This window comes from Aquarana catesbeiana, linkage group LG03, assembly GCF_042186555.1.
Source record: "Aquarana catesbeiana isolate 2022-GZ linkage group LG03, ASM4218655v1, whole genome shotgun sequence".
Lineage (NCBI taxonomy): Eukaryota > Metazoa > Chordata > Amphibia > Anura > Ranidae > Aquarana > Aquarana catesbeiana.
In genome coordinates this window covers 701,916,111-702,038,793 of record NC_133326.1, presented here as the reverse complement: position 1 = coordinate 702,038,793, position 122,683 = coordinate 701,916,111, and the positions used below count along the sequence as shown (strand labels likewise).

Below are 122,683 nucleotides of genomic sequence, written 5' to 3'. Positions count from 1 at the left end.
CACCATTTGATCTACATCATATGGAGGAATTTTATCTTTCCATAACTCCCCGGATGAGAGTTCTTTGGCTGTCCAGTTTGGTTGTTCAACGTCTGAGTTCCAGCTTTGAGGTTTCCAACGTCCGAGTTCCAGCTCTGTGGTCACCTGCACATACCTTGGAATCACGTTTGGAGGTCTTTGGGTCCCTTGGATTGCTTTGGAGATCTGCCGATCTCGGCATCCCTGCTTGATTGACTCGTCGCTGACATTCGAGTCCACCATTTCTGGTAAGAGTATATACCCCTCATTTTCGGTTGAAGATACATCACCCTTGATGCTCTACATGCCGGCCAGAGCCAGTGTATCCCATCCCTGAGTAACCATCATTAGGTGGATTGTTCAACTAATCTTTTCATTTATATCTTCACCTATTTTGATTATTTTATATGCGATTGATTTTCCTCACAAAATTATTCTTTGTATATTTGGTACATTTATTTCTGTTTACTGTTCTTAGCTCTACATTTTTCACCATCCACTATTTAGAATTTTTGTCACATTCTTATGTAGCAAATGTATACTCATTTCTCACTAATTGGGTGAGCGCAGTAATATTTCTTATTCACTCTAAAATATATATAATGTTTGGGGGTTCTATGTAATTTTCTAGTAAAAATTACAGATTTTTACTTGTAAACAAAAAGTGTCAGAAAAGGCCTGGACTTCAAGGATTTGTATCAGAGTGAGTATTGGTTAAAAAAAACTGATGATGGGCTTGGGTAATCTGGAAGAAGATTTATTGGTCAGCTAAGAGGGAGATGTTAAGTCTCCACACGTTGGATAGTGCAACTCGCGACTTTGTTAATATCAACAGTAATAGGAGCAAATTCTGACAAAGAGAACTCATGGCAGTCAAAAAGTAGTTAATTCTAGAGTAGGAAGTACTGTATGCAGAGGGCGAGAAAAAAGTGTAGTCCCTTTTTTAGCCTTGGTGGCAGCGTCATATGTCATACAAGTCATAACTATATAGTAAAGGGCCAAAATGCATGCCTCTTAGGAGAGGAAGAGTCCACAGCAAGGTGATGGATTATATGAAATTGTTCCTTATCTGGTTTCAGAAATCAGTTTTAAGAGTGCACTTTAGATTGTTATTTTTCTTTAAAAAAAGCAAAACATGAAAAAAAAATTGTAAAAAAATAATAAAAAATAACGTTAAAAAATAATTAGGGGTTAACTCACACTTGTGGTGCTTTCTGAAGTGTGATCTGCATTCATATCACTCATTAGGGAACATTAAACAGTTTTAAACTCCTAAATGCTGGATGAACGCACTGCAATTATGTGCGTTGTGCATGGTAACAGTGTAGTTACAGCAAGGCCCTATTCACTTGAATGGGTTGCGCTCAGAGGGTGGTAATGCCTGCTGAGTGCAACAGGGGGTATAATTCCCATTGTCTAAATGTGTCCCTCGCGCTACTAGGGGTAATAGGTAAATCTGTAGTAAATGATGAAAAGAATAAATAAATAAATAAACCTGCAGCAAAACCTAATAGTGTTCACAGTACACAAAAATCAAGTATATATAAAGTGATCTCGCGCAGAATTAAAAATAATCAGGTGTCCAATTCGTGTGCAAAATCCTGCAATGAAGTGATGATAAATAAACATGTGCATAGGACAATTCTCCAAAAAAAAAATCGATCGGTGTTTTCCAATCTTCCAAGGAGAATAGGTACCACAGGTACCACCTCATATAATAAAGTAAATCGCATCAGTAAGTAGGTTGAAATCTCCACCGCATCCTATTAGGTCCTTTTCCAACTCACATACGCTAATACTGGGGCCATGGATAACTTCTCCAACTATATAGGTCCTCCACTGAACCTTCCCAATACACTCCGGTATATTAATACAGCAACAGTGGGAGAAAAAGAAGAAAAGAGTGCCTCCAATAGTGTAGTATGGTTAAAAAAATAAGGGTGCGTTTATTAAATGTCAACAGGGTGGACTCTTACATGAGCAACAATAAAAACAAGCAAGAACAGTAAAAAACAGCGTTCTCAGCGCCTTCTCACATCACTTCCGGCGCATGTCTGATTCCAGCCACTGCCTACACGTTACGTCATGTCACGTGACGTCATCTGGGCTCCTAGGACCCATATAGTTGGAGAAGTTATCCATGGCCTCGGTATTAGCGTATGTGAGTTGGAAAAGGACCTAATAGGATGCGGAGGAGATTTCAACCTACTTACTGATGCGATTTACTTTATTGTATGAGGTGAGAGTTCTGCAAGACTGATGTTTCAGGAAGCAATCTGTGAAGTTATCTATGGACATTTATGATCACTGTTTTGTTTACCCAATATTACATCAGCCGTGTCCATCACTCTATGAATCCCCATTTCTCCTGTAGTACCTATTCTCCTTGGAAGATTGTAAAACACTGATCGATTTTTTTTTGGGAGAATTGTCCTATGCACATGTTTATTTATCATCACTTCATTGCAGGTTTTTGCACACGAATTGGACACTTGGTATTTTTTTGCACAATTTTTGGGCTCTTTTGTAGAGCTATCACTACTTGCACTTTAAGACTTTGGGACTTATAACACTCCATTTGAGGATTGCACTTACCGGTATACCTTTTTTATATTGCATTTTATGTGTTTGAATGATTATTTTTTATTCTGCGCGAGATCACTTTATATATACATAATTCCTATTGTGGCATGTGTACACCCCAGCCGCTACTTTCCCAGCTAAAAGGAGAGCGGTTTAGGGGTGGTAAATATACAATTCAACTGTGGGATTTCACCATTTCCCAACCACAAGTGTCTATGAGCCCTCACACACAGTCACCACATCAGTGCAGCCAGTCACAGTAACCCACATCAGTTCCAGTGTCATCATAAGGCCTCATTCATACAAGGACTATCAATACGTACCCTATGCAAGGGCCATGTTTACTGGCACTGGGATGCACAGTTGTTCCATGCACCCCCATGCAAGCAGTTCCATTCATGTCTATTGGGACACAGTGGCTGCACAGACACAGTCTCTGCTCCCAATCTTACATCCGTGTGGGTTCAAGGTTCCAACACAGACAGTGTGAGTCTATGCAACCACACGGATGACACAGCTGCTGTGTCCAATAGACATAAATGAGGCTGCCTGCAAGTGGATATAAAGCATGGCCCTGCAGGGAAACATGGCGCTGCATCAAGCACAGTGTATGCTGTATGCATTAATACACACCGTGTGAACAAGATCTAATAGTAGATCCAGTCACCGCGTTCCTGATTGGCTGATTGGCCTGATTGAAGCATTTAAATAAAGGAATTGTCAAAAACTCTCGTCATTTTTAACATTTTTGACACTTTTTTTGTAAAAATGGTAGGGGTACTTTTGTACCCCCTTACCATTTCACACAGGGGGGAGGGCCAGGATCTGGGAGTCCCCTTGTTAAAGAGGGCTTCCAGATTCCGATAAGTGCCCCGCCCGCAGACCCCCACAACCACTGGTCAAGGTGCTTTGGGGGCCTACCCCAAAGCACCCTCCCAATGCTGAGGGCATGTGGCCTGGTACGGTTCATGAGGGGGGGCACTCTCTCATCCCCCATCTTTTCCTACGGTCTGCCAGGTTGCGTGCTCGGATAAGGGTCTGGTATGAATTTTTGGGGGGACCCCACGTCATTTTTATTTAAATTTTGTTGCAGGGTTCCCCTTAAAATCCATACCAGACCTGAAGGGCCTGGTATGGAATTTAGGGGGACCCCCCACGTCATTTTTTTAAAAATTTTGGTTCAGGGTTCTCCTGTGGGGAATTCCCATGCCGTTTTTATCAATGAACTTTTATGTGTATTGTCGGACCGCCAATTCATTAATAGCCACGAGTAGTTTTAAATGACTTTTTTTCCTTTGAAATGTCATTTTGCTGTCAGACTGTTCTAAACACGGGAAACATGCGCCCCTTTACAGGCATACTATAGACACCCCCCAGGTACGAAATTTAAAGGAATATTACACTTTTATTGTTTCACTTTAAGCATTATTAAAATCACTGCTCCCAAAAAAACGGCTGTTTTTAAAACTTTTTTTGCATTGATCCATGTACCCTGGGGCAGGACCCGGGTCCCCAAACACTTTTTATGACAATACCATGCATATAAGCCTTTAAAATTAGCACTTTTGATTTCTCCTATAGACTTTTAAAGGGAACTGGCGAACAGCCGATGTTCGAGTCGAACATGAGTTCGACTCGAACTTGAAGCTCATCCCTAGCGCACACATACAAAAATGTAATTTAAATCCTACAAGGCTATTTAAAGCACCTGGACATAACAAGCAAATAAGCAAATATGGGGATTTGGTCACACCATATGGCTATACCGTGCTTCAAGTAGAGTTCCACCCATATAAAAGTCAGCAGCTACAAAAAGTTGGAGAAGATGGAGTGCTGAGTAGACTGTTGGTGCCCTAGGAGGGGTCTCCTGGGTTTAGGGAAGACCCCAGCTCCAGGCTTGGCTTGGGCTGTCTCGGGGGATCCGTTCAGCAGAGGAAGTTGACATGGAATCTTTCCTGGAAAGCAGCGGGAGCAAGGAGGACAGAGTGAGTACATAAGCACATCCAGGGACATTCAAGGGGAGAGTCTACCACATGTAGTCAGCTTTCTAAAAGGACAGGGCTGTGCTTAACCCATTTATTACCTTGTCCTGTGAGATCTTCAAAGCAGCCAGGAGGGATGGTAGTGCCTACAAATAGTGGAAGGAAAGCAGTCCAGGATATTTTGTACAGAAGAAGGAATTTGTCCCCAGTTGCTGTTCTTGATTCAGGTTGGGCATCCCATAAATCCCATCACCCATTCAAGTTGTTACCCCTAATAAAACATCACAACAAAGACAAGGGACTGACCTATTGTGTCTGGATGCAATGCGTGTTGCCAGGATGTGCAGGAGTAGGATACCAGCTACCAGTTACCAGCGGCCTCTATGGGGATAGTGCTACATTAGCAACATTTCAATGTTAAAAGAATACAATTTTGGGCCATCATACTTTTCACATGTGGATATGCCTTGAGAAAGCATGGGATACACATACTATATGAAATGTAAGTTGGCTTAGTAGTAGTAATGCTTATTATTTCAATCCGTTTCATTTGGAATGTAGCTAATAAAAGAAAAACAGTTAGGCCTCTTTCAGACGAACGATCCGTTCAGGTCCGCCTGTCAGTTTTTTAGGCGGACCTGAGCGGACCCCCCATAGACATCTATGGAGCGTCGGATGTCAGCGGTGACATGTCCGCTGACATCCGACCCGCTCCGATCCAAAAAGTGTAACGGAGGAAAAACCTACTTTTCCATCCGTTTTCAGATCGGATCGGGTGACGACGGACATCCCCCATAGGGGAGAGCGGCACTGTGACAGGTCCGTCGCTGCACAGTGTGCAGCGACGGACCTGTCATCTGCCTGCTCAGAGCAGAGCTCCACGGAGCGATCCCCGCTGAGCAAGCGGATGTTCACGGGGCGGATCATCTCGGATCCGTCCCGTGTGAAGGAGCCCTCATGAGTATCCCTGGTTTTGTATTTACGGGAGAGTCCCAAGATCAAACTGTAACAATGAGAACACTGTAAATTGATTCCTAGAGGCATCCTGAAAAATATTAGCAATGTCAGTCCATCACCTCCCTCCATGGAAATCTGTGAGTGCCCATTGGGTGCCTCCATATTGCCTCTTGCACATTATGGAAAAGGTGAAAACAGATTGTCAATCACAGCTGGCTCCTCAGGCACTTTTGCCCCTCTTGTCAAGCTGGTCATTTGTCACTTCACCCAGTCTATGTCAGAAGCCGGGTTGAATGGTTAGAGATGGAGAAGAGTTAAATGTTGATTGTGTATATTGTGGCTATCAACACATTATAATAAAATGGTGATGTTAAAAAACTTTGCATCTTGTCAATAATAACTAAACAAAATCTTAAATACATACACATGTAGCACCCTCTAGTGTGTGCTAGAAATTAGTGTAGGTAAAAATATAGTTTGGCTCAGGGCTAAGCCTGAGCTATGGAATCTTGGTCAGGGTTCATTAAAGTTCAGGGCTGGGTGACATATCCTGGCAGCTCTCTGCTGCCTCCCCCTGGTCTAGAAGGATGAAGAATCTTCTAGAACTAGAGGGTAGGGGTTTGGAGGAGCTGCCTTGAATATTTATGGAGCCTTGGCCAATCCTCAGAGGTAGTCTAGCAGGGGGCTGAGACCCCTCTATAAATAGACATGGGTCATGCAAGCAGGGACAGTTAGGTGGAAGATGGAGATACAGTGTTGAGGAGGCTGTCAGTGGCCCTCAGGGGTTTCCCCTATTCTGGGGGGTGTCCTGCCTTGGTCCAGGGCTCGAGTGCTGGAAGGATCCTGCCAAAAAAAAACACGGGAGGGGGCTTTCCTGGAGGCACAGGAGCAAGAGATGGTAGAGTAAGTAGATCAACACTGTTGGAGACTAACAAAGGGGGAGACTACCACATGTAGCCAGTCTCCCTTGAAGACAGCTGTATGCTTAAGTCTTCATCCTTTCCCTGATAGTCACCCGTGTGGCCTGGTGAAGAGTCAGTCAGGTGGAATGGTGTAGAGAGGCAGCCAGAAGGGCTGGTAACAGGGGCATCTGCAGCCAGGTGGGTTGGCAGTGCCTGAAGATGTGGTGCTGGGATCAGTGCCCACAGAGAAGTTATAAGCTGTTTCACTACATCTGTGCTACACAAAAGGGCTACAAGCTCCTGCCTGTAATGGGCTATTGCTAATCTGACTGGAGCCTGTCAGATCATTCAAAGTTATTCAGCTGGAACCAGCAAGTGTGTGCAGGAGGAAAGTGAAGGAGACTGTATATAGACTGTATACAGTGCCTTGAAAAAGTATTCATACCCCTTAAAAATGTCCACATTTTTTCATGTTACAACCAAAAATATAAATTTATTTTGTTGGGATTTTATGTGATAGACCAGGGATATGCAATTAGTGGACCTCCAGCTGTTGCAGAACTACAAGTCCCATGAGGCATAGCAAGACTCTGACAGCCACAAGCATGACACCCAGAGGCAGAGGCATGATGGGACTTGTAGTTTTGCAACAGCTGGAGTTCCGCTAATTGCTTATCCCTGTGATAGACCAACACAAAGTGGCACATAATTGTGAAGTGGAAGGAAAATGATAAATGGTTCATTTGTATTCAGCCCCCCTGAGTCAATACTTTGTAGAACCACCTTTTTGCTGCAATTACAGCTGCAAGTCTTTTTGGGGATGTCTCTACCAGCTTTGCACATCTAGAGAGGGACATTTTTACCCATTCTTCTTTGCAAAATAGCTCAAGCTCTGTCAGATTGGATGGAGAGCGTCTGTGAACAGCAATTTTCAAGTCTTGCCACAGATTCTCGATTGTATTTAGGTCTGGACTTTGACTTGGTCATTCTAACACATGAATATTCTTTGATCTAAACCATTCCATTGTAGCTCTGGCTGTGTGTTTAGGGTCGTTGTTCTGCTGGAAGGTGAACCTCCACCCCAGTCTCAAGTCTTTTGCAGACTCTAATGCCCCATACACACGGTCGGATTTTCCGACAGAAAATGTTCGATGGGAACCTTTTGCCGGAAATGCCGACCATGTGTAGGCTCCCTCAGACAGTTTCCATTGAAATTTTCGTTGCACAAAATTTGAGATCTGGTTCTCAAATTTTCTGACAACAAAATCCGTTGTCGGAAATTACGATCCTGTGTACACAATTTTGACAAGCAAAGTTCCACGCATGCTCGGAATCAAGCAGAAGAGCCGCACTGGCTATTGAACTTCATTTTTCTCAGCTCGTCCTACGTGTTGTATGTCACCGCGTTCTTATCGTTCGCAAATTCCGACCAACTTTGTGTGACCGTGTGTATGCAAGACAAGTTTGAGACAACATCCGTCGGAAAAAATCCATGGATTTTCTTGTCGGAATGTCCGATCAATGTCCGATCGTGTGTACGGGGCATAACAGGTTTTCTTCTAAGATTGCCCCATATTTGGCTCCATCCTTCTTCCCATCAATGCTGACCAGCTTCCCTGTCCCTGCTGAAGAAAACGTGATGCTGCCACTACCATGTTTCACAGTGGGGATTGTGTGTTCAGGGTGATGTGCAGTATTCGTTTTCCACCACACATAGCGTTTTGCTTTTAGGCCAAAAAGTTCAATTTGGTCTCATCTGACCAGAGCACCTTCTTCTACATGTTTGCTGTGTCCCCCACATGGCTTCTGGCAAACTGAAACAGGACTTCTTATGGCTTTCTTTCAACAATGTCTTTCTTCTTGCCACTCTTCCATAAAGGTCAGATTTGTGGAGAACACGACTAATAGTTGTCCTGTGGACAGATTCTCCCACCTGAGCTGTGGATCTCTGCAGCTCCTCCAGAGTTACCATGGACCTCTTGGCTGCTTCTCTGATGAATGCTCTCTTTGCCCGGCCGGTCAGTTTAGGTGAACGGCCATGTCTTGGTAGGTTTGCAGCTGTGCCATACCATTTTCGGATTATGGATTGAACAGTGCTCCATGAGACGTTCAAAGCTTGGGATATTTTTTTATAACCTAACCCTGCTTTAAACTTCTCCACAACGTTATCCCTGACCTGTCTGGTGTGTTCCTTAGCCTTCATGATGCTGTTTGCTCGCTACAGTTTTCTAAAAAAAACCTCTGAGGGCTTCACAGAAAAGCTGTATTTATACTGAGAATAAATTACACACAGGTGGACTCTATTTACTAATTAGGTGACTTTTGAAGGCAATTGGTTCCACTAGATTTTAGTTAGGGGTATCAGAGTAAAGAGTGCTGAATACAAATGCACGCTGTAACGACACCCCGAGTATGAAAGGAGTTAAAGTCATTTAGGACATTCCCTATCCCGAACACCAAGGCAGCTACCGAACACTCCGATCAGCCGAACAAGAAACCCATACGAATAACTCACCCCCCAAATACGAGACAAGGCTCTGTCTTGAGTGTAAAACAGGAATCAACTCCTTTATTTTCACACATGGACACAACAGATAAAATAACTCAGAGACTCTTTCTACCCACCCTTGGAAAAGCGGACGGGCCAAACTCTCCAATGACAATGGACACATAGGTCAGGTGTGTCTAACGTCTCATCAGCACACAGTCTTATCAGCAAGGAGAGCTGCTGGAGGAATCCCCCCTCCCTCCATAGAAATACACATCCTGTGATCCAAGGCAGACAGTCACAATAGAACAGTGGAATACAGCCCCACCCCAAACTAGCACAGCAAACAGTACACAACAGCATGAGACAACACACAATATATACACAACATTGTGAAGCAGTGACTATTTATAATATGGCACATACGGGGTTCCCAGAGTTTTGTGTTTTGGGGGGACATGGACTTGAATCCAAAGTAACATTAGTTCAGGGTCCCCAGGCATACACCTCACAAAGAGTATTGTTCCCTTAAAATCCAGGGCCCATAATCGGTTGGCAAGAGGCCTACATTCAGTCCTCTCCAAAAGCCTCTGTCCCGGCTAGGTCTGTCACACATGTCACACTTTTCAGATATTTATTTGTAAAAGATTTTGAAAAACATTTATCATTTTCCTTCCACTTCACAATTATGTGCCACTTTGTATTGGTTTATCACATAAAATCCCAATAAAATACATTTATGTTTTTAGTTGTAACATGACAAAATGTGGAAAATTTCAAGGGGTATGAATACTTTTTCAAGGCACTGTATAGGAAGATGTCCCTGAAGTTTTGCTGAAGTTTTGCTGAAGTCAAGTGGGCATCCCATAACTCCCATCCCTATCCAAGTCATTAACCCTCAAATAAATAACAAAAACACAAAGCTACAGACTGTTCTGTGATTGTGAAAATTTGGTGTGCCTGGCTATTTAGAAGTGGGGGATCCATGTTCATCTGTAGTCCCTAAGGGCATGTGCTACATACAGTATATGTGTTTACACAACAAAAATGTGCATCACAATAGGAAAAAACGTGAAACCTTGTCCATCGACATGTGAAAACTTAACATATGCTGCAATCTTGACGTAACGAACAGCCAGTGTGCTCCACCGCCAACCCTTGCGAACACTCACCTTAATGAGTGGATCTTTCATTCAAAAAAAAGTCCAAAACAGCATGTTCCCTTACTGTAAGCTGGAGAAAGCTATAACCACTTGTACACAGTAGCAATCACTCCACATAAAAGGTCTCAAACTAGATGTTGTGCTCAAAAATAACACTAGAAATACCTAGAGCTCTCCAAACACATTTATTAAAACTTATCGCACTCACAGGTATTTAAATGTCATCAAGCTCATCTATTATAGGCTCAAACTTTAACCTGACAGCCTTCACAGCATCTCCCACACTTACAAAGAGTCACTGGAAACAAAGAGATTACCTCTCCAGGTGATGATCCCACATTCACACTATCCTTGCTAGCTTGGGAGATGAAGGGTGCTAGCTCAGCATAAGCAATCAATGGAAGAAAAACAGGGAGGGCGGCCGCTCTCCAATATGACATCTTTATTCTCATAAATCGTGATCCATATACTGACAGAGGCACAGGTTATAACTGACGCGTTTCACACCATTACTGGTGCTTAATCATAGCTGAGTCACTGTCGGAGCTTTCTGCAATCTCCTCCAGAGAGTGTAGACTAGCGAACCTTCCCACCTATGTAATCTCCTAGCTTCACCCTATATGTTTCGTCATTCACAATGTCATTAAGGGATAACGGGACAAGGTTGTGGGGAGAAGGCCCCTGTCCTTCTCAACACAGGAACAAGGTGTGTTACCAGGGAAGAGGTTCCCCTTGGCAAGATACCACCACATGTTGGGGGCACGTGGCTTCCTGTGAATGGACAAGCAATGCTCAGCCTGTCTCAGTCTTGTTCCAGGATTGGCACAGGAAATCCCTGTACTTTTTCCAGAACACAGCACTCTATATGGTACGCAGCTGATGCTAAATGCAGTTTATACAAAGCTGACAAAGTGTGCGTGTATTAATGAAGGAAATAGTTAATTTGGACCAGGTTGGTCTAAGCAACATTATTAAAGTTAATTGCAACCTGGAGGTAACCTATGAATGCTGAAGATACTAATGGAGACTGCATTTCTGGGATAGAGAGGAGATATAAGAACCAGGCCACTGAAGAGGTGTGTGTATACTGTTTTTTTCTATTACAGGGAATACCTTTTTGGTTTCTTTAAGATTCCATAGGGTGTATTTAAATAAGCAAGACTTTGAAGAAAGCATTATGTTTTTTAGCCATTCATTGAATACTTCAGATCCCCTGAGAGATACAACAACTGACTATTTGTCACATGTTTAGTCATCAGCTCACTATAAGTGGCATTTGAAGCAATTTGAGCTGCAACTTCCTGAAAAAGATGTTTTACCATTATCACCAAATGTAGATAATTGTGAGATATTATCGACATTCGTCCAGATATGATTAGAATGGCTCATGTTTTTCTACTGAAAAAAGATCTTTCATCATTAATTTCATCATTTGATGTTTCTCTCTTTGCTCGGTGCTTAGCCTACAGGATGAAAGTTCATCAACTTTTGCCTCTCTTCCTTCTACATGGGGTCACCTTATTCTGTGCAGGGAATTTCAACAATATGGCGGAGGGTGAGTACCCAGCAGTGATAGTTCGATTCTGACTTCAATAATTTGGCTCATATGGCAGGTCAACAAAATCAAACAAAAGCTATGCAAAATGACGACCCACATAGATAATCCACTGACGCCACTTCCACACGGATAGACCATCACATTACACAGGTGTTGGTAAAATGATTGGGCTATCAGGTCACATATAGAACCAAATCTTTCCATATGTGACCAGCATGATTCCCATGAAAAGATGTGAGAAGGTGACAAGAAGTCTAGATCTTCCTTACAAGGCTCAAAGCTATAAGTGCAATTATAAATCACATCCAACCAGAATGTTTATTTTACTGGTCTGACTTCCTTTCATATAAAATATGGGTGGTCACTCTGAGTCAAGGGTTTGACATATTATCATGGGACCTTGCAGATTTAATAAAGAAGTTAATTGGCCATTAACAGATGTACTAATGAAGAAGGCTCTTCTCAAAGCTTAGCAGGGACATTTCCAAAGATGGATGTACAAGGAACAGGAAAGATTTAAGTTTGGTTGTGTAAAGGGTTGAAACATCTCGACTTTGAGATGGCAGCTTCTCCACCAGGTGGTGATTATAAGTGGAGCTGGCCAGTATCAGATAGGACCCAATCCCAGTTGTAGAACTGTTCAATTCCCAGTATGAGTGACTGTTCATGGAGGGATATCATGTGGAGAAATATGATGATAAATGCTTTGTATGTCTTTGGAAAAACCTTTATTTGGGTAAGATTGTTATTTACAGGTGGCCATATATGTAGCAGTTAGTGATTGATCTAGGTGCAAGTGATTGCAAATTAGAGTGATTCATTACCAATTAACATGCAGTATTGTTTCACACTGTGTTAGACTAAAAATATGGATCAAATGCTTGATATATTGAATAGTCTATTTAAAAAAATTATTTCATCAATCAGAATTACAGTCAGTTCTCTGACACAGATTTTTGTTCAATTGATCAGAAACAGTTAACAAATTCTACCAGTTAACTTCATAGAGCTGAAATCTATTAAGAGCTCACTAAACTGATCTAATGGAGATTTGTGATTACTATTTAATTTGATCAGTTTAGTTGCATGGAATGATTGATTTGAATATCATATTGATGCGTGCTGCCACCAATACAGTCATTTAATGTTTTGATTTTTTGTCCTTTGAAAAATAATTGGTTACTTTGGTGCAAAAACATATTTATCAGATTCAAACTGCTATATAATTGATCTGACACCGGGGAAACGCTCAGATTAAAGATTATCTGATCATTTACGTGTTTCAGTTTAATTCTTCTGAATAGGAATAGGTCATATCTTACATATTATAACAAAAAAAGAAAAAAGGAAAAACACAGCACACAGTTTCTGACTTACATTCTCATAATGAATGTATGGCTCATATTTCCACCGATTGAATAGTGGGATACAACATTTACTAAAGGGTCAGCCCACCCAAATATGACCCCTGTCATTGTCAGCGTTCTATGTCTTGGTGACCTCTCAGTCAGTGCAGTCCTATCTACTCTGCTATTATTATATGTCTTCCAAACTTATTTTATGTTGCTGTGTATCCGGGAACACAGACGTGTTTATATCATTTATTTCAGAACCACATGATATTTCAAATGTTCAGTTATTATGTGAAAGATCCTCAGTGGTTTACATATGCATTTTTGGATAAATGAAATAGGAATACATTAAGGGGTGCTCGAGAATTTGCCCATCTGTCACAAATAAGCCTTGTAACGCGTCTAATATGTGTATTCCCTATGAACATCAGCTCCAGTGGCCACAATGCAGATTTTCCCTCACTTCCTGTCTGGTAAAACAATGCCTCCAATTTGAGTGACATTATTGTGGCTTATGACCTGAAACAAAAAATAGCTGCTTATTCACCTTATAAATGCAGTGAAATCTTGTGTCCCACTAAAATGGTGATTCATCGATCCTTCCACAGTGGGGTCGTGGATGGCTAGTGTTAATGAGATTAACCAAATGGATGAACTCACTTCATCTCCGCTGCACAAGGAAGACAAGGTTTGCTTGACTTGGTTCTACTGTGTCAGGAAAGTCCCAGTAGAAGATGCAGCGTTGGCCGATCTGGAGGGTGCCTGTGCGCGCTGGTGTGCGTGCACGCGGCACTTGGCGCCAAGCGGCCTACTTAAACTGGAGATGCACACAGGATCAGAGCTGTCTGATCTGCAGCTCCCTGTGAACCCTGCTCCTGCATATCTGCCTTTGTGTGTTTGATCTCCTGAAACGACCCTGCTTGACCTTAGGACTCTCCCTGCTTTCAGCCTGCACCTGACCTCGGCCTGCTTCTGACTTTGAACTTGCCTGCTCCTCTGATACTCCACTGCCCGCCTGTTTTTGACCCGGCCTGTGACCTGATCTGTCTGCCCTGCTCCTGCCCCAGTATCACCCGTCTGTGCAGTTACCAGCCTGCCTGTTGGAATCCACTAACCCCTGAACTGTGTACGGACTGTTCGATCCAACTTCTGGCTGTGGATATCGGGTGCTCCTGCTTCCAGCCTGTCTGCTGTCCGGTCGGTGGTCACCTCTACAATAACTGTGATCTCAGAGCCACCTTTCCAGCAACTAACCCGCCAGGCTCTCATACCACTCTGCACTCCCTTGGCACCTGTTTGCTCTACCAGGGGGCGTGAGTCAGATATGTAAGGGAGACTTTCTTCTGCACTATCGGGCTCATCAGTCAGGTACATGAGAATCTGACATACTGACATGATTTTGGTAAGTACCAAAATTTCCTTGAAACATCTCCAGGGACTACTAACTTATCCTTGGGGAGACTCTCAGAAATCTAATGTACTATATGCCCCCGCTGGTGAGGTCCTGGGAGACATCAGACAGTAGTACTTACATTTTTGAGTGATGGTCAACCTTAAGTATAACCAAGACTTACATTTCATACAACATTTGTGATGGGAGTCACAGAAACTACCCAAATGACACTGATCAAAAGTTTACATACCCTGGTAATTTTGGCCTGATAACTTGCACACAAGTTGACACAAATGGGTTTGATTGGTTATTAAAGTTAATCATTCTCACCTGTGATCTTTTTGCTTGTAATTAATGTGTGTGTTTAAAAGGTCCATGAGTTTCTGGACTCCTGACAGACCCTTGCATCTTTCATCCAGTGCTGCACTGACTTTTCTGCATTCGGAGTCATGGGGAAAGCAAAAGAATTGTCAAAGGATCTGCGGGAAAAGATAGTTAAACTGTATAAAACAGGAAAGAGATATAAAAAGATATACAAGGAATTGAGAATGGCAATCAGCAGTGTTCAAACTCGAATCAATAAGTGGAAAATGAGGGGTTCTGTTGAAACCAAACCACGGTCAGGTAGACCAACTAAAATTTCAGCCACGACTGCCAGGAAAATTGTTTGGGATGCAAAGAAAAACCCACAAATAACTGCAGGTGAAATACAGGACTCTCTGAAAACATGTGGTGTGGATGTTTCAAGATGCACAATAAGGAGGCACTTGAAGAAAGATGGACTGCATGGTCGAGTCGCCAGAAGAAATCCATTACTATGCAAATGCCACAAAGTATCAAAGTTACAATACACCAAACAGCACAGAGACAAGCCTCAAACCTTCTGGCACAAAGTCATTTGGAGTGATGAGACCAAAATTTTGCTTTTTGTCCACAACCATAAACGCTTCTTTTGGAGAGGAGTCAACAGAAGGAGTCTTCTGACCTCAATATCATTGAGCCACTCTGGGGAGATCTCAAACGTGCAGTTCATGTAAGACAGCCCAAGAATTTACAGGAACTGGAGGCTTTTTGCCAAGAGGAATGGGCAGCTTTACCATCTGAGAAGATAAAGAGCCTCATCCACAAATACCACAAAAGACTCCAAGCTGTCATTGATGTTAAAGAGAGCAATACAATACAATACAATATATTAAGAACTGGGGCATATAAACTTTTGATCAGGGTCATTTGAGTAGTTTTTGTTTTTATTATGATTCAAAAAGAGTAACACAGTTGATTGATAATAAATGGCTTCAGCCAAACACTAACCATGAGTGAAAGAAAAGTTTTTGTGTTATCATTCATATTCTTTGAAAAATGGGCAAGAAATTATAAATTCTGCCAGGGTATGTAAACTTATGAGCAAAACTGTATATATTGTATATTGTCTCTTACTATGGTGTGCTCTCTGCTGGGTCGTGGCTGTATTCCATTGTTCTACTGTGTCTGTCTGCCTTGGGAGAAAAGTATTATGGGATGTGTATGTGTAAAATGTAAATATCTGCGCTATTCAATGGAAAAGCAGCCAGCAGAGTTTGTTGATCACCAAAACATAAAGTCCAAAAAAACTATAAGAGCGGCGCTTAAAAATTTTAAGCGCCGTTCTTATAGATTTTTTGGATGTGTATGTGTGTTTGCTGTGAGGAGGGAGGGGGAACAGCTCTCCCTGCTGATTGGACAGTCTACCCTGCCCTAAATGCAAAGTGAGGGGGGTTTGTATGGAGTTACCTCTGTGTACCTATGTTTCAATAAACAGTTCATGTTCAGCAGTCAAAATGAGTACTGCCTAGTTTGTGGTTGCAAGCAGTTGGAATATCTGATATCAATATTTAGACTGGAAGGAAGCGGTATATGATGAAAGCACTCAAGCGGAGTGAGGGTTTTTTTCGTTACAACATTAAAGTAGTCGTAAAGGCTGAAGGTTTTCTACCTTAACCACTCCCCCCCCCCCTAGAGGTATGCATATATGTGGCCTCTTGGTGGGTGGGCTTTAAAGCTGAGCAGCCATATATATGCATCTCTATATATACTCATTACTGTGCTGAGAGCTCGCTCCCAGCACAGTAACTGCCGGGTACCAGAAAGCTCCTGATGCATACTTAGAATAGGGAGCTTTCTGTTCATGTGACCTCTGTGACAACCAATCACAGCGGTCACATGATCAGAATGCTCGCCTCGGCCTTCCAGCATTTAGAGCCTCTTAAAGGAACAGGAGGCAGCAGCGGGAAGGGGTTAATGCATTCTCTGCATTTAGGTTAAAAACCTTCAATGCTCAGCCCCCAGCTCCCCCTTATACTCACTTGAACCTGATCTCAATCTAGTGATGTGCATGAGAGCAACACTCTTGGCTCTCTACCTCCTCATTGGCTCAGAGAAAGCAGCAGGAGCTATTGGCTCCTGCTGCTGTCAATCACAGCCAGTAAGGAGGGAGCAAGGGGTGGAGCAAAGCCATGCTCTTTGTATCAATGGAGACACAGGTTGGGAGAGAGCCTGCATGAGTGCCCCATAGCAAATGACTTGCTATGGGGGCACTCAGCAGAGAGGAGGTGCCAGGAGCTTCGGTGGGGGACCCCAGAAGAGGAGGATCAGGGCTGCTCTGTGCAAAACCATTGCACAGAGCAGAAAAATATGCCATGTTTGGTATTAAAACAAAAATGGACAACAATCACTTTAAGGTCTTATTAAAGTGACACTCACAGGCCTACAATATTTTGAAAGTGCAAAACACCCTCTTTGGCAAGGATCCTTTCCGCTACATAAATATCTTTTTCCTGTTGACTTTCATTCCTAGAGTGGCCTGCAAAGCAAGTGACTTGGAAAATGTTTTTGCTCATTATACAAAAATTATACAAAAAGATCTATTAATTAGTGTTTAGTCAAGTCATGAAAAATCATGTTGGCCGTAGCTGTCATTATGATGTCACACATCTGTCTTTATGTTGTCTTTTTGTTGCAGAGTACATCAAAGACATCCATGTCGTCACACCAAGACCAGCTATTGTGCAGAATATAACAATTCTGCAGTGTGTCAACTGTACAATAAAATCTACCAAATGCCAAACTGTACACCATACCTCTGGGCCATATACAAATCATACTACACAAGTGCCTTCCCCCATTCCATCTCCCACAGAGTACTTTGTGATTTGCAGATTTGGAGTCTGTCTAAGAATAAGAGCGATCTTCATGGTAACACTGAAACTCAACAAAACTGTAAATGTAAGTTAGTGCTTTTATCTCGCAACTTGGAAAAAGTCCAGAACATAATTTAGATATTGAACAGTCTTGAGGGTCAACCCCAAAAAAGAACTTGAAAATCAACCATGGAAATTTGAATTGGTTCATAGTGTTCCATTAAAGCCCACAAATAGGAGACATTTTTTAGGATGTTATGTTCTGAGTTCATCAACAAGGTGGTCAACAAATGGCAGTGACCATAAATCTTGCAATATTATGTTATTATAGCTGGTTGAAACAGAAGCAATTCCCCAAATATTATCAAACAAACAATAGTGATTATGTGATGGCTAAGAAGAGGGTAACGTGAAATATAAAGACAATTCAGAAACTGGACATCACACTGTGCCTAGACATGTGCACTGCCGAAAAATTTGTGTTTTTTTTTTCGTTTTAGTTTCATTCATTTTTTTTTCGTTTTTCGGATCATTCGTTATGATCGATATTCGTTAGTTCAAATAAATTTGTAACTTTAGATTCCTTATTTCGATAATTTGTAACTTCGGATAAATTTGAATTTGTTATGTTCCATTCATTTAGAGACGGCATTCGTAATTTGGGATAATTCGTAACTTCGGATAAATTTGTATTGGTTACGTTCACTAACAGTCAAATTTGAAAGGAAATCCCAATACCTAGAATTTAATAGTGTATAACTATTAATATAGTTATTATTATTATCATTGTTATTATTATTATTTATTAATAAATAATAATAATAATAAAAAAACTATAATAATGGTTAATAAACATAATAATTTAATTATAATAGAAATTATCCAAATGTTTTTTGTTCTTTTGGATTTTCGAATTTTCAGATTTCAGTTTTTTCTGATTTTTGAATTTTCGTTCTTTTGAATTTTCGGATCTTCAGATTTTCACATTTCGGGTTGTCGTTCATTCGAATTTTCTTTCTTTTAGATTTGTTTTCAAAACAAATTAAACGGTCTTTCATTCATTTGGATGTTTCCGAATTAACGAATATGCAGAATTTTGATGAAAAACTAATTTGGAACGAAAAAAAAATTGCACATGTCTAAAAGTGCCCCAGGTGCACAATTTTCTGCCCTTTGGCACTTTTTGTATGCCCTTTGGGTCCCTGTATCATGCCAATAGTCTTTGACTATATCCTGTTGTGTGTCTGTTGTTTCTGACATAGTACATTCACAAAATTGTATGTACAGTAAAACCTTGGATTGCGCATAACATGGTATATGAGTGTTTCGCAATACAAGCTTTTTTTAAAAAACTAAAATCCTCAATCGATTTGCGAGCGTCGTCTCGCAAGATGAGCAGGATTCAAGCCACTGGGGTATGCAGTACCGCATGTGGCCAGAGGTGCGGGGGCAACGGAGACACTCAGAAATGCTCTGAGATGTCCGGTGTCTACGAGCATCTCCGAGTGTCTCCGGCACCCCCCGCACCTCTGGCCACATGCAGGACTGCATACACCAGTAGTGACCGTGGAACGAATTATCTGAGTTTCCATTGAATCTTATGGGGAAACTCGCTTTGATATACGAGTGCTTTGGATTACAAGCATTCTTCTGGAACAAATTATGATACTACTCTACCACCCTTTGATAATGTCAAGGACCGCATTTGAGGCCCCCCAAATCAAGAAAGTCGACTACCGCTGTTCTGCAGTGCCATGTTGGCCTTTAATCAGTTAGCTCTGTGAATCGTTTTTGCTGCTAGGTTGCAATAGCTATTCCCCATCTCTCATGAGCTCATAGCTACTGTGCAATGGATAAGGTAAGGGCAAAATATTTTAGAACTGGACAATGCTGTGTTACTGATGATATGCATCCATCTTTGGTGTCAGGTTACTGCAACTCAGTTAGCTTTGTGAATCTTTTTTTTCTACTAGTTTGCAGGAGCAATTCTCTGGAACATATAGTATTAGCTCATATCTACTATGCAAAAGTTAAGGTAAGAGTTGTACTAAATTTGGAAATATTCCAGAAATTGGACATCACACTTATGCTGATGATATGCATCTGTCTTGCATGTCAGGTTACAAGAATTATCTTATTTAGCACCCTGATGTTTAGGCAGGGTTGCACCTAAAATAACCTGCCAGGTGTAGTTACCTTGACTCAATTCAGTTCACCCTAAGTCTGGAAATGCTGCCGGGTGGCCGGGTACCTGGTGACATTAGGTAAGACAAGGGCAAAGCAAGGACAGATTAGGAGTACCATATATACTCGAATATAAGCCGAGTTTTTCAGCACATTTTTTTTTTCTTGTACTGAAAATGCCCCCCTCAGCTTATACTTGAATCAAACTGAATTTGGGGCCCCGTATCTCGGGGCCACTTGGTGCTAGGAACCCCAAATTTGGTGTGCAAACCCAGTAGAACTAGCACTACAACATATCCAAATATCATTCTCTGCTGCAGAAAAGTGCTTGACATTTTCCGAACCAAGTTTGGGGCCCTGTATCTCGGGGCCACTTGGTGCTAGGAACCCCAGCTATGGAGTTTATGGATATGGTGTAGTGCTAGTTCCACTGGGTTTGCACACCAAATGTGGGGTTCCTAGCACCAAGTGGCCCTGAGATACGGCACCCCAAAGTCATTTCGGGACCCTTTGGGTCCAGAGACCCCAAATTTTGGCTGCAGCTAGGGGGCATCTAGGAACCCAACTACCGAGTTTGAAGTTTGGGGGACCTATGGCTGCAAATGGGCACAGTGAGGCATGCAAATGGGCACAGTGAGGCTGCAAATGGGCATTGTTGACCCTCTTTTCCACTTGCAGTAGCTGCGCATTTCTCACCCTAGGCTTATACTCGAGTCAATAAATTTTCCCAGTATTTGTGGTAAAATTAGGTGCCTCGGCTTATATTTGGGTCGGCTTATACTCAAGTATATACAGTATATGGGGTAGCTCAGCCAATGGGCAGGGGTTTTCTTAAATCCCTTGACCTGCTGGGAGAACCTATATATTCGGGTGGAGTCAGGTGATCTATGATCTGTGCCACCTGGATGGCTGTCTGGGTGGAAGTGTTGTACTGCCCAGGCTGCTAGGCCGGAGTTTGGGCCTATCCCGGGCACATCTGGCTTCTAGGTTGTCTGAGGGTGTATCCAGAAGCAAGAGAGCAGCGTAGGTTTGGGACTGTGGCTTGCAGTCCCACCAGAAGCGACGGTTCTGCCGGCCGGAGAACCTGTCATGGTCGGAGGTAGAGGGGAGGCTGCCACCTTATTACCAGGGACCACAGTGAGTAGCCAAATCAGGTACCAGAGCAGTATTTTCACCAACCGGGGACGGTGAAGAATTGGGAAACTTCAGCAGGTGTCAAGCCAGGGACCACGCAAAGCGGAGATGATGCTTGCAGAACAGCCTTTTGTGGCAAGCCAGGGACGGGGCAGGCCAGTGGGGTGAAGCTTGAGAAGTATCTGGAGTGCCAAGCCAGGGACCTAGCAGAGAAGCCGGGGTGACACTTGAGAAAGATACTAAAGTGAAGATAGGAAGAGCTCAAGGGATTCGTTGGCAGTGAATCAGCAAGTCTAGAGAGAGATAGACTGGGAGCTCAGTGGGTTGAGAACCTGCAAGATTGTAGAAAAAGTAAAGGAGTTTGTTACAACTTGTGTTAGGAACTGTTCTAGACTGTTGCCATAGGAGACAGCATTCCTACATATGCAGATGTGGTGTCTTGCTGGATGCCTTTCCTTGCATTGCTGTCTACTTGTAGAAGTCTCGGAGTCTACCAATTAACATTGCAACTACCTAAGGGTGTCCTGCCCCTAAACCGTCTCCCCCACAGTTCTGTTCAAGAGAAATAAAATCTATTTGCATTCAAGAAGTGTCTGGTGCCCATGAATCTATCTTGCATTACACCCACTATGCCTTACAACCCACTCTATACAGAAGGATGTCAGCAGCTCTTGGCCCTGGAGGTTCTCATTATACTAAAGGAGGCCTGAGATCTTGCTACACTTACATCTGTGAATCACATTTGCTGCTAGATTGCAATGTTATTCTCCACCAGTTATAAGCGTATAGCTATTATGCAGCCAATGGATGGGCCAAACCAAATCTGAAACATTCCAGAAACTGAAAGTCACATTTAATGTATTTGTTTTAGGAGTTAGGTTTTGCCGTTTAAAATGAATTCCTTCACTACAAATGTTAGGCAGTAGACAATGATATATTTTTGTAAGCTATCACCTTGGCCTACCCTACACTGATCCTTGTTGTTTGTTGTGTTCTTAAGGTCACAATCCCATCGCCTCCAATTGCAAGAGCCACTGGGAGGTGTCGTGCCAACAAAGCAAAGCTGACATTGAAAATTCCAGGACTACGTCTTAGCCTGACATTCAAAAAGGTATGACAGATACAGACGGGGAGGTAAGTCACGCCTACCCCTGTTGTTAATGGTCAGGTACTATAGCTTGCCTCTGTGTTCTTCGCTATAGCAGCCCTTTTTCCAATAAAGCAAGCAGGCCTACTGGTACTTCCTTGCCCCCCCAGATCTTAGACACAAAGCTATTGTGCTTGGGTACCATGCCATTGTGTCCTTGGTGAAAAGGCAGGCTGAGTTCTGACTGTAGTCAAAATCCGATCTGAGATCATGAACAATGGAATCCAAACTAGCTGGCAGGGCATGGAGCAGGCAAAGGTCAATGTACGGGAACAAGGCAGGAAAACAGGGAGCTTATAGCACATGTTGCAAACACTATTACAAGTGTAGCGCTACCCCAGCAGGGGCTGCTGGTAACTGGATCTCCTATTCCTGCACAGCCAGGCAAAAAGCATTTTTCACTTCCATCCTGACACAAGAAAACGGTCTCTGAGCTTGGTTTTGTTGTTTTATTAGGGGTATAGGGGTTATGGAATTCCCAGCTTGACCAAAACAATAAATGGGGACAACTTTTCTTTCTATGTACAAAATCCTGGACTGTCCTCCTTCCTGGACACTGTCAGTCTTTAGTGATCATAGCAAACATCCCCTGAGGAATAGCAGCTCTTAGTCCCCCTTAGAAATAGCATAGTGTTACATAGTTGATGAGGTTGAAAAAGACACAAGTTTATCAAGTCCAACCTATGTGTGTGATTAAATGTCAGTATTACGTTGTATATCCCTGTATGTTGCGGTTGCTCAGGTGCCTATCTAAAAGTTTTTTTTAAATTATAAATGCTCCCTGCTGAAACTACCACCTGTGGAAGAGAATTCCACATTCTTACCGCTCTTATAGTAAAGAACCCTCTACGCAGTTTAAGGTTAAACCGCTTCTCTTCTAATTTTAATGAGTGGCCACATGTCTTTTTCAATTCCTCTCCACAGAATAGTTTTATCCTTATTGTGGGCTCACCAGTACGGTATTTGCATATTGAAATCATTTCCCCTCTCATGCGTCTCTTCTCCAGAGAGAATAAGTTCAGTGCTTGTAATCTTTCCTCATAACTAATATCCTCTAGTCCCTTTATTAGCTTTGTTGCCCTTCTCTGGACTCTCTCCAATTCCAGCACATCCTTCCTGAGGACTGTCCCCTTTTTAATGTATGCCGGTATTCTGTTTTCTTTGCTTGCAGCAGCTTGGCATTGCATGCCATTGCTGAGCCTGTCATCTACTAGGACCCCCAGGTTCTTTTCCATCCTAGATTCCCTCAGAGGTTCTCCTCCTAGTGAGTAGATTGCATTCATGTTTCTGCCACCCAAATGCAATATTTTAAATGTTTCTACATTAAACCTCATTTGCCATGTAGTTGCCCACCCCATTAATTTGTTCACTGTTGTAAACTGCATACAGGAGGATTTCCTCTCTCCTCTATAGAACTGTTCCCAGCTCTGCCCTCCTGGTTGCTTGTCCACCAGCCCACCTGGCTGCTCCAAAGATCTCCTAGGGCAAGGTATAGGAAGGGTTAAGCACAGCGCTGTTCTCCTGAAAGCTTGTTACATGTGGCAGGCTCTTCCCTTTTTTCCTGGGTGTGCCGATGTACTCACTCTGTCCTCTTTTCTCCCTGCTGCTCCTTAGGCAGAATTCCTCCTCAAACCAAGAGGCTGATAGGATCTTCCCAAGCCAGCTTGAGCCAGGCCTGGAGACAAAGCCCCCCCCCAGATCCAGGGGTCCTCTCCTAGGCCACCAACAGCCTCCCCAGCACTCCATCTTCCACCAGACTCCCCTGCTGGCATGGCTCCACCACATTGAAGGGCTGACTCAACCACCCTGCCAGGAAATTCTGCCAGGGGATTGGCCAAGTTCCCTCAAGTATGCAGATCAGACCCTCCTGGCCTTCACCCACTAACTTCTAGCAGTTTCTCCAAACTTCTAGATCAATGGAGAGGTACCAGAGACTTGCCTCTGTGGAACCATCCAGCCTGACCTGCAGTAACCCTGACCCAATTTCTAATTTACAAACTTAACATGAGTCATAACTTAAATGTGCCTGTACTAACACTGGCAACACACTAGAGGGTGCAACACAAGCATGACACTAAGGGCTTGGCAGGGCTGAAACACGTTTGAAACAACAAACTCCCAGAGGCTGTGTCTACATCAATCACCCTGCAGATGGACAGTAATCACCCTGCAGCTCAGTCAAAACCAGGATGCTGGAATGAGACCAGCAGCTGCCATGGAACAGGAGCATTATATTCTCCTGACAGGGTGTAATGGGTAGACAGGACATGGAGGATAAATATGGCCAATAAATCACAGGCTGTTCAAGGTGATGACAGGTAGGTAATTAAAGGCGGGCATTTTATCTTCAGCCAATCAGACAATATGAGGTGATTAGTTATGGGTTTTGTGGTAAAATTTAATTAATGGAATATTTTTGCACCCTTCTTTTTTTCAGAACAAGAAGCACAGTTCATTTTACCTGGGGGGCATTACTTTCTCCTTATGGAAAAAAGGTAATACACCAAACACAACTTTATACTGACAAGATATTTTAACAACAACCTTGCTAGCACTGCACATACATTTACTAATCCAAGTTAAAAAAAATCGGCCCCCCCAACACTGATATTTCAGTGTTTGGGTGATGCTGAAGAGTTAAACCACCCGACAGTGTCTTCCATCTCTCAGGGGTTCTATTGGTGAAATCCCAGGCAGGATCATGGTCAAACAGGTGAAAGCTCAGGGCTGCTGGACAACAGGATAATCAAGAAACAGGTAAGGGTTGCACTGACATGCATCAGAACTCAGACAGGAGCAAGGGAACAGATACTTAGAGCAAAGTCATTGGCCCCTTACTCCGATCCATGATAAGCCCAGTCTCATAGACTCTGTGATCACAGAGCACGCTGTGCACGCCCCCATAGGGACACACAGACAGCGCATGCTCAGGAGGACGTCTATTGACAGCCTCCCGGCAATTAAGGCCCGCGCTGTAGCCATCATTCGACTATAGCGCGGGCAGGAGGTGGTTAAATATCTTTCCCATACACTAAATCAAAGTAAATGTCCAGCAGCACTGCTCAAAAAAACAGCAGAGGGAATGCATGAATGCCTAAACATGGACTGAATACATTTTGGGACAGAATCCAGGAAAGTTGGAAGCTGTTGCACAGGTACACATAAACAGGAATCAAGCATGGGACCCACCTGATCCTGCAGAGACACAGCTGTAAACAACACAAGTTTGTTCTTAAGACAGCAATCAAAGGCAACACCCCCACTCTTAGGCCCCTTCACTGATAGGGATTCCTGTTATCATTCAGAAATCACCCACTAAACAAGGATCATTAAGATCTTGACAAGGGGCATGAAGAATACAAGCATGTTCCTTAGGGCCGTAACCCTTTCAATGCACCAGGTACCAGGGTTGCTCTCTGGACCTCCTCTACTGTGTTCTTCTCTTAAGAATCATTGTAGACAGGGTCTAGAGGTAAGCAAATGCTGGAGAAAGGTTGAGCACTACATGTTTTAACAGCAAAACATGAAATAAATTATGAATACAGATGTCACGGTCAGCGGTCAGGCTCTGAGACCAGAAGCTATAGCAATAGTGAGACTCCACACAACCAATTGAATATACAAGCAGGTCACCCTGGTGGATGAGGAGGATGAGGCAGGCTCGCCTAAAGTGCCTAGGTACTAACTTGTGTTCATTAGAGCTCCTGATGGTGGAGATGGATTTTACTGCATGTTAGTACTAGGTCACAGTCCTCAGGATCCCCCCACCAGGAGGTGAGCAAGCTGGGGCCGGATTTAGCAGGTAGGGATCAAACAGAAGCATAGTCAGTAAACAAGTGAAAGGTCGGTAACAAATAGTTGCAGGTTAGGATCAAGCACAAGCGTAGTCAAGGAACAAACTAAAGGTTGGTAATGAGTGGTAGCGGAGATACAGGAGTGACAAGAGTAAGGTATTGGCTGAAGAAGAGCTCGATAATCTGGCAAATACGAAGTGCAAAGGCATGGCTTCAATAGGAAGTTCATGGGAGGAGTAAAGAGTCCAATTTTTAATGACAAACACGATTCAATGCAGGGTCATTCAAGGAATTGTCCAGGGAGCTGTCCAGCATTTCAGGTGACTCAGCAAGAAGAGACATCAGACACAGCAGAGGTTGCCAGTTCAGACCCAGTTCCTGATAACAGAGAGATAAAAGAGTTTGTACAGTAGGTAACTGGGATAACTTGGACCCACACTGTGAAAGGAGCAATAAAGCAAGGAGCAAATTTAGGCATCATCAAACAGATGTGCTTGGTGAAAAGCCAAACCTTATCTCTAGGAACAATTTGTGGAGACACCCTGTGCTCATTTCTTGTAACAAGCTGAAGTTCACTGAATAGTTCAGGAACATCCCCCCAAAGCTGTTGAAGGTTGATTTTAGCAGAAGACACTGCAGAAACTTTAGAAGTCAGCGATACCAAAGAGGAAATTCTAGGGTAAACACAGAAGGCAACATAGAAGAACTATGTCCAGTGGACTCACGAATATGAATGTTTGTGTGAACTCTGTCCAAGGGAGGTGATCTGCCCAGTTTTTCTGCTGGGATGAAAAAAAATGGTGAAGACATACCGTAGCCCCAAATATGGTTAACTCTTGCTATTTGGCCATTACTTTGTGGATGGTGCAATGAAGACAGATATGTATTCGGAAGATGACAGAGTGACTTCCAAAAACTGCATTTCCCTATCAGAAACAATATAAGAGGAAAGACCATAAAGCCTGAAAATCTCTTTAAAAAAACTTGGGGGCAAATGGAAGGCAATTTAAAGAGTAAAGTGAACCATTGTGGAGAATCAGTTCACATTAGTTGGAAAACCCATAGAAATCAGAAATTCAATGAAAACATCCATCAAAATATAGGTCCAAAGTCACTTAGTTAGGAATTGCAAAAAATTTGTAAAATGCTGGTAGGTGCCTTCCTGAGTACTTTATTTTGGGGCGCAGAAAGGACATAAAGCCAAGAATTTAGAGAGGTCTTCTTGTTCAAAGGGTCAGGATAGCACATCTGCTTTATTATTCCTGGCTTTGGGGCAGAAGGACAGAGTGTAAAAACACTAGAAAAAGAACAAAGCCAAGCAAGCCTGATGGAGATTAAGTCTGATGGTATGGAAGTTTCAACCTAATGGCTAGTAACTTTCAATCTTCTAGAGGGGAAGTTTTTCTTTTCAGGCAAGAACTTTTTGCTGAAAAAAATCACAGAAGTATACCAAAAGAGTTTTGTTGTGAAGTAATTTCTCCAACCCCCCCAGAGCTATCCACTTACATCAAAAATGGTGAAGAGGTGTTATCAGATAGACTAGAACAGGGACAAATGAGAACAATTCAACAGTTCAAAGGCCTGTACTACTTCTGAGGTCCAATTTCTGCAACATTTCCCATCCTGGTCAGGGTGGTGATGGGATTTATAAAAGTAGGGTAACCCCTGATGGAATGCAAATGATAATTAATGAAGTCCAGGAACTTTTGGGTTGGCTTTTCAGGCCTTTTCACTGCAGTGAGAGTCTGAACAGTATAACAAAATACTTGTAGTGGCCATCACAAGTATTGAAAGCCATTTTTTTTTGGTTACCTTCTTTTATATTGATTTCAGTAAGGTTGGGATTCAGTAGCTTTTATTTTGGCTGAACCTTTGCAAACTGAACCCAGGTGTGTTTGGCTCATCTCTACTGAGAAACAGCAGACTGATCCTACAGGCTGGTTCTAAAGACAGCAAACTATGACAATTTTATTGTGTACCGATAAGGAAAAAGTCCCATGTGCCGTACATCTCACAAAACCCTGTATAAAAAGTTAGAATAGTCTCAGCCCAGACTGCAGCCCGACGCGTTTCACCCCACCCATTGGGCTTAGTCATGGAGACCTTTTTTGTGTACTAGATCTAGTCTTGTTCACTTCTTCTATCTTCAAATGCCTCGACCATTATCAGTTATGGTTCCGGGTGTAATGACCTTAGCTGAGCTAAGTTTTTTGCCCGTGCACTGATCAGAATTATGACAAATTTCCTTGTTGGCCCTACTCGTGTTTTTCCTTGTTTCAATGGGTAATAGCCTCAGCTGTGCTTCCTTGTATATTAGTCTAGGCAGGTATAGCATTGTTCACTTTATTTACCAGCTCTAGCCATGTCCAACCTTGTTTTCTATATATACCATCCCCCCAACCACACATCATTATCCTCCTACACTGGGCAGTCATGCTCAGATCTAAACTATCTCTTTTTGCCTTACAGGTGTGATCAACTTCAGAGTTTTTAGGCCTCTAAAAGCTTTGGCTACTCCCCTTGGATGTTGTTTTTCCTGTAAAGAGGTAAACTTGAAGCTTATGCCCACTGTAAATGTTATGCTCATGGATGTCAAGGCCCAGGCCTTCAAACTGAAAGGGGGAAATTTCAGAAAAAGTAAGTCACACTAAGATCACAATATTAATACTTGTGTAGTAGAATTTAACAAGCTACCTTAACTAAAATGTTGTTCAGACAGGATCACCAGAATATGCAGATACTGTATGTGGCATTAAGTTGTTTTTTTTCGTTTTTTTTTTTCTTATGTTTAATTTAAATTAGTATTCTTATGTCTGGGGCACAGTATTTTCAGATCTATGGCTTGCGCTCTGGTTCACTTACCTTACCCTAACCTTCTCCTCATTACAGTCCAAACCCTTCAGAGGAAAACTGTACATAACCATCCATTGAGGGTCTTTTTTAGGGATGTCATGAGTCCAGAAATAGCTGGGCATTTAGCATTTTCTAAGATCAGCAGGAACACAACATATCAACATATCTCAATAGGGGGGGTGGCTTGCGGCTGATGGAGTAGGCAGCATGGTGTGCTAGCTCCGCTTAGAATCCGGCTTTTTTCCTGTTATTGCCATCCTGATACACCTGTTTTACTCCTCACCTGCTCTGGCTGGATCCCTTCATCATTCCCAGGCCAGCGGCGATCCAGCGGTGGACATGTACCATAAGGGGGCAAAGACTCTCTGGGAATGGACACCCTGCCCAAAATGCCATGCCTCCTCCTGGAATCTGTTGACTAGGAACCCCTGCTAGAGGATCTGGAGACTGCATGGCCAAAGGACTCAGAGCCTGTCTCTTCATGGGACACAGTGAGTACTCCAGCCCCTGCTAATACAGCCAGGGCTCTAGATGGCCATGAGCTGCATGTCCCTGAAATGACCCTTAGAGACATTTTTGCAGCTGTCACCTCCTGTAACATGTCTATTACTACCCTGACTACTGAGATTAAAGGGGTAAAACTGGAGCTGAATCTAGTTAGACAAAATATGCAGAAACCGTGTGACCGCACTGCAGCCCTGGAGGACAGAGTGAGCAATGTGGAGGATGATGTTGTGCCAGTGCAGAGAGAAGTTCGCCATATGCAATGGATTATCACAGGCCACTCAGCCCATTTGGAAGACACGGAGAACAGGCAGAGACGCAATAATGTCTGTGCGGTGGGCATACCGGAGAAGGCAGAGGGGAAAAATCCCGTGGCGTTTATGGAAAACTGGCTCCTTAACACATTTGGCAAGGACTCCTTCTCCTCCATGGCTCATAGAGTCCCACCCAGGCCGCCTAAACCTGGAGAGCCTCCTAGGCCATTCCTATTTAAATTGCTTAATTTCAAGGATCGGGATGCCATACTATATCAGGCCAGAACCAGAGGCGCCCTTATGAAGATGGATAATGTGCGCATATCATTCTAATCTGATTTCTCTGCTGACCTACAGCGTCACAGGGCCAAGTTTACTGAAGTAAAGAAGCGTCTCCACAGATATGATGTCACCTATGCTATTTTGTATCCTGCCAATCTAAGAATTGCAGTGAATGGTGAGACACAATTTTTTGATAATCTTGCTAATGCATCCAACTGGCTGGATCGTATGGAGCACACCCTTAAAAAATCACCAGCACCCATGACATAATTGTGTTTTATTTTCTATTACTGCTGAGTGAGCATACCTTAGGAGAAGATTTGAGCATGTTGCTCTCTTTTTTCAGTCTTTCCCTCTAAGTAGTTTGCAATACATTTTATCACTACATTTTACCAATGACTTGGATTTGCATGTCCCTTTGAATCAGAGTTGAACTGAGACATTGGGGCTCCCCCTAACGTGTGGATATGCACTGTGTTACCTGGCAACTTAATTGTTTAGAGGATGCAAAGGCCTTTTTTTTTACTTTTTTTCTTGGTTACCTACTGTTTTTCTTTTCTTTACCAACACTGACCCCTTCTGGTTGCAGGGTGGACTTTCTGCTTTATTGTGTTTGTCCAACTGAAATTGCTTTTTTTTTGGCAGATACTGTCACCTATTCACCTGGACTTTGGGGAATCCTTTTCCTCACAGCTACTAAGTGGAGATGTGGGGAGTCCCCTGATAACTTTCTGCACCTGGAACTCTCCCTACAAGTTACTTACCATTCCTTTGTCCTACTGTATGTCTAATGTGTGTACTTTTTACAGCCTGAAATGTCTAGCACAATTTATAGCCTCATACTCCAACATCCCTATTTGGGTGATGCATAGTTGCCAACAGTCCTGATTTTTCCCGGGACAATCCCAATTTTGGGACCATCGTCCCGATCAGTGGCTGTCCCGAATCGGGATTTTTCCCAGGGAAATTGGGAATGTTTGCTTTTTAATTTTTGGAGAAGCTGGCTCCAGCAAAATGGCTGCCGCCGCAGGATCGTTCCCCCTTGTGTTCAGTGGAGAGAGGAAGGGGGCTAGATCCATGCAGCCAATGAATCGGCTTCTCCTCTCACAATACTGAAGCCGGGTTTAGCTGCACGGATCGGCCCCTCCCCTCTTTACTGAACACATGGCGCCGGCCACTCCTGGAGTTCTATCTGCTCTTGACAAATGTACATGTGCTGAGGGGTTTTATGGGTGGGGAGGTTCACTGGCACTGATGGAGGGGGTGGTCTGCACTGAGGGGGGCCTGCACTCATAGAGGGGGGCTGCACTAATAGAGGGGGGTCTACACTGAGGGGGTTCTGCACTAATAGAGGGGGGTCTGCACTGAGGGGGGTCTGCACTAATAGAGGGGGATTTGCCCTGAGGGGGGTCTGCACTCATAGAGGTGGGTCTGCACTGAGGGGGGTCTGAACTAATATGGGGGGTCTGCACTAATATAGGGGGGTCTGCACTGAGGGGGGTCTGCACTAATAGAGGGGGGTCTGCTCTAATAGAGGGGGGTCTGCACTGAGGGGGTTCTGCACTAATAAAGGGGGGTCTGCACTGAGGGGGGTCTGCACTAATAGAGGAGGGTCTGCACTGAGGGGGGTCTGCACTGATAGAGGGGGGGTCTGCACTGAGGGGGGTCTGCACTAATAGATGGGGGTCTGCACTGAGGGGGGTCTGCACTGAGGGGGTTCAGCACTAATAGGGGGGTCTGCACTGAGGGGGGTCTGCACTAATAGAGGGGGGTCTGCATTGAGGGGGGTCTGCACTGAGGGGGGTCTGCACTAATAAAGGGGGTCTTCACTGATAGAGGGGGGTCTGCACTGAGGGGGTTCTGCACTGATAGGGGGGCCTGCACTGAGGGGGTCTGCACTAATAGAGGGGGGTCTGCACTAATAGAGGGGGGTCTGCACTGAGGGGGTTCTGCACTAATAGAGGGGGGTCTGCACTGAGGGGGGTCTGCACTGATAGAGGGGGGTCTGCACTGATAGAGGGGGGTGTGCACTGATTGAGGGGGGTCTGCACTGATAGAGGGGGTATGCACTGAGGGGGGCCTGCACTGATAGAGGGGCGTCTGCACTGAGGGGGGTCTGCACTGATGGAGGGGGGTCTGCACTGATGGAGGGGGGTCTGCACTGAGGGGGTCTGCACTGAGGGGGTCTGCACTGATGGAGGGGGGTCTGCACTGAGGGGGTCTGCACTGAGGGGCTCTGCAATGATGGAGGGGGGTCTGCACTGAGGGGATCTATACTGATAGATTGGGGACCGTACTGAAGGGGTCTGTATTGAGGGAGAGGGGTCTGTACTGAGGGGGTCTATACTGATGAAGGGGGTCTACACTGAGGGGGTCTAAACTGATGGAGGGGTCTGTACTTAGTGGGGGGGTCTGTACTGAGGGAGGAGGATCTATACTGCTGCTGGATTGAAGCGCTAACACTAGGTGTTTGGAGTACCTTTATCTGCTAATTGTTAAACTTTCTAGAATACACATATTTCTATTGTTGTGTAGGTTCTGGGCCTGCTGTTCCTCCATTCCTCTCTCCCCCATTCCCTCTCCATCCCTCATTCATCTCAGACTCTAACCACACCCCCTTTGAGCCACGCCAATTTAAGCCACGCCCACTATTTCACGTAAACCACGCCCATTTTTCTTAGCGCGCTGCAGTTTTCTTTTTTTGCTATGCCACGCCTACAAATGCAGGCCCCTCCCCTAATTATTATACGGCTCCGCCTACAGCCAAAAAAGTGTCCCACAAATCTTGCAATGTTGCCAACTATGGTGATGGGAGATTATAACAATGTTATGGATAAGCAGATGGATACATTTTCACCCAGAGCTAGTGGCAATCCTCAGCCGGGCGGTCCTACTCCCTTTGCTTGATTCCTTGCAGAAATAGGCCTGCGAGATGCATGGAGGGACAAGAATCCTAATGCACTGCTTTTCTTGCTACTCAGCGTCCTGCAAATGCCTCTCTCGCATAGATATATGTCTGGGCAACATGTTGGCATATCAGCTGACTGACTCCGTGATGTACCCTCCACGTACTGTAACATCTCGGATCACTCTCTCCTAAGTGTCCACCTAACTGTTTCTCCTAGCCACAAGCAAAGGCTGTGGAAGGTCAACCCCTTCTGGCTCACAATTTTTCCAGAATCTGACCCCATTCCCAAAGCTGTCACAGAATTCCTGCACTTCAATCAGGGTACAGCTAGGTCTACGGTGGCTTGGGATGCCCTGAAGGCTCCTCTATGGGGCTTAATTATCACACAGATTACCGTTATTAAAACTAAAACCAAAGAGTGGGAGAATCTGGTAATGAGTGAGGCCACCAGAGCAGAAGAGTCATACATTGCTGCCCCTACCTCTGAACGTAGATGGCTGGAAGTTCAGGCCCTGAATCAACAAGTTTCTACTACTGCATTGGAGAATAAGAGATTCTTCCTGCAGCAAAAGTACTTTAATGAAGGGGGAAACACAGGACACTTGCTAGCAATGCTAGCTAAAGCCCAGCAGGGGATGACCGATATAGAGGCCATCCAAAATGTAGAGGGGGAAATGGTTGTCGACCAGACCCGATTTCCTGAAGTATTCTCACATTTTGTTCCGGGACTTGTACACATCTAAAACGCATCCCACACAGGAGGAGTTGGGTCATTTTTAGGACCAGTGCTCCCTTCCATGTATATCCAGGCAGGGCCATGCTGCACTTAATAGTCCACTAATACTAGAGGAACTTTCTTTTGCAGTGGCACAGATGGCCAATAATAAATCACCGGGAGCTGATGGTCTGCCCGCCCTGCTGAAAATCCTAAATGATGTCCTTCAGGATGGTGGCTTGCCCGCCTCTATGAATGAGGCTATCATAGTAGTTATCCCAAAGACCGGCAAAGACCCATAATAGCCTGACTCTTATAGGCCTATCTCACTGCTCAACGTGGACGTCAAATTACTAGCACGATCTACTGTGTTTGAATATCTGCAGTAGGGATGAGCCGAACACCCCCCTGTTCGGTTTGCACCAGAACTTGTGAACAGGCAAAAAATTTGTTCGAACACGCGAACACAGTTAAAGTCTATGGGACACGAACATGAATAATCAAAAGTGCTAATTTTAAAGGCTTATATGCAAGTTATTGTCATAAAAAGTGTTGAATGCCACAGGGAAGTCCCTGCTAAGTCCCCGTGCGTCAGAGGGGGGCGGGGTCACCGAGTGGCCCCCCCCTGTTATTTAAGAACCGTCAGAAGAGGAGAAGCGTCACACTGCGGGAGCCTCCCTCCATGCCATCATGGATGCGGAGCGGCCCGAGGAGAAGAATATGAGAAGACGCCGCGGAGGAAGGTGCCGGACGAGAACACCGAAGGAAGAACCAGAAGAACCAGAAGAAGAAGAAGATGGAGGAAGAAACCGAAGAAAGATAGAAGATAGAAGATAGAAGAAAGAAGAAGCATTTAAATAAAGGAATTGTCAAAAACTGTCTCTTGACATTTTTGACAGTTTTTTTGTGAAATGGTAGGGGTACCGTATGAGACTATAAGTGGCCTGTTGGAGGTGATTTGCCTTATGCAATACTTGACATTAGTGTGATGGAATTGGGATCTCGATAACACAAAGTAACTGCTGTATACTACCAGTTGGACTAATCCCCTTTCTTTTTTTTTCTTCCCTTTCATTTTTCTCTCCCTCTCTTTCCTTTGTTTGTCGCTCTGTTCAATTGTTTGCACTTTTCTTTCCAAGAGAGCTTGGAACTCAGGGTATTATGTCATGCTTCCCAGTCCTTTGATAGATAAGTTGGCGATACAGTTACTACCATTCATTTATTGTTATGAAGATTGCAACTCCTGTTTTCTATGGATTGTGGATTCTATGGACCATTAACGGCTTCAATACCGGGCACATTCACCCCATTCCTGACAAGGCCAATTTTCAGCTTTCAGCGCTGTCACACTTTGAATGACGATTGTGTCATGCAACACTGTACCCAAGTTAAGTTATTTGAATTTTTTCACACAAATAGAGCTTTCTTTTTGGTGGTTTTTGAATCACCACTGGGTTTTCTATTTTTTGCTAAATAAACAAAGAAAAAGACTGTAAATTTAGAAAAAAAATGTTTAAAAATTCTTTGTTTATAAAATTTTGCAAATATATAATTGTTCTTCATAAATTTGGGCCAAAATGTATTCTGCTATATTTCTTTGGTGAAAATAACCCAAATATTATTGTAATTAGTGTGCAGGAAAGTTATAGCTATAAGAGTTCACAAACTATGGTATATAAATCTGAAAATCTATCAATCTTGATGTACTGACGGCCAATCTCATTTCTTGAGGCCTGAAAACACCAGGAGAGTACAAATACCCCCCAAAAGACCCCTTTTGGGAAAGTAGACAGTCCAAGGTGTTTAGTAAGCGGCTTAGTAGGTTTTTTGAAGTTGTAATTTTTTGTCACAATATTTTGGAAATTGAAGAAATTACATTTTAATTATCACAATTTTTTTTTTTAAACTGTCACCAGTACAGTGTCACTGCAGTATAGCATTATCATATAATGGGTATGGTGGTGATCATGTACACTGACTGGTGACATTATGCAAACAAAAAAAAATATTAATTATCATTTTCAATTTTTTTTTTTTCCTTTTTATTCTTTTTCTGTACATTTTTTTACACACTGTGACCAGAGCAATACAGTGTTACCAAAGTAATACATGTAGCACTGACCCCAGAAGGAGCTGCTGATTTATTTGGGCCTGTACTCTGCTTTGTTTCCCCTTTGACTATCTCAGTCCCCCTGACATAGCTGTGGTGTAATAGTGTGCAGTCAAAACGAAATCATAAAGGTAAGTTCACAATACTCAATATAATATACCTGTCTGTAGTTACCTTACCCTCCTCTTGGCTGGTGATGAAGAGGAAAACAACACTCACACAGTTATACTTGAATAATAGCCTTATTTACTGTAATTGTTTTAGAAGATTTAAACTACAATGGTTGTACTGTCAGACCAACATAGTCTGACAGTCAACTGAACTTTATATTACAAAGATACAATACAGGTATAAAATGTCTGAAATAATATATAAATGGGGTAGTAAAGTAAATAGGATAACCGTCAGAGTGAATTTATCCCACTATGAGCACTATCCTATTTCCTGCGCACTTTATTACTATACTAAATCAAAGCCGAACTTAATAAAGTGTAGTACAACAATTAGAGAGCTCCTTCATTTAGTATCACACTACCCCAATATAGTAAAGGGACACAAGGCCTTGTGTTTTACTAAACAGTCCTTCTTTTCTTCTTTTCTTCTGCTAGCAAAAACAAAGTAGATTTGTAATCAAAAGGGTTAATGACTCCTGATCAAAGTATACTGAAAATGTGAAAATTAGGTTCTGGTGCAGCAGCACTATAACTAACTTTGATGCCAGGGACTCAGTACTAAATCCTCTTGACTTTGCTTGTGGGACTATGGGTCCCAGCAACTCTGTCTTGTGTAGATGGATGTATAAAAATGCATCAAGAAACTTTCGGGCAACAGCCCTCTCACCCAACCAGGACAGTGTTGTCAGAAGACTCCGTTCTGATGTACAGGGTTCTATCTCTGGCCGGCCGGCACTACTGTGCTGATCCTTTCCACAGTTCAAGATGCTCTGGAACTCCCAGATGACTCCGACAGGCTCCTCTGGCTCCTTCCCAGTCTTGCTCTGCTGTCAGTCCAGATCTCTGGCGTGTCACAGTACTGCTGCTCGGATCGTTCTTCCATGGAGGTAGGCCGCGCTGTGCTGGAGACCTCACACAGATCCTCCCAGACTGGCCATGCGTGTCTGTACAATGGAGAAACTGCTCCAACTCCTCCTCTTTTAGTAGTCTGGGTGGAAAAAGATGAGGTGCTGGGTTGCTTTGGGATGATCACGGGGGCCTTCTCCGTGAGTTTTGACCCCTCCTGTGGTCTCTTTACTTCATTGTGTTTTTTAGAGTTAGCTGACACAACAGGGCACGCGGTTGACTCCTTCACCGGGGCCCTCCGAAGTTTTCCGCCGGCTTTTGGCGATACCTCAGGCTTTACTGGACTTGGGCACACTCGCCGATAATGTCCGGTTCCTCCACAATTAAAGCAGACTTCATCGCTCACTGGCCTCTGGTTCGAGCCAGTGAATTTACTCTGAGGTATTCTGGTCATGGTCTCTCCTTCTGTGGCTACCTCGGAGAATCTTACCATTTATGTTGTCATCATCTCCATCACTTGTGCCATTTGAGATTTCAAAGTGACGATTTCAGAGTCTTGTTCTATTGCCCTCGCAGGCCTTACATAGTTACATAGTTACATAGTAGGTGAGGTTGAAAAAAGACACAAGTCCATCAAGTCCAACCTATGTGTGTGATTATGTGTCAGTATTACATTACATATCCCTGTATATTGCGGTCATTCAGGTGATTATCTAATAGTTTCTTGAAGCTATCAATGCTCCCCGCTGAGACCACCGCCTGTGGAAGGGAATTCCACATCCTTACCGCTCTTACAGTAAAGAACCCTCTACGTAGTTTAAGGTTAAACCTCTTTTCTTCTAATTGTAATGAGTGGCCACGAGTCTTATTAAACTCTCTTCTGCAAAAAAGTTTTATCCCTATTGTGGGGTCACCAGTACAGTATTTGTAAATTGAAATCATATCCCCTCTCAAGCGTCTCTTCTCCAGAGAGAATAAGTTCAGTGCTCGCAACCTTTCCTCATAACGAAGATCCTCCAGACCCTTTATTAGTTTTGTTGCCCTTCTTTGTACTCGCTCCATTTCCAGTACGTCCCTCCTGAGGACTGGTGCCCAGAACTGGACAGCATACTCCAGGTGCGGCCGGACCAGAGTCTTGTAGAGCGGGAGAATTATCGTTTTATCTCTGCAGTTGATCCCTCTTTTAATGCATGCCAATATTCTGTTTGCTTTATTAGCAGCAGCTTGGCATTGCATGCCATTGCTGAGCCTATCATCCACTAGGACCCCCAGGTCCTTTTCCATCCTAGATTCCCCCAGAGGTTCTCCCCCCAGTGTATAGATTGCATTCATATTTTTGCCACCCAAATGCATTATTTTACATTTTTCTACATTGAACCTCATTTGCCATGTAGTCGCCCACCCCATTAATTTGTTCAGGTCTTTTTGCAAGATTTCCACATCCTGCAGAGAAGTTATTGCCCTGCTTAGCTTAGTATCGTCTGCAAATACAGAGATTGAACTGTTTATCCCATCCTCCAGGTCGTTTATGAACAAATTAAATAGGATTGGTCCCAGCACAGAACCCTGGGGAACCCCACTACCCACTCCTGACCATTCTGAGTACTCCCCATTTATCACCACCCTCTGAACACGCCCTTGTAGCCAGTTTTCAATCCATGTACTCACCCTATGGTCCATGCCAACGCACCTTATTTTGTACAGTAAACGTTTATGGGGAACTGTGTCAAATGCTTTTGCAAAATCCAGCTTTTCTCCAATCAGCTGGTACCATTCCAGTCAATAGACTGTCTGTAAAAATTAGGAACAACGGTCTGGCAATCACCTGACTGAGTTCCCTAAGTACCCTCGGGTGCAAGCCACCTGGTCCCGGTGATTTATTAATGTTAAGTTTCTCAAGTCTAATTTTAATTCCGTCCTCTGTTAACCATGTAGGTGCTTCCTGTGTTGTGTCATGAGGATAAACACTGCAGTTTTGGTTACTGAAGCCCCCCGATTCACTTGTGAAGACTGAGGAGAAGAATAAATTCAATACCTTTGCCATCTCCCCATCCTTTGTAACCAGATGTCCTTCCTCATTCTTTATGGGGCCAATATGGTCTGTCCTCCCTTTTTTACTGTTTACATACTTAAAGAATTTCTTGGGATTTTTTTTGCTCTCCTCCGCTATGTGTCTTTCATGTTCTATCTTAGCCATCCTAATTGCACCCTTACATTTCTTATTGCATTCTTTATAAAATCTGAATGCTGAGGATGATCCCTCAACCTTGTATTTTTTGAAGGCCTTCTCCTTTGCTTTTATATGCATTTTTACATTGCCATCCAGGATGTTTGTTCGCTCTTTTAAATTTATTACCCAATGGGATACATTGGCTAATGCCCTTATTTAATATGTTCTTAAAGCAAACCCATCTCTCCTCCATATTCTTTGTTCCTAATATTTTATCCCAATTTATGCCTTTTAGCAAGGTTTGTAGTTTAGGGAAGTTGGCTCTTTTGAAATTCAGTGTCTTTGTGTTCCCTTCATGTTTCCTATTTGTGTGATTTATACTGAAACTAATTGACCTGTGATCGCTGTTACCTAAAATGCCCCGTATTTCCACATCTGTTATCAGGTCTGTATTGTTGGTAATCAGTAGATCTAGTAATGTTTTATTTCTAGTTGGTGCGTCTACCATCTGACCCATAAAATTGTCCTGCAAGACACTAAGGAACTGGCGAGCCTTAAATGAATGCGCGGTTCCCTCCGCCCAGTCTATGTCTGGATAATTAAAATCCCCCATTATGATAACACTTCCCATCCTTGCTGCTAATCCAATTTGTGATAGGAGATCCGTCTCCACTTCCTCCCTCAGGTTTGGGGGCCTATAGCATACTCCCAGTATTATTTTCCCCTTAGCTTCATCCCTTTGGAGCTCTACCCATAAAGATTCCACCTCCTCCCTAGCCCCCTCAGTGATGTCATCTCTCACACTCACTTGTACATTATTCTTGATATATAGGCATACCCCTCCCCCTTTTTTACCTTCTCTATCCTTGCGGTATAGGGTATACCCTTGAATGTTTGCCAGCCAATCATGAGAGCTGTTGAACCAGGTCTCTGAAATTCCCACAAAATCCAAATCCTCCTTGTATAACAGTATCTCTAGTTCACCCATCTTGTCCGCCATGCTCCTGGCATTGGTGAACATGCCACATAGTTTAGACTGGTCGCATATTGTCCTCGTATTGGGTGTTTCAAGATTGCAACTAGGACTTGCTACTATACTCACCTTGTGTTTTTGTGCTTTGGTTAACCTACCACTAATGCCCCCAATACTACCCTCTGGAATATCTTCCGCGCTGGCTATCACTGTCTCTGGACCCTCCCCCCCATCGCCTAGTTTAAAAACCCCTCTAACTTTTTGGCCATCTTCATTCCCAGCAGATCTGCACCCTCCTCATTTAGGTGCAGTCCGTCCCTTCTATAGTACCGGTTACTGCCTGAGAAGTCGGCCCAGTCCTCCAGGAACCCAAACCCCTCCTTACTACACCAGCTCTTCAGCCACTTGTTTACTTCCCTAATCTCCCTCTGCCTTTCTGGTGTGGCTCGATGTACCGGTAGTATTCCTGAGAACACTACCTTGGAGGTCCTTTTCCTCAATTTAGCTCCTAAGTCCCTAAAATCGTTCTTTAGGACACTCCATCTGCCTCTGACTTTGTCATTGGTGCCAACGTGCACCATGACAGCTGGGTCTTCCCCAGCCCCTCCCAGTAATCTGTCCACAAGATCCGTGATGTGCCGAACCCGAGCGCCCGGTAGACAACATACTGTTCGGCGCTTCAGGTCTTGGTTACAGATTGCCCTCTCTGTCCTTCTAAGAATTGAGTCCCCTACCACCAGAATCTGTCTTTCCTTTCCCTTTGCTGCCCCCCCACTCTCACTGGAGGAGTTCTTCCCTTGGCAGCTAGGAGAGTCCCTCATCTCCAGCAGTGCTGGTCCCTGACTGGTTACACCAATGTCACTCAATGGAGCGTACTTATTGGGATGCTCCAGTCCTGGAACGGCCTCTCTGGCACTTCCCCCTCTACCCCTCCTGACTGTCACCCATCTACTCTTTGCTAGTGCCTGCACCTCTTTGTCTCCACCCGCCTCTGTGCTGGCCCCTGCCGGCACCTGCCATGTACGTTCCTGGCTCACCTTTAGTATGGAGGGACTTCTCAGTGCTGACAGTTGCTTCCCCAGATTCAGAACCTGGGCTTCCAGGGAAACAATGTGCTTACATTTTGCACAGCAGTATTCACCCTCGATCGGATGATCAAGGAATGCATACATGCGGCAAGATGTACAAAGAGTCGCCTCTCCACACCCGCCGGGCATCGTACCTATTAAATTTAGTGAGGATTTGGGGATTTTACCCTGTCCAAATTACCTAACAGCTAGCTTCCTGGCACTAATACTCAAGACAATACACAGGTACACAACAAGACAATACACAGGTACACAACAAGACACAGGTACACAATACACAGTACTAACGATCCACACACACTACTCAGACAACACTCAGATACTCACACTACACAGGTACTATGACCCCTGTTATAACCTCCTGTTTTAAACTCTTGTGTTTAACTCCCACTTAATCCAGCTCCACTTACACCAAGCTCCACAGCTTCAAACTGAGCACGCTCAGACTGAGTCCTACAACCAGTTAAATAGGCACCTGTGAGCAATTAACCACACCCCTTAATTGATAGACTGATGAAACCAGGAAAAAAAAAAAAAGAGCTATTTAAAAAGTGACAGCAAAAGTCAAAGGAAAAGCCCCCAAAAAGCACCCCAGCAAACAGCAACAGACAGCAGACAGCAACAGACAGCAGACAGCAACAGACAGCAACAGACAGCAACAGACAGCAGACAGCAAACAAACACCAAGACTTGTATACTCTAACTCTTGTGTTTAACTCCCACTTAATCCAGCTCCAGCCTTGCTTGAGCTAAAGATGCATAGGCTGGGTGAACAGTCGCTTGCTGATCATCTAACATGGCTTCTTCATCTCTTACCACTCTGATGAGATCAGGGTATTTGAGCGACATGACACCCACTGAGGTTTTCAAATGGAGCCAAACTGGATCAGAACGTAGAGCCCCCTTGAGGATTTGCTGTATTTGGGCTCGGTCTATGGCAGAGGGCCTCATCCCTTTCTTCAACACGATCTGGTATAACATCTTATTTAGTCATCTGATATATTCAGAAAGGCGTTCTCCTTGGCATTGGAGGGTATGCTCAAACTGGTAGATTAAATCAGCTGCCTTTTCTAGCCGCCCAAACTGCTCTTGTAACATAACCAGGTAATCAAAGGCTGTACAGGTGGTATTACTGAACTTCAGGTTCCTGACAGCCTCTGCAGCAGCTCCTCGCAGGCTTTCACTGATGCGCTGTTTCTTTTGGGCTTCTGGCAGCTCCCACTCTTCCAGAGCCTGCATGGCCTGCTCTATCCATACATCAAATTCCTCTTCTCCAGCCGGCACAGGCTGTTCTCTTGAAAAAAATATCAGCTTCCTATACCCAGCTTCTATGCATACCGTGTTGTTCTTCTAGCACTTTGACACAAAGTCTCCCAAAGCTGCAAGGATTTCTGGCCCGATCATGGCCAGAGATGCCGGGGGAGGGATTGCTCCTCTAGTTGTGTCCCAGTGGGATGCACTGATGGGATCCCCATCTGGGACTTTTGGGTGTACTATGTAAAACCTTGTTTTATTTCCCAGCTGTACACTTCCGCCTTTGAAGCTCTCCGGTACTCCTTCTCTCCACTCCAACAGTGCATAAGTGCGAGAAGTCTCTTCATCTGGCTTGATGGCAATCACCCATGCTATTCTATCTGGGGATCACCAGGGAGCTCGATCGCTATGCTCACTTCTGAGCGGGCGCCTTCTGCTGCGCACCACTGAACCACAGTGGACGGGTCCATATTGGTGCCAAGGGGATGGGCTTGCTTGCAGAGTAACAGTAATCCCAGACGAGCCCCCACGTGTAGCAATTACCCCCGAAGCAGCTGCTGATATTGATCGGGCCTGTTCTCTACTCTCTTGCACCCCTTATAAATTTGTTTCAATCCCCTTGACACAACTGTAGTGCAGTGTTGTAATGATACTGATACGAATGTTAACTCACAATATATATATATATTACAATTATATATAATTCTACCTGGGTGTTTGTTGCTCCACCTGCAGGAGAAAAACAACACTGCATACGAAAATTTGTGATTAACCAAAATGACGTCTTTTACTAAACTGATATTTAAAGATAGTTACAATTACTATACTGTCACACAAATGTAGCGTGACAGCACAGTGAATATTCACAACAATCTTAGTACATATACACACAAATATATATGGTTTTCTTGAATATACCCCCTGTTGGTGTGTCTCCAGTTGGGACCAGTGTTCAAAGTGTCGATGTCTTAACTCTGGATACCTTCCCACCTCCAGCACACTGTAGCAAACACAAAAAAACACTGGAATATTAAAACTCCACAGTTTTAAATCACTAGGGAGCTCCCCCTGCTTTGACAGTGCAGTCACTCTATTTTATGACTAAATGCAAGGCCTTGCGTTGATAGAAATAGTCCTGTTATCTTCGGTCCTCTGCTAGCTAAAGAATCAATAATTGTAATCCACAGGGCTTGTGACCAAAAGAAATGGTGCAGAATGATGCACGATAGTAATTGCAACCAGGTAAAATTGGTTGTATAATCCTTCTCAAGGGGAACAAATATTCAACGTCAATTCCTAGGTAATGAAGTCTAATTTAAGATCTGTGCAAGTATGATGTTTTTCTCTCTGAACTTGTTCCGTGGGACTATCAGTCCCAGCAACACTGCAATCAATATAAATGTGTGTGGTGTGATGCAAACTTCTGGGCGTTAGCCCTCTCACCATACTGAATCCAGACGAATGGATGTCTGCGTTTCACAAATCCTCAGTCTATTTGAAGTTACAGCTGCGCTGCTATGCTCTTCCGTTCGCTAACGACCAGGAGTCCTTGGTTACCTCCTTCACGGGTCTCCGAAACGATCACTTTTGCTGCTCCAGCACACTGTGATCTAAGGCAGGATTGCTGGATGCTGTTCCACTCCGCACTTGGGTAGGGACACACACACACATACCCACAGAGCCCTGCTGGCAGGCCACGCGTCCCAGGAACAAGAGAGCTAAGATGGCCGCTCCCAGCCTTTTTATAGTCTTCCCACAATGCAGTTCTGTTCCCTGAGGTTTGTGGGAGGTACTGAGCATTGTGGGTAGGTCAAGTTAATGTCCAGATGTAAACAAACACAATACTTCCATGTCAACTTAAAAAATAAAAGAAATAAAGATGCAGTCCTTTTATATTTTGGCCGCTAGATGGCGCCAGATGATAAGACATAACATAACATTAAGCTAAATCAAAAATGTGTCCCGCTACATACAATACTACTCTGGAAAAGTGATCAGGATTTTTTATTTTATTTTTTAAACATTATGATTGTTAATACCAGTTAATTTCATTGTTATAATCAACCATTTCTACTGAATGAAATTGATTCATTCAGCGTCTTATGTTATGATTAACTGTGAATCTAATCACATGGTACAGATGAGCTGTGATTGGCCCTGTCTGTACCATGTGATCTGTATGTGACCAATCACAGCTAGAAACATAATTGTATACAGTTGCAATAAAAAGTATGTGAACCCTTTTGGAATGATACGGATTTCTGCACAAATTGGTCATAAAATGTGATCTGATCTTCATCTAAGTCACAACAATAGACAATCACAGTCTGCTTAAACTAAAAACACACAAAGAATTAAATGTTACCAATCTGGCACAGCTGGTGACAGATTGTGGTGCAGCGACCGCTCGGGAGGCATGATCCGGGAGGATGTCATATAACGTCCACCCAAATCGACGGATGTCCAGCCCAATTGAGTATAGGCTGGGCGAGAAGTGGATAAAAACATCTTTATGAGTCTTGAAATATAGCTGAACCCAAAACCAAAAATGTAATATATTACAGCTGACCAATCCTTGGATTTGTAGGCTGCGTTCGTTTTCCCTATTTTTTTGGGAGGTTTAGATATACTTTAAGTGTGACCATAATGCGCGTTTCATACCCGTGTAGTGCCCCCTAGGTCTACTGAAGGCAGGGTGTAACCTCCAGATGCAGGGGGCGAGCTAGCATTTACCTCATGGCTGAGTCAATGGCTATAATGGGGGGGTTTGGAACAGAAATTGGGCGCCAGTCACTTTTGATCTTTTCAAAGCTTTAACGAAGAACTTGAAAGAAAGAGAGAGGGTTAGGGGTCTCAGATACCAGTAGAAGATCACTTACAGACTCCTTGGATCCAGAAAAAGTATAGCTTCCTAGTACCAGAACCTTTAGGCCAACCCAGCGATACTGCAAACATGTTTTTAAATGTAGAACAAGCTTCACAGTCCGTGCAACACTGTAGCACCTTTTAGATGTAGGTGCGTCCTCCAAACAAGTCACCAAGCCCTCCTGAGAGACCAGACTTCATCCTGGCTCTCTACAGCATGGGTCCTCCCCTGGATCTTCTCAACTTGGCTTGGCATCTTCCACGCCGGGCAAGACAGCCTAAGGACCACCTCAGGATTAGTAGGCCCCAGACAGACTTCTGGGCCTACTTGTAGAGCTCACTTCAGCAGCACTTCCAGAGGCCAGGAAGGCCTAAGGTAAGAGAGAGCGAGCACACGGCCCCGCCCATATATATATATATAAACTTCAGGTGGGTTACCTTCTTTTCTTTAATCCTTAATCCAATCACAGCACCATCAGGGTGGACTCCCAATCTTCCACCATAAATTATTAAAGAAAAATGTGGATCGATGCTTGATGCAAATGTATCCTTTACTTGAAAATTTCAATCATACAGACATTGAAAGTGCAGACGTGCAAGCCACTGTACAGTATCGAGCGTGAGTCGCTCTTCATCAGGCTTCTCTAGCTGTGTGTGGAGAACCCAACATCATTTCCTTCTCTTATCCCCACCCAGCATATCATCACACATGTGTCAAATAAAACAATTAACAATACTAATTACCCAAACTTGAATAATTAACCCATACTCTATAGAAATGTCTAATAAAAGACTATACACCTCTATACTGCAAAAGTATTTACACATACTAGCCTCCTACCAAGTATCATCTTCTATTGAGTTTTTATCAAGGAGTGTGCAACTTCTCTCATTACTACAATGTTTCTATCTATAACTTGTTTTATCAATAATCATTACAATTCATTGACATTCTTAATATCGTCTCAGATTTCATAATACGTTCCAGCTGTTATTTCTGTTAGCTTGTTTTCCCAACGGGAGTTCATTCCACTGAATCTAAAAGGAATATAATATATGCAAATCACAAATCAAATTATTATACTACCCCGTATCCAAATCCTATAAAAACAAATATAAATCATAATCCTTATTCATCCCATCCGGATAAAGAGACTGTAGTCTGTTAATCCACCAAACTTCGCGTTTCCTCTTTCCTCGGTTTGAGAATTCTGTCTCCCCCTCTTTTATCACGAGGAATTTCCTCCAGTACCATGAATCGCAAATCGGTATCTTTGTGTCCCATCTCAGAAAAATTACGTGACACAGGGAGGCCTGACTGTGGATGTCGGATCGTACTGCGATGTTGTGCAATGCGATCCTTTATTTTCTGGGTAGTCTCACCTACATAAATGAGATTGCAGGGGCATATGAGGATGTAGATTACATACGACGACTGACATGTATAGAAACCATTCACTGTTATTCTATTCTTAGTTGTAGGATGGATGAAATGATTTCCTTTGAGCATTAAGTTAGATTGGATACAATTTAGACATGGGTAGCGACCCTTTCTTTTCTTACCCAGAAAGGTTGTTTTCTCTTCCTGAGTGTCAGGTCTAAATTCTGATCGTACCAAAGAATCGCACAAACTCTTATTGCGCCGATAGGCTTTCATGGGAATTTGCTGAAATTCTTCTATCTGTGGGTATGATCGTCTCAAAATTGACCAATGTCTCCTCACTAAATTGAAAATCTTGTCACTATAGCTATGGAATTGAAAAACGAATGGAATCCTAGGTTTATTTGATCGATATTTTTTATGATTACAAGTGCTAATCGGTTTCGAAATCTTATTCAGTGCCTGTCTAATCAAACCATCCGGATAACCCCACTCTTTAAATTTACAACACATTTCATCCAATCTACTGTCCCTTATTGTAGTGTCACTCACAATCCGCGAGCCAAATACATGGGGGGGATGATAACTCTCAAACCTTAGAAGTTGGTTCCTATCCGTGGCTTAGTATATATATCTGTTTCAATCCGTCCCTGCTTAATGTAAACTTGTACATCCAAAAAGGGAACCGAACCCCCACCAATTTGCATTTTAAATTGAATATTGGGAGAAAAGCTATTAATGATTTCATCAAAGGCCTTAAGCGATTCAATGTTGCCCCACCATATAGCAAAAATATGATCTATATAGCGCCACCAGGTGGCGCAATACTTCCGAAAACTTTCATTAACAAAAATGTTTGTTCAAAATCATGCATAAATGAACATGCATATGGCGGGGCAACATTGGAGCCCATAGCAACTCCAGTCAACTGTATATAGTACTGATCCCTGAAAAGAAAATAGTTGTTATGCAAAACCACATTGAATAATTTTTCAAAAAAAGAGATCTGGGCTTCTGAGTACTCATGACAGTCTCTGATCAAATTGATTGCTGCTTCAGTGCCTGCCTTATGCGGAATCAATGTATATAGGCTTGTTACATCCCAAGTTACAAGGATAAAGTCATCATGAATCTGTGGTAGATCTCTAATTTTGGATAGAAAGTCACCAGAGTCCTTGATGTAGGATGGAGTATTTCTCACCAAAGGTAGGAACAAAAATAGATTCTCTCCCCGATACAATCGGGCGTCCTGGTGGGGAATGATTATCTTTGTGGATCTTTGGTAGTATATGTAGAACGGGGATACGGGTGTGTGACGGTAACAAAAATTCAAATAGGTCTTGTGAGATTAACCCTTCCTTAACTGCTGGTTTCACAATACTCTCTAGAATCTTTCTAATACTCCATGTAGGGTCTGAATGTAGGGGTTTATACACCGTGTGATCGTCCAATTGACGCTTGATCTCATTCTCATATGCCTGGGGGTCCATGATGACCACCGAACCCCCTTTATCTGCAGGTTTGCAAACAATGTCATTCCGTTTAGTTAATTCCCGTAAGGCTAATCTTTCTTGAGGGGAAAGACTATTGGGTACATGATCTTTAAAATCCACTTGTTGTATCAGATGTTTTACATCACAGGTAACTTCCTGCACAAACATTTCAACTGGTACATAAGTGGTGGGGGGAACAGATTTAGACTTCATTGTCAACCCCAATGCTTTACAATTCAATCTCTCCTCAATTGTTTCATTCTGAGTAAACGGTTTATGAAGGAAATGAACCTTCCATCTAATATTGCGGAATAGGCGATATAAATCTTGATCCAACTGAAATGGATCTAGATGACTTTTAGGGCAAAATGATAAACCACGGTTAAATAGTCCTACCTCCTCTGATGACAAGACCCGTCTGGAGATGTTGTGTACTAGATCTCCCTTGATCGACCACGATTGCCTCGTGTATTGCGGTGTCTGTCTTGACTTCCATCTCTGTTGTAACGAGACCTGGTTTGCATCCGGGTGGTGGACATCCCTCTCTGATCTGCTTGTAAAAAATTAGATGAGGAATCGGTGTCTGTATTAGCTGAGGAGTTGTCAGACATCTCTCTCCTATGATTTCCATATTCCATACGACCTCGTCGGCTGTAAGGACGTGGCCATCTGTACACTTGATTCCTTTCATAGTCCTCGATGTCCTGATTGAATTTGTTATGTTTTCTGGTCTCCAACTCAAAACGGTACTTATTTATGCTTTCATCAGCCAACTCTTTACATTTATTGAACTCTTCAGAGGTCATGACAGTTCGTAGATCTAGTTCAATTTTAGTGAGCTGTTCTGATAATAAAGCCAGTTCTTTATGTATGAATGAAATGGTTAAAGTCATCAGATCAAACGAGCATTTGTTAAGAATAGTTATGAATGTATTTTTAAACGCGATGTCCCGATCAAATTTGTTACGTTTTCAAGCGCGAAGTTTGGTGGATTAACAGACTACAGTCTCTTTATCCGGATGGGATGAATAAGGATTATGATTTATATTTGTTTTTATAGGATTTGCATACGGGGTAGTATAATAATTTGATTTGTGATTTGCATATATTATATTCCTTTTAGATTCAGTGGAATGAACTCCCGTTGGGAAAACTAGCTAAGAGAAATAACAGCTGGAACGTATTATGAAATCTGAGACGATATTAAGAATGTCAATGAATTGTAATGATTATTGATAAAACAAGTTATAGATAGAAACATTGTAGTGATGAGAGAAGTTGCACACTCCTTGATAAAAACTCAATAGAAGATGATACTTGGTAGGAGGCTAGTATGTGTAAATACTTTTGCAGTATAGAGGTGTATAGTCTTTTATTAGACATTTCTATAGAGTATGGGATAATTATTCAAGTTTGGGTAATTAGTATTGTTAATTGTTTTATTTGACACATGTGTGATGATATGCTGGGTGGGGATAAGAGAAGGAAATGATGTTAGGTTCTCCACACACAGCTAGAGAAGCCTGATGAAGAGCGACTCACGCTCAATACTGTACAGTGGCTTGCACGTCTGCACTTTCAATGTCTGTATGATTGAAATTTTCAAGTAAAGGATACATTTGCATCAAGCATCAATCCATGTTTTTCTTTATATATATATATATATATATATATATATATATATATATATATATATATATATATATCCTCTCCCAGAATGCACCAGTGGCCAAGAACCTCTTCCTGGGCTGGCTGGAAGAAGAATAAATATTCATACCTCAACCTAGTTGTACTATCTCATACTGGCCTGTGGTGCCAGAGAAACCTACTGGCGACAGTGAGAAATGTACAACCCAGTTGAGATTAGGGAAAGACCAGTTAAACTGTACAATCAGTCTGAGCTGTCTACAGCCCAACCAAAATTTTGATTATAGCCCAGTTTAGGACCAGGGGGCTTCACCTGTATGGTGGAAAACATAATCATTTTGGCCCTATTTCCATTATTGAAATTTGCGAACCTACATTTTTTTTTTTCAGTCCAAGAACATTTCTTCTACTGGGATATTTCATTTACATAGGACATTTTCTTTTTATATCTTATTTTGCCTGTGAACCAAGGGAGTTGGAACAAAGTCATTGTTTATTATGCACAACAAAAAGCCTGTTGCGTTATTCACTAAAAAACTATTTTTTTGGTATTTAATTTAGGCCGTAGCTTTTGTTGTGATGTCACTTGACTGTCTTCATATCATTTTTTTATTGCAGACTGTGTCGGTGACAATCAAGCTGTCACACCAAGACCAACTACTATGCAAAATATAACAGCCATGGAGTGTGCCAATTGTCGAAAAAAAACTAGCAAATGTAATACAACACATTGTACCACTGTGCTACACACCAATCATACCAGACTAGAACCTTCTCCTCCACCCTCTCCAACTGAGTACATCCTGACTGGCACATCAGGAGTCTGTCTGAAAATAAAAGCGATCTTCATGATAATTCTCCCCAAGTTTGTAAATGTAAGTGTGCTCTTATACAGTGGTGGTCCGTCCATTAAGGGTGCAGGGGTGCCGCCCTCCCTAATCCATACGCCTGGCCCCTAATCTAATCCATGATTTCAATGGGTTTTTTTTTTTGCTCTAATTGGCTTCAAAAAAGGGTGGGTTCGGGACGCAGAGCACTGCGCCCTGAGCCCACCCAGTTGTGTGAAAATAGCAAATAAATATTCGCTATTGTCTTCCTGCTTCTCCTCCCAGCCAGTCAGGGTCTTACAACCCGATTGGCCGAGAGGAGAAGTGACCTTATTGGCTGGGAGCAGGGGGGGAGGCGCCGAGGAGGAGACGCAGGGGGAAGCCGCCGAAGCTGCCCGTGACCTGGATGGGTGAACAGGTGAGCGTTGGGGGGGTTTGTTCACAGAGCGACTGGGGGTGTGTGTTTGACTGACCAAACGAACGGGGGGGTCGGGTGGTTTGTTTACCCCCCCAAAAAAAATAGCACCAGCCACCACTGCTCTCATATCAGCAACTTGGCATAAATTCTGGGCATAACTGATACGTTGTACAGGCTTAATAATCAATGCCATTGAACAAATCTAGCCATGCAGATTATTCCCTCAAAACCTAGGATTACCAGTACCAACATCTGTAGGATTTCCATTTCTGAGGTCATATACAGGGTTACCAGGGCATTGGGACATGGACAATAAATCTTACAACTGCATGCAGGGCCGGATTTTTCGATAGGCACTGCAGGCAATACATTAGCCCCCGCCTGTATGAGTTTTTTTTGATCATGCTATATATAGACTGATCCTGATATACACAAAGCACAAACTGTAGATGGGGGGGTATCACAATTCTGGGATGAGGATCGGTCTGTAGAAGATTGCTCTACAGTATCATTGGCGTAGGTGTCATTTTGCTACAAACCATTTCTTAGTGAATTTCTTTTTATACTTACTTTACACTTCCTCTGATCCTTGTATTCTTCAGGTCACAATCCCACCACCTCCAATTACAAAGGCAAATGGGAGTTGTGGTGCCAACAGAGCAAAGCTGACATTGACCTTCCCAGAAGGACGTCTTAGCCTGATATTCATAGAGGTAAGTTGAGGTGTGATAGGTAGATGGGACATAGAGGATAAAATATGGCTAAAGAATCACAAACGGTCTATCAGGTACGGAAGTGATGACAGAACGGTGTCAGGAGAAGCTTTTTCTAATAAGAGAAGCTATTTGGCCTTCTGCTATCAGACAATACCAGATGGACAGTTTGGAATTCTGTATACTGAAATAAAAATTGTATTTACAGGAAGGAATATTTTTGTATTTTTTCTTTTTCAGAACAAGAATGAAAGTTTTTTTTACCTGGGGGCCATTGAGCTTTACATACAGGAGAAAGGTAATACACCAGACATAACTTCAAACTGCCAGGATATTTTCCAACAAGGTTGAATACGGTCTGTGATCATTTTTTGTTTGCACTAATAGGGCGTACACACGGTCGGACTTTGTTCGGACATTCCGACAATAAAATCCTAGGATTTTTTCAGACGGATGTTGGCTCAAACTTGTTTTGTCTACACACGGTCGCACAAAGTTGTCGGAATTTCCGTTCACAACCACGCGGTCACGTACACCACGTACGACGAGACTAGAAAAGGCCAGTTCAGAACCAAGCACGGCACCCTTTGGGCTCCTTTTGCTAATCTCGTGTTAGTAAAAGTTTGGTGAGAGACGATTCGCACTTTTTCAGACTCGTGGCTTTCAGATCGTTTTCTGCCGTTCAGTTTGTGCTTGTGGGTTTGTATCTGCTCTTCAGTGCGTGCAAGCAAGTTCTGCGTGACCTAGTCATTGTATTCTTGTTCGTTCGTTACTGTTTTTCAGGTCGCTCTTCACAGGCCTTGCTGTTCTTCAGTGCGTTCTGTTACTTCGTTCTGAGCAGCCGACCGTTTTCTAGCCATGTTGCGTATGCCTACTCCTCGTAGAGTTCGTGCTGTGCGGGGGCTTGGTGTTGGGGTCCTGACCTTGACACAAGTCCAGTCCATGAACAGGGTGGGGAGGAGTTCATGGACCAAGAATTGGTTGCTTCAGCGTGACCAGTTCTCTCATATGCCTTTGCTCCGTGAGATCCGTGAGAATAATCCTGATGATTTCAGGTACTTTCTCAGGATGACGGACCCCGTGTTTCACCGTTTGTTGGCTTCGCTGACCCCTTATATTAGCAGGCAGGATACCTGCATGAGGCAAGCCATCACTCCGGAGCAGAGGTTGGTCGCTACCCTGCGGTATTTGGCGACAGGGAGAAGTCTGCAGGACTTAAAGTTCTCAACAGGCATCTCCCCCCAGGCTCTGGGTATCATTATCCCAGAGACCTGTTCTGCCATCATACAGGTCCTGCAGAAGGAGTATATTAAGGTAAGATTTTTATCCTTTAATATCACATTTTATTGTATTGAATCTTTGCTAATATATTGTATTTCTTTCCTCATTCCCTAATTACCATGATTGTAATATGCTGTGAATGTCCCCTTTGTCCTCATGTATGCTGTATTTTTATCTAATTATTATTTTAGGTCCTTCATACATATTTGCCCTTCAATAACCTCCCCAGCATGGTGTCTCCTGGCCCTATATTCACCTCATGTAGTCACTTAACAATGTATTTTATCTGCTCCATAGTAGTGCTTTATCCCAAACACCCCCTAAAATGTTTAGAAATGTTATTTTTGCTTTAACTTCAGGCAGAGTGGCAGAGGCTTTTTTTTGGTGGTGTCCCCAAATAATTTTTAGTAACCCTCCCTCCCCCAACTGCTAAGTCAGCTGATCCCAATTCTCTATCCTCAATCATCTATCTGCTGACTTTGCCAAACCCATACACACTATACCTATCTCTTTTGTGCTCAGATTTATGTATGAATTCCCCAAAGCATGTAGTGCAACGGCCTGCCTGTATACTTTCAAATGGTACTGTTTAAAGTTTTTGGATCCTTTTATTATCTTGATAGGTAATAGCAGAATGTCCAAATGTCCTCAAATGTGTACAGTGTGTATTTCTATCTTTGTATTATGACACTTCTTACCTGTCCAGTGGGCTGCCAATAGTGTAACTAGGGAGGGGCTGTTCCAAGTAATACCCATTATTTAGGCATTCATCTCTCAATGAAGTGAAGAGGGTTACCTGTCCAAGATTTCCACACACCCCCTATAATGTTAGAAATGGCCCATGAGAGGGGGGGGGGATATGATAGGTGTACCTTATACTTTGGCGTTGTTAAATTCCCCTTAATAAATGCTATCTGGAGGTTGACCCAGAATGTTTGTGTCTAATCTGCTTGCCATGTTTCTGATCAAAAATAGTAATGTTTATTGTTTTTTCCTCAACAGTTTCCTTCCACGCCACAGGAATGGCAGACTGTGGCCTCCCACTTTGCCGAGCGGTGGGACTTTCCTAACTGCGGAGGGGCAATTGATGGGAAACACGTCCACATCGTCCCACCACCCAGCTCGGGGTCATACTATTTCAACTATAAGGGGTTCAATAGTATAGTGATGTTGGCGGTGGTGTCGGCTACGTGGGGAAGAATGGACGGATGTCCGATGGTGGAGTCATTGCCCAGACGGAGTTTTACAGGCGTCTCCAGAATGGCAGCTTGGACTTGCCAGCTCCAGAGGACAATGTGGAAGGACTCCCATTCGTGTTCGTTGCTGATGAAGCGTTTGCGCTGGGGGACCACCTGATGCGGCCATTCCCAATGAGGACCCTCACCCCGGAACAGAGGGTTTTTAATTACGGCTGGCCAGAGCCCGAAGAGTGGTGGAGAACACATTTGGAATCCTGGCCAGCCGGTTCCACCTATTTCTGACACCCATCCATATGGCGGAGTGTAAACTGAACCATATTATACTTGCGTGCTGTGTTCTCCATAACTTTTTAAGGAAACATTCGGCCAACTATGCTGGCTCAGTTGGGCCTGAGGCCGGAATGATACATCAAACCACACTGACGGCGCTTGAAAGCGGCCGTCCTGGCTTGCCCTCCCTGAGTGCCCGTGATGTCCAGTTACGCTACCTGGAGTTCTTTGCGGGTAGGGGGACTATCAATATGCCAGAAAATCTATGAAGCCTTTTTATAATAAAACAAAAAAAGAAATTCTTTGTGGACATTTACTGCTTGTGTTTGTTTTAGCTGACCCTGACAGAAATGTGTTGAGTCCAGAAAATGTCGTGATTGTGTAACCTTATTATACAAAGCACTGTTGGCTGTTATTTACTAAAATGCAAAAACACATTTCACTACTGAAACTGCACTTGTAGTGCAAAGTGGATTTGCCCTTAGGAAATAACCCCCATTTTCGCTGAAAACAGCAATTACATCACCCCAAAAGTGTTGTAGTGTTGAGACAATAATCCACACATTCTTGATTAACCAACTTTTTTATACCTGCACAATCACATGTGCATTTACCAAAGGTTTTTAAAACAAACCAACATGTTTGTTGTATAACAATTTTTGGGGTGGCATTATCAAAAAAAGAAATGTCCATTTACGATAAAACAGGCCTGTGTAAAACCAACAAGAAAGACAAAAAACTTGAACTTACAAAGTTCACATATGGTAAAACCTGAAGGCAATATCAGACATCAGTATTTAGGAACTGTGTTTGATATAGCGTTCAGATGGGGGGAAATCACCCCTGGAAAAGCCAAATTTGGAAGATGCACACCAATTTACGAATGTCAACATGTGCTAGCTGCCATTATGGGGGATCAAGGGACGTGTTTTGGGGGAGCAAGCCCTTCCTCACAGCTACTTTATTATTGAGGAAGGGGTTGCACCCCCAAAACGCGTCCATTGATCTCCCGTGATGGCAGATAGCACATGTTGGCACGCTGTGTGCATCCTCCAAATTTGGCTTTTCAAAACATTGCAAAAAGATTTAAAACATTGGACCACAATAAAACAAGTGATTTTGTGGGGTTTTAAATTCACCCCAAAACATCAATGATGTTATTATTTTTTTGAATCACATCATTAATTTTTTTCTGGATGTTTTGCAATTCGACATTACACCCCATGATCTCCCCGATCAGGATCTGGGCACTTTCATATGTGAAAGGATCTCGATCCCTCACATCACGATCACCTAAAAAGAGAGAAACCAAACAAAAACAGGTATCAAAAATCTGCCACCATCCATCTCTTACCTGAGCCTGTGGTCGCAGAAACTCACCTGTTGTGGTGCCAATTTCCACCACATCTTCTTCTTCCTCCTGCTCAGCTTGGGTTGGGGGTATTTCACCTTCTTCCAACAAAACATTGCTTGGAAGTGGGGTACAATTGTCAATTTTAGCCGAGTTCCAAGATGTCTTTTTTTTATTGGCCTTTGTCAAGCTGCAATACTTTACCTGTTTAGTACAAGCTTCACAGATGGAGACCCTCCTATAGTATACACTGGAGCACCTGTGTGGGACCCCCTAAAAAATTGGTGTTCTTGTGTCCCACACTAGTGCTCCAGTGTCCAGATGTGAAAACAGCTGCTCAGTGTCCTCTCCTTACACAGAATATAGTTTGCATTTCATTCTAGTAACAAACCCCTCTAGACTAACAAATATTTGGCATCCAAGTAGGCCCTAAAAAATGTGGGAAAATGCATATGGCCTAAACAATGGTGTTTTAGAGGCCGAAAGAAAAATGTTTGATACGAACGAATAATGGGCCCATGAACATTAAAGTTGCCCTTTTAAACTGTACAATTAAGAAAAGCATATGGAGCAGCATGAACGGAATAAAGACAGAAAGAATAGGAACACAGCACAACTACTTACTTTTTTGCAGCACTCTCCAGATCTTTCGGTACTGCTCTGGCTCTCTTAATTTCAGGTCTGACCACACCACTTCCTGAGCTGATCTTTCGATCGTCGTACCCCGAAATTCCTGTGCAGACTTTTGACCGCTTTCGCCATGATCTTGGCCTTTCTGATATTGGGGTTGGGGTAAGGCCCATACTTTCCGTCATAGTCGGCCTTCTTCATGATGTCGACCATCTCCAACATCTCCCCAAAGGACATATTTGTGGCCTTAAAACGTCTCCTTCTGGATCGGGACTTGTCCGGATCCGGGCTTTCCTCCTCCTCCTCCTCGTTCCTGTAATTAGCACGCACCTGCTGTGACTCCGCCATGTGCTCTTCCCCCACTGCGCTGAACAAAAAGGGGCGGGGAATAGAATAGAAAGAACATCAGGGGCGGGCGGAGTTACACGCATGCGCAGTGTATATAAAGCGTAACACGCATGCGTATTACGTACGATCTGTGAGCAGAGGAAGGAGCATTGGACACGCCGATCGTAAGAACGAAGGTAAGAGACAAACTTGTGCCTATACTGCTTCTACATTGAGGCCTATATTGTAACAAGATTAGGAGAGTTTTATCTGACATTAGGCTTTGTCTTGTGTTGTGTCTTGCAGTGAACATGGATATGCTACTGAAAGACAATGACTTCATGTCAGTATTCCTAGATATGTTAAGGGAGCTGCCATGTCTGTGGGAGATTAAACACCCCCATTACAAGAACCAAGCAAAGAGGAAGGCAGCACTGGAGCAATTGTGTGAAATTGTGAAGCAGGTGATCCCCACGGCAGACATCACCTATTTAAAGATCTTAATTGGTGGCCTGAGGAGTACATATCTAAGGGAGCGCAAGAAAGTCCTGGATTCACAGAGATCCAGAGCAGCAGATGACATCTATGTCCCCAGGATGTTGTACTACGACAGGCTGCATTTTCTGGCAGGCCAAACTGAACCCAGGCCATCCCTCTCCAGTCTTTCTTCCACGCTTCCTTCCCCCCCGGATGAGGCTTCTGGCGCCCAACCTGGGCCTTCCAGGCCGCATGTGGAGGAGCCCAGATTGAGTCAGGTATAGTATTCCTCTAAATATTTCTGCTTGTCCAATCAATGATGTTAACTAGATGTTAGTTGGGAGTACTAATTTAGGATTGTGATTGATGATGCAAAACATTACAACCATGTCCCTTTTTCATACACAGGGAAGTCTCAGCCAGGAGGTGGCCGGGCCGAGCCAGCTGGCTGATCTGCAGGTCTCTCCACCCCCCTGGAAAGAGACAGTGGCAGGAGAAGGAGTGCACTAGAGGAGGCTGCCAGAGGACTCTTTTGGAGGGCTACAGAGGTCCTGGGAGCACCACACACCATGGAGGACGACATTGCTGCCACCATTGCCTATACAATGCAGAGGATGGAGGAGGACCAACAAGCCATGTGTGAGTCGCTCATATTGGAGGCTCTTAACAAAGGTATGAGGGGCCAAATTACAGCTCAGACACACCTTTGCGATGGTCCTCCTCCTCCTCCTGCAGGTCCTCCTCCTCCTTCTCCTCCAGGTCCTTCCAGTCCTCCTCCTCCTCCAGGTCCTACTCCTCCTCCTGCCACATTTCCAACAGCACAGCCCGGAAGGAAGCGTGGAAGGAAGACCAGAAAGTGAGGACCCTGGATCCAGTCTGGCCGGCCAAAAAATGCAGCCTCTTGTGATACCACAGCCTGGGGACACACATGTCATCTGCTGCTATCCGGATCTCTGCGAATTCTGGACCAGACTGCCCTCCCTTACATATGGACTCCTCAGGCCACCAATTTTGATGTTCAAGAATTGATGTCTGCCGTGGGGGTCCCAGGCTTCGCTAATTTCTCCTGTTGATCCAGTGTTGCCTTCCTCTTTGTTTGGTTCTGAGCCCTTAATAAAGGAATTTTGTTTGGAATTATACTCTCCTATGTGTTTTACTTCAAAAAGGACAGTTTGTTTGTGAGGATTCAGGTACATTTCAAATATACAATGTGAAATGAACAAGGGACACCAACAACAAACAATCTCCTTGAGATTAAATAATAAAAGATATCAATGGTGTTGGGGTAACTTGACACACAAAACACACACAAAAATATTCTGGAGTAAAAATAAAAATAACATTGAACAAAGATCAGCCTTGGAAAAAATACAAACATTAAATCTAAAAAAAAAAAAAAGGCTTAAAATCCCCCCCAAAAAAAATTTTGTCAGATGTGACAACTAATAACAATATATTCAGGGAATCCCAATAAAAAAACAAAAATAAAACTTTGTGAGAAGTGTGTGTGAATATGAGCAGCAAAACTACTTAATTCTTGTCACATTATAAAGAAGAAGAGAGTGCGCTGTATTAAATCATTTTTGACATTGCAGCGTGACGAAAGTGCTGTATCCATTGCGAACGCTAAGTTTACCAGAACGAGCTGTTCCATGCCGGAATTTCTTCTGAGCATGCGTGGCACTTTGTGCGTCGGAACAGGCCACACACGGTCGGAATTGACGCGATCGGATTTTGTTGTCAGAAAATTTTATCTCCTGCTCTCCAACTTTGTGTGTCGGAAAATCCGATGGAAAATGTCCGATGGAGCCCACACAGGGTCGGAATTTCCGCTCCGATCGGACATTTTTCATCGGAAAATCCGACCATGTGTACGGGGCATAAGAGTTACATTTTCAAAACAAGATTTGGGTAGGGTCCAAGCAGTAGTGGAATACAAAGGTTTTACCAATATGTTAAGAAATCGGCAAGACAGCAATCTCCGAGGAGTCATAAAAGACACAAGTGGACAAAAATGTGAAATATGAAAATGTGAAAAAGGTTCCTTATGTGTTTGTGTGTAGTGCTCATTCCCAAAAAGTCCACTGCCTGCAATGTTTTTGGTTCTCAAAGGAAGTTTTAAAATTACTTAAATAAGGAAATTCTTTAGAACTTTATATGATGCAAAATACAAAACATTATATGATAATTCTATCTGGTACAAAAAATAATGGACTGAATGTGGACTTTTTTTTCCAAATCAGACATGTGTATGACTGTATGGACAGTGCTCAACTGTGTTGTTGCAAGTGGACTAATGTGGCCATAATCACCTTTAGCACTAAAGACCAACCTTGTTAGTACTGCATCTTAACCACTTCAGCCCCGGAAGATTTGCCTGATTAATGACCAGGCCATGTTTTGCGATTCTGCACTGCATCGCTTTAACTGACAATTGCGGCACGGTCGTGCAACTCTGTACCCAAACAAAATCGGCGTCCTTTTTTTCCCACAAACAGAGCTTCCTTTTGGTGGTATTTGATCACCTCTGCGTTTTTTATTTTTTGCAAGATAAACAAAAAAAGAGCGACAATTTTGAAAAAACACAATATTTTTGCTATGATAAATATCCCCAATTAAAAAAAAAAAATCCACAGTTTAGGCCGATATGTATTCTTCTGCATATTTTTGGTAATAAAAATCGCAATAAGGGTATATAAATTGGTTTGCGCAAACGCTATAGCATCTACAAATATGTGAAAGATTTATGGCATTTTTTATGGCATTTTTATTAATGTTTTTTTTTTTTCTTTACTAGTATTGGTGGTGATCTGCAATTTTTATCGGGACTGCGACAGATCAGACACTTTTGACACATTTTTGGGACCACTGACATTTATATAGCAATCAGTGCTATAAAAATGCATTGATTACTGTATAAATGTCACTGGCAGGGAAGGGGTAAACACTAGGGGGCGATCAAGAGGTTAACTGTGTTCCCTAGGTGTGTTCTAACTGTAGGGGGAAGGATCTGACTAGAGGAGATGACAGATCAATATAAAAATATATAAATCTTGCGAGCTACTCTAGAGCAACCTGAGACTGCAATCAGAGTCAGGTATAAAGTAACCTGAGGTTACAACCTAGCGTCAGGTGTGGTATAACAATTCCTGTGAAACAAAGTGCAAATTCACAGCGGCTAAGCATTGATCACAATCCCATAATCTGTGAAAACATATATGCAAAAAACAAAAAAATGCAGCGCTGTGTGATACTGAACCTTACAAAAGCATAAATAGTGCCACAAACAATGATGATCAATATTGCTAAAAAATGTAACTATGAATATAAAAAAATATTTTTTTTGTGTAACAAGCAAGCTTACAGTATAAAAAATGTAGTATTATTCCTTAATATCTAGTATCCAAAAAAAAAGAGAGAGATATTTCTCCCAATTTACATCAATCCACAGAGACAAAAGTGCGAATTGGGGTATTATACATATTACTGTCCAAAAGGTGACTCTAGTGATGGTAATCCTGATCAGAAGAGGGTGACTTCACACACGTGCTCCCCCCCCCCCCGTGTGAATGCGCTCACCTCCAACAGTGTGACCGCACACTTAAATTTGGTCCACATAAGCCAGTTGAACCACTCCTTGACTCCTAAGTGAAACTGGCTCAGCAGGAACCCACAGGAAAATCCAGAGAAGTTGTCCTCAATTTAAAACAAGAAAGAGGTTGGATAGTGCATTATCGCTAGTTTAAAAATGTATTTAGAAAACATAACATCAGGGTGCTCACACATTTTAGGTGCTTCCAGCGCACCAAACTATAAAAGCATCAAGCATAGGATTCCTCTCCATACGAATCCCAAACTTGTATGTGTCAGCAGCTTGTACAAACATGCATGTATCCGAGCTCCTCCACCGCCCTGGCCTAGCTAGTAGGAACACACGATCTGTCTCTCCTCTCCTCACAGAACAGGGATTTGTGTGTTTACACACACACGTCCCTGTTCTGGCTCTCGTGCCCGCGATCGCATGTGGCCGGCGGTCATCGCGACCGCCAGCCACGCGCATCGGTTCCCCCGCAGTGCAGCGGGCAGCCTGCTATTCCTGCTTAAGGGGCCGACGTACAGCTACGACGGCTCGCGGGAACGTGCCAACCTGCCGCAGTATAATGACGGCGGCTGGTCGGCAAGCAGTTATTGTATTTGTCCAAGCTAAACGTTAGTCCTCCCAAAAACTGATAAATCAATGTTTGATCGATGCTGAAGAGTTAAAGAGACCCTGTCGCCAGACAATTCTCTGTAACAAGACTTTTCCCCTAAGATTATATGAGCATTAAATGTTTTTATACATGTTATATACCTGTAATTGCATTCTTTGTGTGGTCATCCAAAAGCCTCAAGACTACTTCTGGGTGTTGCCATCTTGGATGTGATGTCCGAAGCTCCAGCAGACTTATGCCTCGTACACACGATCGGATATTCTGACAACAAAATCCATGTTTTTTTCCGACGGATGTTGGCTCAAACTTGTCTTGCATACACACGGTCACACAAAGTTGGTCGGAAATTCCAAACATCAAGAACGCGGTGACGTACAACACGTACGACGAGCCGAGAAAAATGAAGTTCAATAGCCAGTGCGGCTCTTCTGCTTGATTCCGAGCATGCGTGGGACTTTGTGCGTCGGAATTGTGTACACACATTTGGAATTTACGACAACGGATTTTGTTTTTCGGAAAATTTGAGAACCAGCTCTCAAATTTTATGTGACGGAAATTCCAATGGAAAATGTCCGATGGAGCCTACACACGGTCAGAATTTCCGACAACAAGCTCCCATAGAACATTTGTTGTCGGAAATTCCGATCGTGTGTACGTGGAATAAGAGTTGTCAATCAGTTAATACTCTACAGTTTTTTCCCCAGTAGCTACAAAATACGTTTTGAGTAGAGTTGCCACTTTTTCTTCAAGCCAAACCGAACACTTTAGTGGCGCACAGTACATTTTTTTTTAGTATACACTATAGGATTGTAACAGACCTGGGACACCTTTGGGCACAGCAAAGAGAATAGTAATGCGGCGTGTATAGTGCCCCCTCACCCTTCTGTCAAACCCTGTTCTGAGACACATTCCTGTCTGAATATGGCATTCAGGTGGACTGAAACCCAGACACATGATTCAAAACCCGAACTGTCCGGGTGAAACCCAGACAGGTGGCAACCCTAGTTGGGAGGGGAGGGGATGAGGAACTGGGCCAGAACAAACAGTGATTAGACACTTCCATTAGAGTAGAGGGCTATGACGCGCAAGGATGGAGGTGGCTGTGCTAGGTAACTGACTTCCTGGGGCAGTCAAATTTGCAAATTGCATTGTAATGAAATAAAAAACTATTTATGGAAAGGAGAAATACTACAGGTAAGCAATTAGATACTTGAAGTTTCAGCGCTTTTACCTGTAATGTTTTGAAGTTGGTAACGGGGTGTTTTTAAACGATCTGGTAGTCCCTTTTATCACTTTGGGGCTCTATTGGTGAGATCTCTATGCTGAGCTCCTGGTTCTATATACCTTCTGTGCCCATTTTAGAGGCTCCCACCATTACAGGTGTATTTTTAAGTGTATTTTATGTTTTGAAGAATGTAACAGCTGGGACACAAAAAAGTTTAACGGGTACAGCCAAAACAGCCAAAACTCCCAGATGGACAAGGGCAGAGCCGGAGATTATGGCAGGGAGATCTCACTATTGAAAGAACTAGCACATGAGAGAAGCAAGGGGTTGGCCATGTTCCATCCATATCGCTTTTGGGTGAACAGATCTGTTAAGCACAACATAGTATATGTCTGTGTTTGTTATAATGATGCTTATCACAGGATATTTCCATAATACCCACAGTCATGTACACCACATTGACTCATGTATTTTCCCTATTTAATCCCAATTTTTCTGTATGAGTATCATACCATGTGTAGCATGTGTAGCATTGTATATTGAGTGTTTACCTTAGCCCCCACCTGCCATTGTTTTCTTGTGTCCTAATCCATCTCCTGCTTGTAATTGAATCTTTGCTGCCTAGTTTTAGCTAAGACCATATTTCTTCGGCTATAAACCAGTACTCACTCTGGACACAGTAGCCCACAAAGGTTATAGTTATGTAGTTGGGTGCCCCTTTAAATATCATGCTCAGATGCAGGCAGGAGCTGCTTTAACATGATCACCTGAGATGTTGAGACCTCACCTGATGAGGCAGAGGTGGCTAAGCATGTGATCTGCCACCAGGTGTTTGGTCTTCCATCATTAGTCCCAGCATGCAGACAGACAGGCTGTAGCTCCAAGCACACAGCTCCCATAGAAGACCCAGTCACTGCAGAAAGAACTGTGCCAACTGTTACCAAAGTACTGTGCTTCAAGTGGGATGACCCTGTATCTCCAACTGCCCACCTGTGGTACTAGCCCTGGGACACCTCTATCTACTAGAACAGGGGTCTCTAAACTTTCTAAACAAAGGGCCAGTTTACATTTCCTCAGAGTTTGGGGGGTGGGGTGTCGTACTGTGGCTGCAAAGGATATATAGATTTCCTGCCAATGCTTACTGGGTCATGTGTACCCTGCCACTGACAGCATGGTCCAGCAGCTTCATCTGCTTTACTTCCGTTTGTAAACAAAGAGGTCTGGGATTTCTATCATCTATACCAGACCCTTATCTATGATAAGGTCTTGTATAGGTGTTAATGGGGGAATCCCCAATACAAAAGAAAAAACAGCTTAAGGTTCCCTCTGTCAAATATGACCCCCCCCCCACACAAAATCAAAGAAAAATGGCGCAGGTTCTCTGAAAAAAAAAGATATCAGACCCTTTTTTGAGAATACAGCTTGAAAGGTCTGGAAAAGGGGTAAGGATGAGCCTACGTGCCTCCCTACTGAACCATACCAGGCCACATGCCCTCAACATGATGGATACTTTGCCCCATTGTGGATGAGGCCAAGGGCCTCTTCCACACAACCCTAGCCCAAAGCTTGGGGTTTGGGGGTCTGCAGGCGGTAGTCTTAATAGAATCTGAAAATCCCTTTTTACATTAAGCAAAACAACCCCCCTTTGAACTGTGTGCAGCCAGCCCATAGAAATCAAACGGGTGCACATTGGCTATGTTTAACAGAAATGCAGGCACAGGAGCACAGTCCAAGATACACAGGCTCCATTTATACGTCCCTATGTATCCATTCATTTAGTGTAAACAAGCCCTTACACAGTTTTTGACAAATCTTTTTTAAAAAAAGAAAAAGTCCCACAATGTAAATCCATCATAAATCACATCGTCCATTGATGCAGATCCACATCAATCATGATAAATGATGCCTGACAAGAAAAAAAATTCCACCGACAGACACATTGAATCCTGACACTGACTACAAATTACACATTTTGGAGCCCTGCCACAAATGTAAACAAAGGGGCAGGTTCTTCTGGGTGACATCATTCATCAAATATAGCCACACCCATAATAATTAATATCATTGCCTAAAAATGGCCATGTGGCCATAAGTGATTAATGATTTCACTCTAACCTTGCCCCTTTATTTAAATGGTAAATCAATGGAGCTGGGTGCCATCACTGGTTTCCAAGGACGCAGAATGTGCCATCACCAGTTGTTTCTGTGTTTTCTGTTTCCATTGACAGCAAGGAAGCTCTCAAAAACAGTAGCGGCAATTGTACTGCTACTATACATGATGTTCAGCTCCAACCAAACAAATACAAAGTCCATTGTTTGGATGCAAACCTGAACAGAAAAAATTCAGACAAAGTTCAGACCAAACTTTGAGCTACTAGTCTTCTGTATTCCCTGTGGTGTTGGGCCATCTGGCTCAGCATGTAGTCACGAGGCTTTGACCACAGTAATTTCCTGTTGGTGGAAAGTCCATGGTGTGAGAAGACTTTGCAGTTTATGATACTCAAATCCCTCTGTTTGGACATGATAGACGTTGAGACACACCTCATGTAGATACAGGCCTCTCCTCTCATCCTGTCTCTATTCTCTCTGGACTGTTTGCAACCTTAAAGATGTGTGCCATCACCCCTCATGTTGAGGCTGATTTGTCCTTCACATCGATTATTCATTAAACTATTGAAATTATTGTTCATTTCTCTATATTGGGATGTCCCCTGGAAATAGTCATTTGCATTGGGGGTCACAGTGGGGTCCGTGGCTAGCTAGTCTTGTGACAGACCCAACTGAGACAGGGGCTTTTGAAGGGGACTGCAGGATAGCTTTTGCCTACTGACTCTGGGCCCTGGCTTTTGAGGGAGCTCTATTCTTTAGGAGGGGTGTGCCTGGGGGACCCTTGGAGTGGTTTTGCTTTGGATTCAGGTCTATGTCTCCCCAAAACACACACCTTTTGGAAACCTAGGAGCTGGATACAGATTTGGGGCCTCTGTGCCCAAATAAGCATTGACTGCTTTACCCCCTCCTAGACTCAGAATAGATGCTAATATAATCAGCTCAAAACAACCTGATGCTGGTGTCTCCTGCTATAATTTGCTTTATTAACCTTGCTGTGTATTAGTGGGAGACTTAAGGGCCTTGTGCGGTGTACCCCACGGTTGAGATGTTTTGCCCGCTCTCAATCTTGGTGGGCTTCTTTGGAACCTGGAAACATGGTACACCACATGAGGCCCTCTATCGCTGCTGAGTTTAGAGCAGAACACTAACTGCGCATGTGCAGAAGTCTGAATGGATACGGAGATAGAGGAGACCGTTGTTGGTAGCAGTCTGAGCTGGAGAGCTGCCGGCTGCTGCCATCCAAGAAAGCGCCCTGGATCGTAAGCTGCCGGGATGGATTAGACTCCAGGAATGTCTTTAAGCAACTAACCGTGAGTCTCCCACTCTATACTCAGACCAGTTATTAATCACTTTTAGTGACTTGCGGCACATCTTGCTGATTTTCATTGAACATTCATTGTCTGGCCAGTCAGTATTTCATCTGCCTAGGATCTGGATGAATCTCCTGCATTACCGCTAACCCTATATGGAGTTTCATGATCCATCGGAAATGTTTAATGATAGCACATAGCTTCTTGCTCTAATATGAACTTCCATAAAGTGGTCAAATAAGGAAGCTCTGGGGACTGACCTTGGATAGATGTCATACTGACTATGTTTACATCTCTAATACTCTCAAGGGGAGCATTTCAGTATTAGCAAGTGAGAAACATAGATAGCCATCTCGGGACTCACCATATGGAGGGATATTTTGCTGATTGTTCGTCCATTGATAGGGGCTAATACCGCTCTTCAAATAAGCCCCTACATGTCACATGCCATGGTAAAATATTAAATGCTCTATTCATTTAATGATGTGAAGGATGTTCAACGCTTGAAGGTGATCATTTACCTCTCTTTAAATGATGTGACTGGGCCCTGTGTGATTAGTGTGATTTTAAATAACAACGTTGCTATTGCGGTGTCGGTTGGGGGTTTTGACAATTTTCCATGTGTTGATACTAATAAACAAGTCTAATAACAATTTTTTTTTTTAAATTTTGCATACCGCCTGGGGTCACTTAATACCTACTTTCTTTTGGGGTATATTTCCCCATCTTCTTGTTTGTCCACATTTTTTAGGTATGTCGGCCCACACCTGTTGGAATGACAGATGCCTCGTACCCATTTAGGGTGTTGAGCGTTTTATTGTTTCTGTCTGTCTGCTAGTATTGTGTCCACTTCACCTTGCTACCAAACCATTGTGGGATGTTTATGTTTTTATGTTAGCTGTTCATTAGATGTACTGATATTACTGTTTACAGTTTGCATTGTTTAGGATAATACGATCAAGCGCTTACCTGATTTTGTGTGAGTTTACAATAGTCAGTTCCAGTTTGCACCTAAGCTAGTGTTGTCTAGTTCTTGGGTGCAATATTCAGCTACAATACCTAGTTTCTGGTTCCAGAATAGAGGAAGCTGTATATTGATGGAGGCACCCAGGCTGGGTGCCATGCGGTCCATCACAGTACTGGTTAGGCCAGGCTAGGATCCTGAGAACCCCATGCCCATAGTACCCAGTTGTACCAGAGAAACCAACCATGGACTGGGAATGAATGGAATTTTAAAAGCAGTGTTACTACCTTGCTACACAACAGCCAGACTTGTTCTTGTTTCTTTGTGTGATGGTCCTCAGCTGTTCTTCCTTGCATATAGGTCTAAGAAGGTATAGTAACTCTAGCCATGTCCACCCTTGTTTTCTACAGTATGTATATCATCCCCCAACAATACATAATTTGTGTTCCTCTTTTTTTCTCTACAGGTGTGATCTACTTAAGTGCTTATAAGGCTGTTCGAGCCTTGGAAATCCAACATGGGTATTATTTTATCTGTAAAAAGGTGAACTTGAAGATTATTCCCACTGTGAGAATTGTGCTCATGGAAGTCCAGGTTAAGGCCTTCGATCTGGAATGGGACAATTTCGGAAGTGGTAAAGAATTCTGGAATGACTAAACTGACACTCAATAAGCAGTATTTTACCTGCGGCGGTCTGCACCTGCCCTTCACAGCTTAAAGCCGCGTACACATGAGTGTAATGTCCGACAAAAAAAGTCAGATGGAAGCTTTTCATCGTATATACCGATCGTGTGTAGGCCTCATCAGACTTTTTTTTTCGAAAAATCTGATAGACCTAGAAATGGAACATGTTCTAAATATTTCCAACGGACCCAATTCCTATCGGGAAAACCGATCGTCTGTATGCTGGTCTGACGGACCAAAAAAGACACATGCTCCGAAGCAAGTGCAAGACGGAAGCTATTGGCTACTGGCTATTGAACTTCCTTTTTCTAGTCCCGTCGTAAGTGTTGTATGTCACTGCGTTCTGGTCAGTCAGACTTTGGTCGGACTTTGGGTTGACCATGTCTAGGCAAGACCACTTGAATGGAATTCCATCGGCGTTCCATCGGAGAAACCATCGGAGTTTATTACGATGGCTAAACTGGTCATGTGTACGCGGCATTAGTCTTAAGTTATTACTAAAACCAGTAATCATCGAATGTAGAGGCAATTATTTTATAAAGAGCAGATAATTTGGTATCGTCTTACAGATACAACCAAAAAAGAGGGAGAGATGAGGCTGGATGTCTGGTCCTTAGTAGCAGTGGAGAGATGGCACTGAAGGCAGCACTTCGTAGAGAAGAAGCAGCTCTGAAGGGTCATAAAGGAAAGAGAAAAGTGCCTCTAAGTGCAGTAGTTAAAAGATTTATTACTGGCACAATCGGATTAAAAACACTTACAAGAGAGTAAGAGGTAATAGGCATAAAATGATTAGTCCTCGTGTGGATCGCTGTAATCCTCGCCTGTCTGAGGGAGAGAGAGAGCCGTCCTGCAGCCATCAGGTTCCCTGGTGACGTGGATGAGCGAGGAGTAGGGATGAGCCGAACACCCCCCTGTTCGGTTCGCACCAGAACATGCGAACAGGAAAAAAATTCGTTCGAACACGCGAACACCGTTAAAGTCTATGGGACACGAACATGAATAATCAAAAGTGCTAATTTTAAAGGCTAATATGCAAGTTATTGTCAATAAAAGTGTTTGGGGACCTGGGTCCTGCCCCAGGGGACATGGATCAATGCAAAAAAAAGTTTTAAAAACGGCCGTTTTTTCAGGAGCAGTGATTTTAATAATGCTTAAAGTCAAACAATAAAAGTGTAATATCCCTTTAAATTTCATACCTGGGGGGTGTCTATAGTATGCCTGTAAAGGGGCGCATGTTTCCCGTGTTTAGAACAGTCTGACAGCAAAATGACATTTTGAAGGAAAAAACTCATTTAAAACTACCGCGGCTATTGCATTGCCGACAATACACATAGAAGTTCATTGATAAAAACGGCATGGGAATTCCCCACAGGGCAACCCCGAACCAAAATAAAAAAAAAAAAATGATGTGGGGGTCCCCCTAAATTCCATACAAGGCCCTTCGGGTCTGGTATGGATATTAAGGGGAACCCCAGCCAAAATTTTAAAAAAAAATTGACGTGGGGTTCCCCCTAAATTCCATACCAGACCCTTCAGGTCTGGTATGGATTTTAAGGGGAACCCCGCGCCAAAAAAAAAAAAAAAAAACGGCGTGGGGTCCCCCTAAAAATCCATACCAGACCCTTATCCGAGCACGCAACCTGGCAGGCCGCAGGAAAAGAGGGGGGGACGAGAGTGCGGCCCCCCCCCCCTCCTGAACCGTACCAGGCCACATGCCCTCAACATTGGGAGGGTGCTTTGGGGTAGCCCCCCAAAGCACCTTGTCCCCATGTTGATGAAGACAAGGGCCTCATCCCCACAACCGTGGCCGGTGGTTGTGGGGGTCTGCGGGCGGGGGGCTTATCGGAATCTGGAAGCCCCCTTTACCAAGGGGACCCCCAGATCCCGGCCCCCCCCCTGTGTGAAATGGTAAGGGGTTACTTACCCCTACCATTTCACTAAAAAACTGTCAAAAATGTTAAAAATGACAAGAGACAGTTTTTGACAATTCCTTTATTTAAATGCTTCTTCTTTCTTCCTTCATCTTCTTCTTCTTCTGGTTCTTCTGGCTCTTCTGGTTCTTCCTCCGGCGTTCTCGTCCAGCATCTCCTCCGCGGCGTCTTCTATCTTCTTCTCCTCGGGCCGCTCCGCACCCATGGCATGGGGGGAGGCTCCCGCTCTTCTCTTCATCTTCTTCTTCATCTTCATCTTCTTCTTCATCTTCTTCTTCTTCTTCTTCTTCTCTTCTTCATCTCTTCTTCCTTCTTCATTTCTTCTGCGGGCCGCTCCGCATCCATGCATGGAGGGAGGCTCCCGCTGTGTGACGGCGTCTCTTCGTCTGACGGTTCTTAAATAACGGGGGGCGGGGCCACCCGGTGACCCCGCCCCCCTCTGACGCACGGGACATGACGGGACTTCCCTGTGGCATTCCCCGTGACGTCACAGGGAAGTCCCGTCAATTCACCGTGCGTCAGAGGGGGGCGGGGTCACCGGATGGCCCCGCCCCCCGTTATTTAAGAACCGTCAGACGAAGAGACGCCGTCACACAGCGGGAGCCTCCCTCCATGCATGGATGCGGAGCGGCCCGCAGAAGAAATGAAGAAGGAAGAAGAGATGAAGAAGAGAAGAAGAAGAAGAAGAAGAAGATGAAGAAGAAGATGAAGATGAAGAAGAAGATGAAGAGAAGAGCGGGAGCCTCCCCCCTCATGCCATGGGTGCGGAGCGGCCCGAGGAGAAGAAGATAGAAGACGCCGCGGAGGAGATGCTGGACGAGAACGCCGGAGGAAGAACCAGAAGAGCCAGAAGAACCAGAAGAAGAAGAAGATGAAGGAAGAAAGAAGAAGCATTTAAATAAAGGAATTGTCAAAAACTGTCTCTTGTCATTTTTAACATTTTTGACAGTTTTTTAGTGAAATGGTAGGGGTAAGTAACCCCTTACCATTTCACACAGGGGGGGGGCCGGGATCTGGGGGTCCCCTTGGTAAAGGGGGCTTCCAGATTCCGATAAGCCCCCCGCCCGCAGACCCCCACAACCACCGGCCACGGTTGTGGGGATGAGGCCCTTGTCTTCATCAACATGGGGACAAGGTGCTTTGGGGGGCTACCCCAAAGCACCCTCCCAATGTTGAGGGCATGTGGCCTGGTACGGTTCAGGAGGGGGGGGGGGGCCGCACTCTCGTCCCCCCCTCTTTTCCTGCGGCCTGCCAGGTTGCGTGCTCGGATAAGGGTCTGGTATGGATTTTTAGGGGGACCCCACGCCGTTTTTTTTTTTTTTTTTTGGCGCGGGGTTCCCCTTAAAATCCATACCAGACCTGAAGGGTCTGGTATGGAATTTAGGGGGAACCCCACGTCAATTTTTTTTTAAAATTTTGGCTGGGGTTCCCCTTAATATCCATACCAGACCCGAAGGGCCTTGTATGGAATTTAGGGGGACCCCCACATCATTTTTTTTTTTTTATTTTGGTTCGGGGTTGCCCTGTGGGGAATTCCCATGCCGTTTTTATCAATGAACTTCTATGTGTATTGTCGGCAATGCAATAGCCGCGGGTAGTTTTAAATGAGTTTTTTCCTTCCAAATGTCATTTTGCTGTCAGACTGTTCTAAACACAGGAAACATGCGCCCCTTTACAGGCATACTATAGACACCCCCCAGGTACGAAATTTAAAGGGATATTACACTTTTATTGTTTGACTTTAAGCATTAATAAAATCACTGCTCCTGAAAAAACGTCCGTTTTTAAAACTTTTTTTTGCATTGATCCATGTCCCCTGGGGCAGGACCCGGGTCCCCAAACACTTTTTATGACAATAACTTGCATATAAGCCTTTAAAATTAGCACTTTTGATTTCTCCCATAGACTTTTAAAGGGTGTTCCGCGGCATTCGAATTTGCCGCGAACACCCCAAATTGTTCGCTGTTCGGCGAACTTGCGAACAGCCAATGTTCGAGTAGAACATGAGTTCGACTCGAACTCGAAGCTCATCCCTAGCGAGGAGGTGAAGATACGTTTAAGTGGCCTGGGTTCTGGAACCAAGCTAGAATGCACACGGCCGATGTAACATCAGGTGAAATCAGTGGGCGCCCTTTATTACAGATACAAACAGCCCTGTGAGGGCAACTGTAATGCTGATGTGGCCCTCAATGAAACTGTGGTTGACACCCTTGATCTAGAATTTTGGCTTTTGGTTAATGGTTTAGGATTTCTCAAGAAGGAACAATAGGGATCCCTGTCAATAAGGTATACAGAACCTTATTTAGCTGGATACATAAACTCTGTCTGTTCACAATAGTAACACTTGTAATTTCTGAAGATCTTGTAAACAGTTAAGAGGAGTTTTAATGGAGGTTGTGTTTTTCTTAATCATAAAACTGGTTGATTTTGTTAAAGTTTTTCAGACGTAAGACTGTTTCAGTTTTAAAAAGTGTTTATGGATAATTGTCTCCATTGTCCACTTACTTGAAAAGTTGCCTTGATTAACCATGAAGCTCAAACAAACTTTTAGGGGTTCCCACTGCCGTACAGAGCGGCTCATAGCAGGGGTCCCTGTTCACCGTTTCAGGTCCAATTTCGGTCCAAATTTTGGCTGAACTCAGACCAGATGACGTACAGGACACCTGTGCAATTCACTCTGCAGCCACTCCAAAGATAGTTACATAGCAGGTGAGGTTGAAAAAAGACACAAGTCCATAAAGTCCAACCTATGTGTGTGATTATATGTCAGTATTACATTGTATATCCCTGTATGTTGCGGTCGTTCAGGTGCTTATCTAATAGTTTTTTGAAACTATCGATGCTCCCCGCTGAGACCACCGCCTGTTTCTGAATTCCACATCCTTACGTAGTTTATGGTTAAACCTCTTTTCTTCTCATTTTAATGAGTGGCCATGTGTCTTGTTAAACTCCCTTCTGCGAAAAAGTTTTATCCCTATTGTCAGGTCACCAGTGTGGTATTTATAAATTGAAATCATATCCCCTCTCAAGCGTCTCTTCTCCAGAGAGAATAAGTTCAGTGCTTGCAACCTTTCCTCATAACTAATATCCTCCAGAGCCTTTATTAGCTTAGTTGCCCTTCTTTGTACTCCCTCCATTTCCAGTACATCCTTTCTGAGGACTGGTGCCCAGAACTGGACAGCATACTCTAGGTGCGGAAGGACCAGAAACTTGTGAAGCGGGAGAATCAGGGAGTATCGTCCGCAAATACAGCGATTGAGCTGTTTACCCCATCCTCCAGGTTGTTTATGAACAAAATAAATAGGATTGGTCCCAGCACAGAACCCTGGGGGACCCCACTAACCACCTCTGACCATTGCGAGTAACTACCCGTTTATCACCACCCTTTGAACTCACCCTTATAGCCAGTTTTCAATCCATGTACTCACCCTATGGTCCATGCCAACGGACCTTATTTTGTACAGTAAATGTTTATGGGGAACTGTGTCAAATGCTTTTGCAAAATCCAGATACACCACGTCTACGGGCCTTCCTTTATCTAGATGGCAACTCACCTCCTCATAGAAGGTTAATAGATTGGTTATGGATTGAGAGCCAGTCCCAATCTCCTGCGGGGAAACTCACATCCAATTCACAATAGTGTGAACCCAGCCTCAGACACTCCAGGTAATTTTTGTTTAAAAAATGTGCACACCTGTGGTTGTGGGTTTATCAAAAGGTTATTCTGTCCAACTCATTGAGAAGATATATTATCTGCTTTAGAATGTATATCTTATAATGAAAACCATAGAAACCATCTGTCATATTTTTAAATCATAGAGACTCTGACAATATTGTCTTTTTATTGCAGAATACCTTGGAGACAATCATGTTGTGACACCAAGACCAACTATTATGCATAGCAAAACAACATTGAAGTGTACCAGTTGTATTAACAAAATTACCAAATGCTACACAAAAGCTTTTACCACCAAGCCACAAACAAATGATACCACACAAGTGCTTCCATCGCCCACAGACTACTTTGTGATTTGCAGAACTGCAGTTTGTCTAAGAATAAAGGCAATCTTCATGATAACACTGAACACGTCCAAGATTGTAAATGTAAGTTAGTGCTTATATCTCAGCAACTTGAAAGAGGTCCAGAGCACATCTAGAGGTTGGCTCGATGACCAATGTCAGTAAAGAAGGTTAAAGAAGAATTCCAGGTATGAATATTTTTACATAGTTACATTGGTCAATCTTGAACCAATGTAACTATAAATATACCATACCTGTGGGATCCTTGTAGAAGCTGGAGCTGACTGTAGTAGACACCACTACTCCAGGGATCTCCACTAGTTTCTGGACCTATGCCTATTTCCATTCTCCCACTGATTGCAAATAATTCTCTGATTGGATGAGGTGAGTCGGTGATGTCACAGAAGCTAGTGGAGATCCCTGGAGTAGGGGTGCTTACTACAGTGAGTTCCAGCTTCTACAGGCATCCCACAGGTATGGTATATGCATAGATACAATGAACCAAGCAATACCAATGTAATTATGTAAAAATATCCATATCTAGAAGTCAGTTTTCTAGTCACATAAATTATGATTGGTTTAAATTGCTCTATCACAACCCACACCTACAAAACCAAATTCTTCATGTACTGAGGTCATAGAACTGGGCTGCCAGCAAAAGGCATTGGTCATAAATATTACAACAGCATGCAATTATAATTGGCTGAAACAGTAGCAATTTCCCATCCTTTATCAGTTAGTGGCTATTATGCGGTAGCTAAAGCCTGGTACACAGTATTCGTTTTTGTTTCCTTCATTCAACCTCCCCAAGAACACAACGGTCAGCGCTCTCAGCCATCGGCAGACCTTTTTCGGTCATGCCTCTTCGCCAGAAGCTGGTCAAATGTCAGCCGGTTTCTATTGAACCGGCTGATGATGCCTGATATTCGGCTCATTGGCAGACCTTTTTCGGTCATGCCCCTTCTCCAGAAGCTGGTCAAATGTCAGCCAGTTTCTATTGAACCGGCTGATCATTGCCTGATATTCGACTCATGTGTGCAATGCTTTAGAGAAGGATCTTTATTAAATTTGGAAAAATGGACAACACACTGTTGATTGCATATGTCCATCTTAGGTGTCAAAAATCTGCAACTAATGTAGCTCTGTGAACTGCTTTTGCTGCTAGGTTGTAGTAGATTTTCATCTGTTCTTATCAGCTCATAGATACCATGTAAGAACTAATGGAAGTGTCATGCCGTGTCTAGAATTTGATCCTGGGATTCTTTGGATGGGTTCCTATTGCCTGAGCCACCAGGGAACTTCCTTTAAGGTAGAATCCTTGTAAATGACATTTTCAGAGACCTTCTCGACAATTTTGTTGTCGTATACTTGGACGATATACTCATTCACTCTAATGCCGCGTACACACGACCGGTTTTGCCATCGTAATAAACTTCAAAGGTTTCTCCGACGGAACGCAGACAGAATTCCATTCAAGCAGTCTTGCCTACACATGGTCAACCCAAAGTCTGGCCAAAGTCCGACCATCCAGAACGCGGTGACGTACAACACTTATGACGGTACTAGAAAAAGGAAGTTTAATAGCCAGTAGCCAATAGCTTCCGTCTCATACTTGCTTCAGAGCATGCGTCGTTTTGGGTCCGTTGGAACAGCATACAGACGATCGGTTTTCCTGATAGGAATTGGGTTCGTTGGAAATATTTAGAACAGGTTCCATTTCTAGGTGCATCAGAATTTTTGAAAAAAAAAGCCTGATGAGGCCTACACACGATCGGAATAGACAATGAAACGCTTCCGTCTGACTTTTTCTGTCGGACATTCCGCTCGTGTGTACGCGGCTTTAGGATATACAGAATCATCATTGCCATGTACGCACTGTTCTCCAACATTTAAGGTTAATAGGTTATATGCCAAACTTTCCAAGTGCTCCTTTGAACTACCTGAAATTCCCTTTCTGTGTTACATAATTTTGTCCAAAGGATTCCAGATGGATTCCAAGAAGCTCGATGCCATCTTACTATGGCCCAGACCTACCACTTTAAAAAAAATTCCACGTTTAATTGGGTTCTGTAATTATTATCGGAAATGTATCAATAATTTGTCCCCATCACCACTCTCATTAAGAAAGGGACCAACTGCTCTTTGTGGCCTCCTGAAGCCTTGGAGGCATTCAATCATCTAAAGTCTGCCTTCTGCTCTGCTCCTGTACTCCACCATCCTCAGCCATCTGCTCAATTTTTCTTGGAGGTTGATGTCTCCAAAGTAGGCGCTGGAGCAGTGTTATCTCAACAAACTTCATCCAGTCGCCTTCTCTAAGAAATTCTCTGTCGCAGAACAAAACTAAGACATAGGAAACAGAGAGTTTTTGGCTATAAAGCTAGCAGTCTCCGGATGGAGACACTTATCAGAAGGTACGGAAATTCCAGTTGTGGTTCAAACTGACCATAAGAACCTGACCAACCTGGAGAAAGCTCAAAGACAAGCCAGCTGGGCACTTTTTTCTCCTGGTTCAACTTTGTAGTAACGTACATTCCTGGCACCAAGAACACCGAGGCCGATGCCCAGTCTCAGCAATTCCCTTTTAGAATCTGCAAATACCTCCAGATCATATTGTTCCTCCTGAACAAATTATTGCTGGATACTACTCTACAAAGGAACTTGTTGGCTGCACAATCTCAGGCACCATGTAATCTCTCGGTTCTGCTCAATACCTTGTTTGTTCCCCTAGAACTACAGAAAGAAGTTTTACAATAGGCCCATGGGCAGAAGGTATCCGGGCACCCTGTTATCAATCAAACCTTCCTAGATTTGAAGTCCCTGGTTTGGTGACCTACTCTAAAAAGGGATGTTATAGCCTTTGTTAGAGCTTGTTCGGTTTGTGTGGCCATCAAAATGTATTGTTCTGTTCCACAAGGTTTACTACAACAATTGCCTGTTCCTCATGCTCCCTGGACACATATCAGCATGGATTTTGTTGTGAACTTGCCCACCTCCAGTGGGAATACCGTCATTTGGGTGGTAGTAGACCGATTTTCTATATTAACCCACTTCATTCCTATGCTTGCATTACCTTCTGCCACCAGCTTGGCTCTATCCTTTATTAAGAATGTGATCTGTTTGCATGGCATTACTGTCGATATTGTTAGCGACAGAGTCCCTCAATTCATATCCTCGTTCTGGATTGCCACTTTCAAACATCTGGGAATCAAGAATTCCCTGTCCTCAGGATACCACCCCCAATCTAATGGCCAGACAGAAAGGGTCAATCAAGGTTTGGAGATCTACCCACAAGCTTATATTAATGCTGAACATGACAACTGGAGCAAGATGTTACCTCTAGCTGAATTAGCACACAATTCGCAATGGCACTCTTCTCTTAGATGTTCCTCTTTCCAAGCTGCCTTTGGGTATCAACCCAGGGTTCTTCCCTTCCAGTCCTCTCTAGTAGAGGTACATGTGGCAACCAACATGGTGTCAAGATTAAAGAAGCACTGGAGGAACATAAGAAAGGTTCTGCTGCAGTCTGTACGCAGATACAAGGGGTTTGCGGACTGTTGCAGAAAACCTGCACTCGTCTTTCGTCTTAATCAGCTGGTATGGTTGTCCACCAAGAACATTAAGCTCTTGGACAACCCTCTTCCAAAGTAGGTCCTAGATTTATAGGACCTTTTTTTATCCAGTCTGTCCAGTGGCTTATAAACTTTGCTTGCACCCTCACCTTCAAATTCCCAATACATTTCATGTATCCTTGCTTAAAACCTTTTTCAAGAATAGGTTCTCTCTAGACGTCCCTCTCCGGTCTCGGTGGATGACCATCAGGAATACGAATTTAGTAAAATTCTGGATTCCCGACATAGGGGTAGACAATTGCAGTATCTAGTGGACTGGAAGGACTATTCCATTGCAGAAAGGACTTGGGTGTCTGCTAGTGATGTTCATGCCCCACGGCTGGTCAAGTCCTTCCATGATAGGCACCCATCCAAACCCAAATAGGTCAGGGGGCATCTTTGTGTGTGTGTGGGGTACCCTCACGCCATGCCTGGAATTCAATCCTGGGGTTCTTTGGATGGTTTCCTATTGCCTGAGCCACCAGAGAACTTCCTTTAACGTAGAATCCTTGTTATGTTCTGCTCTTTGAGTTTGAATGCTGACTCCACCCTGTGACCAGATGTAGGCAGTCAACTGATCTAGTGACTCTATAAATCATCACTTCCCGTTCCTGTCTTCGCCCTAGTATAGGTACTGTTTCCTGGTGTTCAACATATTATATTTCTGCTGCTGACTTCTGCTTGTTCACGAATACACTTTGGATGCTCACCCCGCCCCCTTATGCCGTCACAGTCCCAGCATGCCCAGGGACTGTGATGGCATAAGGGGGCGGGGTCATCGCCTATATAAGTCATAGCGGAGCGCTCAGACAGCATTACAGCCAGAGAGAGCGTCGTGTCAACATCGGAAGAAGAGAAGAGGGAAGAAGGCGATGCAGAAGTCCGGACCACCTCTAGCAAAAGAGCGGCTGAAGATAGCGGAGGAGTAGGCAGAAGAACCGGATACCGGGAGAACAGGTCGAACACCGGGAGAAGAGGCCAGAGAGAGCGGAGAAGAACCAACTGGACGCCGGGAGAAGAGGCCAGAGGGACCCCCGAAGTCAGAAGAAGACCCCCAGAGTCGTAAGAAGACCCCAAGAGCTGTCTATTAAATTACTTTAAAAACCTGTGTAGTGTGTTTTTTTTATTGACACTTTTTCCCTAGGTGAATGGGTAGGGGTACCATGTACCCCATACTCATTCACATAGGGTGGGGGGCCGGGATCTGGGAACCCCCTTATTAAAGGGGGCTCCCGGATTCTGATAAGCCCCCTGCCCACAGACCCTGACAACCAATGGCCAGGGTTGTTGGGAAGAGGCCCTTGTCCTCATCAACATGGGGACAAGGTGCTTTGGGGTGGCGGGAGTCGCAGGGCGCCCCCTCCCCCAAAGCACCCCCCCATGTTGAGGGCATGCAGCCTGGTACAGTTCAGGAGGGGGGGGCGCTCGCTCATCCCCACCCCCTTTCCTGACCAGCCGGGCTGCGTGCTCGGATCGGGGTCTGGTATGGATTTTGGGGGGGACCCCACGCTGTTTTTTCGGAGTAGGGGGTTCCCCTTAAAATCCATACCAGACCCAAGGGCCTGGTATGTCCCGCGCTCACAGCAATAGGAAAATGTGTTTTTCCTATTGCAGCGAGCGCGAGATGTAGTACCCTGCCCTTGCATCGTATCTGGTTCGTCGGACCAGCATACAGACGAACGGGCACACACGGTCGGATTGTCCGCCGGATTCGGTCTGTCGGACCAGTCCGGTCAGAAAGTCCGCCCGTGTGTATGCGGCATTAGTTTCATGTTCTTAGCTGACAGGAGTGGCACCCGGTGTGGTCTTCTGTTGCTGTAGCCCATCTGCTTCAAAGTTCAATGTGTTGTGCATTCAGAGACGGTAGTCTGCATACTTTGGGCGTAACAAGTGGTTATTTGAGTTACTGTCACCTGGAACCAGTCTGCCCATTCTCCTCTCACCCCTGACATAAACAAGGTATTTTTTGTCCACATAACTGCGGCTCACTGGATATTTTCTCTCTTTTCCCACCATTCTCTGTAAACTCGAGAGATGGTTGTGTGTGAAAATCCCAGCAGACCAGCCCGTCTGGCACCAACCAACCATGCCATGTTCAAAGTCACTTAAATCCCCTTTCTTCCCCATTCTTTTGCTCGGTTTGAACTTCAGCAAGTCGTCTTCACCACGTCTAGATGCCTAAATGCATTGAGTTGCTGCGATTGGCTGATTAGAAATTTGTGTTACCAAGCAATTGAACGGATGTACCTAATAAAGTGGCCGGTGAGTGCATAGGGCTTGTCTGCAGAAGCCCGACATTGCATTTCTGATGCACTGACCAGGGGTGCAATGCTTTCCAGGCTCCGGCAGGAAAAAATAATATATACACATTTTTTTTCCTGCAAAAAACATGTGCATTTATTATTTTTTTCTTGAAATGTGAACTTATCCTTTAAGGGTTGAGTTACTACGAATCAGTTAGCTCTGTGCATCGCTTTAGCTGCTAGTGTACAGTAACAATTACCAAGCTCAACCTCTCACCAGTTCATATACACTGTGCAATAGGGAATGGAAGGGTCATACGAAATTTAGAAACCTTTTAGAATCTATTATGGGAAAATTCCCCCAGAGGGTTTTTTTAGCAGCGAAGTGAATGAATAGTAGATACATTTGGAAAAATACGGTCTTTATTAAACGTTATTGACATACAATGTTTCCATAATAGTTCAAATATGAGCTCTAAAGGGGGCATAAATTAATCAAGTTTAAAATTCAAAAATTCTATATAGGCACCACATGTTATATAAAGTATGGGAATCTCCGCGCTCACAGACTTAGGTGTGCAGCCTCCCCTTACACAACCCTACTAGAGGGTGGCTATTGCTGAAGAGTTTTTACAAAAAATAGGGGTGAGTGGCGCTACCTTTTTGGGGTATCTAGTGTGAAAAATAGTGCTAAACGTGTGAATAAGAGCAGAACCGCTCTAAAGATGATCCATACTCAAATGAAATAATTTAAAAATGCTAAATAAACTAATGAATAAATGTGTCCCCACCTATTTGTGAAAAAGGGGGAATCTGATCTCCAGAACTCCCCTTTAAGAATATATATAGCAAGCCAGTTAGTTGATCATACGTGAACTAATATAAAACATGTATTTAATACCCTCCATCCATCCAAGGACCTATTAGGTAATCAATGAGAGGAGTATTAAATGATAAATCAGCACACCAAATATTAAAAATAATTTGTGATACCATAAAGCATAAAAAGTCCTTATAAGCTTAAGAGTCCAATCCCACATGTGAGGGAAAAAATGTGTAAGTTATAAGTAAATATTTCAGTGGAAAAAACTTTAACAGTCCCAACGTAACATTAATAAATGTTCCAGCAGAGAAGTGTATCTATAGTGTATTCCAGCAGTGTTCCAACAGTATTCTTTATAATTTGTGACTTTTGTGCAGATGTTCAGCTATCATCCAGTGACTTGCGGTGCTCCCCCTCACGGGTCCCCACTCACCAGCTCCCTATACCCCTGCAGGGGTAATAGGCATGTAGTATTACACTCTGATATGGTATCCTAGACTCCAATGAGGTTGTTCCTGGGTCCTCCCGCTTCAGCCACAAGCCCGTCCGTAGCAAGGCAATCCACATAGGAAAGGAAACAAGGCATGTGACACGAATACAAAATAAAAAAGTTAATTACATGCCAGAGTACACATGTGACATATGTCATAGAGTGCCCTTGTCATCTGCAATACGTGGGGAGAACCACGCGGCCTTTAGCTGTCAGAATAAGGGAACATATCAATAACATTAGGAAAGGGTTCCCTAAGCACCATCTATCTAGGCACTTCGATGAGGTACATCAGAGAGACCCCACGGGGCTTGTATTCTATGGCATAGATCATGTTGAAGACCACTGGAGGGGGAGTAATAAACTAACACTTATCTCCCAAAATGAGACTGGGTGGATCTATCGTCTACAATCCTTGGCCCCTAAAGGGTTAAACTTAGACATAGATTTAAACTGTTTTATAGCTAATCCCTAATCAGTTATGGGGGTATCTACTTACCTACTTACCTACTTTTATGACAGGCTTTACAATTGGCCAATGGGATACTATACAGAGGATTGGGGGTGAGGGCTATCTGCCGGCATTCACCCGGCAAGTTATAAACATTTATAACAATAAGAAACTTTCCTATTCCAACACGCACACACTACCAGGTGAGGTGGAATTTTAAGGGCTTATGCCTCCCCCCTCTGTGTAGATGTCCAAACCCTCCTTTGTTATAGTCTAATTCAACGTTTTCTCCTTAGATTATATATCCTTTTGCAATTTGGACATATAGAATCTTTTAATTAATTGCCCCCACCATAGGGATATACTATATACATATATGTACATAGGCCCTCTCCCTTTATTTCCCCTTTATCTGGGTATGAAGGGGTTTACACATATAAAATAATCCCGTATGTATATAATTATGACACATATAAATAATGGGGACACGTGATTATGGGAACTCTCTGGCCTAATGTATATATATGGTATGTAACCAAGGTAGGGCTCAATGATGAGGTGTCCAAACCCTCTTTTGTTATAGTCTAATTCGATATTCTCTCCCTATATTACATATTCTCTTGTCATTTGGACATATAGAATCTTCTAATTAATTATTCCCTCCATAGGGATACACACTATATATATATGTTAAAGTTTTTTCCACTGAAATATTTACTTATAACTTACACATTTTTTCCCTCACATGTGGGATTGGACTCTTAAGCTTATAAGGACTTTTTATGCTTTATGGTATCACAAATTATTTTTAATATTTGGTGTGCTGATTTATCATTTAATACTCCTCTCATTGATTACCTAATAGGTCCTTGGATGGATGGAGGGTATTAAATACATGTTTTATATTAGTTCACGTATGATCAACTAACTGGCTTGCTATATATATTCTTAAAGGGGAGTTCTGGAGATCAGATTCCCCCTTTTTCACAAATAGGTGGGGACACATTTATTCATTAGTTTATTTAGCATTTTTAAATTATTTCATTTGAGTATGGATCATCTTTAGAGCGGTTCTGCTCTTATTCACACGTTTAGCACTATTTTTCACACTAGATACCCCAAAAAGGTAGCGCCACTCACCCCTATTTTTTGTAAAAACCACATGTTATATATTTTACGAATTTACGCTCTGGAACTTTGCCGCAGGTGTCGACACCCACCCGGCCTGGTGTGCCCTGGGGGGGGAATACAAACGCATGACTCCTTGTAAGCCGCACTCAGCGAGGCGTTGTCTCCTCCTGGAGTTTTATCCGACCTTGAATCATTTAGGATTATCTGACAGCTCTTAAGGAAATCTTGGTTGGGGGTCCCCACCGCATATATTGGTACTATGTGAGATGGCCATTTTGTGTACATATAGTCATTTAAGCATTTTTCAATCTGATGTGCTAAATGCAGTTTCTTTGCAGCAAACCTATCCTCTGAAGAAGACCCCAAAGAAATAGGTTGAAACGCGTCAGGCTTTGTCAAACATTAGACATTTTTGTCATGTAATGTTATGTACAATTCTGTGTTTGCGTCTTTTGAACTTTTGGGCATGCCCCCTTTAGAGCTCATATTTTAACTATTATGGAAACATTGTATGTCAATAACTTTTAACCACCTCAGCCCCGGAAGAATTTACCTCCTTCCTGACCAGAGCACTTTTTTCCCACAAATAGAGCTTTCTTTTGGTGGTATTTGATCGCCTCTGCGGTTTTCATTTTTTGCAATATAAACAAAAAAAGAGCGACAATTTTGAAAAAAAATTATTATTTTTTACTTTTTGCTATAATAAATATCCCCCAAAAATATATATAAAAAAACTATATTTCTCCTCAGTTTAGGCCAATATGTATTCTTCTACATATTTTTGGTACAAAAAAAATGCAATAAGCATATATTGATTGGTTTGCGCAAAAGTTATAGCGTCTACAAAATAAGGGATAGATTTATAGTATTTTTATTATTATTATTATTTTTACTAGTAATGGTGGCGACCTGCAATTTTTATCGTGGCTGCGACATTATGGCAGACACATCGGTCAATTTTGACACATTTTTGGAACCATTGGCATTAATACAGCGATCAGTGCATTGATTACTGTAAAAATGTCTCTGGCAGCGAAGGGGTTAATACTAGGGGGCAGTGAAGGGGTTAACTGTTCCCTGGGAGGTGATTCTAACTGAAGGGGGAAGGGACTGACTGGAGGAAGTGACAGATCGTGGTTCCTAGTTAATAGGAACACACGATCTGTCACTCCTGTCAGAAGAGGGAAGTGTGTGTTTACACACACGCGTCCCTGTTCTGTGTCTCCTGGTCACGATCGCTCATGGCCGGCGGTCATCGCGACCATCGTCCACGAGCATCGGCACCCCCCACTGTGCAGCATGCGCACGCATGCGCCTGCTGTCCGGACCCCGCAAGACCACGTACAGTAACGTGGTTTCGCGCAGGGGAGCCAACCTGCCGCAGTTATGACCTGTACATACGGTCGGATTTTCCGACGGAGAAAGTGCGATCGGATTGTGTTGTGTGATCGTGTGTGGGCTCCATCTGGCTTTTTCCATCGGAATTTCCGACACACAAAGTTTGAGAGCAGGCTCTAAAATTTTCCGACAACAAAATCCGATCCTTTAAATTCCGGTCGCGTGTAGACAAATCTGACGCACAAAAGCAAGCTATTGGCTATTGCCCCGTTTATAGACCCGACGTACGTATTTTACTTCGCTCCTAAAAAACCCCTCTGGGGGAATTTTCCCATAATACATTATCCGGGGTGTGCGGCACTATTACCTCTCCCTATATGTGTTTTTTCCATGCTACCTTTTAGAATCTAGATATCATACTGTTGTTGGTTGGATGCTTAGGCATTGTATTACTGAAATCAGTTAGCTCTGTGAATCACTTTTGCTAATAGGTTTAAAATAAATGCCTACACAACAAATGATAAACAGAAAAGCATTTTTAAGCTCCCATTCTGGTCTATTTATACTGATTCTTGTGTGCTTTGTGTCCCTCAGGTCACCATCCCACCACCTCCAATAACAGAGGCCTCTGGAAGTTGTGATGCCAACGAGACAAAGCTGACGTTGACCTTCCCAGAAGGACGTCTTAGCTTGATATTCAGAGAGGTATGGAGGGTACAGGCTAGGGGAGCCGGGGGTGGTCTGTAATGGGTATATGAGACATAGAGGGGAAAATATATATTTTTGTACTATTCTTTTTTTGTAGAACAAGAAAGACAGCTCATTTTACCTGGGGGCCATTAAACTTTACCAACGGGAAAAAGGTAATACACCAAACACAACTTGTCTACTAATAATAATAATGTCTATAGACATTATTGTGATTGTTTCCGAATTCAGGTTCACTGAATTATGAGGACATTTGCTCAATCCTAGCCTTCAACGATGCGACATGTATATAACAAGGAATAGCAGGTAGCCCATTTCTCCATAAAGGTAGAGAAACACACCAGAAGCCCAACATCACTCAAGGCAGCTGAAAGCCCCCAGTGGGTGTCTACCAAATTCAACAAAATTCTCAGGTGTATATATTGATATATACAGTGTGCCCCAAATTTTAAGATAATTTAGATTAAAGATCATTTTTAGTCCGGGACCACAGTTTGGGGAGGTGTCTTGACTTCTTTACTGTCAAGCTGGACAAGTGTCTTGGGAAATGTTTTAACATAAATGTGAGTGGTTGTGGTTGTTGCTTTGTAGAATTTGTTATGCAGAGTGGGGATTTTCAGCTGCTTTAGTGGTGTTTGGCTTCTAGTCAAATGTGTTGATGTACTTTAGAAGAAGGAAGGAAGGGGTTACCTCTTTGGCAAACCTGATCTCAATCAATGTATTGCCATATATTTCCTAAGTTTTGAGTTAGGGAATACCCTTTGCACAGGTGTCTTGATGTAGTAATGTGACTTAACATGCGTTTGAAAAGTATGCAAATTAAGCCTCAATTTTAAAATAGTTGCAAGATGGCCTTCACACTGCGCTGCCTAGGGCATCGGCGGTAAAGCGGCGCTATTTCTAGCGCCGTTTTACCGTTGTTTTAGCGGAGCTATTCGGCCGCTAGTGGGGCGGTTTTGGCCCCCTGCTAGCGGCCGAAAAGGGGTTAAATCCGCCCGGTGCTGCATTTTGCCGCCGGCATTGATTTCAATGGGGAGCAGCGGTGGAAAGAAGTTTCAAAGAAGCTGCTGGCAGGACTTTTTGTGACGCCCTGCCAGCGCACTGCTCCAGTGTGAAAGCCCTCGGGGCTTTTCAGGCGCTATACTATTTTTTAGACATCAAAGAAATCCTGGACAGCCGCACTCCAAAAATATTTGCCTTTATTCAATAAAGTGTCATCCAAAATACAGGTCACAGCAGAGTGAAACAAATCTAATGCGTTTCGCACTACACAGAGTGCTTAGTTATAGCTTAGCTATGACTAAGCACTCTGTGTAGTGCAAAACGCGTAAACTTTGTTCCACTCTGCTGTGACCTGTTTTTTGGATGACACTTCATTGAATAAAGGCAAATATTTTTGGAGTACAGCTGTCCAGGATTTCTTTGATGTCTAACTGCTACAGCATTGCCAGCACCTGGACTTCTAGACTGAAGGAGATGCCTTTTACTTTGATCTGACCCACCTGGAACGGTGATACTCTCTCTCTACTTGGATTTCTGGAGTTTGCTATACTATTTTTAGGGCTGTAGCGCCTGAAAAATGGTGGCAGTGTGAAAGGGGTCTAAAGGTAGATTTTCTTTACCCTTCTGCATCTCTATGAGTCTTGCTATGCCTCATGGGACTTGTAGTTTGGCAACAGCTGGAGGTCTGCTAATTGCATATCCCTGTAATAGAGGGTAACAACATGAGGGAATTCCCGCAGCGTGCAGGTAATTCCTCTCTATCGGAGATATAGGCAAAACTTCTCAATGCCTCCATAGGCTTTGATTACTTACAGATCCCGCTGGTCACCATAGACAGGTTTCCACAAGTAGTTGAAGAAAACGACCAGTTGGTATATTCCCAATGCATACGATTCTCCAGCAGTGGTTTCCTTATATGTGATGCTTCTTATCTGTGCCGATCAGATGTTATATTTCAGGATATCCCTGTGGGTTTAACAGAGTGTGGGGTTATCATATGCAGTGTATCTTTTCCATTACAGGGTAGTGTGCTAGATGTTCTTTGTTTTTACAAAGTTGATTACTGCCCTGTTTTAGGAACGAGCTGTAGGGGTCCGTTATGCCGCGTACACACGAGCAGACTTTTGGACCGGACTGGTCAGACGGACCGAGTCGGGCGGACAATCCGATCGTGTGTGGGCTTCATCCGACCTTCAGCGGACTTTTTGAGTCAAAAATCTGACGGACTTTAGATTTGAAACATGCTTCAAATCTATCCGATGGACTCGAGCCCGGTCGAAAAACCTGCTCCTCTGTATGCTAGTCCGACGGACGAAAACCCACGCTAGGGCAGCTATTGGCTACTGGCTATGAACTTCCTTATTTTAGTCTGGTCGTACGTCATCATGTACGAATCCGTCGGACTTTGGTGTGATCGTGTGTAGGCAAGTCCGTTCATTCAAAAGTCCATCGGAAGTCTGTCAGAAGACCGTCGAAAGTCAGTCGGAAAGTCCGCCTATGTGTACGCTGCATTAGTAGCTGGCTTAGAGCCACTATAGAGGTATTTAGGGGGGTGTTCTGTATTGGGGAGGGTGCGTTTGTTTACTGTGGGGATTGTATTTTCCTCCCCTCGGCCATTTACGAGGGGTGCACCACAGTCCCACACAGGGTGTTGTGTTTTAGAGAAGTTGTTTAAGGGAGGGGATAGAAACCCCTTTTTAGGGAGTTCTTCGGGTATGTGGGGATTTCGGGTATTGTGCTAGAGATATTTTGTATACTGTTTTGAGCAATAAAATTAATTTTATAGTTAACTCTATAGGGTGTGTAGAACTCTTTGTTTTTTTTTATTTTTCTATATTGTTGGTCTATTATATTTTGATTACAACCCCACAGGTAATATTGGGTGAGTACTACATATCATAATTAGGTGGGATTCCCATGTCTTCAAAACTTTTGTACTTGTTTTGTTACTCTCCTGCAGTTTTACCAGTCCTGACCATAATACATTTTAATTTTTGGTGTAATAGCCCTGGCTGAGCTCAGACAATCAAGAGCTACTAATCTAGCCATGATTACAACTGGTTTCATTGTTGGCCTTACTCACATTTTCCTAGATTCTTTGCTTAATGGCCCTCATCTTGCTTAGATGTACTTCCTTGCATATTAGTCTAGGTAAGTAAAGCACACTGTATACTAGGTCCACCCCATTCCAGCCTTATTTCCTTGTATTCTAGTCCCAGACTAGGCATCACTTCACTTTCTACATTGGCCAGTCATGCTTAGACATAATCTTTCTATCGCTCTTTCTTGCTTTATAGGTCTGAACTTCTTAACAGCTTATAAGCCTTTAAAAGCCTTGAGTGCCCCACTTGGGTATTATTTTGCCAATAAGGAGGTGAATTTGGCGGTTTCTCCCAATGTGAGCATTGTGCTCATGAATGTCAGGACTCAAGCCTTCAAACTAAGAAATGGATATTTTGGAAGACGTAAGTCATGCTACAACATAATATTGACACTGTGCCTTTTAATGGATAGCAGGTTAGCCAGAGGACAGCAATAAACAGTACACCCATCTAATATAAGTGGAACCCTATCCAATTTGTCTTGTCTCATTCTTTACTTCCACCTTTTGAGAAGGTTATTTGCCAAAGTGAGACTCCTCCCCCAGAACAGGGCTATGGTGACTCCTGTTTCCATTTCAGCGACCAATATACTGACAGTGATTGGCTGATTTCATTGTCTCCTGTACATATAAATAGATGATTGTCTTTCAGCTACATGTACATATACTGCATGGCCTAAAGTTTGTAGACACTTAACCATTACACATACTGTATATGAGCTTGATAGACTCCTCATTCCAAAATTGTGGTCATTAATATGGAGTTTCCTTCCCTTTCCAGCTATAACAGTCTTCACTCTTCTGGGAAGTCTTATAAGCCATATCATAATAGAAAAATAAGGATCTTCACCAGCACACCTTGGTATAGTGATAATCGTGTCCTTTATTCACATAAAGCAACAAGCATCCCAGACTAATGTTTAGGGACCTTACAGGACCTCTCACTCTGCCTTGAAAAATGGATCTTGTGATGTCCTGATGCACAACACTGCAGTTCATCTCATACCAACTAGTTGGAACATCCTCTTTCCACTAGTTCATGGCTTGTGTGGCCCAAGAGTGGGAGACACCCTATTACCAATATTTTTCTAAGAAAGACACCTCCATGCTTTATGATCACCTTATTTGCCTGTAGGCCAGGAGATATACAAAGCCAGAGCTTCAGACAGCTCCTTGTGCTCATGCTGAGAGGTGGCTGACCTTTTCAACAGCTGCAATCAAGCAAGGCTGTGTGTGATAACAGCAGAAATTTGGTGGCAGCCCTTTGCTTGCAGTTAATCCAGCACACACCTTGCCTGTCCTCAACTCTGTAATATAGCCTTTCCTGGGCAAGTACCCAGGATTCTAAGATGTTCCACACCAGGCCAGAAAGGTTTGCCAACAGTTTCACCAATTAAACCAGGCCATGGCTTACCTTGCAGAAAAACGGTGACACAACTTCTGCCCATAACAGATTAGTGTGTGACAAAACTGCCCTCTGGTGTTTGATGTTGGGGACATTATGCAGGGGATAAATCACTTGTTGGAGATAGCCCAGTATGTGCTTGAGGTGCTGGCCTGCACTAATGCAGGTGCCTTGTTAGAAATGGCCATTAGCTGAGGTGTGCATTTAGGCCTGTTTGTGCAGTCTTTTTTATGTTGTGCCAAATGCCACACTTTCTTCCCCACTAAGAGCTGTAGCTTTATTTTTTTTTAAGAGGACACCCTTCCCATGCCTTCTGTCTCCAGTCTCCACATTCTGGTTGTTCTGCCTTCAAACTGTGGTGTCACTGGCCTGTATGTAACCAGCAATACCTAAGGACTTATGTGTAAAAAAAATTCTATGCTTAGCGCAAATCATTTAAGTATTGGGCAGCAGTACTCATATACATTCACTGGCCACTGTATTAGGACCACCTCGGACCCTCATTTGCCTTCAGAACTGCCTTCATTCTTCGTGACAAACATTCAACAAGGTGTTGGACACATTCCTCAGAGATTTTGCTCCATAGTAGACATGCGCACTGACAAAAAATGTGTTTGTTTTCGTTTCATTTGTTTTGTTTTGTTTTTTTTCATTTTTCGGGTCACTCGTTATGATCGCAATTTGTAAATTCATAAAAAATCGTAAATTAGAAAAAAAAAATCAGAAATTCGGAAATTAGAAAAAAAAAAAATCGGGAATTCTAAAACCCGAAAATCTGAAATAATAACTAACTAATAATAACTTAACTATTACTAACTATTATAGGTATTGGAATTCCCTTTCAAATTTGGCTGTTAGTGAATGTAACGAATACGAATTTATCCAAAGTTACCATTTATCCGAAGTAACGAATTCCGCATCTAAACAAATGGAATAGAACAAATTAATAAAAACAAACAATAATAATAATACGTTTTTATTATTTTAATTGTAATTTATTATTATTAATTTGTTACGTTCCATTCGTTTAGATACGGCATTCATTATTTCGGATAATTCGTAACTTCGGATAAATTTGTATACAGTATCTCACAAAAGTGAGTACACTTCTCACATTTTTGTAAATATTTTATTCTATCTTTTCATGTGACAACACTGAAGAAATGGCACTTTGCGACAATGTAAAGTAGTGAGTGTACAGCTTGTATAACAGTGTAAATTTGCTGTCCCCTCAAAATAACTTAACACACAGCCATTAATGTCTAAACCGCTGGCAGCAAAAGTGAGTACACCCCTAAGTGAAAATGTCCAAATTGGACCCAATTAGCCACTTTCCCTCCCCGGTGTCATGTGACTCGTTAGCGTTACAAGGTCTCAAGTATGAATGGGGAGCAGGTGTGTTAAATTTGGTGTTATCGCTCTCACTCTCTCATACTGGTCACTGGAAGTTTCGACATGGCAGCTCATGGCAAAGAGATCTCTGAGGATCTGAAAAAAAGATTTGTTGCTCTAAATAAAGATGGTCTAGGCTATAAGAAGATTGCCAAGACCCTGAAACTGAGCTGCAGCACAGTGGCCAAGACCATACAGCGGTTTAACAGGACAGGTTCCACTCAGAACAGGCCTCACCATGGTCGACCAAAGAGCAGGGCCGGATTTGCCACAAGGCCACCGAGGCCAGGCCTCGGGGCGGCAGTGGTGCAGGGGCGGCGCTGCTCCTGCGGTGACTTCGCGGCCTCACCCCCTTCCAGGCTGCCCGTTAAAGTCGATTAAGGGCACCAGTGCCCTTAGAAAAGATGGCCGCGAGCCGCCCACTACTGCGCATGCACCGTTCCGAAGCCGGCCGGGCTCGGGAAAGCTCGTACGTGCTCGGCTGGGCAGTGCATGCGCAGTAGTGTGATTGCGCTGCCCGGCGCCATTTTTGAAAAGTTCGATAAGTAATGTCAGCGGTGCGGCGGCGGGGGAGAGAGATGACATCTCTCATTGCCCGCACTGCTGTTCCACCCTCCTCCATCTGGTGGCAGCCAGGCAGCGTGGCAAGTGACATCAACATCTGGTGGCAGCCAGGCAGCGTGGCAAGTGACATCTCCATCTGGTGGCAGCATGGCAAGTGACATCTCCATCTGGTGGCAGTGTGGCAAGTGACATCTCCATCTGGTGGCAGCCAGGCAGTGTGGCAAGTGACATCTCCATCCGGTGGCAGGCAGGCAGTGTGGCAAGTGACATCTCCATCTGGTGGCAGGCAGCGTGGCAAGTGACATCTCCATCTGGTGGCAGGCAGCGTGGCTAGTGACATCTCCATCTGGTGGCAGGCAGTGTGGCAAGTGACATCTCCATCTGGTGGCAGCGTGGCAAGTGACATCTCCATCTGGTGGCAGCATGGCAAGTGACATCCCCATCTGGTGGCAGGCAGCGTGGCAAGTGACATCTCCATCTGGTGGCAGCGTGGCAAGTGACATCTCCATCTGGTGGCAGCGTGGCAAGTAACATCTCCATCTGGTGGCAGCGTGGCAAGTGACATCTTCATCTGGTGGCAGGCATAGTGGCAAGTGACGTGCTCAGGGCTCCCAATGATTCTGCATTATGGTGAGTTGAACTATTTCATTTTACATTACAATGTAATGATAGAAGTAATGTGTTTCAATCATCCTGACACCATAACAACCATGGTGCCGGGGATGATTGAAGCACTAACACCAGCCATTGCCCTGAAAAATTGCCCGCGAAAAATCCTTACCCCTCGCGCGCTTACCCTGAAGTATTTTTAGTCTGTACAATTAAAGCCAGTTATTTTCAGTGTTCTTGTGTGTGGAGATATGTTTTTAATTAATCTATTGTAGCAGTCATCGATTAAGGACAAGAATGGTGGTGTGTGTGTGTGGGGGGGGCGGCATTGAAGGACCCGGCCTTGGGGCGGCAAAGGGAGTAAATCCGGGCCTGCCAAAGAGGTTGAGTGCATGTGCCCAGCGTCATATCCAGAGGTTGTCTTTGGGAAATAGACGTATGAGTGCTGCCAGCATTGCTGCAGAGGTTGAAGGGGTGGGGGGTCAGCCTGTCAGTGCTCAGACCATAAACCGCACACTGCATCAAATTGGTCTGCATGGCTGTCATCCCAGAAGGAAGCCTCTTCTAAAGATGATGCACAAGAAAGACCGCAGCCAGTTTGCTGAAAACTGGAATACTGGAACCATGTCCTGTGGTCTGATGAGACCAAGATAAACGTATTTGGTTCAGATTGTGTCAAGCACGTGTGGCGGCAACCAGGTGAGGAGTACAAAGACAAGTGTGTCTTGCCTACAGTCAAGCATGGTGGTGGGAGTGTCGTGGTCTGGGGCTGCATGAGTGCTGCCGGCACTGGGGAGCTACAGTTCATTGAGGGAACCATGAATGCCAACATGTACTGTGACATACTGAAGCACAGCATGATCCCCTCCCTTCAGAGACTGGGCCGCAGGGCAGTATTCCAATATCATAACGACCCCAAACACACCACCAAGATGACCACTGCCTTTCTAAAGACGCTGAGGGTAAAGGTGATGGACTGGCCAAGCATGTCTCCAGACCTAAACCCTATTGAGCATCTGTGGGGCATCCTCAAACGGAAGGTGGAGAAGTGCAAGGTCTCTAACAACCACCAGCTCCATGATGTCATCATGGAGGAGGGGAAGAGGACTCCAGTGGCAACCTGTGAAGCTCTGGTGAACTCCATACCCAAGAGGGTTAAGGCAGTGCTGAAAAATAATGGCCACACAAAATATTGACACTTTGGGCCCAATTTGGACATTTTCACTTAGGGGTGTACTCACTTTTGTTGCCAGCGGTTTTGACAATAACGGCTGTGTGTTGAGTTATTTTGAGGAGACAGCAAATTTACACTGTTATACAAGCTGTACACTCACTACTTTACATTGTAGCAAAATGTCATTTCTTCAGTGTTGTCACATGAAAAGATAGAATAAAATATTTACAAAATTGTGAGGGGTGTACTCACTTTTGTGAGATACTGTACATTATGATCACTAAGAGCCACATTTGAACGGAAATTTCAATACCTTTAATAGCTAGTAATAGTTAAGTTATCATTTCAGATTTTCGAATTTCCGATTTTTTTCAAATTTCCGATTTTTTCAAATTTGCGTTTTTTTTATTTATAAAGTTCCTTAAAGGGGTTTTCGTTAATACGCTCACTAAGAGCCAAATTTAACAAGGGGCCCCCCTAGATCCCGCCCCCCCCATTTTCTTGCCCCCCCTTTCCTGACCTGCCGGGCTGCATGCTCGTATAAGGGTCTCTTATGGATTTTGGGGGGGCCCACTTCTTTCTTTTCTTATTTTGGCGCGGGGTACCCCTTAAAATACCCATCAGGCCTGGTAAGGACTGGGGGGACCCCATGCCATTTTCAAATCGATCGATCCTTTTTCGACCAGTCCGAATTGTAGTCGTTCTAAAAAGTTGGAATTCGTTTGAAAATGAATAAATGAAACAAATTTAAACAAATTTCAATGAAATTCATTACTATTTGTTACGATTTCATTTGCATATGTCTAACAGGTAGTACTGGTGGCAATCTAAGCATGGAAGCCAGTTATACAGATGTAGAAAAGAGATACAAAATAGAACATTCAAAATATTGATATGGTTAGATAAAAGAGTACTAGAATCTTTTTGCTATTAATCAAATGACTAAGTATACTTGACAGAGCCAGAGTTAAAGTCACAAAAGAGGTCTAAGTCCTAAACAACCCAGGACTCTGGACCAGTTCCTAATTATAAAGAATCTCAGTTCTGGAACTGCTGTTGTTGGTTTGTCTGATCCAGGAAGAAGGACTAGGCAGCACAATGCTATCGTGCCTACTGGTTTGAAACTAGTCAGTGACCTAAGACCATCAACCTTCAATATATATTACTGGGAGGAAGATTAAGAAAAGGGAGTGGAGACCACCAAATCTATTTCTGTCAGAAACCATGAAATCAGTCCGAGACAGAAGTACAGTTAAATCACACTTGTTTAATAATAAAAGTAAAAAGAACAATTGTAGTTAAAACATAGCCAAAGTTCAGTAACCGGAATGGATAGTCAGCCAAGCTAGAAGTCAGGGATCAATGTAGTGGAGCAGCAAGCAGGATCTGGAGCCAGAAGGGATATCAGCAAAGCAAGTCTTGAACAGGATCGCAGGAGAGCGTCTCAGTTTCTGAGATGTTGACCAAGGCGAAGGCAGAGCTCCTCTGGACTGGGTGGCTTAAGTAGGCAGGACTGACGAGCAGGATATAATCAACAGGTGAGTAACTGTGGAGAGATAGGAGCTGGCAATTAGCCGACAGCTGGGCAGCCAGCTCAGAGAAGGAAGGGCTGAGCCCAACCCTGACAATTTCCTAGAAGTGGCAGATTGCCACCAGCTTCAGAAGATGGGTAAAAGAAGAAAGGAAAGAAAAGATAAGGACGAGGGGAGGATGTAGAAGGAGCAGGGGGTGTATAGGTCTGAGGCAGGTGAGGAGAGGGAGGTTAAGAAGGTAAGGGGGGAGAAAGAAAAAAAAGGGGGGTGAAGAGGGAATTAGGGGGGTATAAGGAGGAAAGGGTAAATGAGAGAAGATGTATAAGTAAGAGAATAGAGAAAAGTAGAATTGTTAGGAGGGGGAGGGAAAGATATCCTGATTACATGCCTATCTACACGTGAAATAAGTTGTTTTTTAGGTGACGAGAGTATATCAGACTCTCTGAGAGAGGGTCTAAGCTGCTTCCTGTGTTGCTGTGTACCGCAGAAGCTCTCTATACAGCCAGAGCTCCAATAGATGCAGCCATCTAGATGGCCTACCGGACATGCCCCCCTGATTGCACATTTTCAAGTGTTTTTTTTCTTTCTATGCAGAATGTGTTGCTCTCTTAAATATTTATTTTAATCTTAAAAAAAAAAAAAAAGATACATGTTATCCGGTTTAGTTATTGATAGAAATATTATGTTTTTATCTTCCAGTGTGGAAACCTCCAAAAAAAATGTGGATGGTAAACATGCTTACCCCGCTGATCTATACTGTTGTGTTCCTGGTGGCTCTTCCTCTCAATATCATGGCGATTATAATATTCCTGGTGAAGATGAAGGTCAGGAAGCCAGCAGTGGTCTACATGCTGAACCTCGCCACTGCAGATGTCCTCTTCGTTAGCGTCCTGCCTTTTCAAGTTGTCTACCGATTTTTAGAAAATAACTGGCTCATCGGAGAAGGAATGTGTCGCTTTGTCACGGCAGCATATTACTGTAACATGTACTGCTCCATCCTGCTCATGACCAGTATCAGCGTGGACCGTTTCCTGGCCGTAGTCTACCCGGTGCGGTCTCTCTCCTGGCGCACAGTGACCCGAGCCTGGCTGGTGTGTGGTGTCATCTGGGTCATCTCATTGGCCAGTACTGTGCCCCTTCTCATGCGTAAACAATCAGTCCGTATGCTAAATATCACAACATGTCATGATAATAAGAACGTTTATGTTCACCGTGGTTATTATTTTTACTTTTTCACCACTCTTATCTCACTTTTCTTTTTCCTACCATTATTCATTACAACTTTCTGTTACATTGGAACCATCTGCGGTCTCAGTAGATCAAAATTTGATCGCACCCATAAGAGATTGCGAGCTATCCGTCTATCCGTGGTTGTGCTCAGTGTGTTTGTCCTTTGCTTTGGCCCCACCAATGTCCTCTATTTTATCCACTATGTGAAGGTGTATACGTATTCGGAAGGCTCTCTGCATTATACCTACATCCTCTGTGCCAGTATCAGCAGCATAAACTGTTGTTTGGATCCTCTTATCTATTATTTAGCATCCTCTGATTTTCGGAGATACGTCTACAGCTTGCTCTGTTATAAGAAAGATCATCGCCCTCCTTTAAAGCTATCACAGACCCCTACAAACAACGAACAGACTGAAAGCACTCTTTAACCACTTTCTTACTGTGCACTTATACCCCCTTCCCACCCAGACCAATTTTCAGCTTTCGGCGCTCTCATACTTTGAATGAAAATTCCGCGGTCATGCAGCACCGTACCAATATGACATTTTTATCATTTTTTTCACACAAACAGAGCTTTCTTTTGGTCGTATTTAATCACCACAGGGTTTTATGTTTTGGCTAAATAAATGTAAAATGATCAAAATTTAGGAAAAAAAAAGAAAACTTGCAATAGTTTATTATAAAGTTTTGGAAACATGTAATTTTTCTCCTTCGCTGATGCACGGTGACAAGGCTGCACTAATGGGCACTAGTAGGCTGCACTGATAGGTGGCATTGATAGGCGGCCCTGATGGGCACTGATAGGCAGCACTGATAAATGACACTGATGATGAGGTAGCGATGGGCAGTGATTGGCAGTACTGATGGGCACTGATAGGTAGCACTGGTGGGCACTGATTAGCAGTACTGATGGGCACTGATAGATGGCAATGGTGGGCATTGATTAGCAGCACTGGAGGGCACTGATTAGCGGCATTGGAGGGCACTGATTGACGGCATTGGAGGGCACTGATTGACGGCATTGGAGGGCACTGATTAGCAGCACTGTTGGGCACTAAGGGGACCGATGTCCCTCTAACAGAAGCTGGTTAACGGCTTTCTTCTTTTCTTCATGAGCAGGGAAGACCCTCACCATGCCAACATCTAAAATATATATTCAAGGATTGACCAAGTCAAAAAATTAGCTGAATTTGTGGGCACACAATGAGAGAGAGAATCAGTAAAAAAGTATACATTTTATTACAACACAATTAAAAAACATATAAACAACATACAAACAACACCCTGTATGGACACAGTTACCAGTTACCCAATAATGCAGTTATAGAGGACTGGACCTACGGTACAAAGATTAATGTAATACTGTATCAAGGTAAAAAAAAAATTTCTGATCCAGTAATGCCTCCAAAAACTTGCTTGTGGATGCATTTCACTAAAATATTAGCTTCCTCAGGACAGATGCTAGGTAGGTGCTGGCATACTTAAAAACAAGAGAGTACATGTATAAGTATTTAATGTAGTATATATCTTTATAAGTATGAATTATGTTTGTTACAACATTTCTCCAGGAGGAGTGCATACCGTATATACTCGAGTATAAGCCGAGTGTTTCAGCACATTTTTTTGTGCTAAAAATGCCCCCCTCGGCTTATACTGGAGTCAAGCACTTTTCTGCAGCAGAGAATGTCATTTTCTGAACCAACTTTGGGGTCCCTTATCTCTGGGCCACTTGGTGCTAGGAACCCCACATTTGTTGTGCAAACCCAGTGGAACTAGCACTACAACATATCCAAAGCTGGGGTTCCTAGCACTAAGTGGCCCCAAGATTCGGTTCTGAAAATGTCATTCTCTGCTGCAGAAAAGTGCTTGACCCCAGTATTAGCCGAGGGGGGCATTTTCAGCACAAAATAATGTGCTGAAAAACTCGGCTTATACTCGAGTATATATACGGTATGTACTCCTCCTGGAGAAATGTTGTAACAATCATAATACATACTTATATAGATATATACTACATTAAATACTTAAAAAAGTATTCTCTTGTTTTTAAATATACCAGTGCCTACCCATACCCATATCTCGGGCCACTTGGTGCTATGCCCAGCTATGGCTATGTTATAGTTCTAGATCCACTGGGTTTGCACACCAAATTTGGGGTTCCTAGCATCAAGTGGCCCAGAGATACGGGGCCCCAAAGTCGGTTAACTGTGTCTATCTGCAGCAATGTCATTTAGGGGGCCCTTTGGGTCCAGATACCCCAAATTTTGGCTGCAGCTAGGGGGCAACTAGGAACCCTTAACTACCAAGTTTGAAGTTCGGGGGACCTATGGCTGCAAATGGGCACAGTGAGGCATGCAAATGGGCACAGTGAGGCTGCAAATGGGCATTGTTGACCCTCTTTTCCACTTACAGTAGCTGCGCATTTCTCACCCTAGGCTTATACTCGAGTCAATAAGTTTTTCCAGTTTTTTCAGGTAAAATTAGGTGCCTTGGCTTATATTTGCGTTGGCTTATACTTGAGTATACGGTATACACGAAGACTGATTACACATAGATATAACAACGTGTATGCTTGCTGGTAAACTTGTGGCTCAAGGTGTAGGAGAACTTGACCAAACTGACAGACAACCGAAAAAAACTAAATTGCATATGTGTGTCTATGGTAGTAGGATACAAATATATCATGTGGGCTATAGTAGATACCACTAAATAAAACAAAAAACAACAAGCATATGTTTTATAGATTAGGGTGCTAATATAAAGGTCCCCCAATTCAAAGACCGATTTGTGTTAGACTTAGCTCTCACCTGGTATATAGTAGTCATGTATAGGTATTTGAATATAAATCCCACACAGCGGTAAGTGGTCACAAATTCCCACTATAAGCGTGTTCAATACTGTAGCTAAAAATAAACCAAGTCAATAGTCAGATAATGACCCCTTAGATAGGGTATATATAATACAGAAAAATTACAAAAGAAAATATGCAGAGAGTATATATGAATGGTACCTACCAATAGTACCAAAAATGGACATACAGGAATTGGTAAGAAAAGACTTCTCGACGACTTTGTACAGTAAATATGCTGTTGTTTTGTGAACTAACAACTCTGTGATGACTCATCTCCTAACACTTCCATATACATTACTTTTGTACTTTTTGGCACTTCTAAACCTTTTTTTAAACAAACATTTTATTCTTTAAATGATATAGATTTTTTTTAACTTGCTGATTTTAGATATTGGGTTCTCTTAATAGTTATGAGTAACATACTGTATATTTAAAAAATAAATATTTAGAAAAATACTTTTTTTTTCACATGCCCTTTACATATTTTATGCTTTACTGTAGAACTTGTCACCGCAACATTCGCCTGATGAAGTGGTAGTTGGAATTGAAACATGTTACTTGGTGCTTAATAAATAAACTGTTGCTTTGTTCACTCCATGATGACTCCGTGATGACTCATGTTCACTCCCATTTTGACTTTTGGACTTTTTGGTACTTCTAAAGCTTTTTTTATTGTTTGATTAATATTGAGTTTTTTAACCTACGGATGTTATATTTTCCTAAATTTTCTGCTACAATATTTTTATTAAGACATGAAAAAAAAAAAATACTGCTGTAATAATCCTGTGCAGGGGATATGAATAAAAGGCATAACATAGTACAACCTAAAAATAATCTAATAGAATACATTTTAAGGTATAAACTGTCGGACAACAATTACCCTCCGACTGGGGCCGGGGGTCAACACAGGGTGCCTGAGTCAAAGGGCTCAGGGGCTAGGCTGTGGAGCAACCCCCAAAGATTGGGAGAAATTAAACATAAACCAAGCATACAAGAACGAGAAAAAAAAAAAGAAAAAAAAAGGGAGGGGGGTGTGGTTGGAGGGGGAAGGGGTCAGGTAAAGGTAGGGGGAGTCACAGAAGAAAAAAAGAAGGGGGGAGTAGAGCGAAGAATGGGGAGAAGGTACCCCCAGGCCAGGGATCGGGCAATGGAGCAGAGCCAATTTAGCATCTTTGCAGGTAGGTACATGGAAGAGGGTGAATAGAAGTTCAAATACCCTCGACCAAAATCCCACTAGGCACGGGCAGGACCACCAGATATGGAGTTCATCTCCTCGTTGACCACAACCCCAGAAACATCTATCACTGTAAAATGGGTTTGATTTGGCAATATGGGCTGGGACCCAATACCAATGGAGGAGGACCTTATAGGCTGCCTCCAACATGGCCGTATTAAAGGAGCACTTTGCAATAATGGACCAGGCTTTTCTCCAATCTGACAATAATGGGGGATATAGCTCGCTCCCACTTGAGGACATAGGATAGAGAAGCTGGGGTACCACTAGAATTGAGGGAAGAGTATATTAAAGATATTGTACCAGAGGCTCCTGGAGAGTGCAGGCAGGTATGCTCCAAGGCTGTCTTCTGGTACAGGAAAGTGTCATGACATCGGAGAGAGTTTATCCAGTGTCGCAATTGGAGGTAGCAAAATAATTTGACTGGATTCCTTCCGTCGGACAAGTTTGGTCTAAAAGTCCGGCTGTGTGTACAGGGCATAATAACCATTTTCAAACCAGCTTTACTTTAAAAAAGTGCTGTCAGCCATAGGTTCCTGCTGACAGGCAAGTCTAATATGTGGTGGAACAGCTGGCCACCACTGAGTGCCAAGCCACAAATCTTAACCTGTATTTTAGCAACAAAGCTCTGTAGCACAATATAACAACTCAGAATGATGTCTCAGTAATCATTGACATTTCCTGTGGGCTTTGATGACCTCCATGGCTTAGGGGAGAGCTAATCCAGCCTTGCCTCTAATGATACCATGAGATCCTTGCAATAGTTATGATTGCTTGGTGATGGCAGTCTGTATTAAAAGAGTGTTGACAATGGCACAGCTGACCAGAGCCACTTACAACCAGTAGCAGAGGATCGAGATCTTGAAATGATGCCGACAGCTTCTACATCGAGGTGAGGAAATGTGGCCTGGCTAGTCTGCCCCCAAACAAGTGGAGATATCGTAGCCCCTGTACTTTCCTTACTCCTCAGGAACCTTTCACTGCCCCTATGCGCTTTCCCTTCCCGAACCAGGGTGCCAGAGTCTTAAAGTAAAACTCCACTCTCCCATTCATCATTGATTATTTTTAATCCTTATGCTGCTAACATTAGTAAATGGATATAAAAGGATATCATATTTACTTGTTTTAAACATTTTTATTTTTTACATTTCTTCAATTACTTCCTGGTTTCTTGCCTAGACAAACGATGTCATACATCCCATAAGTCTTCAGGAGGGGAGGAGGGGTTTTCTCAGCTAAGCACATCCTCCTGCATACATGCTTGGGCTAAGGGCAGATAGATTCCAGGAAGTAAATGTTACATGAATCATTTGCCCACGTCCAGAAATGTTAGGGTGTTTTTCAAAGTGATTTCTCAACAACATTGCTTTGAATAATAAAAATGAATTAAATAGTGTTTTTGGTTTGTGGTGCTCAGATGCAGTGAAGCTCCACTTTAAAATGATATAAAGTTACTGAAATTACTCCATTGCCACATCCGTACACTTCTAGTTAGAAAACAATACAAACCCCTAAGATCGGACTTTAAAGGCAAATTAAACCACAACAATTTATAAAAAAAAAATCTATATTTTATTAAACATAGAAAACATAAAAAGATTTTTACACATGTGTTAACACAATTAAAAGCCTATATTCACGTCTGAACAGAATTCGGGCCATTGTGGCCAGTTCATGTAAATTATTGTTGCGTAGCGATGGAAAAGTGAGCCCCTTTGCATTTCACCGATTTGTTTCCTCAGGACACACAGAAGGATAACACAGGATAAAACAGGCCTCACTTTCTGGATAGAAAAATAAAGCATATTTCAAAAATCTGACAATAATAATTTACATGAACTGGCCATGTATAATAAAACATAGAATTTTTTATAAATTGTGGTTCAATGTGCCTTTAAAAGTCTGATCTTAGGAGTTTATTTTGTTTTCTCACTTTAAATAGACATTGCCCAGACCCAAGATGTCCACCAAGGTCAGCTGGGGCACCTGCGTCCAATCAGACAGCTACCTCCCTAGTGACAGCAGGATGCCATAGAAGAACCAAGTTCCTCATGACTTTCTTCCCTACTGCATTGCCGCTTAGGTAGAGCACCACCTACAGTGGGGAGTACAGACTGCACCTGCCTACAAGTAAAGTATGGATGAATTGTTTATTTTTTACAACAAAAAAAAGACCAAAAATTTAGAAAAAAATTTCACTTTTTCTCTGTCAGTAAATTTTGTAACTAAGTCATTTTTCGTCTTCACTGATGTGTGCTGATGAGGCAACACTGATGGGCACTGATAGGCTGAACTGGTGGGCATTGATGAGGGGGCACTTATGGGCACTGGTTAGGTGGCACTGATGAGGAGGCACTATTATGCCACACTTATGGGCACTGATAGGCGGCACTGATGAGCACGGATAGGCTGCATGGATAGGCGGTGCTGATGGGCACTGATGGGCATTGATGGGTGGCACTGATGGGCAATGCTGATGGGCATTACTGATGGGCATTGATTGACAGCAGTGATGGGCATTGGTGGGCAGCACTGATAGGCGGCATTGATTGACAGCACTGACTGGCATCGCTAATGGGCACTGATTGGTGGCACTTGTGGGCAGTGGTGAGCACTGATTGCTGCCACTGGTGGGCACTGATAGCTGGCATTGGTGGACTCTGATTTGTGACACTGTTTTTCAATAATGTAATCAGGGCACTGATGATCAGTGCCCTGATTACATTCCTAAATGTCCCCCTGCGTGAAGATGCAGCTGATCGGATCTCCTCGCCACACACTCTGTCAGTGTGAGGCGAGGAGCGCCGATTACCGGCACTTCCTTGTTTACATGTGACCGACTGTGATTGGACACAGCCGATCACATGGTTAAAGAGCCGCTGACGCGGCTCTTTCCTCAGATCGGGGTCACGCTGTGTCCTAGCAACACAGCGCAGCTGTGATCGCCTCGCTGTGCACCCCCACGGGCTCGCAGGAGCGGCCATACTGGGACGCTGTCACATGACGGCGTCCCAGAATGAGAGCCGCACCGCCCTGCCGTCACTTGACGGTGGGTGGGCGGCAACCAGTTAAATGTAGTTTCTCAGCCGACAACTATGTCACCAGTCTTGTCATGTAAAAATTAAGTTATTTAGCATATTTTAAAAAAAATAATTCAAGTTAGACTTACCGGTAACTTGTTTTGCAGGAGTCTTTCAGGACAGCACTTGCCAACAAGAAACACCACTTCCACCGAACTTTAAAAGAAGACTTCTCCACACAGCTCGTTAATTGTAGCAGAGTACCTCCAGCCCAAGCTGGAAAACATAATCACAATATGGTTAGTCACAACATAAAACAACAAGGGCAGGTTGTCGCTGTCCTGAAAGACTCCTGGAAAACAAGTTACCGGTAAGTCTAACTTGAATTTTCCCTAAACGTCTTTCAGGACAGCACCTGAGACGATAAACGAGACTTACCCACTAGGGAGAGACCACAGCCTACAGGACCTTTCTGCCAAATGCCTTATAACCTACTGACAGAAGATCCAGTCTGTAATGACGGACAAATGTTAGGTAACGTGACCATGTAGCCACCTTACAAATTTGATCTGGGGTGACACCATCTTTTTCTGCCCATGTAGTGGCCAGAGCTCTAGTAGAGTGTGCTTGAATTCCTAGTGGTTGGAGGGGGCTACTAGGTGTTCCCTTGCCAGGGGAAACACAAAAACTGACAAGTTGGGGGGAGAAGCCTCCTTTTAAAGTTCAGAGCAAGTGGGAGGAGCCACTCTCTCAGGTGCTGTCAGGGGTGGCCCGTCCATTGAGGGCGCACGGGCGCACCCCCTCTATCCACACCACCCCTCTATATGGTGTCATGACCTTGCAGTAATACATTCATGACCTGTCTTTCTCTTACCTGGTCTGTGTATCAGCCTTGAGGCTTGCACTCTCACACCTGCATGCTTAAGTAATCTTCCCTCTGTGTGACTCCACCCTAGCCTCAACAGGAACCACTATTTAACACCGTATTCTCCAAGCCTGCCTTGCCGTGCAATATTGTGTGTTTGGCTTCCTGGTTTCTGTGTGCTCTAAGTTTGTCTCTGTTTCTGTTACCGATCTTGGCGTGTTCCCGACTATTCCTGTCTGCTTGTGACCCTGACCTTTGGCGCGTTCTCGACTATCCCTGTTTGCCTGTGACCCTGACTTTTGGCGTGTTCTCTGTTATCCTTGTCTGCTAGTCGCCCCGACATTTGGCTACCTCCTTACTATTCCTTGCTGTCCTGGGCTGCTGTTTCCTGTCCATCCTCCTGTAGCCTACCGTGAGCGTGAGCTGGGAGACCCTGGGGGCCGCGACCTGGAGCCAGTTGCAGCCCAGTCCATCCTCACCACTAGAGGCTCTGGTGAACACCAACTGGCTCTTAGACTCCGCGCCCTGGGGAATCTATGCTCTAACTCACTGTGGGATCCGTGTTGGTGCTCCAGGGGACCTGCCTTCCTGAACCACCCCGAGTTCCATCTGCAGCAGTCAGCCTTAGGGTCCACTATCATAGCGGTGCACTCCTGACATCACGGGGTGCATCTGTCACCTGGATACAGGTGACCTGACAGTTTGCACGGCCATGGACCCGTCTGATGTGCCGCTACCTGCCGATGATCAGCTGCATAGTCCACAGACTCGAGACCCAGGAATCTAATCAGACCCAGGTGATGCGATTCCTTCAGGATTTGGCTTCCCGCTTTGAGCAACTTCAAGCCTCCTTAGGCTCCCCGGTTCCACAACCGCAATCGGCTGCCGTATCAGCTCTGCTTACAGTCGCAGCCGCTAACCCTTTGCACTTACCAGCTCTGTCCCGTTACTTTGGGGATTCCAAGGCCTGCAGAGGGTTCCTTAGCCAGTGTACTATTCATTTCGAACTCCAACCCCAAAACTTCAAGTCTGATCGGGCAAAGGTAGCCTATATTATTTCTTTCTGTCCAGCGAGGCTTTAGCTTGGGCTGCCCCTATGTGGGAGAGGAAAGACCCAGTGGTTTCCAGCCTCTCTAATTTTCTGAAACTCTTCCGGAATATCTTTGAGGAACCAGGTCGTGTCTCTTCAGCGGCCAGCACCCTCTTACGTCTCCGCCAAGAGTCTGCTCTATGGGACAGTATTCTCTTCGTTTCCGCATACTGACGGCTGAGCTGAGCTGGAACAATGAGGCCTTAGTCGCAACCTTTCTGCATGGCCTTTCTGATAGAGTGAAGGACGAATTAGCAGGAAGAACCATCCCCACTGATCTGGACGAAGTTATCTCCCTGTGTAACCAGATAGATATTAGTTTTCAGGAAAGGACCCTAGAAAAGCGACGCCAGCACTCCTTGGTCCTTAGTCAGCCTGAGCTCCCCTCTTTTCGTCCTGTGGAGCATCTCCTGCCAACTAAGGAACCCATGCAGCTGGGCCAGACCAGGCCATCCCCCGAGGAACGTGCTAGGCGCAGAACTCTGGGCCTGTGTCTCTGCTGTGGAGGCAAAGGTCATTTTCGTGACACATGCTCATTTCGTCCAAGAAAAGCTCGGGTACTATATCTGGAAGGTGGAGTATTGGACCCAGAAAAGTAATCTTCTCATCTCCTTCTTTAAGTGGTTCTTCATGTTGGCGTTTCCTCCCACTCTGCCTTGGCTTATCTGGATTCAGGAGCCGCTGGCAACTTTATAGACTGGAGCACTGCATCTTCCATGAACCTTACCCTTGTACCCCTCACCACTCCATTGGTGGTCTAGGCGATTGATGGCACTGTTCTTCTAGGGGGGCCTATCCGCTTCCAGACCCCTCCTGTTAAGATGTCGGTAGGGATACTCCACCAGGAGTGGATATCCTTTCTTATCCTATCCCTATCCCTATCGTATTGGGGCTTCCTTGGTTGCAGCTCCACTCTCCACACATTGACTGGACTTCTGGGCAGATCCTGGCTTGGGGTCCCTCCTGTTTCTCTTCCTGCCTACTCAAGGTTGCCCCTAAGGGGAGACTTCCCGTGGCTACCACCTCAGTATCCTCTGCCCTTCCCGCTGCATATAGCGATTTCTGGGATGTGTTCTGTAAAAAGTCAGCTGATGTGCTTCCTCCTCACAGGTCCTTTGACTGTGCCATTGACCTTGTTCCCAGAGCAGCTCTACCCAGGGGTCGTACCTACCCTCTGTCCGTCCCAGAGACCCAGGCCATGTCTGAGTATGTTGCAGAAAATCTAGAAAAAGGATTCATCCGGAAATCCTCATCGCCTGCAGGAGCAGGGTTCTTTTTTGTTGCCAAAAAGGATGGTACCCTAAGACCCTGCATTGACTACCGAGGCCTAAACGCAGAAACGATCAAAAATCGATACCCTCTACCCCTAATATCGGAACTATTTGACAGGTTGAAAGTTGCCTCCATTTTTACCAAGTTGGATCTCAGGGGTGCATACAATTTGATCCTAATACAGGAAGGGGATGAATGGAAAACTGCATGGGCATTACGAGTACTTGGTCATGCCCTTTGGTTTGTGTAACGCCCCAGCGGTGTTCCAAAACTTTATTAACGAAATCTTCAGGGATCTGCTTTACCAATTTGTTGTCATCTACCTGGATGACATTCTCATCTTTTCGGATAGTCTGTCGGTTCACAGAGACCATGTCCGGATTGTACTTCAGCGCCTTCGAGAAAATAATCTGTACGCCAAGCTGGAGAAATGTTCTTTTGAATGTTCTGAAGTCCTGTTTCTGGGATGCTTCGTCTCTAACTTCGGTCTTCGTATGGATCCTGGGAAGGTCTTGGCCATTACCAACTGGCCTCTTCCTGTCGGCCTCAAAGCCACGCAGCGCTTTCTTGGGTTCACTAATTATTACAGGCAGTTCATTAGGAATTACTCCTCTATTGCTGCGCCAATTATCGCCTTGACCAAGAAGGGTGCTAATGCCAAGGAGTGGTCCCCCGAAGCTGTCTCTGCCTTTCATGATTTGAAACAGGCCTTCATTTCTGGACCTTTGTTGAGGCGACCTGACCCGAGGGATCCATTTTTTATTGAAGTGGATGCTTCCTCAACTGGGGTGGGAGCTGTGCTTCTTCAATCCCTTGGGAAAAAACGTCTACCATGTGCGTTTTTCTCCAGAAAATTTTCTCAGGAGGAGAAGAATTACGCTATTGGTGATCGGGAACTTCTTGCGATTAAATTGGCGTTGGAGGAGTGGCGTCATCTCTTGGAGGGTTCCCCACATTCCATAACAATTTTCACTGACCATAAAAACCTGCAGTACTTACAGAATGCCAAATGATTGAATCCCAGACAAGCCAGGTGGAGTCTCTTCTTTTCCCTTTTTAACTTCACCATTACATTCAAACCTGGTTCCTGCAACAGTCGGGCTGATGCACTCTCTAGGTCTTTTGACATTCAGGATGAGGAGCCTACCATTGAACCAGAGCCGATTATCCCTACTTCATGCATCCTTGCCCATTCAACCACCCTGAAGTAAAAAATCCTCCTGGCAGGACCTTCGTCCCCACTGAGCTAAGAGCTAAGATCCTTCGTTGGGGACATGACTCCAAGGTGACAGGTCATGCTGGGTTTCTTCGAACCTTCCTCTTCATCAGTCGCCACTACTGGTGGCCTACTCTCCGTTCGGATGTCAAAGACTATGTTAAGGCTTGTCATGTCTGTGCCCAGTCTAAGCCATGGACTTCATCACGATCTTCCACCTTCTGAGAAGAATACGGTCATTTGGGTGGTAATTGATCGATTCTCCAAGATGGCCCATTTTGTTCCTCTTCCTGGTCTCCCTTCTGCTCCTGCCTTGGTTCCCATTTTTGTACGAGAGATTTTCCGTCTTCATGGTGTCCCTTCCCATGTAATTTCAGACAGGGGTGTTCAGTTTACTTCTCGCTTTTGGAGAGCCTTTTGCAAATCCCTCAACATTACCTTGGATTTTACCTCTTCTTACCATCCCCAATCCATGGCCAGACTGAAAGGATTAATCAGGAGTTGAAGGTCTTTCTCTGTACCTAGGTCTTGGCTCATCATGATGATTGGGTCTCATTACTCCCGTGGGCAGAGTTCTCCCACAACAATCATGTCAACGTCAGTTCTCAGAAGACACCCTTTGTCACTGTTTATGGAAGACATCCTCAGCTCTCTCTTCCTATGACCTGTTCTTCTGACATCCCAGCTTTGGCTACTGTTCAGGAATCATTCAATTCCTTGTGGGCTAACGTTCATGAATTCCTCCAGAAAGCTGCCAACAAGTTCAAAAGTTTTGCTGACCGTCGCAGGCGTAAGCCGCCTTCTCTACAGCCAGGAGACAAAGTCTGGCTTTCTACCAGGAACATCAGACTCCGGGTTCCTTCTCTCAAGTTTGCCCCGAGATTCATTGGTCCTTACAATATAATTTCTAAGCTGAATCCTGTTTGTTTTAAACTCCAGATCCCTAAAAGCCTCAGGATCTCAAACTCCTTTCATGTATCCCTTCTGAAACCTTTAGTTTTCAATAAGTTCTCTCGACCTCTCCCTACCTTGGCTCCAGTCTCTGAAGATGATCAGGAGTACGAGGTCAGTCAAATTTTGGATTCTCGCTTCTATGAAGGTGTCCTTCAATATCTTGTGGATTGGAAAGGTTTCAGTTGCAGCTCAGTCCATCCTCACCACTAGAGGCTCTGGTGAACACCAACTGGCTCTTAGACTCTGCGCCCTGGGGAATCTATGCTCTAACTCACTGTGGGATCCGTGTTGGTGCTCCAGGGGACCTGCCTTCCTGAACCACCCCGAGTTCCATCTGCAGCAGTCAGCTTATCATAGCGATGCACTCCTGACACCACGGGGTGCATCTGTCACCTGGATACAGGTGACCTGACATATGGTTAAGGGATAGATTCATGCATAACATAATGCATGACCCCTATTGAGGCGTTCGGCCCCTTTTAGGATGCTGGGCGCCTGAATTACAGTGGTGGGGGTGTTTTTTGAAGCACCTGATTAGAGCCATAGGCTCTAATAGGCTTCAAAAAAGGTGGACTCGGAGCGCAGAGCATTGCGCTCAGAGCCCACCCAGGTGTGATAGAAAAGCAAATGAATATTTGCTTTGCTAACACTGAATCGCCTCTCCGCCAATCAGGAAGTGCGGGTCTGTTACTCGTTTCCCGATTGGCTGAAAGGTCAGGCGATCCTATTGGATGCCTAGGAGGAGGGGAGGAGATGCACGGCAGAAGCCGCCCTCATCTCAGAAGATAAGAGGACACAGGAGACACTACCAGATGCCCGCCGCAGCCTGTCCCCCTGCCGATGTGCCCGCTGATCCCCAATGTGCGATCCCCAATGTACCCGCCAATCCCTGAGGTGCCCACCAATTCCCGATCCCCGCCGCCAATGGGGTAAGTCCCAGTGGACTGGCAGACAGCAGGGGTGTGGGGGGTGTGGGGGGTTTGAGGTGCCATGGGGGGTGGTTGTTTGCAGCCCCCCAAACAAAAAAACCACCAGCCGCCAAACAGTGCTGTCCTGAATGACATTTAGGGAAAAAATGTTAATCAAAACAAAATATCATCCCTGTCTGAGTAGTCTAAACTTTACAGATTTACGGCCTTCCCTACAGTCTTGCACAGTTGTATTGGGTCCTCTCCTGGACTAAAGTTATTTAGTCTGATTTCACTGCACACTGTGAGCTTTTCTAGGTGTACATTGGAAGCTGCAGCAAGTCAGATAGAGCCTGCCTCATTTCCTGGCTGGACGACATGCTGATGGCAATACTATTCTTCTAAATAAAATAGATGTCACACTTGCTGAAGTTTAGGTCTGAATATTTTTAAAAAACGACATTAGTCCAGCTTAGGCCAATGTAAGTATGCATATTCCATATCTGGCTAATCCCTGTGGAAGCTGAAAATCACTGTATTAGTAGTAATAGTAGCATTATACAGCATTTATATAGCGCCAACAGTTTGCGCAGCACTTTACTAAATAAAAGGAGTCAGAACAGTTACCAAACAATTCAACACAAGAGAATTAGGGGGGGTTGTGCTGTCAGGAAAGGTGCATTCCTGTGCGCAGAAGATTGGCCACTTCGCAGATGCACATGCACGCACACGTGCGTGGGAGCGCACACACAAATCCGAGGCGGGCTATTTAAACTGCATTGTGGCCTTGAGTCTTTGCCGTTTGGTTTATTATGTTTCCTTCTACCTGTTCCTGTGTTGACTCCCTGTTACCAACTTGATCTGCTCCTGACCCTGCTTGAGCGCTGCCTGTACCGACCAGTGGCTTGTCTTTGGATGTCGTCAATGCCTGCTCCTTCTGCTTATCTGCCCATCTGCCTGCTGTTGCCAACCGTGGTCTGACTTGACTACTCTTCTCCCTGCTGATTTGTACCTGATCTGCGTATCAGTTGCTGACCCGGATTTCCTGCCCCTGCTTACCTGCATTTGAGCCTGCTGACCGGTGCCTATCTCCTGTTCCGGTCTTCCTGTTAGCACAGCCTGCTCTTTAGCAATTCACAGCCTGTTCTTCAGCAACACACACACTGCTCCTCAGCATCCTGCAATGGGAGACCAGTCAGGCACCCATGCCCACTCTGTGCTCAGGCGCTCCTGTCACTTTACCAGGGTTCCTGAGCTGGAGGTGTAAGAAAAGCCTACCTGCACATGTCAGGCTTCACCACCAGGTATGTTACAAATGTTCATGGAGCTTACAATCCAAAAAGGGAGTGGGAAGTGGTACAAAATGTAATAGCTGTGGGGGCAGGGTAGACATCCCTAAATAGATGCGTTTTCAGGGATTATAAAAAGATGGGAGAGGTTCTGGAGAGGTCCTGGAGGTGGGCATGCGTGGAGGTGACAAGAGAGCTAGAGAGCAGGAGGTCTTGGGTGGAGCAGAGAGGACCATTTGGGTGATATTTTGAAACATGGTTGGTGATTGAGGGGGAAGGGGGGGGCAGAGTTGTGGATGGATTTGTATGTTGTGGTTAGTATTTTGAATGTTATACTTTGGGCTAGTAGAAGCCATTGGAGGGATTGGCAGAGAGGGGCCACAGATTGGCCTAGTATAAGTCTTTAGTAGGCATCACTACTACACATATTGTTCACTAGATTCCGGGTTCCACGTCAAGCATGATGTCACTTCCACACCTCTCCACTTTGTCCAATCAAAAATGATTGTTATTATGGTAACACTGTATTGCTCTGGTCACAGTGTGTTAAAAAAAATCGTAAAAAACAGAAAGAAAATAAATAATATAAATAATAAAAAAAAAAAAACTGAAAATGATGAAATTTGTTTTTTTACATACTGTCACCAGTCAGTGTCCCTGATCACTGCCACGCCAGTTATATGATGACGCTGTACTGCACTGGTGACAGTATGTAAAAAATTTTTAAAAAGTGAATTTTGTTCATTTTCCAAAAAATTGTGTCAAAAAATGACAACTTCAAAAAACAAACCATGTCTCTTACTAAATCCCTTGGACTGTCTACTTTCCAAAAAGGGATCATTTGGGGGATATCTGTACCGTCCTAGCATTTTTGGGCCCCAAGAAATGAGATAGGCAATGTCCCGAGAAATCAGTTTTTTACGATTTTTCCCTGCTGCTGCTAGAGGTCCGCGGCCGGCGGAGACATTGTCTCAGCCGGCCGCCATTTTTAAGAATACCAGGAATGCCTGGGTGGCTAGACGAAGCTCCTGCGTCGCCGCCCACCCTGCTCCCCGCTCTGCCTCACCCCGCCTGCCCCCCAGGCTGCCGGTCTGTTATGGAAAGGGGCGGGGGTTCTATTGTAACTACGTGGCCGGCGAAGGGAGACATTATTTTGTATACCCCCTCCTACTAGTACACCTGAGGTAAGGGGGGGCACCACTGGGGACACTTGATGTAAGGGAGGGCTCCGTTGGTGACACCTGATGTATGGGGGGGCTCCGTTGGGGACACCTGATGTAAGGGGGGCTCCGCTGGGGACACCTGATGTAAGGGGGGGCTCCGTTGGTGACACCTGATGTATGGGGGGGCTCCGTTGGGGACACCTGATGTAAGGGGGGCTCCGCTGGGGACACCTGATGTAAGGGGGGGCTCCGCTGGGGACATCTGATGTAAGGGGGGCTCCGCTCGGAACATTTGATGTAAGGGGGGCTCTGCTTGGGACACCTGATGTAAGGGGGGCTCCGCTGGTGACACCTGATGTAAGGAGGGGCTCCGCTGGTGAAACCTGATGTAAGGGGGGGCTCTGCTGGGGACATCTGATGTAAGGGGGGCACCGCTGGGGACATCTGATGTAAGGGGGGGCTCCGCTGGGAACATCTGATGTAAGGAGGGGCTCCGCTTGGGACATCTGATGTAAGGGGGGCTCCGCTGGGAACATCTGATGTAAGGGGGGCTCCGCTCGGGACACCTGATGTAAGGGGGAGCTCCGCTGGTGACACCTGATGTAAGGAGGTGCTCTGCTGGTGACGCCTGATGTAAGGGGGGCTCCGCTGGGGACATCTGATGTAAGGGGGGCACCACTGGGGATATCTGATGTAAGGGGGGGGCTCCGGTGGTGACACCTGATGTAAGGGGGGCTCCGCTGGTGACACCTGATGTAAGGGAGGGCTCCGCTGGGGACATCTGATGTAAGGGGGGGCTCTGCTGGGGACACCTGATGTAAGGAGGGGCACCGCTGGGGACATCTGATGTAAGGGGGGCTCTGCTGGGGACACCTGATGTAAGGGTAGGCTCCTATGGGGACATCTTATGTAAGGGGAGGCTCCGCTGGGAACACTGGTGTAAGGGGGGGCTCCGCTGGGGACATCTGATGTAAGGGGGGCTCCGCTGGGGACATCTGATGTAAGGGGGGCTCCACTGGGGACATCTGATGTAAGGAGGGGCTCTGCTGGGGACATCTGATGTAAGGGGGGCTCTGCTGGGGACATCTGAAGTAAGGGGGGCACCGCTGGGGACATCTGATGTAAGGGGGGCTCCGCTGGTGACACCTGATGTAAGGGGGGGCTCCGCTGGTGATACCTGATATAAGGGGTGCTCCGCTGGGGACATCTGATGTAAGGGGGGCTCCACTGGGGACATCTGATGTAAGGAGGGGCTCTGCTGGGGACATCTGATGTAAGGGGGGCTCCGCTGGGGACATCTGAAGTAAGGGGGGCACCGCTGGGGACATCTGATGTAAGGGGGGCTCCGCTGGTGACACCTGATGTAAGGGGGGGCTCCGCTGGTGATACCTGATATAAGGGGTGCTCCGCTGGGGACATCTGATGTAAGGGGGGCTCCGCTGGGGACATCTGATGCAAAGACGGACTCTGCTGGGACACCCGATGCAAGGACGGATTATGCTGGGGGGCACCTGATGCAAGGACAGAAGGCTGGTGGCAGGCGACGTGGCAGGTGACACGCTCAGGGATCCCACTGATTCGGCATTATGGTGAGTTGAATGATTTAATTTTATATTACAATGTAATAATAGAAATAATGCACTTCAATCATCCTGACACCATAACAACCATGGTGCCGGGATTATTGAAGTGCTAACACCAAGTGTTTGGAGTATCTTTATCTGCTGGTTGTTAAACTTTCTAGAATACACATATTTCCATTGTTGTGTAGGATTTGGGCCTGCTGTCCCTCCATCCCCCCCCTTTCCCTCTCCATCCCTCATTCATCTCAGACTCTAACCACACCCCCTTTGAGCCACACCCACTTAAGACACGCCCACTATTTTGCATAAACCACGCCCATTTGTTCGCCTCATTTTTACTTCCCCCTGTGCCACGCCTACAAATGCATGCCCTGCCCCCTGATTATAATAAGACTCTGCCTACAGCCAAAAAAGTGTTCCTAAAAAATGTTTTTCAATGTTGCCAACTATGATAGTGTTGCTAGTGGTAATGAAACCAGAGCTACAATATATAACATATGTGAATAGATACCATATGTGAATACAGATTCCAAAATCTCATATAATGAACCTGCCTCTATGTGCAGATCTAAACGAATAAGTGGATGACATGTGAATAATCTAAATGAACAAGTGATGTAGATGATAAATATACTAAATCACTAGCCAAACTCATAAGCTGTAACAATATCTGGAAAAGCAAAAATGCAAAGCATCAATACTCATACATTTTGAGTTTTGATGCTTTGATCAAGGATAGCATAAAATAAATGCTCAAAAACAATGCACTCACATATCCCTGTTTGTTATAAGGTACACAATGAAAACAGTTAGCCGCAGTGAGCATGACTAGAGCGTGGTAGCAGCGGTATTGAGGAGTCACGCTCACAGCGGCTGATTGTTTTCATTGTGTGCCTTATAACAACCAGGGATATGTGAGTGCATTGTTTTTGAGAGTTTATTTTATGCTATCCTTGATCATTGCGCAATGATGTGTATTCTTTCATTTACATGAACCAATGTTATGTTGAAAGCGATATGAAGCACAAGCAACTTTCAAGAATGGTCTAAGATATAAAACGGACTTGCACTATTATTTGTAATTGGTCATTACTGACTGTATCTTTGGGGCATAGCTATTGGGATGCAATAGTATCATACAAGCCCTACCTGTATGAGTTTTGATGCTTTGCATTTTTGCTTTTCTAGATATTATTACAGCTTATGAGTTTGGCTACTGATTTAGTATATTTATCATCTACATCACTTGTTCATTTAGATTATTCACATGTCATCCACTTATTCGTTTAGATCTGCACATAGACGCAGGTTCATTATATGAGATTTTGGAATCTGTATTCACATATGTTACATATTGTAGCTCTGGTTTCATTACCACTAGCCACACTATTGGAATTTGGAATAATAAAGGGAGAAAGATTGAGGGAGAGTGAAAGAAAAAGAGGGATGGAGGGAGAAAGAAAAAAATAAAGGGAGAACGATGGAGGAAGAGAGAAAGTTAAGAAAAAAAAAAAAAAGAGGGATGGATGGAGAAAGGGAGAGAGGGAGGGAGAGAAAGAAAGAGAGAAGGAAAGAAAGAGGAATTGGGAGAGAGAGAAAAGGAAAGAAAGAAAAAAGGGATGAATGTAGGCAGAGAGAAAAAGGAATAGAGAGAAAAAGAAAAAGAACGAGGGATAAATGGAGAAAGAAAGAGGAATAGAGAGAAAAAGAAAGAGAAAGAGGGATTAAGGGAAAAAGAAAGTGAGAAATATGGAGGAAGAGAGAAAGAAAGAGAGAAGGAAAGAAAGAGGGATGGAGAGAGAGAGAGAGAGAGAGAGAGAGAAGGAAAGAAATTAAAGGGGATGGATGTAGGCAGAGAGAAAGAGGGATGGAGGGAGAAAAAACGAGGAATAGAGAGAAAAAGAAAGAGAATGAGGGATGAAGGGAGAGAGAAAGAATTAAAGGGAGAAAGATGGAGGGAGAGAGAAAAAAAAAGAGAAAGAGGGATGGATGGAGAAACAGAGAGGGAGGGAGGGAGGGATAGGGAAAGAGATAAGTAAAGAAAGAAAAAGGGATGGATATAGCCAGAGAGAAAGAGAAATGGGGGAGAAATAAAGAGGAATAGAGAGAAAAAGAAAGAGAATAAGTGACGGAGGGAGAGATAAAGAAATAAAGAGAGAAATATGGAGGGAGAGAGAAAGAAAAAGAGAAAGAGAGATGGATGGAGAAACAGAGAGGGAGGGAGGGAGAGAGAAAGAAAGAGAGAAGGAGAGAAAGAGGGATGGAGAGAGAGAGAGGGAGAGATAGAGAGAGAGAGAAGGAAAGAAAGAGGGATGGATGTAGGCAGAGAGAAAGAAAGAGAAAGAAAAATAGGAATTGAGGGATGGAAAGAGAGAGAGAGCTGTCCCCCTCCCCCTGCACACCTTGTAATAAGTTTTAGAGCACATCCTCTGTCTCCCACCCCTCAGAGCCAGCACTCATGTATACCTTGTACATCCCCCTAGTGTCCATATTCACATATACCTCGTGTAACCACGCCCACATTCACATACATCTTGCCCCCCCTTCCCATACTTACATGCACCTTGTACATTGTCCTCCCCCTCCTCCCTCAGTGCCTACACTCACTTTCTATATCTTCCAGTGCCCACACTTGTGTATACCTTGCACTGTGCCCACCCCTGCTCCCCCCCTCACCCTCCCCCCAGTGCCCACTCACATATGAATTATAAATCCCCCCCCAGTGCTAACACTCCTATTCAATCCCTTGCTAGAGCAGATGTAGTGAGCCAGCCATTCCTTCCTGGCTCAGTGTGTTCATGGTCGGTCAGTGGAGTGGTGTGCTCTGCACAACTTTCCTCCCTGCTCTTCTGTAACACACTACAAATGTCTTCCTGAACACTTGCAAGGGTGACGAGGGGGGACCTGGATTATGCAATGGGAAGCAAGTGAGTTTCCACAACAAGCCTACCACATATAGGAAGGAGAGACAGGGACGGAGGGCAAAGAATGGCAGTGTGTGCGAGGAGCCGAGGATGTGATGGTGTCACCCCTCTGGCTCATCCACATAGCAGCGCCACTGCTACCAGTACTCACCTGTGTCCAGAGCCAGCGTTGACAAATCACATCGGGGACACAGCAGCATGACTCACCACTGCATAGGTCCCTTCTGGTGCCCAGGACAGCTACTACAACATACAGGTTCACCCATTCGCTGGGACACACCGCTGCAGCCTGCCTCCTGCTACCTCCTCAGCCAGTAGCTGGATGAAGTTGTCAGTTATATCCCTCCCTCTCCCTCCATCATCCAGTCCAGTCTTCCAGACCATCCGGTCTACTGTGTAGGCTGGCCGGGATGACACAGAGTAACGGCGGAGCGGTGCAACTTTGTTATGGGGGATCGGACACCTCAGTCCAGTCCACCGCTGCCCAGACAAAACTAATTTTTCGAGATTTTGATTGGGACAGGGACAGACTGGGACATAGGTCTGAATTCTGTGAATGTCCCGGCCAAATCGGGACTGTTGGCAGCTATGCTCTATGACTGTCTTTTTCCCGCACATAAGTGAGAGGGGTCTTGCAACTGAAACTCCAGTTTTGACAGGAAACATGTGACCTCCACTTCAAGTTTTGGGGCACGGGGCAGCCCTAGTGTCTGTGTATTGGAGGCTGTTTGTAGAAGAAGAATAGGGAAAGCTGGCAAATAGGGATGGGCTGTCTGTTCGGGTCGAACATGAGCCGAATAGCAAACAATTTGGGGTGTTCGCGGCAAATTCGAAAGCCGCGGAACACCCTTTAAAAGTCTATGGGAGAAATCAAAAGTGCTAATTTTAAAGGTTAATATGCAAGCTATTGTCATAAAAAGTGTTTGGGAACCTGGGTCCTGCCCCAGGGGACATGGATCAATGCAAAAAAAAGTTTTAAAGAAGGCTGTTTTTTCGGGAGCAGTGATTTTAATAATGCTTGAAGTGAAACAATAAAAGTGAAATATTCCTTTAAATTTCGTACCTGGGGGGTGTCTATAGTATGCCTGTAAAGTGGCGAATGTTTCCCATGTTTACAACAGTCCGTGAGCAAAATTACATTTCTAAAGGAAAAGAAAGTCATTTAAAAGTACTAGCGGTAGCGCCAGCAGCTATCTTGAATTGTCAGGTCTCTGCAATACTCATAAAAGTCATTGAAAAAAACGGCCTGGGATTCCCCCACAGTGCCTTACCAGGCCCTTTGGGTCTGGTATGAATATTAAGGGAAACCCCAAACCAAAATGTAAAAAAAAAGCGTGGGGGTCCCCCAAAATTCCATACCAGGCCCTTCAGACCTGACCTGATATGGATATTAAGGGGAACCCCGCTTCAAAATTTAAAAAAAAAATGGCGTGGGGGTCCTTCTCAAAATCCATACCAGACCTGAAGGGTCTGGTATGGATTTTAAGGGGAACCCTGTGCCAAAATTTAAAAAAAAAATGGGGTGGGGGTCCCCCTAAAAATCCATACCAGACCCTTATCCAAGCACAGAACCTGGCAGGCCGCAGAAAAAGAGGGGGGATGAGAGAGCGCCCCCCCGAACCGTACCAGGCCACATGCCCTCAACATGGGGAGGATGTCCCCATGTTGATAGGGACAAGGGTCTCATCCCCACAACCCTTGCCCGGTGGTTGTGGGCATCTGCGGGCGGGGGTTTATCAGAATCTGGAAGCCCCCTTTAACAAGAGGACCCCTGGATCCTGCCCCCCCCGTGTAAAATGGTAATGGGATACAAATGTACCCCTACCATTTCACAAAAAAGTGTCAAAAATGTTAAAAAAGACAAGAGACAAGCCTGTTTTCTTCTTTCCCCGCTTCTTCTTCCATCTTCTTCTGGTCTTCATTTGGTTTTCTCCCTCCATCTTGTTCTTCCCCCATATCTTCCTCTTCTTCCTCCGATCCTCTGCTTCTTCCTTCGGTCTTCTCGTCCGCATCTTCCTCCGGCTTCTTCTTTCCCGCTTCATTCTTTGGACGATTCACATCCATGGCAGGTTCCCGCTGTGTGACCCTTTTGTTCTTCTGATAGTTCTTATATAACAGAGGGCGGAACCACCCGGTGACCTCGCCCCCCTCTGATGCACGGGGACTTCACGGGGACTTCCCTATGGTTTTCCCCTTGGTGTCAGAGGGGGGCGGGGTCACCCATTACGTAACCGGGTGATTCCGCCCCCCTCTGACCTCCCCCCATGCTTTCTGTCACCCCCCAGTGCTCTCCACCTCCCCCTATGCTCTCTGTCACCCCCCCGTGCTCTCCACCTCCCCCCATGCTCTCTGTCAGCCCCCCATGTGCTGAAGTGGTTAAACCATCTAGGGGCCCAATTTTTTTTTTTTTTTTTTTGCTTTGACTTTACTACCGTTTTGAAGTATAACTAAGGAGAAAACTTTTTTTAGTTTTGGATAGAGTGGAGAAAGATAAGAAGTAGGAATGCACTGATACCAATACCGGTATCGGTGCCAATATCGAGCATTTTCACGCTACTCAAACTCATGAAAATGCTCCTGATACCAAGACCGATACTTTGCGTTGCGATTTTCGTACATACAAAATGAATCTCACTGCATAGAACTGCATGCGATTTGAACAGGAATGCAGTGTTGTCCCCTGTCCGAATTATTATTATTATTATTATACAGGATTTTTATAGCGCCAACAGTTTGCGCATCGCTTTGCAATGTAGATTTCCCCCACCACTCTAATAAATACCGTAATAAGTTTTTATAAATTTTCATCTGTTCGCCTTCAAAGTCCCTCTATACCGGGGGGTACAAGTGTCCCTTTCTTTTAGGGTCCCTTTTACAATATATTTTGGGATGTTTGCAACGCCTTATTGAGAATTCAATTTCTTGTTTTGTGGTTCACCACTATATACGAAAGGATACAGATGGCAAAAAAAAAAAAAAAAAACCTGGCATTGGTTATCACCCTCCCTTACTCTATCCAGAATGGGAAAAAAAGTTTTGCCCGCCGCAGTTCTTCTTTAGGGGTGAATTTTGATAGAGTGATTTGGTTTACTGCATTGGCAAATACTGTTTTTTGAGATGTGGCGTAACTTATGATCTGTGGTAACTCATCTACCACAGTCATTGCAGAAAACCACTGGGGATATCATACTGTATATTTTATAGCAGAACTATGGTCTCCTAAAAATGTGTGTTGCAAGACTCAAAAATATCTCTTATGCCCTGTACACATGGTCGGATTTTCCGACGGAAAAAGTGTGATCGGATTGTGTTGTCGGAAATTCCGATCGGTCAGGTGGGCTCCATCTGACTTTTTCCGTCGGAATTTCTGACACACAAAGTTTGAGAGCAGGATATAAAATTTTCCAACAACAAAATCCGATCGGTTAAATTCCGATCGTGTGTACACAAATCCGATGCACAAAGTGCTACGCATGCTCAGGATAAATTAAGAGACGAAAGCTATTGGCTACTGCCCCATTTATAGTCCCGTTTTCAGACCGATCGGATTTTCCGACAACTTTGTGCGACCGTGTGTATGCAAGATAAGTTTGAGCCAACATCCGTCTGAAAAAATCCATGGATTTTGTTGTCGGAATGTCCGATCAATGTTTGATCGTGTGTACAGGGCATGAGTCCTTTTGCAAAGTGAAACAAATCACTGTTGAACCTGTCAGTTAAGTCCACCTAATGCAGCTTCCCGTGATAAAGTGGCATTGAGTAGGCTTGCATGTAGGCTGTGCCTGTTGCACCACAATGGGGTGAGAAGATGTTCCGGGGGGCGTGGCTATTAGAATTGTCACTAATAATTCACAAATCATTAGACTTGTCAATCAACAACTGGTCACACCTTGTCTTGCCCACTGCTTTCTGGATTGGGAGCACTGCCTCTGTTGCTGAAGTTCTCACGCTGTGAGCTGCAGTGTCTTAAAGGGGGAAGGCATGAGACAAAAATGTAGGAGGATTTTGGTCAGTCACAGAAGGTAAGGTGTTTTTTTTTTTATTTCTTTACTTGTGCATTATGTAGAAATGTAATATGGTACTTGTTTAGGGCTCACAAACAATGGTGTATTGGGGCATATATGTAAAAATATGGCCATATTTCAGCACTGGGGATCCACAGGTGTAAAAATGAATTACAGCAGCGGTCTCCAAATTGCAGCCTGATGTGGCCCTTTGCTTGCCTTTATTTGGCCTTTGGGGCACTATTCCATCCGCTGACATCAAAAATCAGGCATAATTCCTGTCATTGACACCAACGATGGGGCACAATTCCTTCCATTGATACCAATGATGAGCCACTATTCCTCCCACTGACACAAACGATAAGGCAGATTTCTTTCCATTGACACCAACCATGTGGCACTATTCCCCCAACAATGGGGCACTATTCCTTCCAATGACACCAACGATGGGTCACTACACCTCCCACTGACATCAAAGATAGGGCATTGTTTACTCCCACTGGACACCAGGACATTTTCTACTCCCACTGGCCATAGTCCGGCTTCCCTAAAGTCTGAAGGACAGTAAACTGGCTCTTTTTTTTTCCTTTTTAAAGAATTTTATTAGAATTTTTTCAAAGTTTACAAGTTTATAACAGACAATGCCAATCTGGCAAGTATTTTAAAATGTTCAGTCATATACAGTTAGGAGAACAGAAAACTTATGGCAAGTAATCAACAATCACAGTCAAACAAAATCTCCTGCACTCAACAGTAGTGCGATGGCAATGGAAGAAGCCTGGAATTCCTATGGGTCCCAGTACATGCACAGGTCTTGCTGCTCTCCAAGGGTCAGGGGTTACCCAACGGGAACACTGCGCATTACCCAAGCAATATTTATTAAGATCAAAAGGAAGGAAACATACTCACAAACAAGTGGATAGTAAAAGAATATCAGAGTCCCTGAGGCTCTGAGGAAGAGGGGATCTCTCCTTGAAACGCATCAGCCATCTGGAAGGTCCTCCAGCATGTCGGACACAGTCCTGGTGACCTGGTTGCTTTTTGTCCATTATGGACTCTGATATGCTTTTACTATCCACTTGTTTGTGAGTATGTTTCCTTCCTTTTGATTTTAATACATATTACTTGGGTAATGCGCAAGGTTGGTGCGCCCTCTCTTCATTCTTAGTATTCAACAATATCAGGATAATTGAGTATTGTCATATCCAAAAATGAACAACTGACACACCGTGTCTATCAAACATATATAGACATCATGTTATATCTATCTTGTGCAATTGATGTTAAATTTGTATTTCCGTAACTGAGCTTGTACTTGGATGTTAACTGAGCTCAAGGTAATCTCGTTATTCTAAAGAGATGTCATAGAGTGTCTCCTTATGGGATGGGGGAGGAGGAAAGTAAGGGGGAGGATTGGTTGTGAAGTATATATGTGCTGGGGTTGCGAACAAAAAAAAATGGAAAGGGAGAGCCCAACCCGATGAGTACTGGATATACCAATGATTAGTAAACCGGCCCTATGTTTAAAAAGTTTGAAGACCCCTGAATTACAGGATATGGTTGTATGTGTAAGCACATGAATGCACACCCCTGGAAACATTCTGTCTCCATTCCCCCTCCCTCCTCCGCCCCCACCCTCTCCGTTATCCCCCTCTATTTACCCCACCTCCTTCCCTCCCTCTCCCCCCTCCTTTCTTCCCTCTCCATCCCTCCCCTCCCCCTTTCTCTCGCATTCTCTCTCCACCCTCTCCCTTCTCTCCCTCCCCTCCCACTCTCCCTCCTATGCCTCTAGCTCTCTCCTCCCTCTTCCCTATCCTTCTCCTTTTTTATTCTCTATTGCCCTCCCATCGCACCCCCTCTCCTCATATACACCTTTTTCTTTCCTCCCTCTCGATTTCTCTCTCTCTCTCTTTCTATCTCTTCCTCCCTCTCTTTCTCCCCCTCTCCCCCCCAATCTCGCCTCTCTCCTTATCTTTTCTCTCCTTTACTTCCCACCCTGTTGCGTTGTCTCTCTCTCTCACCCTCTATTCTTCCCCTCTTTCTTCCTCCCTCTCCCTATCCAATTCTATTTCTTCTCTCTCTGCTTTACTCCCTTCTTCTCTCTCTCCCTCTCCCTCCTCTCCCCCTCTCCCCCCCTCTCCCCCTCTCCCCCTCCCCCCCCCCTCTCTGTCTTCCCTCCCACCCTCCCCCCTCTTCCCCCCTGCCCTCCCCCCTCTTCCCCCCTCTCCCCCCTGTTTTAAGACAATTGCCAAGTTTTTAACAACATATGTTGAAACTTCAAAAATAATTTCATAATTTTGTAACATCTGCAGTCAGAAATGTATATTAAAGCCCAATATTCGCCTGTAATTCACAGTTAAAACATGAATATGCTTTATTTGAGATTTCTTCCAGACTTAGCAATTATTTTACGTAGTCTTGCCCAAAATAGCTGCTGTCCATTCTCATGATCTGGCCAGTCCAGATAGGTCTTCTTATTCAAAAGCTTAGTCAGTCTATGGTAATACTGCAGCTCTTCTCTAGAGATCTTATCAAGGAATATCAGAATCAGAGATTCCTTACTCTCTGTTAGTAGCTTATACGTTGCCATCCTCATTTCCAGGGAACACCAGTTACTCTGCAAGTAATTATGGGTAATGATACAGACCGTCCATCTGCTGCTATAGATACTGTCCATAATGTTCTCCACAATGTCTCTGCCGACCTCAAAATCCCTGTTATGGATACATACTTTGAAGAATGGAGGACCCTTCTGCTCCAGGTTGAGAAGAAGTTGCTCTGTGACCCATAGCTCATCGTTTGTGTTGTAAGACACAAAAACATCATATTCGTACTTGTCTTTGTGCTGGAGCCTGTGGTTGAGCCAGCATTTAACAATGTAGACTATGTATAGAATATACCAATGGATACTTTCATGAAAAAGAGATAGGCACATAAACAGCAGTGTGCACAAAAAACTCAGTACAAACAATATAAAATCCAAATCACTCCGACAATTGCTGCTTAGGAAAAATCTAAAATTCATGCTGATGTCCTTGATGAGACATTTTTGATTGTAAAAACCAATGGCGGACACACGTGTGTTAGATTCCAGCCATGAGAGAAATCCATTGAAATTACAACTACAGGGAAAAGTTGTCTGCAAAAAATAAATGTACTTCAAGTTGGGCATTGAATCAAATACGATGGACTCAACCTCTTGCATGTTCTGATTT

The 122,683-nt window shown here is 44.0% G+C and overlaps 2 protein-coding genes across 2 annotated transcripts in view; one reads left to right on the top strand and one right to left on the bottom strand.

The window, feature by feature from the left end:
* The first annotated feature begins 28,304 nt into the window (after positions 1 to 28,304).
* Positions 28,305 to 96,623, top strand: LOC141133603 (uncharacterized). The gene is made up of 10 exons (XM_073623072.1): positions 28,305 to 28,468; positions 49,966 to 50,222; positions 51,195 to 51,305; positions 51,546 to 51,603; positions 67,126 to 67,293; positions 73,125 to 73,378; positions 83,973 to 84,083; positions 84,184 to 84,241; positions 87,386 to 87,553; positions 94,565 to 96,623. The coding sequence occupies exons 1-10, from the start codon at positions 28,393 to 28,395 to the stop codon at positions 95,521 to 95,523; spliced, it is 2,220 nt and encodes a 739-aa protein (XP_073479173.1). The 5' UTR covers positions 28,305 to 28,392; the 3' UTR covers positions 95,524 to 96,623.
* A 25,078-nt stretch (positions 96,624 to 121,701) lies between these two features.
* Positions 121,702 to 122,683, bottom strand: part of LOC141134878 (uncharacterized) — a 2,955-nt gene continuing 1,973 nt past the window's right edge. The window contains exon 1 of the mRNA XM_073624309.1: positions 121,702 to 122,683. This exon is cut by the window's right edge and continues 1,973 nt beyond it. Within this exon, the coding sequence (XP_073480410.1) occupies positions 121,843 to 122,683 (841 nt within the window). The 3' untranslated portion in view covers positions 121,702 to 121,842.

Coding starts and splice junctions, on each gene's coding strand:
- LOC141133603 (XM_073623072.1), top strand. CDS start 28,393: ATGCCCACTGTAAATGTTATGCTCATGGATGTCAAGGCCCAGGCCTTC. Junction 73,379..83,972: donor ACACGTCCAAGATTGTAAAT/GTAAGTTAGTGC, acceptor TGTGTCCCTCAG/GTCACCATCCCACCACCTCC. Junction 84,242..87,385: donor ACTTTACCAACGGGAAAAAG/GTAATACACCAA, acceptor CTTGCTTTATAG/GTCTGAACTTCTTAACAGCT.